The 126,928-nt window shown below is 39.7% G+C and overlaps 1 protein-coding gene and 1 pseudogene across 2 annotated transcripts; both read right to left on the reverse strand.

Moving 5' to 3' along the window:
* Positions 1–44,887: 44,887 nt before the first annotated feature.
* On the reverse strand, positions 44,888–67,461 carry Slc22a26 (solute carrier family 22 (organic cation transporter), member 26). 2 transcript variants are annotated; one of them, XM_017318188.2, is made up of 10 exons: positions 66,842–67,428; positions 60,946–61,049; positions 55,824–55,978; positions 55,556–55,724; positions 54,880–55,006; positions 53,006–53,121; positions 51,176–51,390; positions 49,974–50,082; positions 47,576–47,779; positions 44,888–46,964 (listed from the first exon to the last, which is right to left on the reverse strand). In XM_017318188.2, exons 1-10 carry the CDS (start codon positions 67,241–67,243, stop codon positions 46,904–46,906), a joined length of 1,662 nt encoding a protein of 553 aa, XP_017173677.1. In that variant the 5' UTR covers positions 67,244–67,428; the 3' UTR covers positions 44,888–46,903. The 2 variants fall into 2 exon arrangements, with proteins under 2 accessions (XP_017173677.1, NP_666344.1); NM_146232.1 differs by having other exon boundaries at positions 46,774–46,964; positions 54,880–55,003; positions 66,842–67,461.
* On the reverse strand, positions 71,091–113,663 carry Gm7096 (predicted gene 7096; annotated as a pseudogene).
* Between the last annotated feature and the right edge of the window lie 13,265 nt (positions 113,664–126,928).

The raw sequence follows: 126,928 nt of genomic DNA on the forward strand, positions 1-126,928 counted from the left end.
TTGGTCTACTTGTCTGTCACTATACCAGTACCATGCAGTTTTGATCACAATTGCTCTGTAGTACAGTTTTAGGTCCGGCATGGTGATTCCACCAGAGGTTCTTTTATCCTTGAGAAGAGTTTTTGCTATCCTCGGTTTTTTGTTGAGAATGAAGATTTTCAACTTAAAGGACCAGCAAATATCTTCAACAAAATTATAGAAGAAAACTTTCCATACCTAAAGAAAGAGATGCCCATGAACATACAAGAAGCCTACAGAACTCCAAATAGATTGGACCAGAAAAGAAATTCCTCCTGACACATAATATTCAGAACAACAAATGCACTAAATAAAGATAGAATATTAAAAGCAGTAAGGGAAAAAGGTCAAGTAACATATAAAGGCAGGCCTATTAGAATTACACCAGACTTTTCACCAGAAAGCCAGAGGATCATGGACAGATGTTATACAGACCCTAAGAGAACACAAATGCCAGCCCAGGCTACTATACCCAGCCAAACTCTCAATTACCATAGATGGAGAAACCAATACATTCCATGACAAAACCAAATTCACACAATATCTTTTCACAAATCCGGCCCTTCGAAGGATAATAAAGGGAAAACACTACCTCATAGTGAAAGGCTAGGAAACAATTTTCCAAGCAAATGTTCTGAAGAAACAAGCTGGAGTAGCCATTCTAATATCGAATAAAATCGACTTCCAACCCAAAGTTATCAAAAAAGATAAGGAGGGGCACCTCATATTCATCAAAGGTATAATCTTCCAAGAGGAACTCTCAATTCTGAATATCTATGCTTCAAATGAAAGGGCATCAACATTCATTAAAGAAACTATAGTAAAGCTCAAAGCACACATTACACCTCACACATTAATAGTGGGAGACTTCAACACCGCACTCTCATCAATGGGCAGATCCTGGAAACAGAAACTAAACAGAGACACAGTGAAACTAACAGAAGTTATGAAACAAATGGATTTAACAGATATCAACAGAACATTGTATCCTAAGCCAAAAGGATATACCTTCTTCTCAGAACCTCAAGGTACCTTCTCCAAAATTTACCATATAATTGGTCACACAATAGGCCTCAACAGATACAAAAATTTTGAAATTATCCCATGCATCCTATCAGATCACCATGGAATAAGGCTTGTGGGGCATTGGGCTATGCACAGACAGGTTGGTCTCCAGTTGAGCTGAGGTCTGAACCCTGGAAGGGTGATAATTCACCTACATGACATGGTAGGCGTTCCCTCATGCTCCTGGAACTCATGCTCCTGCCTAAGTTACCGCCCCCCACAGTCTCCACAAGAGAAGCATGGCTAGAAGTCATGTAGGCCATGTCACAAGCTTCTGACCTTCAAGATAAACTCCTCCCCAGTTACCCAGCAACAGAAAAGATAGCTGGGTAATTTAAGGGGGGGGGCTGTTAGGTCCCTCCTTGCTCTCTTACTCGCCTCTCTCTTACTCCTCACTCTCACCCTCTCACTCCTCTCTTTTTGTCCTCTCCTCTCCTCTCCTCTCCTCTCCTCTCCTCTCCTCTCCTCTCCTCTCCTCTCCTCTCCTCTCCTCTCCTCTCCTCTCCTCTCCTCTCCTTCTCCTCTCCCTCTCTCTCTCTAACATTCTCTTTCTCTCTAGCCTTTCCTATCTCTCTCTCTCTCTCTCTCTCTCTCTCTCTCTCTCTCTCTCTCTCTCTTCTACCTTCTCTCTTTCCTGCTGCACTTCTATAATAAAGCTCTAAAACCATAGAGATCTCTGCTCATCAAGATCCAATGTGCTTACTCTTGCTGGTGTGGGAATCTTTCTTCCCTCATTCCTCTCTCCCATAATCCTGGGGCTTTAAGGGAGTAGCCTCAGGGCTCCCAGGTTGGGCTGCCCCTTGTCCACCCCTCGAAGAGTGGGTCAGAGGCTTGGATTCCCACCTGGGGCTGAGTGGAAAGTGTGTGGCAGCCCTCCCATGTCACCTGTCCAGAGCATAGGTGGAACTCTGGTGGGTCTCCCTCTCTTCCCCAGGGCCCCCTTTTTAGTTCCCACAAATACTGATCTTCAATAACAACATAAATAATAGAAAGCCAACATTCACGTAGAAGCTGAACAACACTCTACTCAATGATAACTTGGTCAAGGAAGAAATAAAGAAAGAAATTAAAGACTTTTTAGAGTTTAATGAAAATGAAGCCACAACATACCCAAACTTATGGGACACAATGAAAGCATTCCTAAGAGGAAAACTCATAGCTCTGAGTGCCACCAAAAATAAACTAGAGAGAGAATACACTAGAAGTGTGACAGCACACCTAAAAGCTCTAGAACAAAGGGAAGCAAATTCACCCAGGAGGAGTAGATGGCAGGAAATAACCAAATTTCAAAGAATCAACCAAACCAGGAGCTGTTTTTTTTTTTTTTTTTTTTTTTTTTTTTTTTTTTTTTAGAAAATCATCAAGATATATAAGCCCTTAGCCAGACTAACTAGAAGGCACAGGGACAGTATCCTAATTAACAAAATCAGAAATGACAAGGGAGACATGACAACAGAACCTGAGAAATTCCAAAACATCATCAGATCCTACTACAAAAGGTTCCACTCCTCGTTGAGAAACTCCAGGAAACTGATGGAAGAGAAAGTCAGTTTTCTTTGGGATCCCTGTGTATGTTGCCCATGTTACAGTAGATATCTCTACACACATTTACATGTGGGGAATACTTATTGTCTTAGTCAGGGTTTCTATTCCTGCACAAACATCATGACCAAGAAACAACTTGGGGAGGAAAGGGTTTATTTAGCTTACACTTTCCACATTGCTGTTCGTCACTAAAGGAAGTCAGGATTGGAACTCAGGCAGGTCAGGAAGCAGGAGCTGATGCAGAGACCATGGAGGGATGTTACTGGCTTGCTTGCCCTAGCTTGCTCAGCTTTCTTCTTTTTTTTTTTTATTAGGTATTTTCCTCATTTACATTTCCAATGCTATCCCAAAAGTCCCCCATACCCTTCTCCCCCAACCCCCTACCAACCCACTCCCACTTTTTGGCCCTGGCGTTCCCCTGTACTGAGGCAGATAAGGTTTACAAGTCCAATGGGCCTCTTTTTCCAGTGATGGCCGACTAGGCCATCTTTTGATACATATGCAGCTAGAGTCAAGAGCTCCCGGGTACTGGTTAGTTCATAATGTTGTTCCACCTATAGGGTTGCAGATTGCTTTAGCTCCTTGGGTATTTTCTCTAGCTCCTCCATTGGGGGCCCTGTGATCCATCCAATAGCCGACTGTGAGCATCCACTTATGTGTTTGCTAGGCCCTGGCCTAGTCTCACAAGAGACAGCTATATCACGGTCCTATCCGCACAATCTCGCTAGTGTATGCAATGGTGTCAGCGTTTGGAGGCTGATTATGGGATGGATCTCTGGATATGGCAGTCTCTAGATGGACCATCCTTTTGTCTCAGCTCCAAACTTTGTCTCTGTAACTCCTTCCATGGGTGTTTTGTTTCCAATTCTAAGAAGGGGCAAAGTGTCCATACTTTGGTCTTCGTTCTTCTTGAGTTTCATGTGTTTTGCAAATTGTAACATATCTTTGGTATTCTAAGTTTGTGGGCTAATATCCACTTATCAGTGAGTACATATCATTTGAGTTTTTTTGTGATTGGGTTACCTCACTCAGGATAATGCCCTCCAGGTCCAACCATTTGCCTAGGAATTTCATAAATTCAATCTTTTTAATAGCTGAGTAGTACTCCATTGTGTAAATGTACCACATTTTTTTTGTATCCATTCCTCTGTTGAGGGGCATCTGGGTTCTTTCCAGCTTCTGGCTATTATAAATAAAACTGCTGTGAACATAGTGGAGCATGTGTCTTCTTACCGCTTGGGACATCTTCTGGATATATGCCCAGGAGAGGTATTGCGGGATCCTTCGGTAGTACCATGTCCAATTTTCTGAGAAACTGACAGACTGATTTCCAAAGGGTTGTACAAGCTTGCAATCCCATCAACCGTGGAGGAGTGTTCCTTTTTCTCCATATCCTCGCCAGCATCTGCTGTCACCTGAATTTTTGATCTTAGCCATTCTGACTGGAGTGAAGTGGAATCTCAGGGTTGTTTTGATTTGCATTTCCCTGATGATTAAGGATGTTGAACATTTTTTCAGGTGTTTCTCAGCCATTCGGTATTCCTCAGGTAAGAATTCTTTGTTTAGCTCTGAGCCCCATTTTTTAATGGGGTTTTTTGATTTTCTGGAGTCCACCTTCTTGAGTTCTTTATATATACTGGATATTAGTCCTCTATCTGATTTAGGATAGGTAAAGATCCTTTCCCAATCTGTTGGTGGCCTTTTTGTCTTATTGACGGTGTCTTTTGCCTTACAGAAGATTTGCAGTTTCATGAGGTCCCATTTGTCGATTCTCGATCTTACAGCACAAGCCATTGCTGTTATATTCAGGAATTTTTCCCCTGTGCCCATATCTTCGAGGTTTTCTCCACTTTCTCCTCTATAAGTTTCACTGTCTCTGGTTTTATGTGGAGCCCCTTGATCCACTTAGATTTGACCTTATTGCAAGGAGATAGGAATGGATCAATTTGCATTCTTCTACATGATAACCACCAGTTGTGCCAGCACCATTTGTTGAAAATGCTGTCTTTTTTCCACTGGATGGTTTTACCTCCCTTGTCAAAGATCAAGTGACCATAGGTGTGTGGGTTCATTTCTGGGTCTTTAATTCTATTCCATTGGTCTACTTTTCTGTCGTTATACCAGTACCATGCCGTTTTTATCACAATTGCTCTGTAGTAAAGCTTTAGGTTAGGCATGATGATTCCACCAGAGGTTCTTTTATCCTTGAGAAGAGTTTTTGCTATCCTAGGTTTTTTGTTATTTCAGATGAATTTTCAGATTGCTCTTTCTAATTCGTTGAAGAATTGAGTTGGAATTTTGATGGGGATTGCATTGAATCTATATATTGCTTTTGGCAAGATAGCCATTTTTACAATGACGATCCTGCCAATCCATGAGCATGGGGGATCTTTCCATCTTCTGAGATCTTCTTTAATTTCTTTCTTCAGAGACTTGAAGTTCTTATCATACAGATCTTTCACTTCTTTAGAGTCACAACAAGGTATTTTATATTATTTGTGACTATTGAGGAGGGTGTTGTTTCCCTAATTTCTTTCTCAGCCTGTTTATTCTTTGTGTAGAGAAAGGCCATTGACTTGTTTGAGTTAATTTTATATCCAGCTACTTCACCGAAGTTGTTTATCAGGTTTAAGCGTTCTCTGGTGGAATTTTTAGGGTCACTTATATATACTATCATATCATCTGCAAAAAATGATATTTTGACTTCATATTTTCCAATTTGTATCCCCTTGATCTCCTTTTGTTGTTGAAATGCTCCGGCTAGGACTTCAAGTACAATTTTGAATAGGTAGGGAGATGTGGAGAGCCATGCCGCGAGCAATCCCCATTATAAGATGGCGCTGGCCTCCGCTGTGCCTAACTAGTAAACAAACCTTGTACGCAGGTGCGAGAGTGAACTCACTCCTAGTCACTCCATTCTTGGGGCGTAATAGTGGGGTGATGGGCGAGCAACGAATCAGGAGCTGTCATGCCATATTAGGTGCTGAAACGTCACGCTGCAGGGTATATAAGTGGCGCCATTTTCCCAGTTCAGGGTCTTCCTGAAGAAGTAAGTAATCAAGCTTTTGCCGCAGAAGATTCCGGTTTGTTGCATCTTTCTTGCCGGTCGAGTGGGACGCAATAGGGAGAAAGTGGGCAGCCTTGTCTAGTCCCTGATTTTAGTGGGATTGCTTCCAGCTTGTCAGCATTTACTTTGATGTTGGTTACTGGTTTGCTGTAGATTGCTTTTATTATGTTTAGGTATGGGCCTTGAATTCCTGATCTTTCCAAGACTTTTATCATGAATGTGTGTTGGATTTTGTCAAATGCTTTTTCCACATCTAACGAGATGATCCTGTGTTTTTTGTCTTTGAGTTTGTTTATATAATGGATTACATTGATGGATTTTCATATATTAAACCATCCCTGCATCCCTGGAAGAAAACCTACTTGGCCAGGATGGATGGTTGTTTTGATGTGTTCTTGGATTCGGTTAGCGAGAATTTTATTGAGGATTTTTGCATCGATATTCATAAGAGAAATTGGTCTGAAGTTCTCTATCTTTGTTGGATCTTTATGTGGTTTAGGTATATAGAGTAATTGTGGCTTCATAGAATGAGTTGGGTAGAGTACCTTCTACTTCTATTTTGTGGAATAGTTTGTGCAGAACTGGAATTAGATCTTCTTTGAAGGTCTGGTAGAACTCTGCACTAAACCCATCTGGTCCTGGGCTTTTTTTTTGTTTGTTTGGGAGACCATTAATGACTGCTTCTATTTCTTTAGAGGATATGGGACTGTTTAGATCATTAACTTGATCCTGGTTCAATTTGGTACCTGGTATCTGTCTAGAAATTTGTCCATTTCATCCAGGCTTTCCAGTTTTGTTGAGTATAGCCTTTTGTAGTAGGATCTGATGGTGTTTTGGATTTCTTCAGGGTTTGTTGTTATGTCTCCATTTTCATTTCAGATTTTGTTAATTAGGATGCTGTCCCTGTGCCCTCTAGTGAGTCTGGCTAAAAGTTTATCTATCTTGTTGATTTTCTAAACGATCTAGCTCCTCGTTTGGTTGATTCTTTGAATAGTTCTTCTTGTTTCCACTTGATTGATTTCGCCCCTGAGTTTGATTATTTCCTACCATCTACTCCTCTTGGGTGAATTTGCTTTTTTTTTTTCTAGAGCTTTTAGGTGTGTTGTCAAGCTGCTAGTGTGTGCTCTCTCTAGTTTCTTTTTGGAGGCACTCAGAGCTATGAGTTTCCCTCTTAGAAATGCTTTCATAGTGTCCCATAAGTTTGGGTATGTTGTGGCTTCATTTTCATTAAACTCTTAAAAAGTATTTAATTTCTTTCTTTATTCCTTCCTTGCCCAAGTTATCATTGAGAAGAGTGTTGTTCAGTTTCCACATGAATGTTGGGTTTCCATTATTTATGTTGTTATTGTAGGTCAGCCTTAGTCCATGGTGGTCTGATAGGATGCGTGGAACGATTTCAATATTTTTGTATCTGTTGAGGCCTGTTTTGTGACTAATTATATGGTCAATTTTGGAGAAGGTACCATGAGGTGCTGAGAAGAAGGTATATCCTTTTGTTTTAGGATAAAATGTTCTGTAGATATCTGTTAATTCCATTTCTTTCATCACTTCTGTTAGTTTCACTGTGTCACTGTTTAGTTTCTGTTTCCACGATCTGTCCATTGATGAAAGTGGTGTGTTGAAGTCTCCCACTATTATTGTGTGAGGTTCAATATGTGCTTTGAGCTTTACTAAAGTTTCTTTAATGAATGTGACTGCCCTTGCATTTGGAGCATAGATATTCAGAATTGAGAGTTCCTCTTGGAGGATATTACCTTTGATGAGTATGAAGTGTCCCTCCTTGTCTTTTTTGATAACTTTGGGTTGGAAGTCGATTTTATTCGATATCAGAATCGCTACTCCAGCTTCTTTCTTCAGACTATTTGCTTGGAAAATTGTTTTCCAGCCTTTCACTCTGAGGTAGTGTCTGTCTTTTTCCCTGAGATGGGTTTCCTGTAACCATCAGAATGTTGGGTCCTGTTCATGTAGCCAGTCTGTTAGTCTACATCTTTTTATTGGGGAATTGAATCCATTGATATTAAGAGATATTAAGGAAAAGTAATTGTTGCTTCCTATTATTTTTGTTTTTAGAGTTGGCATTCTTTTTTGTGGCTGTCTTCTTTTTGGTTTATTGAAGGATTACTTTCTTGCTTTTTCTAGGGCGTGGTTTTCGTCCTTGTATTTTTTTTTTCTGTTATTATCCTTTGAAGGACTGGAAATGTGGAAAGATAATGTGTGAATTTGGTTTTGTCATGGAAAACTTTGGTTTCTCCATCTATGGTAATTGAGAGTTTGGCTGGGGATAGTAGTCTGGGCAGGCATTTGTGTTCTCTTAGGGTCTGTATATCATCTGTCCAGGATCTTCTGGCTTTCATAGTCTCTGGTGAAAAGTCTGGAGCAATTCTGTTAGGCCTGCTTTTATATGTTACTTGACCTTTCTCCCTTACTGCTTTTAATATTCTCTCTTTATTTAGTGCATTTGTTGTTCTGATTATTATGTGTTGGGAGGAATTTCTTTTCTGTTCCAGTCTATTTGGAGTTCTGTAGGCTTCTTGTATGTTCATGGGCATCTCTTTCTTAAGGTTTGGGAAGTTTTCTTCTATAATTTTGTTGAAGATATTTGCTGGCCCTTTAAGTAGAAAATCTTCATTCTCATCTACTCCTATTTTGTGTAGGTTTCATCTTCTCATTGTTTCCTGGGTTTCCTGGATGTTTTGAGTTAGGATCTCTTCGCATTTCGTATTTTCTTTGATTGTTGTGCCGATGTTCTCTATGGAATCTTCTGCACCTGAGATTCTCTCTTCCATCTCTTGTATTCTGTTGCTGATGCTTGCATCTATAGTTTCAGATTTCTTTCCTAGGTTTTCTATTTCTAGTGTTGCCTCACTTTGGGTTTTCTTCATAGTGTCTATTTCCCTTTTTAGGTCTTGGATCATTTTATTCAATTCCATCACTTGTTTGGTTGTGTTTTCTTGCAATACTTTAAGGGATTTTTGTGCTTCCTCTTTAAGGTCTTCTACCTGTCTAGCAGTGTTCTCCTGTATTTCTTTAAGTGAGTTATTAAAGTCCTTCTTGATGTCCTCTACCATCATCATGAAATATGCTTTTAATTCCAGGTCTAGTTTTTCGGGTGTGTTGGGGTGTTCAGGACTGGGTGGGGTGGGAGTGCTGCGGTCTGATGATGGTGAGTGGTCTTGGTTTCTGTTAGTAAGATTCTTACTTTTGCCTTTTGCCATTTGGTAATTTCTGGAGTTAGTTGTTGTTTTTGTCTCTGATTAGATCTTGTTCCTCAGGTGTTTATGTTAGCCTCTATCAGCAGACCTGGGAGACTAGCTCTCTCCTGAGTTTCAGTGTTCAGAGTATTCTCTGCAGGTAGGCTGTCCTCTTGCAGGGAAGGTGCCCAGATATCTGGTGTTTGAACCTACCTCCTGGCAGAAGTTGTGATCCACTCACAGAGGTCTTAAGATCCCGTGGAGAGTCCTGTGTATACCTTACGGGTGTCCGTAGACTCCACGCCCAAGGTGCCCCTGTGCTGGTGTGTACTGGAAGGGACTTGTGCAGGGTTTTCTGCTTCCCTAGTTAATGCAGTCTCAGGTCCTGCGTGATTGGATTGGAGCAGACACTGTGTTACACTCACCAGAGGCCTTACGATCCCGTGGCGGGTTTTGTGGGTAGCTGGTGGGTGTCAGCTTACTCTGCGTCCTAGCTACCCTGGTGCTGGCCAGACCTGAAGGGATTTGTGCCCCTGATCAGGCCAGGTTTTCTGCTTCCCTAATTAATGCAATCTCAGGTCCTGCTCGATTAGATTGGAGCAGAAGTTGTGTTCCACTCACCAGAGGTCTTAAGATCCTGTGGCAGGTCTTGTGGGTAGCTGGTGGGTTCAGCCGACTCTGTGCCTTAGCTACCCCATTGCTGGCCAAACTGAAAGGGACTTGTGCCCCTGATCAGGCCGGGATTTCTGCTTCCGTAATAAGTGCAGTCTCAGGTCCCGCACGATTGGATTGGAGTAGATACTGTGTTCCACTCACTAGAGGTCTTAAGATCCCGTGGTGGGTCTTGTGGGTCAGTGCTGGCGGGACCAGAAGGGACTTTCGCCCCTGATCAGGTCAGGTTTTCTGCTTCCCTAATTAATGCAGTCTCAGGTCCTGCATGATTGAATTGGAAGAGATGCTGTGTTCCACTCATTAGAGGTTTAAGATCCCGTGGCGGGTCTTGTGGGTAGCTGGTGGGTGTCGGCCGACTCTGCACCCTAGCTACCCCAGTGCTGGCCGGACTGGAAGGGACTTGTGCCCCTGATCAGGCCAGGTTTTCTACTTCCCTAATAAATGCAGTCTCAGGTCCCACGTGATTGGATTGGAGCAGATACTGTGCTTCACTCACCAGAGGTCTTAAGATCTCATGGCATATTTTGTGGGTAGCTGGCAGGTGTCAGCCGACTTTGCACTCTAGATACCCTGGTGCTGGCCCTCAGCTTGATTTCTTATAAAACCCAGAACAACCAGCCCAGGGATGGCACCACCCACAATGGGCCCTTCCCCCTTGATCATCAATTGAGAAAATGCCTACAGCTGGATTTCATAGAGATCTTGAGGCATAGTGGCTATGAATTCCAGAAGACTAAGACAGGGAGATCTCTGACTTCAAGGTCACCTGACAAAGCAAGACCTAGATCCAGATATAGTGGCATATATCTTTAATCTGGACTACACCTTCTGCTGGAGACCTACATAAGGACATTGGAAGAAGAAAGATTGGCTCTCTTCTTCACCTGCTTGCCTTGTGGGACTGAGCAACTGCTAGATTCTTGGACTTCCATTCACAGCTGCTGCTGACCATTGTTGGGGAGTTGGAGTATCGACTGTAAGTCACCAACAAACTCCCTTACTATATAGAGATTACCCATAAATTCTATGACTCTAGAGACCCCTGACTAATAATACACTTATTAAACTATGTAAGCTTTACATCTGCAAAAGAGGATCTGAAAACTCATTGCACTTATGCTTGTTGGAGTTGAGGTCTTTGGTCTCTCCCAGGCTAAGCACCCTTGTTTGCAGCTAGCTTTTGAGGTTTCTGCCCATTGGCTTTAAGGCTGTCTCTGAATACCACCTGCGGAATTATAATCCCATTGTGTGTAGCCCCCCACCCCCAGCCTGAAGCAGGCTGATCCAGACCTTGACCATGCTGCCACTAAGGAGATTACCTAGGGTGGAGCCTTCCTGCCTAGACGACTCTATTGTTCATCCACTGCCACTGTTCTCCTTCAAGACAGTGCTACCTGCTGAGAGGCTGCCGAGCTATTCCAGAGACTACAGCCTATCCTCATGTTGTCACCTGCAGCTGGTTCCAGGCTCCAAGAATGGATTAGTGGGGTATGGGCCTCCCCCCTTTATAAGCACAGTTTTCTATTAAACATTTGAGCTTTGATCAGGAACCTTGACTTAGTTCCATTTTTCTCTCGACCGTCTAGTTCTCTCTCTTTCAGCTCCAGTCTGCCTTCCAGGTGGACCCCGGTCCATGTGAGCCGCAGGTCAGCTCACAACAATTGTGGATCCTGGTCAGGCACTGTCTCTGATCTGATTGGTTATGCTCTGTTTGATGAATTTCATCTGTATGCATTCTTGCTTGCTCCCATACTCTCCTGCATTCCTCAGGAAGTAAATTATTAGTAAGTATCATATGTAAATCATGGAAAGTCAGTAAGACTGAGTAATGTATTGAAACTCTTTAATGAAGGCAGAGGAATTTGAGGTATATGAACACAGTCTTCTTTCTATTTGAGAAAGTTTACCCAGCGAGAAAGGAACATGTACTCTGACAAGGCCACCTACCCGAGCAACTTCTCTTAGAGGAAGGATAAATGCTGGGTCAGGTATCCCTGGGGGAGAAGGACTTGGGGGGTTGACTGTGACCTTAGAGCAAGTGATAGGAGGGTTGAAGGTAGGTGCTAATGTGTGACGTTTGGAGCAGGCTGCGGCTGGCACAGAAGAAGGGGAGGAGTCTGGAGAGGTAGAGGTAGCAGGTTCTGGGGTATCCTGGTAGAAGGGGAAACTGAGACAGCAGTTTGGGTTTTTGGTTGTGTGGAAACAGTTCTGCGGTGGAAAGGAGGTAGTTTGTTAGCTGAATCTAGCATTGTAGTGTCATCTGGCAGAAGTTGTGAAGGTTTCATGGCTAAGTGAAGTTGGTTTGGGGAACTAGAAGAGCACATGGAGGGATTGGAGTTAAGATAGATGAATGCTTGGACAATAAGGGACCTCTTTCCATTTACCAGATTGCTGGCAGTATGTATTAAGATCCCTTAAAATAATTGGATCAAGGGTACCATTAAGTGGCCATTTGGAACTATTATGTAGCTGGTACTGAATCCAGACCTTATTGTAGAGGTATGTTAATTTTGATGCCTTCATGTCCGGTGTTAGCTTAAAAAATTTGAGGTTTTCCAGGAGACATCTCAGTGGGATGACTGGAGGTATGTTCCAAGACATTGCAGAACCCATGGGGGGTGTTATTGGATTATTCGTACTGGCGTTCTAAGAGTAATTCAACAACCAAAAAGAAAGCAGCCAGGCTAGAGGCCCAAGTTATCAGGAGGGCTCCCTAGAGGCTACATCGTAGGCCCAGGACTTACTGCAGAAAGGGCTCTACCCTGGATCCAGGGATTTTTAAATGGCTGCAAGATCCCAGAAGAGCTGCTTTCGAGGGAGTGGTTACCCAAGGGTTAATGTCCTAATTCGTATGACAGCTGGGAGGTGTGGCTGTAAAATGTCAACCCTTTAGCCCCCAGAAAAATCTTGCCAGGAACTATGTAGGGAATTAGGGGCCCTCTAGCTGACCGATCTTACCAATTAATAAGCCAGTGTCTGTGGGAAAATTCTAGCGAACTGGTAAATAGAAACCTGGAACTGAGTGGGTAGGTGTGGGCTGGCAGAAGCTGCCCTGCAAGATGGACTAGGGAAGCGTAGTTCGTTTGGTAGAAGTGCGCATGTCCCGTGGCGGTGGTAGCAGCAACAGCAGCAGCAGCAGCAGCAGCAGCAGCAGCAGCAGCAGCAGCAGCAGCAGCAGCAGCAGCAGCAGTACATGTGGTAGAAGCCTGTGATTCCTGTAGCATCCAGCTGAGGGGCCAGGATGCTATTTGTTCTGCTGCTTCCAGCCTGCGTGCACAGTGGGCGGGGCAGAAGTTCTGCCAAGTGGTGAGAGTTCTGGCCTGTTCCTCTGGCAGCAGTTGTAGCTGAGTGGCGGTAGTGAGCCTACACACTTATGACATCCTCGTACTTACGAGGATGCACTTACGACATCCTCGACTGCAGGCTGCAGTCGGTGGTAGGAGTCTGTGGCAGAAAGAGAAGGAAAGAGAGAGAGAGTTCCCCTTATGTGTTTGGATAATGATGCAACACAGGTAAAGGTGAGAGGTGAGCCAAGTGGATTCTGGGAATATGGTGGCTGTTGTCTGGGCAACAGGTCTATAGGTCCGGCCTATGTGATGTCACAGGTTTTGGATGTCCTGATGCCAACAGCTAGAATATGGAGGAAACAGCAGAGTTGATTCAGGCCTAACTCTTAGACAATCCTTGACTGATGATAATTCTGCGCAGCAGGAATAAAAGCTATTAGAGATCAAACTGTACAGCAATCAAAAAGGAAGAGTTGCTGTGTGTGGAAGTTTGAATGTGCTTAGCCTGTAGGGAATGGTACTGTTAGGAGGTATGGCCTTGTTGGAGGAAGTGTGTCACTGTTGGGGTAGGCTTTGAAGCTCTGCCCAGTGTGGAAGACTCAGGATGCTCCTGGCTTCCTTTGGATGAAGATGTAGAACTCTCAGCTCCTCCAGTGGTGTGTCTGTCTGGATGCTGCATGCTTAACACCATAATGGCAATGGACTGGACCTCTTAACCTGTAAGCTAGCCCCAATTAAATATTGTCCTTTAAAAGAGTTGCCTTGGTTATGGTGTCTCTTCACAGCAATGAAAACCCTAAGACACTATGTATCATAAGCTGAATTCTGGCCCCTACCCACGACATTTATATGTTTTTTTCTTTTTTCTTTTTTTTATTACGTATTTTCTTCAATTACATTTCCAATGCTGTCCCAAAAGTCCCCCCCCCACTCCCCTACCCACCCATTCCCATTTTTTGGCCCTGGAATTCCCCTGTACTGGGGCATATAACATTTGCCTGACCAATGGGCCTCTCTTTCCAGTGATGGCCGATAGGTCATCTTTTGATACATATGCAACTAGAGTCAAGAGCTCTGGTGTTAGTTCATAATGTTGTTCCTCTGATAGGGTGGCAGATCTCTTTAGCTCCTTGGATACTTTCTATAGCTCCTCAATTGGGGGCCCTGTGATCCATCCAATAGTTGACTGTGAGCATCCACTTCTGTGTTTGCTAGGCCCCGGCCTAGTCTCACAAGGGACAGCTATATCACCGTCCTTGCAACAAAGGCTTGCTAGTGTATGCAATGGTGTCATCGCTTGGAGGCTAATTATGGGATGGATCCCTGGATATGGCAGTCTCTAGATGGACCATCCTTTTGTCTCAGCTCCAAACTTTGTCTCTGTAACTCCTTCCATGGGTGATTGTTTCCAATTCTAAGAATGAGCAAAGTGTCCAGACTTTGGTCTTCGTTTTTCTTCAGTTTCATATGTTTTACATATTGTACCTTATATCTCGCTATACTAAGTTTCTGGGTTAATATCCACTTATCAGTGAGTACATTTCATTTGAGTTCTTTTGTGATTGGGTTACCTCACTCAGGATGATGCCCTCCAGGTCCAACCATTTGCCTAGGAATTTCGTGAATTCATTCGTTTTAATAGCTGAGTAGTACTCCATTGTTTAAATGTACCACATTTTTTGTATCCATTCCTCTGTTGAGGGACATCTGGGTTCTTTCCAGCTTCTGGCTATTATAAATAAGGCTGCTATGAACATAGTGGAGCATGTGTCCTTCTTACCGGTTGGGACATCTTCTGGATATATGCCCAGGAGAGGTATTGCGGGATCCTCCGGTAGTATTATGTCCAATTTTCTGAGGAACTGCCAGACTGATTTCCAGAGTGGTTGTACAAGCTTGCAATCCCACCAACAATGGAGGAGTGTTCCTCTTTCTCCACATCCTCGCCAGCATCTGCTGTCACCTGAATTTTTGATCTTAGCCATTCTGACTGGTGTGAGATGGAATCTCAGGGTTGTTTTGATTTGCATTTCTCTGATGATTAAGGATGTTGAACATTTTTTCAGGTGTTTCTCAGCCTTTCGGTATTCCTCAGGTGAGAATTCTTTGTTCAGCTCTGAGCCCCATCTTTTAAGGGGGCTATTTGATTTTCTGGAGTCCACCCTCTTGAGTTCTTTATATATATTGGATATTAGTCCCCTATCTGATTTAAGATAGGTAAAGATCCTTTCCCAATCTGTTGGTGGTCTTTTTGTCTTATTGACGGTGTCTTTTGCCTTGTAGAAGCTTTGCAGTTTCATGAGGTCCCATTTGTCAATCCTCGATCTTAAAGCACAAGCCATTGCTGTTCTATTCAGGAATTTTTTCCCTGTGCCCATATCTTCGAGACTTTTCCCCACTTTCTCCTCTATAAGTTTCAGTGTCTCTGGTTTTATGTGGAGTTCCTTGATCCACTTAGATTTGACCTTAGTACAAGGAGAGAGGAATGGGTCGATTCACATTCTTCTACATGATAACAACGAGTTGTGCCAGCACCATTTGTTGAAAATGCTGTCTTTTTTTTCACTGGATGGTTTTAGCTCCCTTGTCGAAGATCAAGTGACCGTAGGTGTGTGGGTTCATTTCTGGGTCTTCAATTCTATTCCATTGGTCTACTTGTCTGTCACTATACCAGTACCATGCAGTTTTTATCACAATTGCTCTGTAGTAAAGCTTTAGGTCAGGCATGGCGATTCCACCAGAGGTACTTTTATCCTTGAGAAGAGCTTTTGCTATCCTAGGTTTTTTGTTATTTCAGATGAATTTTCAGATTGCTCTTTCTAATTCGTTGAAGAATTGAGTTGGAATTTTGATGGGGATTGCATTGAATCTGTAGATTGCTTTTGGCAAGATAGCCATTTTTACAATGTTGATCCTGCCAATCCATGAGCATGGGAGATCTTTCCATCTTCTGAGATCTTCTTTAATTTCTTTCTTCAGGGACTTGAAGTTTTTATCATACAGATCTTTCACTTCCTTAGTTAGAGTCACGCCAAGATATTTTATATTATTTGTGACTATTGAGAAGGGTGTTGTTTCCCTAATTTCTTTCTCTGCCTGTTTATTCTTTGTGTAGAGAAAGGCCATTGACTTGTTTGAGTTAATTTTATATCCAGCTACTTCACCGAAGCTGTTTATCAGGTTTAGGAGTTCTCTTGTGGAATTTTTAGGGTCACTTATATATACTATCATATCATCTGCAAAAAGTGATATTTTGACTTCTTTTCCAATTTGTATCCTCTTGATCTCCTTTTGTTGTCGAATTGCTCTGGCTAGGACTTCAAGTACTATGTTGAAGAGGTAGGGAGAAAGTGGGCAGCCTTGTCTAGTCCCTGATTTTAGTGGGATTGCTTCCAGTTTCTCACCATTTACTTTGATGTTGGCTACTGGTTTGCTGTAGATTGCTTTTATCATGTTTAGGTATGGGCCTTGAATTCCTTATCTTTCCAAGACTTTTATCATGAATGGGTGTTGGATCTTGTCGAATGCTTTTCCTGCATCTAACGAGATGATCATGTGGTTTTTGTCCTTGAGTTTGTTTATATAATGGATTACATTGATGGATTTTCATATATTAAACCATCCCTGCATCCCTGGAATAAAACCTACTTGTTCAGGATGGATGATTGCTTTAATGTGTTCTTGGATTCGGTTAGCAAGAATTTTATTGAGGATTTTTGCATCGATATTCATAAGGAAAATTGGTCTGAAGTTCTCTATCTTTGTTGGGTCTTTCTGTGGTTTAGGTATCAGAGTAATTGTGGCTTCATAGAATGAGTTGGGTAGAGTTCCCTCTACTTCTATTTTGTGGCATAGTTTGTGCAGAACTGGGATTAGATCTTCTTTGAAGGTCTGGTAGAACTCTGCACTAAACCCATCTGGTCCTTGGCTTTTTTTGGTTGGGAGACTATTAATGACTGCTTCTATTTCCTTAGGGGATATGGGACTGTTTAGATCGTTAACTTGATCCTGATTTAACTTTGGTACCTGGTATCTGTCTAGAAATTTGTCCATTTCATCCAGGTTTTCCAGTTTTGTTGAGTATAGCCTTTTGTAGAAGGATCTGATGGTGTTTTGGATTTCTTCAGGATCTGTTGTTATGTCTCCCTTTTCATTTCTGATTTTGTTAATTAGGATGTTGTCCCTGTGCCCTCTAGTGAGTCTAGCTAAGGGTTTATCTATCTTGTTGATTTTCTCAAAAAACCAACTCCTCGTTTGGTTAATTCTTTGAATAGTTCTTCTTGTTTCCACTTGGTTGATTTCACCCCTGAGTTTGATTATTTCCTGCCGTCTACTCCTCTTGGGTGAATTTGCTTCCTTTTTTTCTAGAGCTTTTAGATGTGTTGTCAAGCTGCTAGTATGTGCTCTCTCCCGTTTCTTCTTGGAGGCACTCAGAGCTATGAGCTATGAGTTTCCCTCTTAGAAATGCTTTCATTGTGTCCCATAGGTTTGGGTATGTCGTGGCTTCATTTTCATTAAACTCTAAAAAGTCTTTAATTTCTTTCTTTATTCCTTCCTTGACCAAGGTATCATTGAGAAGAGTGTTGTTCAGTTTCCATGTGAATATTGAAGAATATTGGCTTTCCATTATTTATGTTGTTATTGAAGATCAGCCTTAGGCCATGGTGGTCTGATAGGATACATGGGACAATTTCAATATTTTTGTATCTGTTGAGGCCTGTTTTGTGGCCAATTTTATGGTTAATTTTGGAGAAGGTCCTGTGAGGTGCTGAGAAGAAGGTATATTTTTTTGTTTTAGGATAAAATGTTCAGATCCATTTGTTTCATAACTTCTGTTAGTTTCACTGTGTCCCTGTTTAGTTTCTGTTTCCACGATCTGTCCATTGATGAAAGCGGTGTTTTGAAGTCTCCCACTATTAATGTGTGAGGTGCAATGTGTGCTTTGAGCTTTAGTAAAGTGTCTTTAATGAATGTGGCTGCCCTTGCATTTGGAGCGTAGATATTCTGAATTGAGAGTTCCTCTTGGAGGATTTTACCTTTGATGAGCATGAAGTGTCCCTCCTTTGGTTTCTCCATCTATGGTAATTGTGAGTTTGGCTGGGTATAGTAGCCTGGGCTGGCATTTATGTTCTCTTAGTGTCTGTATAACATCTGTCCAGGCTCTTTTGGCTTTTATAGTCTCTGGTGAAAAGTCTAGCTATCCCGGTGCTGCTCGAACCGGTAGGGGCTTGTGCCCCTACTCAGACCAGATTTTTGCTTCCCTGACTAATGCAGTCTCAAGTCCCGCACGATTGGATTGGAGCAGATTCTGTGTTCCACTCACCAGAAGTCTTAAGATCGCTTGGAGGGTGTTGTGGGTAGCTGGAGGTAGTCAGCTGACTGTGCGCCCTAGCTACCCCGGTGCTGAAGGGGCTTGTGCCCCTACTCAGACCGGGTTTTTGCTTCCCTGACTAATGCAGTCTCAAGTCCCGCGCGATTGGATTGAAGCAGATGCTGGGTTCCACTCACCAGAAGTCTTAAGATCGCTTGGCGGGTAGGTGGCGGTAGACAGACGACTGTGCGCCCTAGCTACCTGGTGATGCTCGGACCAGAAGGGGCCATTTATATGTTGAAGTCTTGCTTCTATACAGAAAAAGACAAACTTATTTGGAAATAAGTCTTTATGTCTATCTATTGCTCTCTCCAACTCTCTTTTCAGATCCTTTCTGCATTTATATAGTTTCTCCAAGTCAATAATCAGGTGGTGTATGCTGTCTGTTTAGTGGTCCAGTGTTTTAGAGATCTCAGGGGTCCAGATTAATTGAGACTGCTGGTCCTCCTACAGGGTCACCCTCCTCCTCAGCTTCTTTCAGCCTTCCCTAATTCAACAACAGGGGTCAGCTGCTTCTGTCCATTGGTTGGGTGCAACTATCTGTCTCTGACTCTTTCAGATGCTTGTTAGGTCTTTCGGAGGGCAGTCATTATAGATCCCTTTTTGTGAGTGCTCCACAGCTTCAGTAATTGTGTCAGGCCTTGGGTCCTCCCCTTGATCTGGATCCCACTTTGGGCCTGTCACTGGACCTTCTTTTCCTCAGGCTCCTCTCCATTTCCATCCCTTTAATTATTTCAGACAGAAACAATTACGGGTCAGAGGTGTGACTGTGGGATGGCAACCCCATCCCTCACTTGTTGTCTTCCCACTGGAGGTGGGCTTTATACGTTCCCTCTCCCTACTGTCGGGCATTTCATCAAAGGTCCCTCCCTGTGATTTCTGGAAGTCTCTCACCTCCCAGGTATCTGGTGCACTCTGGGAGGTCCCCCAACCTCTTATTTCCTGAGGTCACCTGTTTACATTCTTTCTGCAGGCCCTCAGGGCTTCAGTCCTTTCCCCTCACCCAATAATAGATCAGGTTCCCCCCTCCCCATCCACTTCCCCTCCTAAGTCCCTCCCTCCCTCCCCATGACAACTCTTATAAAGGAAAATATTTAATTGGGCTGGCTTGCAATTTAGAGATTTAGTCCACTACCATCATGGTAGATAAAATGGAGGCATTCAGGAGAGCATGGTGCTAGAGAAGGAGCTGAACATTCTGTATCTTCATCCACAGGGATCAGAAGGACACTGTAACACACTGGGCATAGCTTAAACATAGAAAACCTCAAAGTCTGCCCCCATTATGATATCCTTTCTCCAACAAGGCCACACCTACTTCAATAAAGTTACTTTGCCTAATGGTACCACTCCCTATGGGCATTCAAACACATGAGTCTTTGGGGACCATACCTACTGAAACTACCATATTCTACTTCCTGTCCCCATCAGCTTGTAGCCATAACACAATGCAAAATGCATTTATTTCAACTTCAAAGGTCACTCACAGTCTTAACAACATTTAAAAGTACAAAATTCAAAATCTTTTCTGAGACTCATCCAATCTCTTGTTACCCCCTATACTGTTTTGATATTTCCTTAGTCAATTCAATTAATCTGATTTCTTCTCTTTAGCTTCTTTTAGACTCTTCAAAAGCAGCCACATTCTTTGCCAAAATATCACAAGGACAGTCTCTAGGAACATGCTAAAGTTCTTCTCCTCTGAAACCTCTTGAAACAAGTCTCCACAGTTCAAATCACCCTAAGCATAACTGTCTTTCATATTCCTGCTAAGATGACCCATTAAACCCCACTTAAATGGTTCCACTTATCTAATCTACAGTCCCTATGTCCACATTCCTCTGAACTAAAATATACCTATCACAGCAACACCCCATACTCCCAAAGTCTATATTTCTCCAAACATGGTCAAGCCTATCACATTCCTTATACAAAGTTCTTAGCTAGGGTTCTCATTGCTGTGAAGAGACACCATGGCCAAGGTAACTCTTATAAAGGAAAACATTTAATTTGGGCTGTCTTAATTTGGGCTTTCTGTGGTTCAGTCGATTATCATCATTGTGGGAAGCATGGCATCATGCAGACAGACTTGATGCTGAAAGAGCTAAGATTTCTACATCTTGATCAAACTGGAACAAGACTACTGTGTTTCATACTTAGAACAACTTGAAAAAGAAAAGAAAAAAAAGAGAATAACTTGAGCATATATATGAGGATCTCAAAGCCCACCTATACAAAGACACATTTTCTCCAACAAGGCCCTACCTACTGTAAGGAAGCCACACTCATAACGGTGCCACTTCATTCAAATGCATACATTTTGTAAATGTACCACATTTTCTGTATCCATTCCTCTGTTGAGGGACATCTGGGTTCTTTCCAGCTTCTGGCTATTATAAATAAGGCTGCTATGAACATAGTGGAGCATGTGTCCTCATTACCAGTTGGAACTTCTTCTGGGTATATGCCCAGGAGAGGTATTGCTGGATCTTCCGGTAGTACTATGTCCAATTTACTGAGGAATCTCCAGACTGACTTCCAGAGTGGTTGTACAAGCTTGCAATCCCATCAGCAGTGGAGGAGTGTTTCTCTTTATCCACATCCTTGCCAGCATCTGCTGTCACCTGAATTTTTGAGCTTAGCCATTCTGAGTGGTGTGAGGTGGAATCTCAAGGTTGTTTTGATGTACTCAGCTATTAAAAACAATGGATTTATAAAACTCTTGGACAAATGGATGTATCTGGAGGATATCTTCCTGAGTGAGGTAACCCAATCACAAAAGATCTCACACGATTTGTACACACTGATAAGTGAATATTAGCCCAGAAACTTAGAATACCCAAGATACAATTTGCAAAACACAAGACAATCAAGAATAGGGAAGACTAACGTGTGGATACTTCATTCCTCCTTAGAAGAGGGAACAAAATACCCATGAAAGGAGTTACAGAGACAAAGTTTGGAGCTAAGACAAAAGGATGGACCATCCAGAGACTACCCCACCCGGGGATCCATCCCATAATCAGCCACCAAACCCAGACACTATTGCATATGCCAGAAAGATTTTGCTGAAAGGACCCTGTTATAGCTGTCTCGTATGAGGCTATGCCAGTGCCTGGCAAATATAGAAGTGGATGCTCACAGCCATCTATTGGATGGAACACAGGGCCCCCAATATAGGATCTAGAGAAAGCACCCAAGGAACTGAAGGGGTCTGCAACCCTATAGGTGGAACAACAATATGAACTAACCAGTACCCCCAGAGCTCATGTCTCTAGCTGCATATGTAGCAGAAGATGGCCTAGTCGGCCATCATCAGGAAGAGAGGCCCCTTGATATTGCAAACTTTATATGCCTCAGTACAGGGGAATGCCAGGGCTAAGACATGGGAGTGGGTGGGTAGGGGAGCAGGGCGGAGGGAGGATATAGGGAATTTTTGGGATAGCATTTGAAATGTATATAAAGAAAATATCTAATAAAAATAAATACATAAAAAACCCCCCAAAACCCAAATGCATACATTTTGGAGACCAAACCTATACAAACTACCATAGGCTGTTTGCTGGATTAGTTGGTATTGCCACTGTTTCTGCCATAATTACATGGGAATTCTGCTTTGTTTTAATCACTTATTTATTTTCAATTTATTCTTTTCTCATACAATATATTCTAACCACAGCATTCCCTCTCCCTTTCTCCCACTTCCTTCCCACCTTTCCTATCACCCAGATCCACTGCTAATTCTCTTCTTTTTTTTTTAAATACCCCTCCCAGTGGTCTCAACAAAGGTGATATAACAAAGTATCACAAGACTAGGCATAAACTATCATATCAAGGCTGGACAATATGACCCAGAAGGAGAAAAAAAGTCCCAGGAGGAGGTAGAATAGTCAGACACACCCTCCCTCCCATTGTTTGGAGCCTAGGATAAACAACCACAACTTAGGTTCCAGCACAGACCCATGCAGGCTCTGTGGTTGCCACTTCAGTCTCTGTGAGTCCCTATGAGCCCTGATAAGGTGATTCTGTAAGCTGTGTTCTCCTGTTATCCTTAACCCCTCTGGCTCTCACAATCCTTTCTCTCTTTCTTATGTGAGGTTTTAAGACTTTTGCCTAATGTTTGGGTGTGGGTCTCATGATCTGCCCCCATCTGCTGCTGGAGAAAGCCTTTCTGATAACAGTTGGACTAGGCACCTATCTTTGAGTACAGAAGAATGTCATTAGGAATCATTTCCTGACTATTTTTATTTTTTGGTTGGTCATGTTTGGTTCTACCCCAAGTCTCTGAGTCATCTAGCTTCCAGATTCTGGTCCTTAATTTATGAGTATATGACATTATATGGGGTTAGTAATTTTTGTGTCTGAACATGGCTCTGTCTGGAGGTGGTGACTTATCACTGGGGTAACAAATCTCAGACTGTTCATGTTTTTATGTTGTCTTTGTGCCTGCCCTGTTATATTTTATGGATTTTCATCCATAGCCTTGAGGACTAATATGATCTATATATCCACACTAAGGGTTCTTTGTTTCATTACACTTTATTTATTTATTTATTTATTAAAAATAAATTATTTATTTGCATCCCAAATATTGCCCCCCTCATTGTCCCTCTTTCAGAATTCTTCACTCCATCCTCCCTTCTCTTTGACTCTAAGAGGGTGTCCTCACTCTCAGAATCCCCCTTCCCTGGGGCATCAAGTATCTGTAGGATTAGGCAAATCCTCACCCACTGAGGTCAGACAAGAGAGTCCTCTGCTACAGATGTGCTGAGGGTCTCTGACCAGCACATGTATGCTCTTTGTTTGGTGTGTTATCCTCTGGGACTGAGTCCAATGGTTGTCTGTAAGAATCTGCATTGGTCTTAGTCAGCTGCTGTTACTTTCTCAAAGGACAGCCATGCTAGGCTCCTGTCTGCAAGAACAACACAGCATCATTAATATTGTCATGGAGTTCCCAGGGACTAATCAATGAGCATAGGAGATCTTTCCATTTTCTGAGATCTTCTTCGATTTCTTTTTTCAAAGACTTGAAGTTCTTTTTTTTTTTCTTCAAATTTTTATTGTGTATTTTCTTCACTTACATTTCAAATGCTATCCCCTATACCCTCCCCCAGACCTGCTCCCCTACCCACCCACTCCCACTTCTTGGCCGTGGCATTCCCCTATACTGGGGCATATAAAGTATGCAAGACCAGGGGCCTCTCTTCCCAATGATGGCTGACTAGGCCATCTTCTGCTACATATGCAGCTAGAGACACGAGCTCTGGGGGGTACTGGTTAGTTCATATTGTTGCTCCATCTATAGGGTTGCAGACCCCTTCAGTTCCTTGGGTACTTTTTCTAGCTCCTCCATTGGGGGCCCTGTGTTCCATCCAATAGATGAATGTGAGCATCCACTTCTATATTTGCCAGGCACTGGCATAGCCTCACACAAGATAGCTATATCAGGGTCCTTTCAGGAAAATCTTTCTGGCATATGCAATAGTGTCTGAGTTTGGTGGCTGATTATGGGATGGATCCCCGGGTGGGGTAGTCTCTGGATGGTCCATCCTTTTGTCTTAGCTCCAAACTTTGTCTCTGTAACTCCTTTCATGGGTATTTTGTTCCCTCTTCTAAGGAGGAATGAAGTATCCACACGTTAGTCTTCCCTATTCTTGATTGTCTTGTGTTTTGCAAATTGTATCTTGGGTATTCTAAGTTTCTGGGCTAATATTCACTTATCAGTGAGTACAAATCGTGTGAGATTTTTTGTGATTGGGTTACCTCACTCAGGAAGATATCCTCCAGATACATCCATTTGTCCAAGAATTTCATAAATTCATTGTTTTTAATAGCTGTGTAGTACTCTATTGTGTAAATATACCACATATTCTGTATCCATTCCTCTGTTGGGGGACATCTGGGTTCTTTCCAGTTTCTGGCTGTTATAAATAAGGCTTCTGTGACCATAGTGGAGCATGTGTCCTTCTTACCAGTTGGAACATCTTTTGTGTATATGCCCAGGAGAGGAACTGCTGGATCTTCCGGTAGTACAATGTCCATTTTTCTGAGGAACCGACAGACTGATTTCCAGAGTGGTTGTACAAGCTTGCAATCCCACCAATAATGGAGGAGTGTTCCTCTTTCTCCACATCCTTGCCAGCATCTGCTGTCACCTGAATTTTTGATCTTAGCAATTCTGTCTGATGTGAGGTGGAATCTCAGGGTTGTTTTGATTTGCATTTGCCTGATGATTAAGGATGTTGAACATTTTTTCAAGTGCTCCTCAGCCCTTTGGTATTCCTCAGTTGACAATTCTTTGTCTAGCTCTGTACCCCTCTTTCTAATGAAGTTATTTGAATTTCTGGAGTCCAGCTTCTTGAGTTCTTTGTATATGTTGGATATTAGTCCCCTATCAGATTTAGGATTGGTAAAAATCCTTTCCCAATCTGTTGGTGGCCTTTTTGTCTTATTGACAGTGTCTTTTGCCTTACAGAAGCTTTCCAATTTTATGAGGTCCCATTTGTTGATTCTTGATCTTACAGCACAAGCCATTGCTGTTCTGTTTAGGAATTTTTCCCCTGTGCCCATATCTTCGAGGCTTTTCCTCACTTTCTCCTTTATAAGTTTCAGTGTCTCTGGTTTTATGTGGAGTTCCTTAATCCACTTAGACTTGAGCTTTGTACAAAGAGATTAGAATGAATCAATTTGCATTTCTCTACATCATAACTGCTAGTTGTGCCAGCACCATTTGTTGAAAATGCTGTATTTTTCCACTGGATGGTTTTAGCTCCCTTGTCAAAGATCAAGTGGCCATACATGTGTGAGTTCATTTCTGGGTCTTCAATTCTATTCCATTGATCTACCTGTCTGTCGATGTACCAGTACCATGCAGTTTTTTTTTTTTTAAATCACAATTGCTCTGTAGTACAGCTTGCGGTCAGGCATGGTGATTCCATCAGAGGTTCTTTTATTGTTGAGAATAGTTTTTGCTATTCTAGGTTTTTTTGTTATTCCAGATGATCTTTCAAATTGCCCTTTCTAACTCAGTGAAGAATTGTGTTGGAATTTTGATGGGGATTGCCTTGAGTCTGTAGATTCGTTTTGGCAGATTCCTTTTACTATATTAATCCTGCCAATCCATGAGCATGGGGGATCTTTCCATCTTCTGAGATCTTCTTCAATTTTTTTCTTCAGAGACTTGAAGTTCTTATCATACAGATCTTTCACTTCCTTAGTTAGAGTCACACCAAGGTATTTTATATTATTTGTGAGTATTGTGAGGGTGTCTTTCTCTAATTTCTCTCTCAGCCTGTTTATCCTTTGTGTAGAAGTTGGCCACCTATTTGATTGAGCTAATTAATTCTATATCCAGCTACTTCACTGAAGTTGTTTACCAGGTCTAGGTGTTCTCTGGTGGCATTTTTAGGGTCTTTTATGTATACTATCACATCATCTGCAAATAGTGATATTTTGACTTCTTCCTTTCCAATGTGTATCCCTTTGATTTCTTTCTGTTGTCTAATTGTCCTGGCTAGGACCTCAAGTACTATATTGAATAGGTAGGGAGAGAGTGGGCAGCCTTGTCTAGTCTCTGATTTTAGTGGGATTGCTTAACAGTTTTTCACCATTTAGTTTTAAGTTGGCAAATGGTTTGCTGTATATTGCTTTTATTATGTTTAAGTATGGGCCTTGAATTCCTGATCTTTCCAAGACTTTTATCATGAATGGGTGTTGGATTTTGCCAAATGCTTTCTCAGGGTCTAATGAGATGATCATGTTTTTGTTATTGAATTTGTTTATATAGTGGATTATGTTGATGGATTTCTGTATATTAAACTATCCCTACATCCCTGGAATGACCTCTACTTGATCATGATGGATGATAGTTTTGATGTATTCTTGGATTTGGTTTGAGAATTGTATTGATTATATTTGCATCAATATTCATAAGGGAAATTGGTCTGAAGTTCTCTTTCTTTGTTGGATCTTTGTGTGGTTTAGGTATCAGAGTAACTGTGGCTTCATAGAATGAATTGGGTAGAAGTACTTTCTGTTTCTATTTTGTGGAATAATTTTAAGAGTATTGGAATTAGGTCTTCTTTGTAGGTCTGATAGAACTCTGCTCTAAACCCATCTGGTCCTGGGCTTTTTTTTGGTTGGTATACTATATTGACTACTTCTATTTCTTTAGGGGATATAGGACTGTTTATGTCATTAATCTGATCCTGATTTAACTTTGGTACCTGGTTATCTGTCTAGAAATTTGTCCATTTTATCCTGGTTTTCCAGTTTTGTTGAGTAAAGCCTTTTGTAGTAGGATCTGATGATGTTTTGGATTTCCTAATGGTCTGTTGTTATCTCCCTTTTCATTTCTGATTTTGTTAATTAGGATAATGTTCCTATGCCCTCTAATAGTCTGGCTAAGGGTTTATCTATCTTGTTGATTTTTCTCAAAGAACCAGCTTCTGGTTTGGTTGATTCTTTGAATAGTTCTTTATTTTTCCACTTGGTTGATTTCAGCCCTGAGTTTGCTTATTTCCTGCCATCTACTCCTCTTGGGTGAATTTGCTTCCTTCTTGTTCTAGAGCTTTCAGGTGTGCTGTCAAGCTGCTAGTGTGTGTTCGCTCCAGCTTTTTTTTTGGAAGCACTCAGAGGTAGGAGTTTTCCTTTTAGGACTGCTTTCATTGTGTCCCATAAGTTTGTGTATGTTTTGGCTTCATTTTCATTAAACTTTAAAAAGTCTTTAATTTCTTTATTTCCTCCTTGAACAAGTTATCATTGAGTAGATTGTTGTTCATCTTCCATGTGTATGTGGGTCTTCTATTATTTATGTTGTTATTGAACATCAGCCTTCGTCTGTGGTGATCTGATAGGGTGCATGGCATTATTTCATTATTTTTGTATCTGCTGAGACCTGTTTGGTGTCTGATTATATGGTCAATTTTGGAGAAGGTTCCATGAGGTGATGAGAAGAAGTTATATTCTTTTGTTTTAGAATGAAATGTTCTATAGATATCTGTTAAATCCATTTGTTTCACAACTTCTTTTAGTTTAAATGTGTGTCTGTTTAGTTTCTGTTTCCAGGATCTGTCCATTGATGAGAGTGGTGTGTTGAAATCTTCCACTATTAGTGTGTGAGGTGTAATGTGTGCTTTGAGTTTTAGCAAAGTTTCTTTAATGAATGTTAAGTCCTTGCATTTGGAGCTTAGATATTCAGAATTGAGAGTTCATTTTGTTAAATTTTATTTTTTTTATTTATTTTTCTTTTTTGTATTACGTATTTTCTTCAATTACATTTCCAATGCTATCCCAAAAGTCCCCCCCCCCTCCACTCCCCTACCCACCCATTCCCATTTTTTGGCCCTGGCATTCCCCTGTACTGGGGCATATAACGTTTGCCTGACCAATGGGCCTCTCTTTCCAGTGATGGCCGACTAGGTCATCTTTTGATACATATGCAGCTAGAGTCAAGAGCTCTGGGGTACTGGTTAGTTCATAATGTTGTTCCTCCGATAGGGTTGCAGATCTCTTTAGCTCCTTGGATACTTTCTCTAGCTCCTCCATTGGGGGCCCTGTGATTCATCCAATAGTTGACTGTGAGCATCCACTTCTGTGTTTGCTAGGCCCCGGCCCAGTCTCACAAGGGAAAGCTATATCACCGTCCTTGCAACAAAGGCTTGCTAGTGTATGCAATGGTGTCATCACTTGGAGGCTAATTATGGGATGGATCCCTGGATATGGCAGTCTCTAGATGGACCATCCTTTTGTCTCAGCTCCAAACTTTGTCTCTGTAACTCCTTCCATGGTTGTAAATTTTATTTTTAATGAGCAAGTAGTATTCGATATTAGAATGGCTACTCTAGGTGTTACTTGGGACCATTTGCTTGGAAAATTGTTTTCCAGCCTTGTACTCTAAGGTAGTCTCTGTCTTTGTCCTTTGAAGTGGATTTCCTGTATGCAGCAAAAAGTTGTTTCCTGTTTATGTAGCCAGTCTGTTAGTCTATGTCTTTTTACTGGGGGAATTGAGCCCACTGATATTAAGAGATATTAAGGAAAAGTTGTTATTGCTTCTTGTTATATTTGTTGCTAGAGTTTGAATTCTGTTCATGTGCCTATCTTCTTTAGATTTTAGATTACTTTCTTGATTTTCTCGAGCTTAGTTTCCCTCTTTGTGTTGAAGTTTTCTCTTTATTATCCTTTGAAAGGCTGGATTTGTGGACAGATATTGTGTAAATTTGGTTTTGTCACAGAATACCTTTGTTTCTCCATCTATGGTAATTGAGAGTTTTGCTGGGTACAGTAGCCTGGGCTGGCACTTGTGTTCTCTCAGGGTCTGTATGACATCTGCCCAGGATCTTTTGGGTTTCATAGTCTCTGGGGAGAAGTCAGGTATAATTCTGATAGGTCTGCCTTTATATGTTACTTGATATTTTCCTCTTACTACTTTTAATATTCTCTTTGTTTTGTGCATTTGGTGTTTTGATTATTATGTGATGGGAGGAATTTCTTTTCTGTTCTAATCTATTTGGAGTTCTGTAGGCTTCTTGTATGTTCATGGGCATCTCCTTTTTAGGTTAGGCAAGTTTTCTTCTATAATTTTGTTGAAGATATTTACTGGCCCTTTAATTTGGAAATCTTCCGTCTCATGTATACCTATTTTCCTCAGCTTTGGTCTTCTCATTGTGTCCTGGATTTCCTGGATGTTTTGGGTTAGGATGTTTTTAAATTTTGCAGTTTCTTTGATTGTTGTGCTAATGTTTTCTATGGTATCTTCTGCACCTGAGATTCTCTGTTCTATCTCTTGTATTCTGTTGGTTATGCTTGCGTCAATGGCTCCTGACTTCTTTCCTAGCCTTTTCATTTCCAGATTGGTCTCCCTTTGTGATTTCTTTATAGTTTCTACTTCTATTTTTGGATCCTGGATGATTTTGTTCAATTCTTTCACCTGATTGGATGTGTTCTCCTGTATTTTTTTTAAGGGAGTTATTTATTTCCTTCTCATAGTCCTCCATCATCATCATGAGAAGTGATTTTAGATCCATATCTTGTTTTTCTGGTGTGATGATGAATCCAGGACTTGCTGTAGTGGGAGGGTTTGGTTCTGATGATCCCAAGTAACTTTGGTTTCTGTTGCTTCTGTTCTTATGCTTGCTTCCTGCCATCTGATTATCTCAAGTGCTTGCTGCCCTCAGTATATCTAATTGGAGCCTGTCCTTCCTGTAATCCTGGTTTACTCAGAACTCCTCCGAGTCCAGCTTTCTCTGTGATCATGTAACCTGAGATTCTGGGTGTGTCAGAGTTCTTGGCAGTCAAGCTTCCTCTGAGACCCTGAGATCCTGATGTGACCAAGTTCCTGGGATGCTGGTATCCTGTAATCCTAAAATCCTGGACGTGTTACAGCGCCTGGAAGTGGTACCTCCTCTGTGGTCCAAGGGGCTTTGTTCAAAACCAAGTTAGACCAGCACTGACCAGAAGGAACCAGAGCAGCTGGTTGGGCAGGTTTCCTGTGTCCCTGTTCCTGCTGGCACAGGCCTCTCAAGGTTGTTTTGGAACAGATGTTGTGTTCCACTCACCAGCAATCCTAAGATCCTGGGCGTGCTAGGGCGTCTGTGGTGTGGAGAGTACTCTGGGGACCATGGGACAGTCTGCTGAGTTCGCTCCTAAGGTGGCTGGGGCTGGTGCCGCTATTTTGGGGTATTTACTTGAGTGAATTTAATAATCATCATTGTATCCTGGCAGAAGATCTCATTACTGTTGGATTTTGAAGGAGAATTTAAGGAAATTTGAAATATATTATTGACTCAATCAGCTTTTAGAAGTCTTTTTTTCTCTTGAGTTTAGTGAAGTTATAACATTAATTTTTCTGTATAGTCAGTTGTGTTTATATATTCAAAACCCCTTGATTACCTACAGATTCAGAAATCTCTTTTTTATTATCTTTAACCCTGGTGTTGGGAAATTCCATCTCTATATTGTTTTACTAGCAATTGTGAAAACCCTACCTCAAAAGACAAGGGGAAACATGTCGGATCACCAATTGGGTCTGAGAAACGAGTCACACTGATGTTTTGTTTGTGCTGCCCCCAGGTCTTTTTTCATGGTGGTTCACACAACCTTTGGAAATAACATCTAGAAACTGTTTAGTTCTCACAAAATGATGAGCATTCTGGTGCATACTGGGTACTCATGGAATACTAGATCACTAATTATTAGTTCTGGCTAGTGAAAACATGCCATGAAGGAACCTGTGACAGGCATAATAAAAGTGTGAAGTGTGAGCTAAAGAGTAAAAGAAACTCATGTTATTTCTAGAGAAGAACTTTTAAACAGTAGGTGGTTATAGAACATTGGCAGCCAATAAAACGTTACTTGCGACACCACCTCCAGTAGTATCTGTGTGACAAGGTCCACAGACTGAGGCAGTTGACCTCAAAAGAGGGAGGCCTCCTGGAACCGGTTGAGGAACTTTTTTCCAGAGAAAAAATATTGAGTTGTAGTTCTCATGGCAATCTATCTGTTTTGTTTTCTCTTATTCCTTTTCTTATTTTACATGTTCCTGGCAGCCTAGGCCAAGTTCTTAAGGAAGAATAATGGGTAAGAAACCATCTCTTGAGATGAGGTCACTAATATGACCTTATCCCCCTGGAAACCAATGCTTTACATTTTAAATGACTTACAAAACTATTATGATAGATAAAAACATTCCTAACAATAAAATTTCATGTGGCTACATGTGTGTCAACAGAGGTGGATTTTGGTATATGGCAAAGAAAGCCTTAATTAGAAAGAATTAAAGTAGTTTAAATTTATGCATTGATTGAAAATTTATAAAAAAAATCAGGTGTTAGATGTTAAATAATAATTAACCATATGAGGCTGGAGAGTTAGCTCAGCAGTTAAGAGCACTGACAATAAAGATTTATTAACCGGATGTTGGGAATATGCCACTATGCTTGGACAATTGCCCACACTGAATACATCCTTTTAGAATTGTTATATTTTGATGATTTATATTAATAATGATGTTACCTGTTCTGTTTGTGAGTCACTGAATACGTAGTTTCAGAATTATAATGCTTGGATGATTTTTGTGTTTTACTGTGCCAAATGATTTTTGTTGGTATTTATGATTGTTTCACTAGATACAGTTTCTAAGAGATGCAATGTTTGGTTTTTTAATGTATAAAATCCCCTGCTTGAGAGCTGCAAAATACATTCAGATTCAAACTGTCTCTGCTTGTTTCTGTTTGTCACCACCTAATCCTTATGCACCTAGCTTCAAGGACCCTCGTTCCAGGCCCCCCACCCCAGCCCACTGGGGAGGTCCATGCAGTTACTGAGAGCCTTTCCCATATCTCCAGTCATATTAGAATGAATTGAAATGATACAGAAACTTAATATGGTTCTGTGATATGTGTGTTCATGCCTGCCTAAGTGCATGCTTGCTTTAGTTTGTTTGTTTGTTTATTTATTTAATCTCATATTTCTTTTGTCAGATCCCTACAATAAAGGATCCATTGGCAGACAATTCAGTCAGAAAAATGATTTTTTTCAAGTTCTTTATATTCATCTTAGAGTCTTGGCTGCTATTAGAAAAGACACATAGCATGCTGTTGAAATGTTGTTTCTCTGGTTGGTTGTGTGTTTCAGAGGCTTAATCTCTCTTAAGAGGGAAAGCTTCCTTTTCTTCTTTAGCTCATGGAGGAGTGGGCCCTTGAAAATGGTAGTTGGCCACTGGTAATAATGATGCTTCTTGGTCCACCATGAAATGACAAACCTCGGCCACAAACTCTTGTCTCAGTATTGTTATGCCTATTTCCTATGGTTAAATGAATGTTGTGATTCTGTGAGCAAAAATAATTAAAAATTTTTTTCTGTTTCTGTCATTAATAGTTGTCACAGAAATCTTGGTCACAGCAATGCTAAATTAGACAACATATTTGGAGCCATAAGTGGAGTTTTTCTTACAAGTCTGATCCTGTTATAGACCATGTGTTGTGATTTGTGGTGCATTTTGGGAGAGTGTACAGATATAAGATACAAAGGATGGTCCCTGTGGAAGTTCAGTATACTGCAATGCTGATACAAATCTGAACTGTGAAGCCTCTATAAGATTTCATCTGAAATCTTCAGATGAAAATGGCTCTTTTTTGGAATTGGGGAGAGGAATTCGTGTTTCTCTTTTGAGGAACAATAAAAAATTCTGGCAAGATTCTGACCATATTCTGAAAGTTTGGGTGGGCCTAAAGTCAAACCTGTGGAGTAATTTATTTGTCAGAGGAAATTTCAAGACTGTACAGCATTTAGGCTGTGACATGCTGATGAACAGGGAGTGATGAATGCCTATGCCGGACTGTTTCTGTACTTTAAGACCCAATCTCTGGACTGATACTGCTGTTGCTAAGGTGGATACTTCCCCCTCAGTTAATGTAATCAACATATTCCCACAAAGGAATGCACAGAAGGTAAACTAAACTAAGTAATACCTGACAGATGTTCTGGGAGGTTGTCTCATAGGTGACTCTTGGTCCTATTGAATGGACAATCAAAACTATACACCATAGATCTATCCCTGATCAACTTGACACCCAAATACATCGCATTTGTTCTGCAAAAATAATTTTTTTCCCCATTTTTTATTAGGTATTTAACTCATTTACATTTCCAATGCTATACCAAAAGTCCCCCATATCCACCCACCCCCACTCCCCTGCCCACCCACTCCCCCTTTTTGGCCCTGGTGTTCCCCTGTACTGGGGCATATAAAGTTTGCAAGTCCAATGGGCCTCTCTTTCCAGTGATGGCCGACTAGGCCATCTTTTGATATATATGCAGCTAGAGTCAAGAGCTCCGGGGAACTGGTTAGTTCATAATGTTGTTCCACCTATAGGGTTGCAGATAACTTTAGCTCCTTGGCTACTTTCTCTAGCTCCTCCATTGGGAGCCCTATGATCCATCCATTAGCTGACTGTGAGCATCCACTTCTGTGTTTGCTAGGCCCCGGCATAGTCTCACAAGAGACAGCTACATCTGGGTCCTTTCAATAAAATCTTGCTAGTGTATGCAATGGTGTCAGCGTTTGGATGCTGATTATGGGGTGGATCCCTGGATATGGCAGTCTCTACATGGTCCATCCTTTCATCTCAGCTCCAAACTTTGGCTCTGTAACTCCTTCCATGGGTGTTTTGTTCCCAAATCTAAGGAGGGGCATAGTGTCCACACTTCAGTCTTCATTCTTCTTGAGTTTCATGTGTTTAGGAAATTGTATCTTATATCTTGGGTATCCTAGGTTTGGGGCTAATATCCACTTATCAGTGAATACATATTGTGTGAGTTTCTTTGTGAATGTGTTACCTCACTCAGGATGATGCCCTCCAGGTCCATCCATTTGGCTAGGAACTTCATAAATTCATTCTTTTTAATAGCTGAGTAGTACTCCATTGTGTAGATGTACCACATTTTCTGTATCCATTCCTCTGTTGAGGGGCATCTAGGTTCTTTCCAGCTTCTGGCTATTATAAATAAGGCTGCTATGAACATAGTGGAGCATGTGTCCTTCTTACCTTTTGGGGCATCTTCTGGATATATGCCCAGGAGAGGTATTGCTGGATCCTCCGGTAGTACTATGTCCAGTTTTCTGAGGAACCGCCAGACTGATTTCCAGAGTGGTTGTACAAGCCTGCACTCCCACCAATAATGGAGGAGTGTTCCTCTTTCTCCACATCCACGCCAGCATCTGCTGTCACCTGAATTTTTGATCTTAGCCATTCTGACTGGTGTGAGGTGGAATCTCAGGGTTGTTTTGATTTGCATTTCCCTGATGATTAAGGATGTTGAACATTTTTTCAAGTGCTTCTCTGCCATTCGGTATTCCTCAGGTGAGAATTCTTTGTTCAGTTCTGAGCCCCATTTTTTAATGGGGTTATTTGATTTTCTGAAGTCCACCTTCTTGAGTTCTTTATATATGTTGGATATTAGTCCCCTATCTGATTTAGGATAGGTAAAGATCCTTTCCCAATCTGTTGGTGGTCTTTTTGTCTTATTGACGGTGTCTTTTGCCTTGCAGAAACTTTGGAGTTTCATTAGGTCCCATTTGTCAATTCTCGATCTTACAGCACAAGCCATTGCTGTTCTGTTCAGGAATTTTTCCCCTGTGCCCATATCTTCAAGGCTTTTCCCCACTTTCTCCTCTATAAGTTTCAGTGTCTCTGGTTTTATGTGAAGTTCCTTGATCCACTTAGATTTGACCTTAGTACAAGGAGATAAGTATGGATCGATTCGCATTCTTCTACACGATAACAACCAGTTGTGCCAGCACCAATTGTTGAAAATGCTGTCTTTCTTCCACTGGATGGTTTTAGCTCCCTTGTCGAAGATCAAGTAACCATAGGTGTGTGGGTTCATTTCTGGGTCTTCAATTCTATTCCATTGGTCTACTTGTCTGTCTCTATACCAGTACCATGCAGTTTTTATCACAATTGCTCTGTAGTAAAGCTTTAGGTCTGGCATGGTGATTCCGCCAGAAGTTCTTTTATCCTTGAGAAGACTTTGTGCTATCCTAGGTTTTTTGTTATTCCAGACAAATTTGCAAATTGCTCCTTCCAATTCGTTGAAGAATTGAGTTGGAATTTTGATGGGGATTGCATTGAATCTGTAGATTGCTTTTGGCAAGATAGCCATTTTTACAATGTTGATCCTGCCAATCCATGAGCATGGGAGATCTTTCCATCTTCTGAGATCTTCCTTAATTTCTTTCTTCAGAGACTTGAAGTTTTTATCATACAGATCTTTCACTTCCTTAGTTAGAGTCACGCCAAGATATTTTATATTGTTTGTGACTATTGAGAAGGGTGTTGTTTCCCTAATTTCTTTCTCAGCCTGTTTATTCTTTGTATAGAGAAAGGCCATTGACTTGTTTGAGTTTATTTTATATCCAGCTACTTCACCGAAGCTGTTTATCAGGTTTAGGAGTTCTCTGGTAGAATTTTTAGGGTCACTTATATATACTATCATATCATCTGCAAAAAGTGATATTTTGACTTACTCTTTTCCAATTTGTATCCCCTTGATCTCCTTTTGTTGTCGAATTGCTCTGGATAATACTTCAAGTACTATGTTGAAAAGGTAGGGAGAAAGTGGGCAGCCTTGTCTAGTCCCTGATTTTAGTGGGATTGCTTCCAGCTTCTCTCCATTTACTTTGATGTTGGCTACTGGTTTGCTGTAGATTGCTTTTATCATGTTTAGGTATGGGCCTTGAATTCCTGATCTTTCCAAAACTTTTATCATGAATGGGTGTTGGATCTTGTCAAATGCTTTTTCTGCATCTAACGAGATGATCATGTGGTTTTTGTCTTTGAGTTTGTTTATATAATGGATTATATTGATGGATTTTCGTATATTAAACCATCCCTGCATCCCTGGAATAAAACCTACTTGGTCAGGATGGATGATTGCTTTAATGTGTTCTTGGATTCGGTTAGCGAGAATTTTATTGAGGATTTTTGCATCGATATTCATAAGAGAAATTGGTCTGAAGTTCTCTATCTTTGTTGGGTCTTTCTGTGGTTTAGGTATCAGAGTAATAGTGGCTTAATAAATTAAGTTGGGTAGAGTACCTTCTACTTCTATTTTGTGAAATAGTTTGTGTAGAATTGGAATTAGATCTTCTTTGAAGGTCTGATAGAACTCTGCACTAAACCCATCTGGTCCTGGGCTTTTTTTGGTTGGCAGACTATTAATAACTGCTTCTATTTCTTTAGGTGATATGGGACTGTTTAGATGGTCAACTTCATCCTGATTCAACTTTGGTACCTGGTATCTGTCCAGAAATTTGTCCATTTCATCCAGGTTTTCCAGTTTTGTTGAGTATAGCCTTTTGTAGAAGGATCTGATGGTGTTTTGGATTTCTTCAGGATCTGTTGTTATGTCTCCCTTTTCATTTCTGATTTTGTTAATTAGGATGTTGTCCCTGTGCCCTCTAGTGAGTCTAGCTAAGGGTTTATCTATCTTGTTGATTTTCTCAAAGAACCAACTCCTCGTTTGGTTAATTCTTTGAATAGTTCTTCTTGTTTCCACTTGGTTGATTTCACCCCTGAGTTTGATTATTTCCTGCCGTCTACTCCTCTTGGGTGAATTTGCTTCCTTTTTTTGTAGGGCTTTTAGATGTGTTGTCAAGCTGCTAGTATATGCTGTCTCCTGTTTCTTCTTGGAGGCACTCAGAGCTATGAGTTTCCCTCTTAGAAATGCTTTCATTGTGTCCCATAGGTTTGGGTACGTTGTGGCTTCATTTTCATTAAACTCTAAAAAGTCTTTAATTTCTTTCTTTATTCCTTCCTTGACCAAGGTATCATTGAGAAGAGTGTTATTCAGTTTCCACGTGAATGTTGGCTTTCCATTATTTATGTTGTTATTGAAGATCAGTCTTAGGCCATGGTGGTCTGATAGGATACATGGGACAATTTCAATATTTTTGTATCTATTGAGGCCTGTTTTGTGACCAATTATATGGTCAATTTTGGAGAAGGTCCCGTGAGGTGCTGAGAAGAAGGTATATCCTTTTGTTTTAGGATAAAATGTTCTGTAGATATCTGTCAGGTCCATTTGTTTCATAACTTCTGTTAGTTTCACTGTGTCCCTGTTTAGTTTCTGTTTCCACGATCTGTCCTTTGAAGAAAGTGGTGTGTTGAAGTCTCCCACTATTATTGTGTGAGGTGCAATGTATGCTTTGAGCTTTACTAAAGTGTCTCTAATGAATGTGGCTGCCCTTGCATTTGGTGTGTAGATATTCAGAATTGAGAGTTCCTCTTGGAGGATTTTACCTTTGATGAGTATGAAGTGTCCCTCCTTGTCTTTTTTGATAACTTTGGGTTGGAAGTCGATTTTATCCGATATTAAAATGGCTACTCCAGCTTGTTTCTTCAGTCCATTTGCTTGGAAAATTGTTTTCCAGCCTTTCACTCTGAGGTAGTGTCTGTCTTTTTCCCTGAGATGGGTTTCCTGTAAGCAGCAGAATGTTGGGTCCTGTTTGTGTAGCCAGTCTGTTAGTCTATGTCTTTTTATTGGGGAATTGAGTCCATTGATATTAAGAGATATTAAGGAAAAGTAATTGTTGCTTCCTTTTATTTTTGTTGTTAGAGTTGGCTTTCTGTTCTTGTGGCTGTCTTCTTTTTGGTTTGTTGAATGATTACTTTCTTAGTTGTTCTAGGGCGTGATTTCTGTCCTTGTATTGCTTCTTTTCTGTTATTATCCTTTGAAGGGCTGGATTCGTGGAAAGATATTGTGTGAATTTGGTTTTGTCGTGGAATACTTTGGTTTCTCCATCTATGGTAATTGAGAGTTTGGCCGGGTATAGTAGCCTGGGCTGGCATTTGTGTTCTCTTATTGTCTGTATAACATCTGTCCAGGCTCTTCTGGCTTTCATAGTCTCTGGTGAAAAGTCTGGTGTAATTCTGATAGGCCTTCCTTTTTATGTTACTTGACCTTTCTCCCTTACTGCTTTTAATATTCTATCTTTATTTAGTGCATTTGTTGTTCTGATTATTATGTGTCGGGAGGAATTTCTTTTCTGGTCCAGTCTATTTGGAGTTCTGTAGGCTTCTTGTATGATCATGGGCATCTCTTTTTTTATGTTTGGGAAGTTTTCTTCTATTATTTTGTTGAAGATATTAGCTGGCCCTTTAAGTTGAAAATCTTCATTCTCATCAATTCCTATTATCCGTAGGTTTGGTCTTCTCATTGTGTCCTGGATTACCTGGATGTTTTGAGTTAGGATCCTTTTGCATTTTGTATTTTCTTTGACTGTTGTGTCGATGTTCTCTATGGAATCTTCTGCACCTGAGATTCTCTCTTCCATTTCTTGTATTCTGTTGCTGATGCTCGCATCTATGGTTCCAGATCTCTTTCCTAGGGTTTCTATCTCCAGCGTTGCCTCGCTTTGGGTTTTCTTTATTGTGTCTACTTCCCCTTTTAGTTCTAGTATGGTTTTGTTCATTTCCATCACCTGTTTGGATGTGTTTTCCTGTTTTTCTTTAATGATTTCTACTTGTTTGGCTGTGTTTTCCTGCTTTTCTTTAAGGGCCTGTAACTCTTTAGCAGTGCTCTCCTGTAATTCTTTAAGTGACTTATGAAAGTCCTTCTTGATGTCCTCCATCATCATCATGAGAAATGTTTTTAAATCTGGGTCTAGATTTTCGGTTGTGTTGGGGTGCCCAGGACTAGGTGGGGTGGGAGTGCTGCGTTCTGATGATGGTGAGTGGTCTTGATTTCTGTTAGTAGGATTCTTACGTTTGCCTTTCGCCATCTGGTAATCTCTGAAGCTAGCTGTTTTAGTTGTCACTGTTAAGAGCTTGTTCTTCAGGTGACTCTGTTAGCCTCTATAAGCAGACCTGGAGGGTAGCACTCTCCTTAGTTTCAGTGGGCAGAGTATTCTCTGCAGGCAAGCTCTCTTCTTGCAAGGCAGGTACCCAGATATCTGGTGTTCGAACCAGACTACTGGCAGAAGTTGTGTTCCACTCACTAGAGGTCTTAGGATCACGTGTGGAATCCTGTGTGGGCCCTTGCGGGTGTCAGGCGACTCAGCTGGCAAGGTAGCCCGGGGCTCGAGTGGAGTGGAAGGGGTTTGTGCCCCAGATCAAGCCCGGGTAGCCTGCTTCCCTATGTACTGCAGTCTCAAGTTCCGCGCGATTGGATTGGGGCAGGCGCTGTGTTCCACTCACCAGAGGTCTCAGGGTCCTGTGGGGAGTCCCGTGTGGGCCCTTGCGGGTGTTGGGCAAGACTCTGCTGGCAAGGTAGCCCGGGGCTCGAGTCACGAGTCGAGCGGAAGGGACTTGTGCCCCAGATCAGGCCCGGGTAGCCTGCTTCCCTATGTACCACAGTCTCAAGTTCCGCGCGATTGGATTGGGGCAGGCGCTGTGTTCCACTCATCGGAGGTCTTAGGGTCCCGTGGGGAGTCCTGTGTGGGCCCTTGCGGGTGTTGGGCAAGACTCTGCTGGCAAGGTAGCCCGGGGCTTGAGTCTCGAGTCGAGCGGAAGGGACTTGTGCCCCAGATCAGGCCCGGGTAGCCTGCTTCCCTATGTACCGCAGTCTCATGTTCCGCGCGATTGGATTGGGGCAGGCGCTGTGTTCCACTCACCGGAGGTCTTAGGGTCCCGTGGGGAGTCCCGTGTGGGCCCTTGCGGGTGTTGGGCAAGACTCTGCTGGCAAGGTAGCCCGGGGCTCGAGTCTCGAGTCGAGCGGAAGGGACTTGTGCCCCAGATCAGGCCCGGGTAGCCTGCTTCCCTATGTACCGCAGTCTCAAGTTCCGCGCGATTGGATTGGGGCAGGCGCTGTGTTCCACTCACCAGAGGTCTTAGGATCCCGTGGGGAGTCCCGTGTGGGCCCTTGCGGGTGTTGGGCAAGACTCTGCTGGCCTGCAAAAATGATTTTTATTTTTACTTATTTAGTGACAGACACTGAAGTTGGACAAGTGGTCATAGTAATGAGAATAAAGGAGAGGTCACTGTGGTTGGACAAAACAGCAGCAATTGTCTGGTCTTAGGTTGGAGTCCAGTGGGATAGAAATCCTCAGGAGGTCATCTTGGCTCAAGATTCCACTGTCATTATCAGAGACAGTATCATTGTTGGTGCTCTTAACCACTGAGCCATCTCTCCAGCCCTGACAGTAACATTGTCAAGGGTGTGGTTCCAACAGCAATGACCAAGTATAGCTGTAGTGAAGTTCTCCAAAAAAGATCAGAAGGAAAGCCATCTAAAGGATCTGGAATCTTCTCATATTTCCAACTATATCCAGGAGATCCAGGACATTGAGGCTCAGTGACTGTCTCCAATGGGAAGCAGAAATGCTTATACTTATGCAAGTATAAACATTTAAACAAATTCTGTTTTATAGTGGCACACTAAGTAGGGTTGATTTTCGGTTCTTCTTAATGGGCCCTTTCTTACTTCATATCATAGTCATAGACTGTAATCTGTAGTATTGTTGGAATAATGGGAGGGACCTGTTTTCTACTAAGAAACTGAAAAAAATCTGTGGAATTTCCCCCCTCTGTAATCCAGTCTGTTAAACATTTGTTTTCAGAGAAACGTTGTGAACCATGCCCTAGTCAGTTCTGGAAAATACTTAGCAATGATTATTCTCTGGGACTAAATCCAATAGTTGGCTGTACGTATCTGTATTTGTCTCAGTCAGCAGCTGTTAGAGTCTCTCGGAGTACAGCCATGCTAGATACTTGTCTGCAAGAACAACTTGGCATCATTAATAGTGCCATGGAGTTCTGAGACAGTAAGCCACCATCAAAAGAGCATACATGGGCTTGTCTGTGACCCCTGGCACATATATATAGCAGAGGACTACCTTGTCTGGCCTTAGTGAGAGAGAATGTACCTCATTCTATACAGACTCTCAAGATGAAATTAGAGGACTGTCAAATGCTATCTGTCTTCTAGAATTCTATACATATTGGTAAGTGCATAATTAGGTATTAAGCATTTAGATTTTGTTGAAATTGCACTGGAAATACCAAGTGCCTTTTGTAAGGCCAAGGAGGAATTGGAAAATTAATTCCTTTTTTTCCTGCTATGCCTAGATTGTCTTAGTTGTATGGTTATCATTTTCTTTTATTAGATATTTTTTAAATTTACATTTCAAATGCTATCCAGAAAGTCCCCTATAACCTCCCCCCCCCTGCTCCCCAACCCACCCACTCCTGCTTCCTGGCCCTGACATTCCCCTGTACTGGGGCATATGATCTTTGAAATACCAAGGGCCTCTCCTCCCATTGATGGCCGTCTAGGGGTTATTTGAATGTCTGGAGCCCAGCTTCTTGAGTTCTTTGTATATGTTGGATATTAGTCCCCTATCAGATTTAGGATTGGTAAAAATCCTTTCCCAATCTGTTGGTGGCCTTTTTGTCTTATTGACAGTGCCTTTTACCTTACAGAAGCTTTCCAATTTTATGAGGTCCCATTTGTCAATTCTCGATTTTACAGCACAAGCCATTGCTGTTCTATTCAGGAATTTTCCCCCTGTGCCCATATCTTCGAGGCTTTCCCCCACTCTCTCCTCTATAAATTTCAGTATCTCTGGTTTTATGTGGAGGTCTTTGATCCACTTAGACTTGAGCTTTGTATAAGGAGATAAGAATGGATCAATTCATATTCTTCTACATGATAACCACCAGTTGTGCCAGCACTATTTGTTGAAAATGCTGTATTTTTTCTACTGGATGGTTTTAGCTCTCTTGTCAAAAGATCAAATGATCATAGGTGTGTGGGTTCATTTCTGGGTCTTCAATTCTATTCCTTTGGTCTACATATCTGTCGCTGTACCAGTACCATGCAGTTTTGTTTTGTTTTGTTTTGTTTTGTTTTAAATCACAATTGCTCTGTAGTACATCTTGAGGTCAGGCATGGTGATTCCACCAGAGGTTCTTTTATTGTTGAGAATATTTTTTGCTATCCTAGGTTTTTTGTTATTCCAGATGAATTTGCAAATTGCTCCTTCTAATTCGTTGAAGAATTGAGTTGGAATTTTGATGTGGATTGCATTGCATCTATAGATTGCTTTAGGCAAGATAGCCATTTTTACTATATTAATCCTGCCAATCCATGAGCATGGGAAGTCTTTCCACCTTCTGAGATCTTCTATGATTTCTTTCTTCAGAGACTTGAAGTTCTTATTATACAGATCTTTCACTTCCATAATTAGAGTCACACCAAGGTGTTTTATATTATTTGTGAGTATTGTGAAGGGTGTTGTTTCCCTAATTTCTTTCTCAGCCTGTTAGTCCTTTGTGTAGAGAAAGGCCACTGATTTGATTGAGTTAATTTTATATCCAGCTACTTCACTGAAGTTGTTTATCAGGTTTAGGAGTTCTCTGGTGAAATTTTTAGGGTCTCTTACATATACCATCATATCATCTGCAAATAGTGATATTTTGACTTCTTCTTTTCCAATTTGTATCCCCTTGATCTCCTTTTGTTGTCAAATTGCTCTGGCTAGGACTTCAAGTACTATATTTAATAGGTATGAAGAAAGTGGGCAGCCTGTGTAGTCCCTGATTTCCATGGGATTGCTTCAAGTTTCTCTCCTTTTACTTTGATGTTGACTACTGGGTTGCTGTGTATTGCTTTTACTATGTTTAGGTATGGGCCTTGAATTCCTGATCTTTCTATGACTTTTATTATGAAGGGGCGTTGGATTTTGTCAAATGCTTTCTCAGCATCTAATGAGATGATCATGTGTTTTTTGTCTTTGAGTTTGTTTATATAGTGGATCACGTTGATGGATTTCCGAATATTAAGCCATCCCTGCATCCCTGGGATGAAGCCTACCTGGTCATGATGTATGATCGTTTTGATGTGTTCTTGGATTCGGTTTCCCAGGATTTTATTGAATACTTTTGCATTGATATTCATAAGAGAAATTGGTCTGAAGTTCGCTTATTTGTTGGATCTTTGTGTGGTTTAGGTATCAGAGTAACTGTGACTTCATAGAATGAATTGGATAGAGTACCTCCTGTTTCTATTTTGTGGAATAGTTTGAGGAGAATTGGAATTAGGTCTTCTTTGAAGGTCTGATAGACCTCTGCACTCAACCCATCTGGTCCTGGGCTTTTTTTTGGTTGAGAGACTATTAATGACTGCTTATATTTCTTTAGGGGAAATGGGACTGTTTAGATCATTAATCTGATCCTGCTTTAACTTTGGCACCTGGTATCTGTCTAGGAAACTGTCCATTTCATTCAGGTTTTCCAGTTTTGTTGAGTATAGCCTTTTGTAGTAGGATCTGATGATGTTTTGGATTTCCTCAGGTTTTGTTGTTATGTTTTCTTTTTCGTTTTTGATTTTGTTAATTAGGATACTGTCCCTGTGCCCTCTAGTTAGTTTGTCTAAGGGTTTATATATCTTGTTGATTTTCTAAAAGAACCAGCTCCTGGTTTGGTTAATTGTTTGTATAGCTCTTTTAGTTTCCACTTGGTTGATTTCAGCCCTAAGTTTGATTATGTCCTGTTGTCTACTCCTCATTGGTTAATTTGCTTCCTTTTGTTTAGAGCTTCTAGGTGTGCTGTCAGGCCGCTAGTATATGCTTTCTCTAGTTTCTTTTTGGAGGCACTCAGGGCTATGAGTTTTCCTCTTAGGACTGCTTTCATTGTGTCCCATAGGTTTGGGTATGTTGTGGCTTCATTTTCATGAAACTCTAAAAAGTGTTTAATTTCATTCTTTATTTCTTCCTTGACCAAGGTATCATTGAGTAGAGTGTTGTTCAGTTTCCATGTAAATTTTGGCTTTCTATTATTTATGTTGTTATTGAAAATCTTTTATAGAATCCAGGAACATCAGCCCAGGGATAGCACCATCCACAATGGTCCCTTTTACCCTTGATCACTAATTGAGAAAATGCTGTACAGCTGGATCTCATTCAGGCCTTTCCTCCAGAAAACCAGCCAGTGAACCCCTCAAATACTAACAGAATTTATAGACCTTGAAAGAGCAATTCTCCACTTCATATGGAAAAAAAAACCCAGGATAACCAAAACAAGCAAACAAAAAATTCCTGAACTATTAAAGAAGTTTGGGAGGAGTCACCATCCCTGCCCTCAAAGTATACTGCAGAGCAATAGTGATAAATACTGAATGGTATTTTTTTGGTACAGAAATATGCACATTGATCAATGGAATATAACTGAAGACTCGTAAATAAACCTACAAACCTATGAACACTTCAGTTTTGATAAAAAGCCAAAATCATACAATGTAAAAATATGAAAACATCTTCAAAAACTTGTGCTGGACTAACTGGATGTCTACATGTAGTGGAATGAAAATAGGACCTGCCCCAAATTCAAGTGAATCAACGACTTCCACATAAAACCAGATATAGTAAATCTCATAGAAGAGAGAGCAGGAAGTACCCTTGAATGCATTGATTCAGCATTGGTTGTGCCCTTCCCCCAGCCTTGAATAGGCTAAATAGACCTTAAACATTTGCCCTAGTTGTACCTTAAGGACTCATTTGGCGTCTTCTGCCTTGCCTCACCTTCAATTTCCTATAGGAGTAGAGTGCTCGCTGAGCTTGCTTTGCAACATAATCCAGGTGAAACAAAGGATTGAGTCTGTGGGCTCTCCCTATATAAATACAGTGCTGAATATTAAACTTTGAGCCTTGATGAGAAACTTTGTCTTGGCTTCATCCTTCTCTTGAACCCCGTTCCTTTTTCTTTTCCAGCCCTCTTTTCAGGTAGATACAGTTCATCCATGGCTTCTGGACAGCTATAATTGGTGTTACATTGGTACAGGAGACATTTTCCTGAACAGAACACCAATAAATGGGACTTCATGAAACTGTAAAACTTCTGTAAGGCAAAGGATTCTGTCAATAGGACAAATTTTCAGACTACAGATTGAGAAAGACTCTTCACCAACACTACAGGTAAGAGGACTAATATTCAAAATTTATTATTAACTTATAAAAGTAGACACCAATATCCCAAATAACCCACTTAAAACTGGGATACAGAATTAAACAGAGAATCCTTGACCGGGGTCTCTCCAGTGGTCAAGAAGCACCTAAAAATGTGCAAAGTTCTAAGTTATCAGGGAAATGCAAATTAAAACAACTCTGAGGTTTCATCTTCCACCCATCAGAATGGCTAAGGTCAAAATCTCAAAAGATATCATGTGCTAGTCAGGATTTGGTGCAAGCAGAACACTTCTTTATTGATGGCAGGAGGGCAAACTTAGTACATAGTACAACCACTATGGAAATCAATGTGGTGCTTTCTTAGAAAACTGGGAATAGTTCTACCTCAAGACCCAGCTAACTCACTGATGGGTATATACCCCAAGGATGCTCCAACATCCAACAAAGATACTTGCTCAACTATATTTATATCAGCTTCATTCATAATAGCCAGAAACTGGAAACAATCTAGATGTTCCTCTACTGATGAATGGATTAAGAAACTGTGATACATCTACACAATGGAATACTATTCAGCTATTAAAATCAAAGATGTCATGAATTTCTTTTTTGCAAATGGATGAAACTTGATAATATCATCCTGAGTGATTTACCCTTGTCTGAAAAAGACATGCATGGTATGTACTCACTTATAGGTGATTATTAGCCATAAAATTCAAGTACCATGCTACACTCCGCAGACCCAAAGAGGCTAAACAAGAGGGAAGACCCAAGCTAGGAAACTTGAATGTCACATAGAAGGGGGAATAAAATAGTCATATGAGGCAGATGAAGGAAGGGAACTTGGAGTATGAGATTAGGAAGGGGAATTGTGGGTTTAAGATTTGGTGCGAGGAAGGACAGGAGAGATGGCCAAATGGTCACAAAGATGAATGGAAATCTGCAACTGAAGTGGGTGAGGAGGTGGGGGAATCTCCAGGAGGAGACAGAAATCTGACAAAAGGAAGGCACTCAAGAATCAATGAGGGTGAGCTTAGCTATGACTCAATACATTGGGGATATGGAACTGGAAGAGGCTAACTCCTTTATCCAGAGAGGAATACAAGCAGAGTGAGAGATAAAAAATCACTAACAAAAATTCAAAGGGGAATGGGAGAAGGATTGTGCGGGAGTGACTTGGATGTAAAGTGAATAAGTAAAAGTAAATAAAAGACCAATATGTTCAAGGCAAATGTATTATCTGTTTTTCATTCCACAACTGTCATTATAAGTTCAAAGCAATAGATATATGTCATAGCAAGGTTTTCACAAAGGAACAGGTCATATATGTTATACCTCATTTTTATCATTTTGTAAATTTCAATTAGCTACTTTCCCCATTTGTGACATCATTTATTTTCTCGACCTACCTTTGAGTGAATCTATTCCAAGACTAGAAATTTGTTCCAAGCCTATTCTTCTTCCTAGTACAATTCATGTGCTTCTGATACATTGAGGTTTGCAGAACTCTTTTGCAGCTTTCTTATTTTGCAGGGGGCCTAAGATTACTTAAATCAATTCAGGAATTCTATAAAATCATTACCTGGAATTATGGAATAATCTATTTGTCTAACTAAATAGCACAATTACATAAAGTACATCTTCATACTGACTCTGAAAAAATCTGCCCATTAGAGTAGGTGAGTGCCCAAGAAACTATAGGCAGAGAGGTTTTCTCTATGCCATGCCTGATAGATGAGAAATATATCATAGAAAGGCCCATCAGCAGGAAGCCATCCTGGGAGGAAATTCATGTGGTCTTTGCCTTTTCAGAGCACACCCATCACATCTAGGCAAAATGATGGGACATCTCCAGGAAGTTCACTGGCTTGCCACAGACTTTCATTCATTGTTCAGCCACCACATCTTGTTGGAAGTGGGACAAGCATAGACTTAGGGGAAGGTTGCAGGCATTTTTTACTATGAATTCCATTTCCACCCCCCCACATCCACACATCCCCACACACCTCCACCCACATATATGCATGCTTGCACATATTACTAAAAAGCTCATCACCCTACACTCCCTTTTCTGACAAACACAATGCCCCAACTTCCTTCTTTGAATTTGTCTGTCTTCTGTACCCTTGGCTGGACCAGGTATGATTGCCAGTAACTTTTTCTCACTCTATTTATTTCATGGGAAATGCAGTGGATTGGAGTTGAGACAAATATTCCTAGAATAACTCCTGAATGACATTTTTCTTTTATCTTGATGTTTGACTGGAGGCCAATTCCTGGAGTTTCTTAAAACTGAGTCACTTTAATGATGACATCTTCCTCCTTTTTTTGTTTTGAACTTTCCCACCTGCAACGCATAAAACAAATGCCATAAACATTATTAAAAAAACAGAAGTACAGAGAGAATGAAGGCATTTTTATAAAAGCAAACTCATCCTTCACTCACCAGAATTTTGAACATCCACAATCCTATCAAAGTATTCTAATAAACCTGGGGAAATAACCTTTCCAGAAACCTCTACAAATCAGGTTTGACATTTACAACCTTGGTAGTCATAGCCCTCTCCAAGGAGGTTTGAAGGAATGTCCTTCAAATGTCCTTCTTGTCCTTGTCCTACATATATACATGTGTTACACATGCACCAAATTAATTCCTACACTTCATGTGTTTCACATGAAGGGAAAATAGGCAGTAGACATGATTTTGTCTACTTATTAATAAATCTCTATGTGTATCCTAGTAGAGATTGTCTTTTATGTCTAGAGAGGTCCAAAGTCATTTTAATTTATTTATGAGGGGATACAGGGAAGACTTCTGTTCCAAACACAATGACCATATGGGCGAAAGCCTACTTGTCTGACAGCTTGGAAAGAGATAATGGGAGTGCTATTTCACTTTCCACATCACAGACCATTGGTACAGAATACCTCTAAGGGGACAGTGGAGATTTTACTCACCCACATTCTACATCTTGGATGGAGTCAGGCAGAGGCTGATTCTTGGTTTCAGGAAGGATCAAGGGAAGAAGGCCACCAAGGATGGAGAGGACTCCATAGATGATCCAGGGCAAGGAGGCAGAGTACAGCGTGAGGATCATAATAAGGGGAGACAGGGCTGCCCCCACACCACCACAAATTCCAATGACTCCTAATGCTGTTGCCCTTAGAACATAAACCAGAATTAAGAAAAGGATCTAGAAAACATGAACTCATGGCATTGCTACTCAGCATCTTGCATTAATCATGTTCAACATCCTTAGCAATCAGGGAAATACATATCAAAACTACTTTTATATTTCATCTCACATCTGTCAGCATCCATTAGATAAAAATCACAAATCCTAGTTCATGCTGGTGAGGATGTGGAGCAAAGAGAACTCTCCTTCATGGCTAGTGGAAGTGCAAATTTGTAGAGCCATTATGGAAATCAATATGGCAGTTTGTCAGAAAATTGGTTATAGGTCTACTTCAAGACCCTGCTATTCCTGGGTATGAATCTAAAAGATGATCCCTCCTAAGAGAAAGATATTTGTTCAAGTATGTTTAAAGTGGCTTTATTCAAAATAGTCACAAACTATGAATAAGATAGATGTCCTTCAATTGAAGGATGGATAATGAAAAAACTCTATTACATGTACATGATTATTACTCAACTCTTAGAAAAAATGACATTATAAAGATTACAGGCAAATAGATGGAAGTAGAAAAAAAATCATCCTGAATCAGCCAACTTCTTATAACCAAGCAGGTTTTCTAGCAGTGGGTCTGGGACACCAACTCAGCCACAAAATCTTTGACATACAATCAATCTGGCCTGCCTCCAAGATGTACTGGAGTCCTGGTGGTACAGAACTTGTGGGCCTGGCAACCAATGACTGGTCAAATTTGAAGTCCTTGTCCTAGGAGGGAACTCTTGTCTCACACTGTCTAGATGGCCAGGAACCAGAGTCTAGACATCCAAGAAATCCATTACAGATTCAAATACAAGTGGGAAAAATTTCATAGAATGATTACTAATGATATTATATTATACCCATAGATTTCCCCTTAGCCCAATTTTTTTTATCAGAGTGCTATAATAAAGAAACTGATGGAAGCAGATAGATAGACTCACACTCACAATCAAAAACTAGGTGGATTCATCAGAACCCCATAGAAGTAGGAATTTGGGGAAGGAATGCAGGAAACAGAACGATCATGATAACACAGGAACAGCTCCCTGAGTCAAGTAAGCAGGATAAATAGGAGAATCATAAAGAATGAAATGGCAATCACAGCTTCTGTATGCTTCTAAGCTAGGTCCTCTGCATATATATTATGTTGTGTATCTGGGTATTGTTGTGGGACTCCTTAACTATGGAAGTGGGGACTATTTCTCATCTACTGACTTGCCTTGTCCAGCCTTGGTATGAGGATTGTGCCCAGTCTTATAACCTTTTATTTCATGTTTGTTTGACATCTCTGGGAAGTTTCCTTGTTTTCTGAAGGGAAACAGAGGAGGAGTGAATCTGGTGAAAAATAGAGATGGTGAGAGAGGATTGGAAAGAGTAGAAGGATGGGAAACTGTGAGATATAATATATAAAAGAATACAATAAAAATGGAGTATTTGATAGTGTATGTGTAAATTGAATATTAAGTTTTATAGCTTCAGAATGCTTAGTTCAACTTTATAGAAGTTCATTGAGATATACTTACTTTGTGTCTGTCTAATTTTATGCATATTGTTTATTTTAATTGCAAAGATTGTTGTTGTCATAACATTTCTAATGTTGAAAATTGAAAAACCTGAAGTACACTCTACCTGGAAATGTCAAGTGAGACTACTGGCAGGAAAAGTGGCTATTAGAATAGGGAGTAGTGGCAAAAAGGTGTGTTAGCAAAAGCAAAATATTTTTGAAAATGTAAGAATGACAGCTATTTCTTGTATGCACTTTATGATCTCTGCAGGGACATGCACACACACACACACACACACACACACACACACACACACATACACACAGGTACACACATGTGCACACAAAAATGTGACAGTAGATGAGAAACCAGCTGGGAGAGCAACAGTAATGGGGCATGAATAAGAAAGATTGAGTGTGAATACAGTATGAAATTGATAAAACAAAATAAAAGTTATAAAAATCCAAATAAAAATTAAAAGAACAGAAATCCTTTCTTCTTAAGTTTCTTGTGGTACTTAAGTTTTGGGTGATTCCAAATATTCATATGAAATATTTATTAGCTGTGTACAACTGGCTCACAGCTCGAAATAATGCATCTTGCAAAATGCAAACTTCTAATAAACTTTGGCCATATTTGTTATCATTACAATTGATTGCTGTTGATTAAGTCATGTACCTGATCACCGTGGGCATCAGCTCACTTGAATATAGAACATTACTGTTATAAATCATAGCAGAACTTCCTCCTGCCAGTGTTATCAAAACCACAAGCAGAGTCTGCATTTCTGTGGAGAGGAAGATCAGAGACAATGGTTTCACTGATGTGAAGAAAATTATTTTCTATTTCCTAAGTGGGGAATATAGAAATGAATAACCGCACAGAGGTAAACTTACTTGGTGGCTAATAATTTTAGAAAGGTGACCTATTTTCATTTACTGGTTTATAGGGGATCAATACTTGTGAGCCACTGCATTCATACACTGAGATTCTCTGACATCACTTCAGAAGTAGAGAGCATGGTGAGTCTAAGAGTCACTCGCTGACTTTCACCTTTTCTACCCAGTACCTCATTGTCTTTTACACAGAATGTAGGACTATCATGGAAGAAATTACTGAGGGCTATGTACTCATTGGAATATTTTTCAGGAACGTGAAATGGACAAGAATGTGGAAGGGTGACCAGGACCAGAGTATATTCTATGTTTGCATGCATGAAATTGTCATGCATGTTCTTTGTGCAATTTGATGCAATAGTATCCTGAAAAGACAGATGTGTGCAAGTAGGGGATTGGCTTGATTTGAAATAGTGACTTAAAGCTTAAGAGTAAGGACTTAGAGGACCTCATTGGCCATTTTATAAAGGCATTTTCTACTCAGTGAGAAAAGGCTAGTGAATGATTCAAGCACTGGAAAATGCTTAGCGAAAAGACAGAAAAAGAGTTTTTTGCTGACATCCTCCTGGGTTTCAACTAAACTTGGGGATGGCCTGGGGACCTTATAACTTGTACACATCAACTTAACTCCACAACATTAAATATGACAGTGCTGCTGCCTAGTCCACCTTTCCTTCCTTGAACTTGGTTTGTACTTCAGTACAAATGGTCCTCATTGTCTTGATACAACTCTCTAGGCTATGATTGTTTATGTGGTGACTAGAGAATCACAAATACATTTATACATACACTAGGTTTTCATAAAATTAAACCAAACTTACTAGCTTTTGGCTTTTCTCTCAACATGTGAGTGGAAGACTGTTTTCTAAATACCTGGTTACAGAAAATTCTCTGATGTATTTCTTTTCTCAAAATTAGAACCTGACAAATACCGAGGAAAGGGACTCGGTATTACTTTTCTTTTGTGTTAAGGTCTTTTCTTACCTTGAGGCACAGACACTATGCTCAGAAGGAAGATTCCAAACAGCAAACAGGGCAAGAGTTGACTTATTCTACGGCCAATGTAATTCAGTAAAAACCCTCCAAGAGCAGTGGCTGGGATTGAGAATGCAGAAGTAAGACTTTGGGTTAGGAAGACATTGCCTTTCAAGTGTTGGAGGTTCATGTTGATCCCTACAGTAGGTGATATTTGTAGAAATCTGTAAGAAGCAAAGAGGTGACTCACATCATATGCTTAAAATTCATGTTCAAAGTCAAGAATATGATTATTCCCAGAAGACAATTTTAGTTGTGAAACTATAAAAGCCTATCCATATTTTGGAGTATTTACTTGAGTGAAATTAATAACATCATTGCATCCTTAATGTATCACTACATATGGATTTTTAAGGACAGGTAGAAAATTTATGGAATTCATGATAGATTAAATCAATTTTTTGAGTTTTTTTCCTCTAACTTGATTGTAGTGAATGTTTTAACATTTTTTTAAGTTAAAAATATTTTAGTAATTATTCAGACTTCCATACATTGTGTTTGGATGACATTTTCCCCTAAATTCTTTCTCATAATGTTACTTTTACATTCTTACTACCAAAGGTTCATTTTCATTTAAAATAGATATTTTTCATTTAATATATATTGATTAAAATGTACCCTCCTTGAACCTCTCCCAGTTCTTCCCCATATTCCCTACTATGTGGATCTCCAACATTTCTCCCTTTCACTAGAAAACAAACAGACATCTAAGGAATAATAATAAATCAAGGTAAGATGAAATAAAAGCTGGTCAGCATTTGACTAAACAAACAACAGAGAAATAAAAAGCCAATTCGGAAAGAACAAGAAACACATATACTTGTAGAGACTCACTTGTTCATAGACATGGGCATTACATCAAAACACACCACTGGAAGCTGAAATGCATATGTAAACAACCTACTTATGAGATTAAAAAAAGTTTCAGACACCCTAGAACTTACAGATGACTGTGAGCTGCTCTGTGGGTGCTGGGAATTGAACCCAGGTCCTCTGGGGAAGAAGCCAGTGCGCTTAACCACTGAGCCATCTTCCAACCCTCAGGTACTAAGGTGGATGCTCAAAGCATACCATTGACTGAGCACAGGGTCCACAATGAAGGAGCTAGAGAAAGGACCCAAGGAGCTGAAGGAGTTTGTATCCCCATAGGAAGAACAACAATATGAACCCCAGAGCTCCCAGAGGCTAAACCACCAACCAAAGAGTACACATGGTGGGACTCATGGCTACAGCTGCATATGTAGCAGAGGATGGCCTAGTCTGTCATCAATAGGAGGAGAGTCCCTTGGTTCTGTGAAGGGTCGCAGTGTAGGGGAATGCCAGGACCAGGAAGAGGGAGTGGGTGTGTTGGTGAGCAGGGGGAAAGTGGAGGGGATAGGTGGCTTTTAGAGGGGAAATCAGGAAAGGGGATAACATTTGAAATGTAAATAAAGAAAATAAAAAATAAGTAAAAAAAGTTACTCTGACACAATATGAAAAAATATAGCCAAAGATGCCATTTAGTTAGGTTTGAATTGGCCATCTGTTGTTAGCAACGGTGCCTACACGTAGACATAGGTTGTTTCTGTAGTGAGTATCCCTTGGAGAAAATTTTTTTTTCATTTGCAATTGAGCTGGTTCCTCCCATGGCCATAACTGGACTTTCTCCATGTGAGGGGTATATTATAACTTTACATGTGTATATGTCCATTGAGAAGTATATCCTTGTGAAATTTTTATTTGAAATTTATGTCATTTCAAGTGCATACAGACAAGTAGGGAATTCCCTGTGAAGCCTACCTCAAAAGGCACAGGAGACAAAGGCGCTTTCGCAAGTTGGGCATGTGGAACAAGTCACGTAGAGAAGGTTTTGTTCGTGGTATTGCAATCTCATCCTTCATGATGGTTCTTACAACCTTTATAAATAGCATCAAGAAATTACTTAGTTCTCACAAAATGATGAGCATTTTGTTGCATAATGAAAGGTAACAGAATACCAGATCACTATTTATTAGTTCTCTCTAGTGAAAAACAGAGACATCAAGGAACATGGTAAAGAACATGGGGTAATGAGTGCCTATGCTGAGCTATGTTTCTGTTTTGTATTCTAAGACCCAAGCCCAGGTCTGACACTTCTACTCTTAGGGTGGATGTTCCATCCTCAGTTAACAGAATAATCCCAGAGAGGGATGCCCAGAGACTAAAATAAACTAACAACTCCTCACAGATGTGCTGACAAGTTGTCTCCTAGGTGATTGTTGATCCCATTGAATTGACAATCAATGTTAATCATCATAGATCTACTTCTTGTCAACTTGACACCCAAATACATGACCTTTGAGACATAACCTTATACCACTTATCTCTATTGTCTCATTGATAATGAGTGTATGGGGAAATACAAATGTAATATCACTTGAAAATCCAAAGACCAAGAGTTATCAGAAATTCAACAGAGTGCCTCTTTGTTTTCAGTGCCCTGACAAATATTTTGTTAGTTAGAAAATCAATAACATATGCCCACTATGCCTCTCTCCCCATAACTCAAGCTTTTATATAATAAACTAGATGTTGTACTTCTAGTACTCAAAGGTACAGAAAAATGTTCCCATTTTGAAAGGGAAGCATTTGATATCAAATAAGTTACTGGATCTATGAAATAGTGAAACACAGCAAGGAAAACATTAAATACTGTTGGTCAATATTTGGCATCTAGGTCTCATTCTGAATCTTCTGAACACCAAAAGAAGTTAGTAGCCTTCCAATATTTTTGCTCATGGCCATAAGTTAGTGCTCATGGGTAACAGTCACTGAAGAAACAACTGGTCATAGTAATGAGAACAAGTGACTATCCAGTGATCATCTCTAACTGAGAAAACTTCATCATCCTTTTCAAGGGTACACCAAAAAAAAAATGATGGCAAAGGAGAAGTGCAGAGTGTAAGATCCTGATGAAGAGGTGACAAAACAGTATGAGTCTATCTTATAGACATGCCATGGACAGTGTACTCTTAAGCTTTCCGCAGCTGTTGGAGACCTGCCTAAGGATATGACAGTCAACACACAATTTTGAAAGTATATGTTATATTGAGAGAAGAATTCATCATCCTTAATCTGTGTTTGACACTCTACTCAGGTGTCCATTGTTAGTTGTCAAGGCCTACAAAGCTATACTCACATCTGACAATATATTGGCAGATAATGTGTGCTGAGGGAGAGATGGACAGTTTCTTCAGTAGTATACCTATGTGTAAGCTGTCCTTGCTGTTTTAAATAAGTCCTTTACATTTTTCTGTAAGTGACTTTTAATTAAACCTATTAAGTCACAAAAAGGAAGATACAAAATGAGAGATTAGGGGACTAGAAGGTAGAAATAGGAAGACTATGAGAATCAATAGGAGTGGTAATGTAATAAAGGCGTACAAGTGAAGGAACATATTTTATACATGTATCAAATTTTAGAATCAATCCATTATGTATACCATATCTTTCATTATAAAATATTTTAACACGAAAGATATCATCAAATCAGGGTTTTTACAAAGTCCTCTTGGAATAAAACAACTGTGTGCAGTGAGTTAATGATAGGATATTTCATCTTGGGCACTAACTCGTAAGCATGCCAAGACTGTGTATCTTTCTTGTGTGTCACAAACACCTGTCATCATGCTCACCTCCATGGTTAGGACATCTTCAGAATTCTTTATTCCATTCTTGCTTGCAACTTTTCTAAGTTCCTGTAAGGCCTTCTGGGGTTTGTTGGTTACAATCAGCCACCGAGCTGATTCTGTCAGCCACCTACTTAAGAAGATGTGGACATAAATTCTCAAGGGGTAATTTTCTACACTAAATTTATTCTTTCATAGTTTTATTTTTAATATAATCCATATCAGTAATTCAGTTATAAGAAAAAACTTTATCTTGTATTATGAGATACATCACCTATGAAAAATGAAAATGATTCAGCAATGCAATGTATATGAATCTCTGGAATGCAGACTGGGAACCACATTGGTCTTTCCACCTCACATAGATACGCATTTTAATGGTGGCTATAGAACTAGAATTTCTTGGACATTTCTGCAGACAACTGCCAAGTTTCTTATTAGAGTGTAGGGAAATTTCACTTATCATGTATCCTTCCCTAAATTAATAATCCATGAATAAATTTTGTTCACTAATTATATTATCCAGAGAAACAAAGATGCCATGGAAATGTTCTTGAGACATTACCTGAATGATAAACATATTAAGTTATAGAGACTGTGACAAATGCATCCTCTTGCCCTGATTCCATGGATACGGTCACCCCACAATTTCAAAACACAGAGGAGGAACAAAAGTTCATACCTTGTGGGTATAAGCAAGACAAATATTGGCACAGATATTGCCAGCTGAAGGTGGTGCCAGTTTTGAAATGCAAATGCCAGACCTGCCAGGATAAGGCCTCCAAAATGATGAGAACTCATTGACAGTGTGGTCACCAAGGCTTGGGTTTTAGGGCTTGTCCATTCTAACACTGAAAGAAAAAAAAAGACTCCTGACTGCTAACAAAGAAGGGAAGGACATCTTCATCAAGTGAAATTGTGGGCAATGTTTATCAAAAGCTTTGACTTACTGAGCAAAACACTATTTGTGTTTATGGGTATGATACAAAGCCCTGTCAGGAAGCGAAGTAAGCAGTAGATGAAGAAGGTGGGAGCCAAGGCTGTACAGGTCCCAGTGATGGCCATTTGCAACAAAGCACATCTGAAAAGTAACTTCCTCCCAAACCTGAGGAAAAGACAATGATTCCATCAGGGAAAAAGTGCAGTTGTTAAAAACAACAAACAGGCAGCAGTTTGTCTCATCCCCAGGTGTAATTCTTCTCATATTTTTAAACCATGTTCTGCCATCTTGTCTTTAACACCTTTTTTGGAATCCTTCACATCTAGTAAGATGTTAGTTCTATGTCAAAAACAGTACACAGACTTTAAAACCTTAATAGAATGGTCTGTCTGTGTTAATGATTACTAGTATCAAATGCATGATTTGAGGAACACAATTTTCAATGACTACATTTTAAATTTAATTATTAATTAATTAATTTTACATTTTGATTTCAGCTTCCCCTATCTCCTCTTCTCCCAATCCTTCACTCTCCCCTTCTCTCTCCCTTACCCTCCTGTCCTTCTTTTCTCCTCAGAAAAGAGGAGTCCTCCAAGTTGCTGTAGGTCTAGGTGCATCTTTTCACATTGTGGCTAGGCATGGCAACCCAGTTAGGAGAAATTGACCAAAGGCAGGCAACAGTGTCAGAGACAGCTGTGCTCCTGCTGTTAGGAGCCCCAAATGAAGACCAGACTGCACAACTACTAAATATGTGCACAGGGCCTCCATCCATCTTATCCATGAGCTCTTTGGTGGTTCAGTTTCTGTGGGTCCCTCTGGGCACAAGTTCATTGATTTTGTATATTTTCTTGTGGTGTCCTTGAATTCCTGGATCTTTCAATACTTTGTCTCTTCCTCGGGATTCCCCAAGCTCCACCTAATGTTTGGTTCTGTGCCTGCATCTCTTCCCATAAATTGCTGGGTAAGCATCTCATATGACAGTTATGCTAGGCACCTGTTTACAACTGTAGTAGAATACCATTAATTGTGTAAGGGAAGGGCTCTCTCTCATGGGTCTCATGATTTTTCAGTCATTAGTTAACCTTTCCTTCAATTTCTGTTCCATCTTTACCCCTGAACCTCTTGTAGGAATGACAAATTGTGGGTAGAAGATTTTGTGTCTGGGTTGGTTCCCAATCTCTTCATCAGAAAACTTTTCTGGTTACTGGAGATGGCCGATTCAGTTTCCATTTCAATCATTGCTAGGAATATTTAGCTAGGGTCACCTTCATAGGTTGTTGGGAGTTCCCATTGCTCTAGGTTTCTAGATCATCCCAAAGATGCCCTCTCATTAATTCCAGTTCTCTCTACCAGTATTTTCTCTATCCTCCCCAACTAGATCTTGCCTGCTCCCTCCAACACCCCCCACATCTCATCCAGTTCCCTCCCTCAATCCACCCCAGATGCTATTCTATTTCCCATACTCAGTGAAATTCAAGCATTCCTACCCTGGGGCTTCCTTGTTACTTGACTTCTTTGGGTCTGTTGATTGCAGCATGGCTACTTATACTTTACAGTTAATATCCACTTATAAGTCAGTATATATCATGTTTGTCTCTTGGGTCTGGATTACCTCACTCAGGACTATCTTTTCTAATTCCATCCATTTCCCTGCAATTTACAGGATTTCATTGTTTTTGATAACTGAGTAATATTCCATTGTGTAAATGTACCACCTTTTCTTTATTCATTTTTCAGATGATGGGCATCTAGTTTGTTCCCAGTTTTGGGGGGTTATAAATAAACATACTATGAGTATAATTGAGCAAGTATCCTTGTGGTACAGTGAAGCATCTTTTCAATATATGCCCAAGAGTGTTATATCTGGTGTTTGAACTAGAAATATTTCCATCTTTCTGAGAAATTTCCAAATAGATTCTCAAAGTGGTAGTCCAAATGTGCACTCACCAGCAATGTGCCCCTGCATGTGCCTGCATGTGCTTTCCCTTGAGTTTTTGATGTTAGCCATTTTTCTGGGTGTAAGATGGAAGCTCAGAGTTATTTTGACTTGCATTTCCATGATGACAAAGGATGCTGAAAATTCCTTTAAGTGCTTCTCATCCATTAGAGATTCCTCTGTTGAGAATTTTCTGTTTAGGTCTGTACTACATTTTTTTTTTTGGTTGGGTTATTTGTTTTGTTGATGTCTAGACTCTTGAGTTCTTTATATATTTTGGATATCAGCTATCTGTTAGAGGTGACATTGCTGAAAACCTTTCCCATTCTGTAGGCTGTGGTTTTGCTTTTGATAATGTCCTTTGTATTAGAAAAGCTTTTCAGATTCATGAAGTTCCATTTGTTAATTGTTCATCCTAGTGTCTGAATTATTGGTGTTCTCTTCAGGAAGTTGTCTTCCATGTCAGTGCTTTCTTGACTATTCCATACTTTCTCCTCCATCATTTTCATTGAATCTGGTTTATGGTAAGGTCTTTGATCCACTTAGGCTTGAGTTTTGTACAGTGTGATAGATATCGATCTATTCTTACAATTCTACATGCCAATATCCAGTTGTACCAGCACCATATGTTGAAGGTGCTTTACTTTTTCCTTTGTATATTTCTGGTTTCAATATTAAAAAAAATCAGGTACCCATAGGCATGTGCATTTATGTATGTGTTTTTAATTTGATTCTATGGATCAAACTGTTTTTTATTCCAATACCATGCTGGCTTTATTAGTAATATTCGATAGTGCAGTTTGAAATTGGGGATGGTGATACCTCCAGAAGTTCCTTCAGTATATAGGATTGTTTTTAGCTATCCTGGATTTTTGTTTGTATATGGAGTTGAATATTGTTCTTTCAATGCCTGCAAAGAATTATGGTGGAGTTTTGATGGGAATTGCATTGAATATGTAGATGGATTTTGGGAAAATGTCTACTTTTACTATGTTAATCCCACCTATCCATGATCATGAGAGCTCTTTTTATCTTCTGATGTTTTCTTTACTTTTCTGGTTGGAGTAGGCATGGTTTTGTTGGGGAAGTGTGTCTTTGATGGGCTTTGAGATTTTAGAAGCTCAAGCCAGACTCAATGGCCTTGTCTGTGGCTCTCTGGGGATTCAGATTTAGAATTCTCAGCTACTTCTCCTGCAGCATGCCTATCTGTATGCTGCCAAGATAATGGACTTAACCTCTGAACTGTAAGCTTTCTCCAATTAAATGCTCTACTTTAAAAGAGTTGTCTTGGTCATTGTATGTTTTCCAATTAATAGAAACCCTAAGACATTGTTAACAGGAATTGGGCTTTGCCCTGACAGGATTAATTATGTTTCTTATTGCTAGAAGGCACATTTTGAAACTTTGGATTAGGAAAGTACTGTAATGCTCTAGGTGTGGAGGCTTAATGGAACATATTAATTGTAGCATTGAAGACAGAGGGTCTGATTGTGATTTGAATGGCTGAAGTCCATCTCAAGAGGTTTCAGGGGAGAAGACTACTAGTATGTGACCCAGTGACCATTGTAGTGATATTTTGGTGAAGAATGTGGCTGCTTTCTGCCCTTGTCTAAACAATTGGCCTGAGACTAAAATGAAGAAATATGGAAGAGTTATGGCAGAGGAGATTTTCAGACAGTCTAGTAGTGACTGTGTTGCTTGGTTTCTATAGGCCAGTCTTATGCAGATCTACAATGAAAAGGGGCCATCTAGTAAGGAAAATAAAAAACATGGGCAATGTGTGCAGGAAAGGACTACCAGGAAAATAGTTTAAAGAAAGATTGGTCTCAAATGGAGTAAAGGGTATGGCGACTTTATGGAAAGATACTACCCAGATAAGCTTCAAACATGTGAAAAAGAATTAACCAAATCTTAGGGCCTGGTATTTGGCAAACTCCATTTATGTCTGCACTTGAGAGGGAGGGGCAGGTCTATCTTGGGTTTGATCACAGCCTGGTCTAAAGAACATGTTCCAAGACAACCAAGCTTAGTCATTGAAGGAAGCAACTGAAAAAGTAAAGCTTGTAAAAATATATTTAAATGAGAGGGGCATGTTCTAGCACCAGCAAGCAGCCCACCTTGGTAGCTTTGATCATGTGGCTCTAGCTTTGGAGTCAAAAAATTTAACAAAAGGGTTATGAAATCTCACTCCACAACTAAGTAAAGCTGCTGATTCCAGGCATATGTTAGGGGAATCCCTGCATGGAGGCCTAGAGATGTCATCTTGTGATGTTGTGAAGGTGAAGCTTTGATTTCCTTAGACACTTCAAGATGTTGGAGATGCCAGAATTGTAGATTACCTGTCAAAAGGGCTGCTAATAGAGTGAAATAACCCACAAAAATAAATGTGTTGCAGCCAACAAAACTCAAATGTGTTGGAGATCTGAAGATCGTTGATATCAGACAAGGGGTTGCAGAATTTGAAGTGTGGTCATCTTAGTGTAGTATTTAACTTCATAAGCTCCCTTGCGTCAAGTTTGGAATGATAATATATTATTATATTATGTTATATTATATTTTAGACTGTGTGATCTGCTTTTTCATTTTGATTTTATAGGAGATTGCAGATAAGGTATTGAGTAAGTCTCAGAAGAGACTTTGAACTTTGGAACTTTTAATATTGCTGATACTATGATTGAGTATGGGGACTTTTTGAGTTAGACAAAATGCATTTTTGTATTATGATATTACTACAAGGCTATGGGAGACAGTGAGTGGAGTATGTTATTTTGAATGAAAATGCCCCTCATTGGCATATAGGAAGTTGCACTCTTATATTTGTCTTTGTTGGAATACATGTTACTAGAGGAAGTTCACTGGGTAAACCGGGTCTATCACTGTGTGGTTGGCTTTGAGGTTTCAGTAACTCAAGCCAGTCATAGGTGATGTCTCTTGGTCCTGCCTGTGGTGTCAGATGTAGAAATCTCAATTACCTTATAAGCACCATATCAGCCTTCATGGTACCATGGTTTCTGCTATGATGACAATGGTCTAAACCTCTGAGCTGTAAGGCAGACCCAATTAAATGCTTACCTTTGTAAGCGTTGACATGGTTATGGTGTCTCTACTCAGCAATAAACACCCTACCTATGACACATAACTTGTAGCTGTTGAAAACATTGATATGTAGAGAACACTGTAAAGAATAGATACTCACTTGTCTGATAAATGTCCACCTACAAAATGTCCTGCCAACACGCCAATTAAGAATATAAATTTAGCCACTGAATTCAGCTCCTGAGATCCACACACCAGGTTCCACTGGAAGAAAAGAAAATCAGCATGGCAGTGAAATTTGTTCAATTTATTCAATATGAGCTTCCAGTTTCACTGTGCCAGCCCCATCTTCCTCTCCAGCTTCCTTTTCATCCTTACCCAACTTTTTCCATTCAGTGACAGCTTAAACAAACCTTTTCCCAGGAATCTTCCTATAATTCTGTAGGTTATATTTGTAACTTATGCCAAGAGATGCTCATATATTCTGACCATTGCATTATTTATTATTATTATTATTATTATTATTATTATTATTATTATTATTACTATTACTATTATTGGATTTTATATCTCAGTGCACAGTTTCCTCAAAGTCTTTCCTTAGGGCAGATTTCAGATACAGCCTGATTACTGTTTTTATTTTATTTATTTACTTGAATATTTTTGGCAATCTTGAGATTAGGACTTAGACCCTATACACAGGTGGAGAGTACTAGAAATTACTCACATTCTGGTTTATAAAAGTATATAAATTACTGAGAGTTTGTTTTATTTTTGTGCATTGCTCAGTTGTGGATCTTGTGCCTCACAAGTGCTGCAGATACATTCTCTCATGAACCTACATTTCTAGCTATCACAATGGCATGTACAACTATCTAGATATTTTAGGTTTGCCATCAAAATAATGATGGCCTGTCACAACACATGAACACTTTACCTAAACTAACATGACACACAACAACTCCTTCTTTTAAATATCTTTCTTATTACTTTTATTCTCTGAATTTTTTGCATGTCAACACTGCACAATGATAATATCCATCCTTTTTGTGTTCCACAACTTCCTCTAAGAGGCTTGAGAACACCGCTCTCCAAACCTCTTGTTATTTTTTTCATATTCTATTGTTTGGTGAATGTTACCTATGTGTGCACTGGGGCATAGGCACCTAGTAATGGTCATACTTCTAAAGTAACACGATAGTCCCTCCCCTAGCAACCATCAACCCCCAGTAAATTCTCAGCTAGGGATGGGGCCTCTGGAGCTCTGTTCCAATCCATGCTGGGATTTTGATTGGCTTGATCTTGTGCTGCTTTTGGATAAATAATCCCTGTTTCTGTGAGCAAACCTATAAGGATGATTCACCCTCATTCAAATTCTTTTGATTATTATTAAAAAATATAATCTAAAATATAATCATACTACTTCTCTCTGTGGTGATTTAAGTAGGTAATCTCTCCATTGACTCATGTGTTCCAAAGTCTTTCTCATAGGAAGTAGCACCACTGGGATGTGTGACAGTGTTTGAGTAGGTTTGGTCTTGTTGAGGAAGTCTTTCACTGTCAGGGCCAGGGTTTGACATCTTCTAAGCTCAAGCTATGCCCAATGTGGAACACAGTAATCTTCTGCTGCATGCAGGTCAAAACATAGAACTCTCAGTTCTTCCTCCAGCACCATACCCACCTGCATGCCATCATGTTTCCCACCATGATGATAATGGACTGAACCTCTGAATTGTAAGTCAGCCACACAGAACTTTCTTTTATTAGAATTGCTATGGTCATGATGTCTTCACCACAATAAAAGCCTAACTAAGACAGAAGTTGGTCCCAGAGACTAGGGTGACTCTTGAGAGCCCTGACTATGATTTTCTTTGCAGGGATGTGCGTTTTGGAACTTTGGATTATGGCACAACCGTATCTATGGTGTACAGTGATAGTCCCAAAGCCAGCACCGATGCTTGAGAAAGATCCAGCAAAGGTGAGTCAAGTGATGCAATCACTATTGTGCAGTCTTCCAGTTTCTGTCATGATTTCCACGTGTTGCTTAGAGGTTTTATATCTTATGTATGTATGTATGTATGTATGTATGTATGTATTCATTCATGTTACACACCAATGACCTCCCACACATATCATCTCCCATATCCTTCTTACCTTTTTCCTTTGAGAAGGTGAGTTGTACAATTTGGGATATTGAGTTGATGGAAAACTTCTTATGAATCCCTTTCACCTTCTCCCAGGAAAAGTGCTTCTAAGCTTTCCCAAGAAAAGTCTTGGGCATATTACCTGTCGTTGTAAGGGTTTCTATTCCTGCACAAACATTATGACCAAGAAACAAATTGGGGAGGAAAGGGTTTATTAAGTTTACACTTCCATACTGATGTTCATCACCAAAGGAACTCAGGACTGAAACTCAAGAAAATCAGGAAGCAGCAGCTGATACAGAGGCCATGGAGGGATGTTACTTTCTGGCTTGCTTCCCCTGGCTTGGTCAGCTTGCTTTCTTATAGAACCCAAGACTACTAGCTCAGAGATGGTACTACCCACAAGGGGCCCTCTCCCCCTTGATCACTAATTGAGAAAATTCCCCACAGCTGGATCTCATGGAGGCACTTCCCCAACTGAAGCTCCTTTCTCTGTGATAACTCCAGACTGTGTCAAGTTGATACACAAAACCAACCAGTACACTTTCCTTCCCTATTTTGGGAGATATCTGCATCTGACTTACTTGAAAGTCTTATTTACACCCTGGAAGTTCTGACTCTAAATAGATCTTATGAGGCTCTGACAACAAGATATTCTTGGTACATATATACTCTATACTTACTCAGGAACAAGGTAATCAGAACAAAATAAACAAGATTCGTTGAACTAGAGAAGATGGCAGCTGACCCGATTAAAAGCCTTTTCTTATTATACTCTCCATTAAGAATTAATAATATAATGATCAGGACATAACAATCTTCCTAGGCAGGGTCTGAGGTTTTCTTTCTGTCTAGTGCCCTTGAAATCACAAGATTCTTCAACATTGGGTTATAGGATTAATGAAGATAAATGATTTTAAAAGATAATTCTTTTCTGTCACTGTTTATCAATGATGATTAAGCTTATGAGCAAGAGGATGTTAAAATGAATGTCTGGGGACAAAAATGATATGATCTATATTTTGGAACTACACGAGTCTATTTCTGTCTACCGAGTACTCTATAAACAAGGAAGCATTCCACTTGTTAGTCAGTCTGTATGCAAGATTTTCTCATATTCTTACTCACTCCTCCCTTAACTACTTATGTCATTTATGGTATGTGGTCATTGTCAGGGTTGGCCCCCAGCAGGATTAGAAAAGTAGTGGAATACTTAAATAGTGCTTAGTTGGCCATACTAGTAGAAAGGTGGAAGAAAATGGTACTGAAGTTGAGTTGAACTGTGGGGGTGTGCCTCAAGTGGCTTCAGAGGAGAAGAACGTTATTATGTGGTCTAGAGACTGTTCATTATATTTTGATGAAGAATGTGGCTGGTTTTTGCCCTTGTCTAAAGAGTCTGCTGAAGGATAATATGAAGTGATTTTGATTAATTGCATTGGCAAAGAAAAGCTCCAAACAGCCTACTATAGACTTTGTTGTGTAATTACTAGTGTTCACTTTTATGAAGAGCTTTTTATTATTATTATTTTTATTTGAAGAGATTTTCATTGCAAAGGAGCAAGCTGATATAGGAAAAGTGCAAAATGTATGGCTCAAGGAGGAAGTGAAATGGAGCTAAATACTATGTTTAAGGAGATAAACAGATTGACGATATTAAGTGAAATAAAGGGAATGATGACCTCAGGGCAAGATTCCACCCAGCTAAGCTTCCATCTTGCGAAATGGAATTAAACATCAGTTTAGGTCAAGACATGGTGGTACACTCCTTAATCCCAGCACTCAGGAGATAGAGGCAGGTAAATCTCTTAATTTTTGGTTAACAATTTATAAAACAACCAATTTTAAGCAGTGAAGAAAATGATAGAAAACAAAAAGCTGGTGAAGATGTGATTGAATAAGGGAACCAGATTATAGCCCCAGGAATCAGAAAAACTTGACAGGTTCAGCTACATAATTTTGGATTTAGAGTCAAGGGTAGAAGAAAGGGCTTATGGAAAATTTCATCCTGAACTAAAGAAAGCTGCTAAGGCTAAATGTGTGACATGGTGTCTCAATATGGAGGCCAGAGAGGCCACAGTGTGAAGCTGTGGAAGGTTGTTATGTGAAACTGCGTAGGTAAAGCCAGGAAGGTCTTGGAAACACTAAGAGGTTAGAGAAGTCAGAGCCATGGGATACTTGCTGAGGAAAGCTGCTAATAGGGAGTGGAACCAGCCCAAGAGAAAGAGGTGTGTTGTAGTCAACAAAGATGAAAAAACTTGGAGATCTGAAGAGCATTTTTTTTATATCAGATGTAGGGTTTGGAGTTTGCCCAGCTGGATTTTGGTCTTGCTTGGATCCAATATTTTTTCACTATGATCCCCTCCTTTGTTTTGGAAAAAGTAATCTATATCCTGTGCCATTATATGTTGGAAATATGTGATCTGAGTTTTATTTTAATTTTATAGGGGATTACAACTAAGGGATTGGATGAGACTCAGAAGAGACTTTGAATTTTGTACTTTTAAATGTTGTTAAGACTGTGGGTACTTTTGAAGTTGAAATAAATACATTTTTCGTTATGCTATGGCTACAAGCCTATGAAGACAAGGAGTGGAATGTGGTTGTTTTAATAGGTATGGTCCCAAAGTTTCATGTGTTTCAATGCCCATAGGGAGTGGCATCATTACAAAGTGTGACATTGTTGAAGAAGGTGTGGCCTTGTTGGAGAAATGGTGTCATTCTGGGGGCAAACTTTGAGGTTTTCTATGTTTAAGTTATGCCCAGTGTTTTACACAGTACCCCTCTGCTGCCAGTGGATGAATATGTAGAATGCTCAGCTCCTTCTCTACCTCCATTCTCTTCTGAATGCCTCCATGTTTTCTAAAGTGATGATATTGGACTAAACCTTTGAATTGTAAGCCAGCCCTAACTAAATATTTTCCTTTATAAGACTTGCCATGGTCATAGTGTCTTTACAAAGCAATAAAACCCTAATAAACATACCTTCTTTCCTTTTATCCTTTCAATCTCTTACTCCAGCACCTCTCTGAAAGATTTATATAAAGCCTCATGGAAATTCAGCATTGAGTAAGCTAACTTGGAACTATAATTTTATAAAGGAATTTGAAGGAAGGTATAATACCTATGAGGCCAATGCTGCTCCTTGGGAACCTGGATGACCTGGAAGGACCTGGGATGTTAAGCAGAAATCCTATTGGCAGGCATATGCAATAACTTTCTTTGTAAGAAGTATTTGTTCAGGGAATCCTCATAGATCTTCAAAACACAGGCCATTACCATTGAGCTTAGTTACCTACTGTAACTAAATCTTAAGACCCTACCGCAGAAGATACTACACATTTTTTTTGCAGGACTTAGAGAACACTGCTAAACCAACCTAGAAATGTTCTCTTCGTTGGCATTTTTTTTATAGTGGCAGATGTTATTACTATATAGATTGTGGGTCAAGAAAAGATATCAGTTTTCTTACTCAATACTTACCTCTTATTACTACGTTATCAACCTGCATGAGAAGTTGGCCATTTATGTATTAATGATATAACTGTTAAAGGAATACCAATCATTTCTGATTGGATTTGAAGCCTGTTTCAGAGAAGAAAGTCATGCCTAATATTGTAAAACTACTTCTATGGCCTTAGCTTAAAGGTAAGTCCTTTGGGTGGGATATACTTTTGCTATTTTAATGAATGGTCCTGTTGTCAAATTTCTGAACTGTGATTTAATCTGAGGTCATCTCTTGAATGAAATAACTGGAAAAGTAAATATTTTATATATGAAGTCATTTGAATCATTGAACATGACTCTTGTATTTAATAAAGCAATGAGTAATTTCAAAGCATACACACTATTTGTGCTATTGCTTAACTATTGTAATGAATTCACTGAGGGATTATTATGATTCAAGCCACTTACCTCAGTAACAGTGGTGGAGAGAAAAGTCCTCTGGTCATACACCCAGCCATCCATACAGGGCTCTGTATCTGGTTCTGTCATATTGGAAAAGGATCCATTAAATTGTAGAAGATGCCACTGTGGTTGAACAAAACGACGACACTTCTCTGGCCTCAGGTTGGAATCCAGTGGGATGGAGATCCTCAGGAGGTCATCTTGGCTCAGGATCCCACTGTTATTATTAGAGTTGGTGTCATTGTCAATAATGTGAACCCAGCAGCGATGACCAAGGTTAGCTGCAGTGAAGTTTTCCAATATTACATGAGGCATCGTGATGACATTGCAGATAAGAAGGAAAGCCATCTGAAGGATCTGGAATCTCCCATGGCTTCCAACTAGATTCAGAAGATCCTGAAAGGCCATTGAGGCTGAATGACTGCCTCCGATGGGAAGCAAAAATGTTTATACCTAGGTAAGCATAAACTTTTAAAGAAAGTTCTGTTTCACATTAACACAGCAAGTAGAATTGATCTTGAGCTTTTAAAAATGTTCCCTTCCTTACTTCACAACAAAGTCATAGAACTGCAATCTGTAGTGTTGTTAGCACTAGGGAGGGACCACTATCTTACATAATAGCAAGAACAACAACAACAAAAAATCCTAAAAAGAACAAAATCCCAACTCAGCCTTTTAATTGATCCAATCTGTTAAATATTTGCTGAGAACCTTTGTGAACCACCCCCCTGGGTCATTTCTGGAAAATGATTTGTAAATTCCCTGAAAATTAGCCAGAGTGAAACTGTTTAATGGCATGCAGTCTTTTGTCGAAGGTACAACTTACCAGGAACTACAATGATTTATTTTTCCCTTTCTATTTCTTAAAAGTGTTTTACTTAATTTTTAATTTTTTTAACAGTTACTGAAAAAAATCTGGAAATTAATGCAAATGAACTATGGTACAATTCTCCACCTCGCCTACCTGATTTTGATCAATTCATTTCTACTGTAAACAAGCTATTTAAAGTTATAGGAGGCTAGATAAAGACATGGCCTTAAAGGCATACCAATGCAAATTTCACACAGAAGTTTGATGATTCAGATACTAAGCGAGAAGTTTTTTTGTGGTCTAATGTAAAATATGGTCTCAGTGCAAAAATGCATTATGAGAAGATAAGTGTTTGAGATTTTACAGTTCAGTGAGTAATACAGAGGCACGTTATATTCTGCTATTTTAAATTCATCTGTATGTGTGTGGCATACAGATATATCTCTATACATACATACATACATACATACATACATACATACATGAGAATGAGATTTCCTGGTGAAAACCTGTTAATATAAAATTTAGAATTTCAATGGTGTAGAGAGGATGAAAAGTTGAAGATGCAGAGCCAAGTCACTCTGGGCCATCTCTAGCACCTGCAATAACCATTTACTGCCCTCACTATATGTGACCAAACAGTTTTAACACTATTAGCAAAGCCTTTGGGATGTATAAATGGACTCCTATTTTCTAACAACTAAAAGTCCAAGAGTGCCATCAGATAGCACCTGAGGCCCATAGCTGACATTTCCCCACTTTTCTGTGACCTGCCTATCTGATGTAAAATGTTCTGATTCATGATTTCTTTTTTTCTGTTACTTTCAAACTCCAGGAAACTGTTACCAGGTAAGAACATTGTATTTGGCTTAAGACATATTTATCTTCCTGGCCTCTTGTCACTCATATTTGGGTCCACTGTGTCTCTCTCTAATCCCTTCCAGAAGGGAGATATGTTTTTGCCTTGAAACAGTTATGAGACTTATAACACACACACACACACACACACACACACACACACACACACACACATACATATATATATATATAATGATGTAACATTATTTTGTCTTAATGATATCTGTTGGATATACTCTATCTCTTTCTATAATCTGAATTAACCCTATCAATATCCTCTATGAGCCTGTTTTCTTTTTAATTAAGTTCTTCAGGAAGTGCAATTTCATAGAGCCACTATGGAAATCAATATGCAGTTTGTCAGAAAATTGGTTATAGATCTACCTCAAGACCCTACTATAACTCTCCTGGGTATGTATCCAAAAGATGATTCTCCTAAGAGAAAGATACTTGTTCAAGTATGTTTAAAGTAGTTTCATCCACAACAATCGCATACTATGAATAAGATAGATATCCCTCAATTGAAGGATGGATAATGAAAAAATTCTAGTACATGTACATGATGGAGTATTACTCAACTCTTAGAAAAAATTACATTATGAAAATTACAGGCAAATAGATGGAAGTAAAAAAAATCATCTTGAATGAGATAACCCAGATTTTAAAAGACAAACATGACAGGTATACATTCCTAAGTAGACATTAGCTCTTAAGTAAAATATAATAATCCTACCATCCACAGATGCAGAGAGGCTAAGTAACAAGGAGGGATCCAGAGGAAATTCATGGATACTCCTGGGGAGGGGAAAAAGAACAGATTTTATAGGTTGTGCCTGGGCAGGAATGGGAACAGGAGGGATCAGATTCTGTTGGAGGGAGAATGGAGGGAGAGAATAATGGGAGAGATGATTAAAATTTGGGCGCCTTTGTGGGGCGATGTGAAAACCTAGTGCAATAGACTCTCCTAAGCATCTTCAATAGTGACCCTCACTAAGATTGTTAGTAATTCAGGATATGGAGACTGAACTGGCCAACTTCTTATAACCAAGCAGGTTTTCTAGCAGTGGGTTTGGGACACCAAATCAGCCACAAAACCTTTGACATACAATCTGGCCTGCCTCCAAGATTATTGGAGTCCTGGTGGTACAGAACTTGTGGGCCTGGCAACCAAAGACTAGTCAAATTTGAAGTCTTTGCCCTAAGAGGGAACTCCTGCCTTATACTGTCTAGATGTCCAGGAACGAGTTTCTGGACATCCCAGAACCCAGTATAGATTCAAAATAAAAGTGGGAAAAATTTCATAGAATGATTACTAATGATATTATATTATACCCATAGATATCTGCTTAGATAGACTCACACACTCAAAAACTAGGTGGATTCATCAGAACCCCATAGAAGTAGGAATTTGGGGGAAGGAATGCAGGAAACAGAACGATCATGACAACACAAGAACACAGGCCCCAGGGTCAAGTAATGAGGATCAATATGGGAATCACAGAGAATGAAATGGCAATCACAGGTCCTGTATGCTTCTGAGCTAGGTCCTCTGCATATATATTATGTTGTGTATCTGGGTATTGTTCCTTAACTATGGAAGTGGGAACTATTTCTCATCTACTGACTTGCCTTGTCCAGCCTTGGTATGAGGATTGTGCCCAGACTTATAACCTTTTATTTCATGTTTGTTTGGTATCCCTGGGAAGTTTTCTTGTTTTCTGAAGGGAAACAGAGGAAGAGTGAATCTGGAGAAAATAGAGATGGTGAGGGAGGACTGGGAAGAGTAGAGGGATGGGAAACTGTGTTTGAGATATAATATATAAAAGAATACAAGAAAAATGAAGGGTATTTGATATTGTAAGTGTAAATTGAACATGAAGTTCTATAGCTTCAGAATGGTTATTCCAACTGTATTACGGTTCATTGAAATGCAATTACTTTGTGTCTGGCTAATTTTATGCATATTGTTTACTTTAATTGCAAAGACTGTTTTTGTCACAACATTTCTAATGTTGAAAATTGAAAAAACTGAAATACACTCTACCTGAAAATGTCAAATGAGACTACTGGTAGGAATAAGTGGCTATTAGAATAGGGAATAGTGGAAAAAAATAGATTAGCAAAAGCAAAAATATTTTTGAAAATGTAAGGATGACAGGTAGTTCTTGTATGCACTTTATGATTTCTGCAGGGACATGGACACACACACACACACACACACACACGGGCGCACAAAGATGTAAGGGTAGAAGAGGAACCAGCTGGGAGAGCAGCAGGAATGGGGGATGAATAAGAAAGATTGAAGGTAAATACAGTATGAAATTGATAAAACAAAATAAAAGTTATAAAAACCCAAATAAAAATTAAAAGAACAGAAATTCCTTCTTCTTAAGTTTCTTGTGGTACTTAACTTTTGGGTGATCCCAAATATTCACATAAAATATTTGTTAGCTGTTTACAACTGGTTCATAGCTCAAAATAATGCATCTTGCAAAATGCAGACTTCTATTAAACTTTGGCCATATGTGTTATCATTACAATTGATTGCTGTTGATCAGTACCTGGGTGTTTAGATGAAGTCTTGTACCTGATCACCGTGGCCATCAGCTCACTTGAATATAGAACATTACTGTTATAAATCATAGCAGAACTTCCTCCTGCCAGTGTTATCAAAACCACAAGCAGAGTCTGCATTTCTGTAGAGAGGAAGATCAGACACAATAGTTACACTGATGTGAAGGAAACGATTTTTTATTTCCTTTTTTTTCTTCTTTTTTCCCCCAATTTTATTATTATTTTTTTGAGATTTAAAAAAATTAGGTATTTATTTCATTTACATTTCCAATGCTATCCCAAAAGCCCCCCATACCCTCCTACACCCACTCCCCCACCCACCCACTACCACTTCTTGGCCCTGGTGTTCCCCTGTACATATAGAGTTTGCACGACCAATGGGCCCCTCTTTCCACTGACGGCCAACTAGGCCATCTTCTGATACATGGGCAGCTAGAGACACGCGCTCCAGGGGGTACTGTTTAGTTCATATTGTTGTTCCACCTATAGGTTTGTATATACCCCCAGCTCCTTGGGTACTTTCTCTAGCTCCTCCACTGGGGGCCCTGTGATCCATCTAAAAGCTGACTGTGAGCATCCACTTCTGTGTTTGCTAGGCCCCAGCATAGCCTCACACGAGACAGCTATATCAGTGTCCTTTCAGCAAAATCTTGCTAGTGTATGGAGCCTGATTATGGAATGGATCCCCAGGTATGACAGTCTCTAGTTGGTCCATCCTTTCGTCTCAGCTCCAAACTTTGTCTCTGTAACTCCTTCCATGGGTGTCCTGTTCCCAATCTAAGAAGGGGCAAAGTATCCACACTTTGGTCTTCTTTCTTCTTGAGTTTCATGTGTTTATCAAATTGTATCTTATATCTTGGGTGTTCTAAGTTTCTGGACTAATAACCACTAATCAGTGAGCACAAATCATGTGAGTTCTTTTGTGATTGGGTTACCTCACTCAGGATGATGCCCTCCAGGTCTATCTATTTACCTAGGAATTTCATAAATTCATTCTTTTTAATAGCTGAGTAGTACTCCATTGTGTAAATGTACCACATTTTCTGTATCCATTCCTCTGTTGAGGGGCATCTGGGTTCTTTCCAGCTTCTGGATATTATAAATAAGACTGCTATAAACATAGTGGATCTTGTGTCTTTCTTACTAGTTGGAACATCTTCTGGATATATGCCCAGGAGTGGTATCGCGGGATCCTCTGGTAGCACTATGTCCAATTTTCTGTGGAACCGCCAGATGGTTTCCAGAATGGTTGTACAAGCTTGCAATCCCACCAACAATGGAGGAGTGTTCCTTTTTCTCGACATCCACGCCAGCATCTGCTGTCACCTGAATTTTTGATCTTAGACATTCTGACTGGTGTGAGGTGGAATCTCAGGGTTGTTTTGATTTGCATTTCCTGATGATTAAGGATGCTGAACATTTTTTCAGGTGCTTCTCTGCCATTCAGTATTCCTCAGGTGAGAATTCTTTGTTTAGCTCTGAGCCCCATTTTTTCTTTTCTTTTTTTTTAATTAGGTATTTTCCTCATTTACATTTTCAATGCTATTCCAAAAGTCCCCCATACCCTATCCCCCCATTCCCCTACCAACCCACTCCCACTTTTTGGCCCTGGCATTTTCCTGTACTGGGGCATATAAAGTTTGCATGTCCAAAGGACCTCTCTTTCCACTGATGGCCGACTAGGCCATCTTTTGATACATATGCAGCTAGAGTCAAAAGATCCAGGGTACTGGTTAGTTCATAATGTGGTTCCACCTATAGGATTGCAGATCCCTTTAGCTCCTTGGGTATTTTCTCTAGCTCTTCCATTGGGGGCCCTGTGATCCATCCAATAGCTGAATGTGAGCATCCACTTCGGTGTTTGCTAGGCCCCGTTGAGCCCCATTTTTAATGGGGTTATTTGATTTTCTGGAGTCCACCTGCTTGAGTTCTTCATATATATATATATTGGATATTAGTCCCCTATCTGATTTAGGATAGGTAAAGATCCTTTCCCAATCTGTTGGTGGCCTTTTTGTCTTATTGACAGTGTCTTTTGCCTTACAGAAGATTTTGAAAATCTATGAGGTCCCGTTTGTTGATTCTCGATCTTACAGCACAAGTCATTGCTGTTCTATTCAGGAATTTTTCCCCTGTGCCCATATCTTCAAGGCTTTTCCCCACTTTCTCCTCTATAAGTTTCAGTGTCTCTGATTTTATGTGGAGTTCCTTAATCCACTTAGATTTGACCTTAGTACAAGGAGATAGGAATGGATCAATTCTCATTCTTCTACATGATAACCACCAGTTGTGCCAGCACCATTTGTTGAAAATGCTGTCTTTTTTTCCACTGGATGGTTTTAGCTCCCTTGTCAAAGATCAAGTGACCATAGGTGTGTGGGTTCATTTCTGGGTCTTCAATTCTATTCCATTGGTCTACTTGTCTGTCGCTATACCAGTACTATGCAGTTTTTATCACAATTGCTCTGTAGTACAGATGTAGGTTAAGCCTTGTGACTCCACCAGAGGTCCTTTTACTCTTGAGAAGAGTTTTTGCTATTCTAGGTTTTTTGTTATTCCAGATGAATTTGCAGATTGCCTTTTCTAATTCGTTGAAGAATTGAGTTGGAATTTTGATGGGGATTGCATTGAATCTGTAGATTGCTTTTGAGAAGATAGCCATTTTTACTATATTGATCCTGCCAATCCATGAGTATGGGAGATCTTTCCATCTTCTGAGATCTTCTTTAATTTCTTTCTTTAGAGACTTGAAGTTCTTATCATACAGATCTTTTACTTCCTTAGTCAGAGTCATGCCAAGGTATTTTATATTACTTGTAACTATTGAGAAGCATGCTGTTTCCCTAATTTCTTTCTCAGCTTGTTTATCCTTTGTGTAGAGAAAGGCCATTGTCTTGCTTGAGTTAATTTTATATCCACCTACTTCATTGAAGCTGTTTATCAGGTTTAGGAGTTCTCTGGTGGGATTTTTAGGGTCAGTTATATATTTTATCATATCATCTGCAAAAAGTAATATTTTGTCTTATTCCTTTCCAATTTGTATCCCCTTGATCTCCTTTTGTTTTTGAATTGCTCTGGCTAGGACTTCAAGTACAATGCTGAATAGGTAGGGAGAAAGTGGACAGCCTTGTCTAGTCCCTGATTTTAGTGGGATTGCTTCCAGCTTGTCACCCTTTACTTCGATGTTGGTTACTGGTTTGCTGTAGATTGCTTTTATCATGTTTAGGTATGGGCCTTGAATTCCTGATCTTTCCAAGTCTTTTATAATGAATGGGTGTTGGCTTTTGTCAAATGCTTTCTCAGCATCTAACGAGATGATCATGTGGTTTTTGTCTTTGAGTTTGTTTATATAGTGGATTTCGTTGATGGATTTTCGTATATTAAACCATCCCTGCATCCCTGGAATGAAACCAACTTGGTGAAGATGGATGATTGTTTTGATATATTCTTGGATTCTGTTAGCGAGAATTTTATTGAGTATTTTTGCATCGATATTCATAAGGGAAATTGGTCTGAAGTTCTCTATCTTTGTTGGGTCTTTGTATGGTTTAGGTATCAGAGTAATTGTACATTCATAGAATGAGTTGGGTAGTGTACCTTCTGCTTCTATTTTCTGGAATATTTTGTGAAGAACTGGAATTAGATCTTCTTTGAATATATGATAGAACTCTGCACTAAACCAATCTGGTCCTGGGATTTTTTTTTTTTGTTTGGGAGACAATGACTGCTTCTATTTCTTTCTTTTTTCTTTCTTTCTTTCTTTCTCTTTTTTTTGTGTGTGTTTTTGCCTAGTTTGTAAGCAAGTAGACACAGAGTAAAGTAAGAGAAGGGAGAGGCAGCTAGTTTCTTTAGCTCACTGAGTGCTTGCTTCCTTTCCTAGCTATGCTCCTCAGGGACATTGTCTGCTAGAAAACACCCCCCTCTATTCCTTCTGGTGCAGATAAATGTGGCCATTATCTGAAATAAAAATGATGTTGTAAGTTGTCTCTAAGGCTAAAGTTCAGGTAATTTTACTAGCAAAATGGGTTTGCAGTCAGTGTACCAGTTCATATGACATGGCAAAGATAGCTTAATTAATCACAAGGAGGTCAACACCCCTCCATTTCTAGAGAGTTGTCACTGGGAGCAAATTCTGAGCTCTACTTACATCTAATGTAACTACTACCAATGGAGTGTGAACTTTAGTGATTTTTTTATTTTATTTTATTATTTTTTATTATTTTTTTTCCATTTTTATTAGGTATTTAGCTCATTTACATTTCCAATGCTATACCAAAAGTCCCCCATACCCACCCACCCCCACTCCTCTACCCACCCACTCCCCATTTTTGGCCCTGGTGTTGCCCTGTACTGGGGCATATAAAGTTTGCAAGTCCAATGGGACTCTCTTTCCAGTGATGGCCGACTAGGCCATCTTTTGATACATATGCAGCTAGAGTCAAGAGCTCCGGGGTACTGGTTAGTTCATAATGCTGTTCCACCTATAGGGTTGCAGATCCCTTTAGCTCCTTGGCTACTTTCCCTAGCTCCTCCATTGGGAGCCCTGTGATCCATCCATTAGCTGACTGTGAGCATCCACTTCTGTGTTTGCTAGGTAGGCCCGGCATAGTCTCACAAGAGACAGCTACATCTGGGTCCTTTCAATAAAATCTTGCTAGTGTATGCAATGGTGTCAGCGTTTGGATGCTGATTATGGGGTGGATCCCTGGATATGGCAGTCTCTACTTGGTCCATCCTTTCATCTCAGCTCCAAACTTAGTCTCTGTAACTCCTTCCATGGGTGTTTTGTTCCCAATTCTAAGGAGGGGCATAGTGTCCACACTTCAGTCTTCATTCTTCTTGAGTTTCATGTGTTTATCAAATTGTATGTTATATCTTGGGTATCCTAGGTTTGGGGCTAATATCCACTTATCAGTGAGTACATATTGTGTGAGTTCCTTTGTGAATGTGTTACCTCACTCAGGATGATGCCCTCCAGGTCCATCCATTTGGCTAGGAATTTCATAAATTCATTCTTTTTAATAGCTGAGTAGTACTCCATTGTGTAGATGTACCACATTTTCTGTATCCATTCCTCTGTTGAGGGGCATCTGGGTTCTTTCCAGCTTCTGGCTATTATAAATGAGGCTTCTATGAACATAGTGGAACATGTGTCATTCTTACCAGTTTGGCATCTTCTGGATATATGCCCAGGAGAGGTATTGCTGGATCCTCCGGTAGTACTATGTCCAATTTTCTGAGGAACCGCCAGACTGATTTGCAGAGTGGTTGTACAAGCCTGCAATCCCACCAGCAATGGAGGAGTGTTCCTCTTTCTCCACATCCACGCCAGCATCTGCTGTCACCTGAATTTTTGATCTTAGCCATTCTGACTGGTGTGAGGTGGAATCTCAGGGTTGTTTTGATTTGCATTTCCCTGATGATTAAGGATGTTGAACATTTTTTCAGGTGCTTCTCTGCCATTCGGTATTCCTCAGGTGAGAATTCTTTGTTCAGTTCTGAGCCCCATTTTTTAATGGGGTTATTTGATTTTCTGAAGTCCGCCTTCTTGAGTTCTTTATATATGTTGGATATTAGTCCTCTATCTGATTTAGGATAGGTAAAGATCCTTTCCTAATCTGTTGGTGGTCTTTTTGTCTTACTGACGGTGTCTTTTGCCTTGCAGAAACTTTGTATTTCATTAGGTCCCATTTGTCAATTCTCGATCTTACAGTACAAGCCATTGCTGTTCTGTTCAGGAATTTTTCCCCTGTGCCCATATCTTCAAGGCTTTTCCCCACTTTCTCCTCTATAAGTTTCAGTGTCTCTGGTTTTATGTGAAGTTCCTTGATCCACTTAGATTTGACCTTAGTACAAGGAGATAAGTATGGATCGATTCGCATTCTTCTACACGATAACAACCAGTTGTTCCAGCACCAATTGTTGAAAATGCTGTGTTTCTTCCACTGGATGGTTTTAGCTCCCATGTCGAAGATCAAGTGACCATAGTGTGTGGGTTCATTTCTGGGTCTTCAATTCTATTCCATGGTCTACTTGTCTGTCTCTATACCAGTACCATGCAGTTTTTATCACAATTGCTCTGTAGTAAAGCTTTAGGTCAGGCATGGTGATTCCACCAGAGGTTCTTTTATCCTTGAGAAGAGTTTTTGCTATCCTAGGTTTTTTGTTATTCCAGATGAATTTGCAAATTGCTCCTTCTAATTCGTTGAAGAATTGAGTTGGAATTTTGATGGGGATTGCATTGAATCTGTAGATTGCTTTTGGCAAGATAGCCATTTTTACAATGTTGATCCTGCCAATCCATGAGCATGGGAGATCTTTCCATCTTCTGAGATCTTCTTTAATTTCTTTCTTCAGGGACTTGAAGTTTTTATCATACAGATCTTTCACTTCCTTAGTTAGAGTCACGCCAAGATATTTTATATTATTTGTGACTATTGAGAAGGATGTTGTTTCCCTAATTTCTTTCTCAGCCTGTTTATTCTTTGTATAGAGAAAGGCCATTGACTTGTTTGAGTTTAGTTTATATCCAGCTACTTCACCGAAGCTGTTTATCAGGTTTAGGAGTTCTCTGGTAGAATTTTTAGGGTCACTTATATATACTATCATATCATCTGCAAAAAAGTGATACTTTGACTTCCTCTTTTCCAATTTGTATCCCCTTGATCTCCTTTTGTTGTCGAATTGCTCTGGCTAATACTTCAAGTACTATGTTGAAAAGGTAGGGAGAAAGTGGGAAGCCTTGTCTAGTCCCTGATTTTAGTGGGATTGCTTCCAGCTTCTCTCCATTTACTTTGATGTTGGCTACTGGATTGCTGTAGATTGCTTTTATCATGTTTAGGTATGGGCCTTGAATTCCTGATCTTTCCAAATCTTTTATCATGAATGGGTGTTGGATCTTGTCAAATGCTTTTTCTGCATCTAACGAGATGATCATGTGGTTTTTGTCTTTGAGTTTGTTTATATAATGAATTACATTGATGGATTTTCGTATATTAAACCATCCCTGCATCCCTGGAATAAAACCTACTTGGTCAGGATGGATGATTGCTTTAATATGTTTTTGGATTCGGTTAGCGAGAATTTTGTTGAGGATTTTTGCATCGATATTCATAAGAGAAATTGGTCTGAAGTTCTCTATCTTTGTTGGGTATTTGTGTGGTTTAGGTATCAGAGTAATAGTGGCTTCATAAAATGAGTTGGATTGAGTACCTTCTACTTCAATTTTGTGGCATAGTTTGTGCAGAACTGGAATTAGATCTTCTTTGAAGGTCTGATAGTACTCTGTACTAAACCCGTCTGGTCCTGGGCTTTTTTTGGCTGGGAGATTATTAATAACTGCTTCTATTTCTTTAGGTGATATGGGACTGTTTAGATGGTCAACTTGATCCTGATTCAACTTTGGTACCTGATATCTGTCCAGAATTGTGTCCATTTCGTCCAGGTTTTCCAGTTTTGTTGAGTATAGCCTTTTGTAGAAGGATCTGATGGTGTTTTGGATTTCTTCAGGATCTGTTGTTATGTCTCCCTTTTCATTTCTGATTTTGTTGATTAGGATTTTGTCCCTTTGCCCTCTAGTGAGTATAGCTAAGGGTTTATCTATCTTGTTGATTTTCTCAAAAACCAACTCCTTGTTTGGTTAATTCTTTGAATAGTTCTTCTTGTTTCTACTTGGCTGATTTCACCCCTGAGTTTGATTATTTCCTGCCGTCTACTCCTCTTGGGTGAATTTGCTTCCTTTTTTTCTAGAGCTTTTAGATGTGTTGTCAAGCTGCTAGTATGTGCTCTCTCCCGTTTCTTCTTGGAGGCACTCAGAGCTATGAGTTTCCCTCTTAGAAATGCTTTCATTTTGTCCCATAAGTTTGGGTACGTTGTGGCTTCATTTTCATCAAACTCTAAAAAGTCTTTAATTTTTTCTTTATTCCTTCCTTGACCAAGGTATCATTGAGAAGAGTGTTGTTCAGTTTCCACGTGAATGTTGGCTTTCCATTATTTATGTTGTTATTGAAGATCAGTCTTAGGCCATGGTGGTCTGATAGGATACATGGGACAATTTCAATATTTTTGTATCTGTTGAGGCCTGTTTTGTGACCAATTATATGGTCAATTTTAGAGAAGTTCCCGTGAGGTGCTGAGAAGAAGGTATATCCTTTTGTTTTAGGATAAAATGTTCTGTAGATATCTGTCAGGTCCATTTGTTTCATAACTTCTGTTAGTTTCACTGTGTCCCTGTTTAGTTCCTGTTTCCACGATCTGTCCATTGATGATAGTGGTGTGTTGAAGTCTCCCACTATTATTGTGTGAGGTGCAACGTGTGCTTTGAGCTTTACTAAGGTGTCTTTAATGAATGTGGCTGCCCTTGCATTTGGAGCGTAGATATTCAGAATTGTGAGTTCCTCTTGGAGGATTTTACCTTTGATGAGTATGAAGTGTCCCTCCTTGTCTTTTTTGATAACTTTGGGTTGTAAGTCGATTTTATCCGATATTAAAATGGCTACTCCAGCTTGTTTCTTCAGACCATTTGCTTGGAAAATTGTTTTCCAGCCTTTCACTCTGAGGTAGTGTCTGTCTTTTTCCCTGAGATGGGTTTCCTGTAAGCAGCAGATTGTTGGGTCCTGTTTGTGTAGCCAGTCTGTTAGTCTATGTCTTTTTATAGGGGAATTGAGTCCATTGATATTAAGAGATATTAAGGAAAAGTAATTGTTGCTTCCTGTTATTTTTGTTGTTAAAGTTGGCTTTCTGTTCTTGTGGCTGTCTTTTTTTAGTTTTGTTGAGGGATTATCTTCTTGTTTTTTCTAGGGCGTGGTTCCCGTCCTTGTATTGGTTTTTTTCTGTTATTATCCTTTGAAGGGCTGGATTCGTGGAGAGATAATGGGTGAATTTAGTTTTGTCATGGAGTACTTTGGTTTCTCCATCTATGGTAATTGAGAGTTTGGCTGGGTATAGTAGTCTGAGCTGGCATTTGTGTTCTCTTAGTGTCTGTATAACATCTGTCCAGGCTCTTCTGGCTTTCATAGTCTCTGGTGAAAAATCTGGTGTAATTCTGATAGGCTTGCCTTTACATGTTACTTGACCTTTTTCCCTTACTGCTTTTAGTATTCTATCTTTATTTAGTGCATTTGATGTTCTGATTATTAAGTGTCAGGAATAATTTCTTTTCTGGTCCAGTCTATTTGGAGTTCTGTAGGCTTCTTGTATGTTCATGGGCATCTCTTTCTTTAGATTTGGGAAGTTTTCTTCAATAATTTTGTTGAAGATGTTTGCTGGTCCTTTGAGTTGAAAATCTTCATTCTCATCCACTCCTATTATGCGTAGGTTTGGTCTTCTCATTGTGTCCTTGATTTCCTGAATGTTTTGAGTTATGATCTTTTTGCATTTTCCTTTTTCTTTGATTGTTGTGCCGATGTTCTCTATGGAATCTTCTGCACCTGAGATTCTCTCTTCCATCTCTTGTATTCTGTTGCTGATGCTGGCATCTATGGTTCCAGATTTCTTTCCTAGGGTTTCTATCTCCAGCGTTGCCTCACTTTGGGTTTTCTTTATTGTGTCTACTTCCATTTTTAGGTCTAGTATGGTTTTGTTCATTTCTATCACCTGTTTGGATGTGTTTTCCTGTTTTTCTATAAGGACTTCTACCTGTTTGGTTGTGTTTTCCTGTTTTTCTTTAAGGACTTGTAACTCTTTAGCAGTGTTCTCCTGTATTTCTTTAAGTGAGTTATAAATTCCTTTTTTATGTCCTCTACCATCATCATGAGAAATGCTTTTAAATCCACGTCTACCTTTTCAGGTGTGTTAGGATGTCCTGGACTGGGCAAAGTGGGAGTGCTGGGTTCTGATGATGGTGAGTGGTCTTGGTTCCTGTTAGTAGGATTCTTACGTTTACCTTTCGCCATCTGACAATCTCTGGAGTTAGTTGTTATAGTTGTCTTTGTTTAGAGATTGTTCCTCTGTTGATTTTGTTACCCTCTATCAGCAGACGTGGGAGACTAGCTCTCTCCTTTGAGTTTCAGTGGTCAGAGCAGTCTCTGCAGGCAAGCTCTCCTCTTTCAGGGAAGGTGCACAGTTATCTGGTGTTTGGACCTCCTCCTGGCTGAAGTTGAAGGCCCAAAACAGGATCTTTCCCAGAAGCTGTGTTGCTTTGGCCAGGAAGGTGGCTGGTTGTCCGGAGCCGAAGATGGTGCCGCCTCAGAAGCTCTCTGCCTCTCGCCAGGAATGTGGCCGGTTGTCTGGAGTCGAAGATGGCGCCGCCTCAGAAGCTCTCTGGCTCTCGCCTGTCCCAGAAACGGCTGGCCTCTGTATTCTACACCGTCACCTGTGCAGCCTACCCTCTGCGGAGTCCTGTAGCCAAGGATACTCCCGCCGCCAGGGCCTGAGGCACAAACTTCTCTGGCCGGGCGGTCCCATGTGCACTCACCAGGAAGGTGGCCGGTTGTCAGGAGGGTGGCCGGTTGTCTCTGCTTCTATTTCTTTAGGGGATATAGGATTGTTTAGATAATTAACCTGATTCTGATTTAACTTTGGTACCTGATATCCGTCTAGAAATTTGTCCATTTCATCCAGGTTCTCCAGCTTTGTTGAGTATAGCCTTTTGTAGAAGGATCTGATGGTGTTTTGGATTTCTTCAGGATCTGTTGTTATGTCTCCCTTTTCATTTCTGATTTTGTTAATTAGGATTTTGTCCCTGTGCCCTTTAGTGAGTCTAGCTAAGGGTTTATCTATCTTGTTGATTTTCTCAAAGAACCAACTCCTCGTTTGGTTAATTCTTTGAATAGTTCTTCTTGTTTCCACTTGGTTGATTTCACCCCTCAGTTTGATTATTTCCTGCCATCTACTCCTCTTGGGAGAATTTGCTTCCTTTTGTTCTAGAGCTTTTAGGTGTGTTGTCAAGCTGCTAGTATGTGCTCTCTCTAGTTTCTTTTTCAAGACACTCAGAGCTATGAGTTTTCCTCTGAGAAATGCTTTCATTGTGTCCCATAAGTTTGGGTATGTTGTGGCTTCACTTTCATTAAACTGTAGAAAGTCTTTAATTTCTTTCTTTATTCCTTCCTTGACCAAGGAATCATTTAGAAGAGCGTTTTTCAGTTTCCACATGAGTGTTGGCTATATATTATTTATGTTTTTATTGAAGATCAGCCTGAGTCCATGGTGATCTGATAGGATGCATGGGACAATTTCAATATTTTTGTATCTGTTGAGGCCTGTTTTGTGATCAATTATATGGTCAGTTTTGGAGAAGGTACCATGAGGTGCTGAGAAGAAGGTATATCCTTTTGTTTTAGGGTAAAATGTTCTGTAGATATCTGTAAGATCTCTTTGTTTCATAACTTCTGTTAGTTTCACTGTGTCCCTGTTTAGTTTCTGTTTCCATGATCTGTCTGCTGATGAATGTGGTGTATTAAAGTCTCCCACTATTATTGTGTGAGGTGCAATATGTGCTTTGAGCTTTACTAAAGTTTCTTTAATATACGTGGCTGCCCATCCATTTGGAGCATAGATATTCAGAATTGAGAGTTCCTCTTGGAAGATTTTACCTTTGATGAGTATGAAGTGCCACTACTTGTCTTTTTTGATGGCTTGGAGTTGGAAGTCAATTTTATTAGATATTAGAATGGCTACTCCAGGTTGTTTATTTAGACCATTTGCTTGGAAAATTGTTTTCCAGCCTTTCATTCTGAGGTAGTGTCTGTCTTTTTCCCTGAGACGGGTTTCCTGTAAGTAGGAGAATGTTGTGTCTTTTGTGTAGCCAGTCTGTTAGTCTATGTGTTTTTATTGGGGAGTTGAGTCCATTGATATTAAGAGATATTAAGGAAAAGTAATTGTTGCTTCCTATTATTTTTGTTTTTAGAGTTATCATTCTGTTCTTGTTGCTGTCTTCTTTTAGGTTTGTTGAAGGATTACTTTCTTGATTTTTCTAGGACGTGGTTTCTGTCCTTGTATTGTTTTTTTCTGTTATTATACTTTGAAGGGCTGGATTCTTGGGAAGATATGTGTGAATTTGGTTTTGTCATGGAATACATTGGTTTCTCAATCTATGGTAATTGAAAGTTTGGCTGGGTATAGTAGCCAGGGCTGGCATTTGTGTTCTCTTAGTGTCTGTGTAACATCTGTCCAGGAACTTCTGGCTTTCATAATCTCTGGTGAAAAATCTGGTGTAATTCTGATAGGCCTGCCTTTATATGTTACTTGACCTTTTTCCTTTACTGCTTTTAGTATTCTATCTACATTTAGTGCATTTGTTGTTCTGATTATTATGTGTCGGGAGGAATTTCTTTTCTGGTCCAGTCTATTTGGAGTTCTGTAGGCTTCTTATATGTTCATGGGCATCTCTTTCTTTTGGTTTAGGAAGTTTTCTTCAATAATTTTGTTGAAGATATTTGCTGGCCATTTAATATGAAAATCTTCATTCTCATCTGCTCCTATTTTCTGTAGGTTTGGTCTTCTCATTGTGTCCTGGATTTCCTGGATGTTTTGAGTTAGGATCCTTTTGCATTTTGTATTTTCTTTGACTGTTGTGTCGATGTTCTCTATGGAATCTTCTGCACCTGAGATTCTCTCTTCCATCTCTTGTATTCTGTTGCTGATGCTGGCATCTATGGTTCCAGATTTCTTTCCTAGGGTTTCTATCTCCAGTGTTGCCTCACTTTGGGTTTTCTTTATTGTGTCTACTTCCCTTTTTAGGACTAGTATGGTTTTGTTCATTTCCATCACCTGTTTCGACGTGTTTTTCTGTTTTTCTTTAAGAACTTCTACCTGTTTGTTTGTTTTTTCCTTTTTTTTTTGGACTTGTAACTCTTTTTTTTTTTCCATTTTTTATTAGGTATTTCGCTCATTTACATTTGCAATGCTATACCAAAAGTCCCCCATAGCCACCCACCCCCTCTCCCCTACCCACCCACTCCCCTTTTATGGCCCTGGCGTTCCCCTGTACTGGGGCATATAAAGTTTGCATGTCCAATGGGCCTCTCTTTCCAGTGATGGCCGACTAGGCCATCTTTTTTTTTTTTTTCCATTTTTTATTAGGTATTTCGCTCATTTACATTTGCAATGCTATACCAAAAGTCCCCCATAGCCACCCACCCCCTCTCCCCTACCCACCTACTCCCCTTTTATGGCCCTGGCGTTCCCCTGTACTGGGGCATATAAAGTTTGCGTGTCCAATGGGCCTCTCTTTCCAGTGATGGCCGACTAGGCCATCTTTTTTTTTTTCCATTTTTTATTAGGTATTTCGCTCATTTACATTTGCAATGCTATACCAAAAGTCCCCCATAGCCACCCACCCCCTCTCCCCTACCCACCCACTCCCCTTTTATGGCCCTGGCGTTCCCCTGTACTGGGGCATATAAAGTTTGCGTGTCCAATGGGCCTCTCTTTCCAGTGATGGCCGACTAGGCCATCTTTTGATGCATATGCAGCTAGAGTCAAGAGCTCCGGGGTACTGGTTAGTTCATAATGTTGTTCCACCTATAGGGTTGCAGATCCCTTTAGCTTCTTTGGTACTTTCTCTAGCTCCTTCATTGGGGGCCATGTGATCCATCCAATAGCCGACTGTGAGCATCCACTTCTATGTTTGCTAGGCCCGGGCATACTCTGACAAGGGACAGCTATATCAGGGTCCTTTCAGCATAATCTTGCTAGTGTATGCAATGGTGTCAGCATTTGGAAGCTGATTATGGGATGGATCCCCGGATATGCTAGTGTCTACATGGTCCATCCTTTTATCTCAGCTCCAAACTTTGTCTCTGTAACTCCTTCCAAGGGTGTTTTGTTCCCACTTCTAAGGAGGGGCATAGTGTTCACACTTCAGTCTTCATTTTTCTTGAGTTTCATGTGTTTATCAAATTGTATCTTATATCTTGGGTATCTTAGGTTTTGGGCTAATATCCACTTATCAGTGAGTACATATTGTGTGAGTTCCTTTGTGAATGTGTTACCTCACTCAGGATGATGCCCTCCAGGTCCATCCATTTGGCTAGGAATTTCATAAATTCATTCTTTTTAATAGCTGAGTAGTACTCCATTGTGTAGATGTACCACATTTTCTGTATCCATTCCTCTGTTGAGGGGCATCTGGGTTCCTTCCAGCTTCTGGCTATTATAAATAAGGCTGCTATGAACATAGTGGAGCATGTGTCCTTCTTACCAGTTGGGGCATCTTCTGGATATATGCCCAGGAGAGGTATTGCTGGATCCTCTGGTAGTACTATATCCAGTTTTCTGAGGAACCGCCAGACTGATTTCCATAGTGGTTGTACAAGCCTGCAATCCCACCAACAATGGAGGAGTGTTCCTCTTTCTCCACATCCACGCCAGCATCTGCTGTCACCTGAATTTTTGATCTTAGCCATTCTGACTGGTGTGAGGTGGAATCTCAGGGTTGTTTTGATTTGCATTTCCCTGATGATTAAGGATGTTGAGCATTTTTTCAGTTGCTTCTCTGCCATTCGGTATTCCTCAGGTGAGAATTCTTTGTTCAGTTCTGAGCCCCATTTTTTAATGGGGTTATTTGATTTTCTGAAGTCCACCTTCTTGAGTTCTTTATATATGTTGGATATTAGTCCCCTATCTGATTTAGGATAGGTAAAGATCCTTTCCCAATCTGTTGGTGGTCTTTTTGTCTTATTGACGGTGTCTTTTGCCTTGCAGAAACTTTGGAGTTTCATTAGGTCCCATTTGTCAATTCTCGATCTTACAGAGCAAGCCATTGCTGTTCTGTTCAGGAATTTTTCCCCTGTACCCATATCTTCAAGGCTTTTCCCCACTTTCTCCTCTATAAGTTTCAGTGTCTCTGGTTTTATGTGAAGTTCCTTGATCCACTTAGATTTGACCTTAGTACAAGGAGATAAGTATGGATCGATTCGCATTCTTCTACATGATAACAACCAGTTGTGCCAGCACCAATTGTTGAAAATGCTGTCTTTCTTCCACTGGATGGTTTTAGCTCCCTTGTCGAAGATCAAGTGACCATAGGTGTGTGGGTTCATTTCTGGGTCTTCAATTCTATTCCATTGGTCTACTTGTCTGTCTCTATACCAGTACCATGCAGTTTTTATCACAATTGCTCTGTAGTAAAGCTTTAGGTCAGGCATGGTGATTCCACCAGAGGTTCTTTTATCCTTGAGAAGAGTTTTTGCTATCCTAGGTTTTTTGTTATTCCAGATGAATTTGCAAATTGCTCCTTCTAATTCGTTGAAGAATTGAGTTGGAATTTTGATGGGGATTGCATTGAATCTGTAGATTGCTTTTGGCAAGATAGCCATTTTTACAATGTTGATCCTGCCAATCCATGAGCATGGGAGATCTTTCCATCTTCTGAGATCTTCTTTAATTTCTTTCTTCAGAGACTTGAAGTTTTTATCATACAGATCTTTAACTTCCTTAGTTAGAGTCACGCCGAGATATTTTATATTATTTGTGACTATTGAGAAGGGTGTTGTTTCCCTAATTTCTTTCTCAGCCTGTTTATTCTTTGTGTAGAGAAAGGCCATTGACTTGTTTGAGTTAATTTTATATCCAGCTACTTCACCAAAGCTGTTTATCAGGTTTAGGAGTTCTCTGGTGGAATTTTAGGGTCACTTATATATACTATCATATCATCTGCAAAAAGTGATATTTTGACTTCCTCTTTTCCAATTTGTATCCCCTTGATCTCCTTTTGTTGTCGAATTGCTCCGGCTAATACTTCAAGTACTATGTTGAAAAGGTAGGGAGAAAGTGGGCAACCTTGTCTAGTCCCTGATTTTAGTGGGATTGCTTCCAGCTTCTCTCCATTTACTTTGATGTTGGCTACTGGTTTGCTGTAGATTGCTTTTATTATGTTTAGGTATGGGCCTTGAATTCCTGATCTTTCCAAAACTTTTATCATGAATGGGTGTTGGATCTTGTCAAATGCTTTTTCTGCATCTAACGAGATGATCATGTGGTTTTTGTCTTTGAGTTTGTTTATATAATGGATTACATTGATGGATTTTCGTATATTAAACCATCCCTGCATCCCTGGAATAAAACCTACTTGGTCAGGATGGATGATTTCTTTAATGTGTTCTTGGATTCGGTTAGCGAGAATTTTATTAAGGATTTTTGCATCGATATTCATAAGAGAAATTGGTCTGAAGTTCTCTATCTTTGTTGGATCTTTCTGTGGTTTAGGTATCAGAGTAATAGTGGCTTCATAAAATGAGTTGGGTAGAGTACCTTTTACTTCTATCTTGTGAAATAGTTTGTGCAGAACTGGAATTAGATCTTCTTTGAAGGTCTGATAGTACTCTGCACTAAACCCATCTGGTCCTGGGCTTTTTTTGGCTGGGAGACTATTAATAACTGCTTCTATTTCTTTAGGGGATATGGGACTGTTTAGAAGGTCAACTTGATCCTGATTCAACTTTGGTACCTGGTATCTGTTCAGAAATTTGTCCATTTCGTCCAGGTTTTCCAGTTTTGTTGAGTATAAGCTTTTGTAGAAGGATCTGATGGTGTTTTGGATTTCTTCAGGATCTGTTGTTATGTCTCCCTTTTCATTTCTGATTTTGTTGATTAGGATTTTGTCCCTTTGCCCTCTAGTGAGTCTAGCTAAGGGTTTATCTATCTTGTTGATTTTCTCAAAGAACCAACTCCTTGTTTGGTTAATTCTTTGAATAGTTCTTCTTGTTTCCACTTGGTTAATTTCACCCCTGAGTTTGATTATTTCCTGCCGTCTACTCCTCTTGGGTGAATTTGCTTCCTTTTTTTCTAGAGCTTTTAGATGTGTTGTCAAGCTGCTAGTATGTGCTCTCTCCCGTTTCTTCTTGGAGGCACTCAGAGCTATGAGTTTCCCTCTTAGAAATGCTTTCATTTTGTCCCATAAGTTTGGGTACGTTGTGGCTTCATTTTCATCAAACTCTAAAAAGTCTTTAATTTCTTTCTTTATTCCTTCCTTGACCAAGGTATCATTGAGAAGAGTGTTGTTCAGTTTCCACGTGAATGTTGGCTTTCCATTCTTAATGTTGTTATTGAAGATCAGTCTTAGGCCATGGTGGTCTGATAGGATACATGGGACAATTTCAATATTTTTGTATCTGTTGAGGCCTATTTTGTGACCAATTATATGGTCAATTTTGGAGAAGGTCCCGTGAGGTGCTGAGAAGAAGGTATATCCTTTTGTTTTAGGATTAAATATTCTGTAGATATCTGTCAGGTCCATTTGTTTCATAACTTCTGTTAGTTTCACTGTGTCCCTGTTTAGTTTCTGTTTCCACGATCTGTCCTTTGATGAAAGTGGTGTGTTGAGGTCTCCCACTATTATTGTGTGAGGTGCAATGTGTGCTTTGAGCTTTACTAAAGTGTCTTTAATGAATGTGGCTGCCCTTGCATTTGGAGCGTAGATATTCAGAATTGAGAGTTCCTCTTGGAGGATTTTACCTTTGATGAGTATGAAGTGTCCCTCCTTGTCTTTTTTGATAACTTTGGGTTGGAAGTCGATTTTATCCGATATTAGAATGGCTACTCCAGCCTGTTTCTTCAGACCATTTGCTTGGAAAATTGTTTTCCAGCCTTTCACTCTGAGGTAGTGTCTGTCTTTTTCCCTGAGATGGGTTTCCTGTAAGCAGCAGAATGTTGGGTCCTGTTTGTGTAGCCAGTCTGTTAGTCTATGTCTTTTTATAGGGGAATTGAGTCCATTGATATTAAGAGATATTAAGGAAAGGTAATTGTTGCTTCCTGTTATTTTTGTTGTTAAAGTTGGCATTCTGTTCTTGTGGCTGTCTTCTTTTAGGTTTGTTGAGGGATTATCTTCTTGTTTTTTCTAGGGCGTGGTTCCCGTCCTTGTATTGGTTTTTTCTGTTATTATCCTTTGAAGGGCTGGATTCGTGGAGAGATAATGGGTGAATTTAGTTTTGTCGTGGAATACTTTGGTTTCTCCATCTATGGTAATTGAGAGTGTGGCTGGGTATAGTAGCCTGGGCTGGCATTTGTGTTCTCTTAGTGTCTGTATAACATCTGTCCAGGCTCTTCTGGCTTTCATAGTCTCTGGTGAAAAATCTGGTGTAATTCTGATAGGCTTGCCTTTATATGTTACTTGACCTTTTTCCCTTACTGCTTTTAGTATTCTATCTTTATTTAGTGCATTTGTTGTTCTGATTATTATGTGTCGGGAGGAATTTCTTTTCTGGTCCAGTCTATTTGGAGTTCTGTAGGCTTCTTGTATGTTCATGGGCATCTCTTTCTTTAGATTTGGGAAGTTTTCTTCAATAATTTTGTTGAAGATGTTTGCTGGTCCTTTGAGTTGAAAATCTTCATTCTCATCCACTCCTATTATGCGTAGGTTTGGTCTTCTCATTGTGTCCTGGATTTCCTGGATGTTTTGAGTTAGGATTTTTTTGGATTTTGTATTCTCTTTGATTTTTGTGCCGATGTTCTCTATGGAATCCTCTGCATGTGAGATTCTCTCTTCCATCTCTTGTATTCTGTTGCTGATACTGGCATCTATGTTTCCAGATTTCTTTCCTAGGGTTTCTATCTCCAGCGTTGCCTCACTTTGGGTTTTCTTTATTGTGTCTACTTCCCTTTTTAGGTCTAGTATGGTTTTGTTCATTTCCATCACCTGTTTGGTTGTGTTTTCCTGTTTTTCTATAAGGACTTGTAACTCTTTAGCAGTGTCCTCCTGTATTTCTCTAAGTGAATTATTAAAGTCCTTCTTGATGTCTTCTACCATCATCATGAGATATGCCTTTAAATCCGGGTCTTGCTTTTCGGGTGTGTTGGGGTGCCCAGGACTGGCTGAGGTGAGAATGCTTGGTTCTGATGATGGTGAGTGGTCTTGGTTTCTGTTAGTAAGGTTCTTATGTCTGCCTTTCACTATCTGGTAATCTCTGGAGTCAGTTGTTATAGTTGTCTCTGGTTAGAGCTTGTTCCTCTCATGATTCTGTTATTCTCTACCAGCAGACCTGGGAGACTAGCTTTCTCCTGAGTTTCACTGGTCAGAGCACTCTCTGCAGACAGCTCTCCTCTTTCAGGGAAGGTGCACAGATATCTGGCATTCAGACTTGCCTCCTGGCAGAAGATGAATGCCCAAAACAGGGTTTGTCACAGAAGCTGTTAGCTTCTGTAGTCCACACTCTCACCTGTGCAAACTCGTCTCAGCGGGATCCAGGAACCAAGATGTCTCCCGCAGTTGCTCCGGCAACTCCCTCCCAGGCCAGGAGGACACCTCTCCTCTGGCAGGGAAGGTGCTCGGATGTCTGGAGCCTGAAAGAGGGACTGTCTCAGAAGCTCTGTGGTTCCCGCCTGTCCCAGAAGCTGTTAGCTTCTGTAGTCCACAGTCTCACCTGTGCAGACTAGTTTTGGTGGGATGCAAGAACCAAAATGTCTTCCGCAGATGCTCTGGCCTAATTTTTATTTCATAAGTGGGGAATATAGAAATGAAAAACTGCACAGAGGTAAACTTATTTGGTGTCTAATAATTTTAGAAAAGTAACCTATTTGTATGTACTGGTTTATAGAGAATCAACACTTTTGAGCCACTGCATTCATACACTGAGATTCTCTGACATCACTTCAGAAGTAGAGAGCTTGGTGAGTCTAAGACTCACTCGCTGACTTTCACCTTTTCTACCCAGTACGTCATTGTCTTTTACACAGAATGTAGGACTATCATGGAAGAAATTACTGAGGGCTATGTACTCATTGGAATAATTTTCAGGAACGTGAAATGGATAAGAATGTGGAAGGGTGACCAGGACCAGAGTATATTCTATGTTTGCATGCATGAAATTGTCATGCATGTTTTTTTTGTGTGTGTGTGTGTGTTAAATTTGATGCAATAGTGTCCTGAAAAGACAGATGTGTGCAAATGGGGGATTGACTTGATTTGAAATAGTATCTGAAGGCTTAAGAGTAAGAACTTAGAGGATTTTATTGGTCTTTTTATAGAGGCATTTTCTACTCAATGAGAAAAGGATAATTATAGCCTCCCACAAGCCTGAAGCAGGCTGAGCCAGACCTTGACTTTGCTTACCACTAAGGAGATCACCTAGGGTGGAGCCTGCCTTCCTGGATCACTCTATTGTTCAGCCACTGCTGCTGCTGCTGCTACCTGCTGGGAGTAGGCCTAGCTATTCCGGAGACTACATGTGATCACCTGCAGCTGGGCTCCAAGGATGATTTGGCGGGAATGGGCTTTCCCCTTTCCTTTATAAAGCGTGTCCGCCATTAAAAATTTGAACCTTGAGCAGACTAGTTGTCTTAGTTCCATTATTTCTCAACCCGCCTAGATTCCCTCTTCTCTTCCAGTTCCAAGATGCCTTCAAGGCTCTAACCCAGACATGAGAGCCGCAGGCCGGCCCCAACAGTTAGTGAATGCTTCAAGCACAGGAAGATGATTAGCGAAAAGGCAGAAAAATAGTTTTTTTGCTGACATCCTCATGGGTTGCAAAAAAGCTTGGAGGAATCCTGGGGACCTTATAACTTGTACACATCCACTTAACTCCACAATGTTAAATATGCTCCTGCTTAGTCCACCTTTCCTTCCTTGGACTTGGTTTGTACTTCAATACAAGTGGTCCTCATTGTCTTGATACAACTATCCAGGCTTTGATTGTTTTTGTGGTGACCAGAGAGTCACAAATACATTTATACATACACTGGACTTTCATAAAATTAAACCAGACTTACTGGCTTTTGGCTCTTCTTTCAACATGTGAGTTGAAGAATGTTCCCTAATTGTCTGGTAACAGATAATTCTCTGATGTATTTCTTTTCTCAAAATTAGAACCTGACAAATACTGAGGAAAGGGACTGGGTATTACTTTTCTTTTGTGTTAAGGTCTTTTCTTACCTTGAGGCACAGACACTATGCTCAGAATGAAGATTCCACACAGCAAACAGGGCAATAGTTGACTTATTCTACAGCCAATGTAATTCAGTAAAAACCCTCCAAGAGCAGTGGCTGGAATCCAGACTGCAGAAGTAAGAGTTTGGATTAGGAAGACATTGCTTTTCAGGTGTTGGAGGTGCATGCCAAAGCCCATAATAGGTACCATTTGTACAAATCTGTAAGAAATAAAGAGGCGAGCCACACATATTGCTTAAAATTCATGTCTAAAGTCAAGAATAGGATTATTCCCAGAAGACTATTTTAGTTGTGAAACTATAAATGCCTATCCATATTTTGGAGTATATACTTGAGTGAAATTAATAATATCATTGCATCCTGAAAATACCGTTTATTATAGATTTTTAAGGACAGGTAGAGAATTTATGGAATGCATGATAGATTCAATCAGTTTTTAGAGTTTTTCTGTAACTTGATTGTAGTGAATGTTATAACATTTTTTTAAATTAAAAAATGTTTTAGTAATTATTCACACTCCTAGTCAATGTGTTTAGATGACATTTTCCCCTAAATTCTTTCTAATAACTTTACTTTTACATTCTTACCACCCCAAGGTTCATTTTAATTTAAAATAGGCTTTTTTTCATTTAATATATACTGATTAAAATGTACCCTCTCGAATGTCTCCCAGTTCTTTCCCACATTCCCTTTTGTATGGATCCCCAACATTTCTCTCTTTCATTAGAAAACAAACAGAATTCTAAGGAATAATAATAAAATGAGGTAAGATGAAATAAAAGGTAGTCAGTATTTGACAAAACGAACAAACATAAGAAATAAAGAACAATTAGGATAGTACAAGAAACACGCATGCAGAGACTCACATATCCATAGACATGTGCATTCTTTCGAAACACACCACTGGAAGCTAAAATGTATATGTGAACAACCTATTTGTAAAAGTAAACAAAGTTGCAGATCCCGTAGAACTAGACTTACAGATGACTGTGAGCTGCTCTGTGGGTGCTGGGAATTGAACCTAGATCCTCTGGGGGAGCAGCCAGTGTGTTTAACCACTGAGCCATCTTCCAACCCCTCAGGTACTGAGATGGATGCTGAAAGCCTACCATTGGACTGAGCACAGGGTCCACAGTGAAGGAGCTAGAGAAAGGACCTGAGGAGCTGAAGGGGTTTGCAGCCCCATAGGAGGAACAACAATATGAAACCCCAGAGTTCCCAGGGACTAAACCACAACCAAAGAGTACACATGGTGGGACTCATGGCTCCAGCTGCGTATGTAGCAGAGGATGGCCTAGTCTGTCATCAATAGGAGGAGAGGCCCTTGGTTCTATGAAGGATCCCAGTGTAGGGGAATGCCTGGGCCAGGAAGACGGAGTGGGTATGTTGGTGAGCAGGGGGAAAGTGGAGGGGATAGGTGGTTTTCAGAAGGGAAATCAGGAAAGGGGATAACATTTGAAATGTAAATGAAGAAAATAAAATATGAGTAAAAAAAGTTGCTCTGACACAATATGAAAAAAAAAAAAAGCCAAAGATGCCATTGAGTTAGGTTTGAATTGGCTATCTGTTGTTAGCAATGGGGCCTACATGTATACATAGGTTGTTTCTGTAGTGAGTCTCCCTTGGAGAATTTTTTTTTCGTTTGCAACTGAGCTGGTTCCTCCCATGGCCAGAACTGGACTTTCCCCACGTGAGGGGTATATTATAACTTTACATGTGTATAATATATAGTTCCATTGAGAAGTATATATTTGTGAAATTTTTATTTGAAATTTATGTCCTTTCAAGTGCATACAGACAAGTAGGGAATTCCCTGTGGAGCCTACCTCAAAAGGCACAGGAGAGAAAGGTGCTTTCGCAAGTTGGGCATGTGGAACAAGTCATGAAGAGAAGGATTTGTTTGTGGTATTGCAAGCTCATCCTTCATGATGGTTCTTACAACCTTTATAAATAGCATCAAGAAATTACTTAGTTCTCACAAAATGATGAGCATTTTGTTGCATACTGAAAGGAACATATTTTATATATGTATCAAATTTTAGAATCAATCCATTATGTATACCACATCTGTCATTATAAAATAATTTAACGTGAAAGAAATCATCAAAGAAGGGTTTTTACAAAGTCCTCTTGGAATAAAAGAATTGTATGCAGTGAGTTAATGATAGGATATTGCATCTTGGGCACTAATCCATAAGCATGTCAAGACTGTGTATCTTTCTTTTGTGTCACAAACAGCTGTCATTATGCTCACCTCCATGGTTAGGACATCTTCAGAATTCTTTATTCCATTCTTGCTTGCAACTTTTCTAAGTTCCTGTAAGGCCTTCTGGGGTTTGTTAGTTACAATCAACCACCAAACTGACTCTGTCAGCTCAAGAAGATGTGGACATAAATTCTCAAGGGGTAATTTTCTACAATAAATTTATTCTTTCATAGGTTTATTTTTAATCTAATCCCTATTAGTAGTTCAGTTATAACAAAAATTTGTAATCATGTATCATGAGATAAACTGCCTATGAAAAATGAAAATGATTCAGCAATACAATGTATATGAATCTCTGGAATGCAGACTGGGAACCACATTGGTCTTTCCACCTCACACAGATATGTATTTTAATGGGGGCCATAGAACTAGAATTTCTTGGACATTTCTACAGACAACTTCCAAGTTCCTTATTAGACTGTAAGGAAATTTCACTTATCTTGTATCCTTCTCTAAATTAATAATCCATGAATAAATTTTGTTCACTAATTATATTATCCAGTGAAACAAAGATGCCATAGAAACTTTCTTGAGACATTACCTGAATGATAAACATATTAAGTTATAGAGACTGTGACAAATGCATCCTCTTGCCCTGATTCCATGGATACAGTCACCCGACAATTTCAAAACACAGAAGAGGAACAAAAGTTCATACCTTGTGGGTATAAGGAAGACAAATATTTGCACAGATATTGCCAGCTGAAGGTGGTGCCAGTTTCGAAATGCAAATGCAAGACCTGCCAGGATAAGGCCTCCAAAATGATGAGAACTCAATGACAGTGTGGTCACCAAGGCTTGGGTTTTAGGGCTTGTCCATTCTAACACTGAAAGAAAAAGAAAGACTCTTGACTGCTAACAAAGAAGGGAAGGACATCTTCATCAAGTGAAATTGTGGGCAATGTCTATCAAAAGCTTTGACTTACTGAGCAAAACACTATTTGTGCTTATGGGTATGATACAAAGCCCTGTCAGGAAGTGAAGTAAGCAGTAGATGAAGAAGGTGGGAGCCAAGGCTGTACAGGTCCCAGTGATGGCCATTTGCAACAAAGCACATCTGAAAAGTAACTTCCTCCCAAACCTGAGGAAAAGACAATGATTCCATCAGGGAAAAAGTGCAGTTGTTAAAACAACAAACAGGCAGCAGTTTGTCTCATCTCCAGGTTTAATTCTTCTCATATTTTTAAACCATGTTCTGCCATCTTGTCTTTAACACCTTTTTTGGAATCTTCCACATCTAGTAAGATGTTAGTTCTATGTCAAAAACAGTACACAGACTTTAAAACCTTAATAGAATGGTCTGTCTGTGTTTAGTGACTACTAGTATCAAATGCATGATTTGAGAAACACAATATTCAATGACTACATTTAAAAATTATTAATTAATTAATTAATTTTACATTCTGATTTTAGATTCCCCTATCTCCTCTCCTCCTGATCCTTCACTCTCCCCTTCTCTCTCCCTTACCTTCTTGTCCTCCCTTTCTCCTCAGAAAAGAGGAGTCCTCCAAGTTGCTGTAAGTCTAGGTTCATCTTTTCACATTGTGGCTAGGCAAGTTAGCCCAGTTTAGGGAAATTGACTAAAGGCAGGCAACAGTGTCAGAGACAGCCATGCTCCTGCTGTTAGGAGCCCCAAATGAAGACCAAACTGCACAACTAGTAAACATGTGCACAGGGCCTCCATCCATCTCATGCACACTCTCTTTGGTGGTTTAGTTTCTGTGCGTCCCTCTGGGCACAAGTTCATTGATTCTCTATATTTTCTTGTGGTGTCCTTGAATTCTCTGGAGCTTTTAATATTTTGTCTGTCTCTTCCTCAGGATTTCCCAAGCTCCACCTAATGTTTGGCTCTGTGTTTGCATCTGTCTCCATCAGTTGCTAGGTAAGCATCTCATAAGACAGTTATGCGAGGCACCTATTTGCAAGTTTACTAGAATATCATTAATTGTGTAAGAGAAGGGCTCTCTCTCATTGCATGCGTCTCATGCTTTGTCAGTTATTAATTAGCCTTTCCCTCAATTTCTGTTCCATCTTAGCCTTGCACCTCTTGTAGGAATGACAAATTGTGGGTAGAAGATTTTTTGACTGGGTTGGTTTCCAGTCCCTCCATCAGAAAACTTTTCTGGTTACTGGAGATGGCCAATTCAAGTTCCATTTTAATCAATGCTAGGAGACTTAGCTAGGGTCACCTTCATAGATTCTTGGGATTTCCCATTGTTCTAGGTTTCTAGCTCATCCCAAAGGTGCCCTCTCATCAATTCTAGTTCTCTACCAGTTTCTCTATCCTCTCCCAACAAGATTTTGCCTGCTCCCTCCAATACTCCCCTAATCTCATCCAGTTCCCTTCCTCAGTCCACCCCAGATGTCTATTCTATTTTCCATACTCAGTAAAATTCAAGCATTCCTTTCCTGGGCCTTCCTTATTACTTAGGTTATTTGGGTATGTGGATTGAAGCATGGTTATTTATACTTTTCAATTAATATCCACTTATAAGTCAGCATATATCATGTTTATGTCTTGGGTCTAGATTACCTCACTCAGGATTATCTATTCTAGTTCCATCCATTTTCTTGTAAATTACAGATTTCATTGTTTTTGATAACTGAGTAATATTCCTTTGTGTAAGTGTACCCTCTTTTCTTTGTTCATTTTTAAGAGATGGGGCATCTAGATTGTTCCCAGTTTTGGGCAATTATGAATAAACGTACTATGAACATAAAAGAGCAAGTGCCCTTGTGGTACAGTGGAACATCTTTTCAGGATATTCCCAAGAGTGTTATAGCTAGGTCTTGAACTATAAATATTCCCAGATTTCTGAGAAACTGCCAAATTGATTCCCAAAGTGTCAGTCCAAATATGCACTCACCAGCAATGTGGCCCTGTTCCACATCATAGCCTGAATGTGCTGTCCCTTGAGTTTTTAATGTTAGCCATTTGGCTGGGTGTAAGATGGAATCTCAGAGTTATTTTGACTTGCATTTCCATGATGACTAAGGATACTGAACATTCCTTTAAGTGCTTCTCATCCATTAGAGATTCCTCTGTTGAGAATTTTCTCTTTAGGTCTGTACTACACTTTTTTTTGTTGGGTTATTTGTTTTGTTGATGTCTAGACTCTTGAGTTCTTTATATATTTTGGAGATCAGCTATCTGTTAGAGGTGGCATTGTTGAAAATCCTTTCCCATTCTGTAGGCTGTGGTTTTGCTTTTGATGATGTCCTTTGTATTAGAAAAGCTTTTCAGATTCATGAAGTCCCATTTGTTAATTGTTTATCTTAGTGTCTGAATTATTGGTGCTCTCTTCAGGAAGTTGTCTTCCATACCAGTGCTTTCTTGACTATTCCCCACTTTCTCCTCCATCATTTTCATTGAATCTGGTTTATGGTAAGGTCTTTGATCCACTTAGGCTTGAGTTTTGTACAGCGTGATAGATATCAATCTATTCTTACAATTCTACATGCCAATATCCAGTTGTACCAGAACCATATGTTGAAGGTGCTTTACTTTTTCCTTTGTATATTTCTGGTTTCAATATTAAAAAAAATCAGGTACCCATAGGCGTGTGCATTTATGTATGTGTTTTTAATTTGATTCTATGGATCAAACTGTTTTTTATTCCAATACCATGCTGGCTTTATTAGTAATATTCGATAGTGCAGTTTGAAATTGGGGATGGTGATACCTCCAGAAGTTCCTTCAGTATATAGGATTGTTTTTAGCTATCTTGGATTTTTGTTTGTATATGGAGTTGAATATTGTTCTTTCAAGGTCTGTAAAGTATTATGGTGGAATTTTGATGGGAATTGCAATGAGTATGTAGATGGATTTTGGGAAAATGTCTGTTTTTACTATGTTAATCCCACCTATCCATGATCATGAGAGCTCTTTTTATCTTCTGATGTTTTCTTTACTTTTCTGGTTGGAGTAGGCATGGTTTTGTTGGGGAAGTGTGTCTTTGATGGGCTTTGAGATTTTAAAAGCTCAAGCTAGACTCAGTGGCTTTGTCTTGTGGCTCTCTTTGGATCCAGATATAGAATTCTCAGATACTTCTTCTGCGCATGTCTGTCTATATGCTTGCATGCTTCCTGCCAAGATAATGGACTTAATGTCTGAACTGTAAGCTTTCTTCAATTAAATGCTTTACATTAAAAGAGTTGCCATGGTCATTGTATATTTTCCAATCAATAGACACCCAAGACATTGTTAACAGGAATTGGGCTTTGGCTGTGACAGGATTAATTGTTTCTTATTGCTAGAAGGCACATTTTGGGACTTTGGATTAGAAAAGTACTGTAATGCTCTAGGTGTGGATTCTTAATGGGCCATATAAATTGAGACATTGAAGACAGAGGGTCTGATTGTGATTTGAATGGCTGGAGTCCATCTCAAGAGGTTTCAGGGAAGAAGACTACTAGTATGCGACCCAACGACCATTGTAGTGATATTTTGGTGAAGAATGTGGCTGCTTTTTGCTTTCGTCCAAATAATCAGCCTGAGAGTAAAATGAAGAGATATGAATTAATAGTTATGGCAGAAGAGATTTTCAGAATGCCTAGTATTGATTGTGTTGCTTGGTTTCTATAGGCCAGTCTTATTCAGATCTACAATGAAAAGGGGCCATCTGGCAAGGAAGATAAAAAAACATGTGCAATGTGTGGAGGAAAGGACCACCAGGAAATAGTTTAAAGAAAGACTGGTCTCAAATGGCGTAAAGTGTATGTCGACTTTATGGAAAAATACCACCCAGATAAGCTTCAAACATGTGAAAAAGAATTAACCAAATCTTAGGTCCCAGTGTTCGGCAAACTCCATTTATGTCTGCAGGTATATCTTGAGTTTGAGCAGAGCCTGGTCTAAAGAACAATTTCCAAGGCAACCAAGCTTAGTCATTGAAGGAAGCCACTGAAAAAGTCAAGCTTGCAAAATTGTATTTAAATGAGGGGGGCATGTTCCAACCCTAGGAAGCAGCCCACCTTGGTAGCTTTGGCCATGTGGCTCTGGCTTTGGAGTCAAAAAATTTAACAAAAGAGTTATGAAATCTCCTTCCACAACTAAGTAAAGCTGCTGATTTCAGGCATATGTTAGGGGAATCCCTGCATGGAGGCCTAGAGAAGTCATCTTGTGATGTTGTGAAGGTGAAGCCTTGATTTCCTTAGACACCTCAAGATGTTGGAGATGCCAGAATTGTAGATTACCTGTCAAAAGAGCTGCTAATAGAGTGAAACATCCCATGAGAAAGAAGTTTGTTACAGCCAACAAAACTCATATGTGTTGGAGACCTGAAAATCTTTTATATCATACAAGAAGATGCAGAATTTGGAGTCGTCCAGCCAGTTTTTGGTCTTGGTTTAATGCAGTATTTAACTTCATTAGCTCCTGTGCCTCAATTTTGGAATGACAATATTATATTATATTATATTATATTATATTATATTATATTATATTATCACATTATAGATTGTGTGATCTGCTCTTTCATTTTGGTTTTATAGGGGATTGCAGTTAAGGTATTGTGTGAGTCTCAGAGACTGAATTTTGGACCTTTAAACATTGCTTATACTATGATAAAGTATGGGGACTTTTTGATTTAGACTAAGTGCATTTTTGTATTATGATATTACTACAAGGCTATGGAAGACTGAGTGGAATGTGTTGGTTTGATTGAAAATGCCCCTCATTGGCCTATAGGAAGTGGCACTATTATAATTCTCTTTGTTGGAATACATGTTACTGGAGGAAGTTCATTGTGTAAGTTGGGTGTGTCAAGATGTGGTTGGCTTTGAGGTTTCACTAACTCAAGCCAGGCATAGGGGACATCTCTTGTTCCTTTCTGTGGAGTCAGCTGTAGAAATCTCAATTACCTCATAAGCACCATGTCAACCTGCATGCTACCATCCTTTCTGCCATGATGATAATGGTCTAAGCCTCTGAGCTGTAGGTCAGCACCAATTAAATGCTTACCTTTATAAGAGTTGCCATGGTTATGGTGTCTCTGCACAGCAATAAACACCCTACCTATGACACATAACTTGTAGCTGTTAAAAACGCTGATATGTGGAGAACACTTTAAAGAATATGTACTTACTTGTCTGAGAAGTGTCCACCTACAAAAGTTCCTGCCAATATGCCAATAACCCTGTCTTGAAAAACCAAATATATATATTTAGCCACTGAATTCAGTATCTGAGATCCACACACCAGGTTTCACTGGGAGAAAAGTAAATCAGCATGGCAGTCTGTTAATGATATTTGTTCAATTTATTCAACATGACCTTTCAGTTTCACTGTGCGAGCCCCATCTTCTTCTCCAGCTTTCTTTTCATCCTTACCTGACTTTAACCATTCAGTCACAGGTTAAACAAACCTTTTCCCAGGAATCTTTCTATAATTATGTAGTTTATATTTGTAACCTATGCCAAAAGATGCTCATATATCCTGACCACTGCATTATTTGATATTATTATTATTAGTAGTAGTAGTATTAGTATTGGATTTTATATCTCAGTGCACAGTTTCCTCAAAGTCTTTCCTTAGGGCAGATTTCAGATACAGCCTGATTACTGTTTTTATTTTATTTATTTACTTAAATACTTTTGGCAATCTTGAGATTAGGACTTATACCCTATACACAGGTGGAGAGTACTAGAAATTACTCACATTCTGGTTTATAAAAGTATATAAATTACTGAGAATTTGTTTTTATTTTTGTGCATTGCTCAGTTGTGAATCTTGTGCCTCACAAGTGCTGCAGATACAGTCTCTCATGAACCTACATTTCTAGCTATCACAATGGCATGTACAACTATCTAGATATTTTAGGTTTGCCATCAAAATAATGATGGCCTGTCACAACACATGAACACTTTACCTAAACTAACATGACACACAACAACTCCTTCTTTTAAATATCTTTCTTATTACTTTTATTTTCTGAATTTTTTTGCATGTCAACACTGCACAATGATAATATCCATTCTTTTTGTGTTCCACAACTTCCTCTAAGAGGCTTGAGAACACCTCTCTCCAAACCTCTTGTTCTTTTTTTCATATTCCATTGTTTGATGAATGTTACCTATGTGTGCACTGGGGCATAGGCAACCTAGTATTGGTCATACTTCTAAAGTAACACGATAGTCCCTCCCCTAGCAACCATCAACCCCCAGTAAATTCTCAGTTAGGGATGGGGCCTCCCGAGCTCTGTTCTGTGAGAGACCAAACTGTGGGAAACTAGGCCCTTAGTAACTCTCACCCAGAAGATCCGCTGACCCTTTGAAGGGTGTGGGGAGCCACATGTGCCGTTGCTGAGTGGCACTGACTACTGCTGGCCACCACGCATAAGATTGGACAAACAACCAATGTGTACATATGCAGTAAAGTTTTTTGCAAAGACACTGCCTGGCCCAGGCATGATAATGAGGTTCTGTAAGGTACTGAGAGTATAACCAATCAGATGTGAGACATGCAAATGAGGTATGATAATGAGGTTCTGTAAGGTACTGAGAGAGAGTAGCCAATCAGATGAGGAACATGCAAATGAGGCTTAGTGCATAACCAATCCGGGTGTGAGACACGCCCCTCCTAGGCCTATAAAAGCAGCACCAGTTCTGGGCTCGAAGTCTTTTCGCCTCTACAATCAAGCTCTCCCAATAAACGTGTGCAGAAGGATCCTGTTGCAGCGTCGTTCTTCCTGGCCAGTCGAGCTCGCACAAGAAGTGGTGCCGAAAACCCGGGACAAGAAACATCTTCAGGCACGAGAGAAGACCCCCTGCTACAGGGAGGATTCAGAACTGCATCACGGGGAAGGAGCAGTTAATAAAGGTTCCCGCAAAACAGACTGCTGAGAAGGATCCGGCGTGGATTCAGAACTCTTCAGCTGGGGAACGGTGGTAATGAAGTGTTCCTGCAAAACAGACTGCTGAGGAGGATCTGGAGTGGATTCAGAACTCTTCAGCTGAGGAACGGCGGTACCGGTAAGTAGAAAGAAATTAATGTGAGAGGCATGCTCTCCTACGAAATAGATCTGATAATTGTTGCTGGGGTTGCTATCTTTCTTGCCTTGATCTTATATCATGGCTTTAATTGTCAACTCCCAAAATGTAAAGATACAAAAAATAGTATAAAAAATAGTAAAAAGCAGAAAATTAAGTCAATTTACCCTCCTCTCGAGGACTCTGAGTCGTTAGAATTGTCTAGCTCAGAGGATTCCGAATTATCAACAGGAGAGGAGGAAGATTTGAAGGAGGCTGCTGCGGAGTATGAAGCAGAAAGATCTGGCCCAATAGGGAGGAGTTTCAGTGCTCCCCCACCTACTCCGCCTTATGCAGATAAGAAAGCAATTGGCAATGGTCACTCTTTTTGCACTCCTAAAGGGTTGCAAAAAATATGTCAGGCTTTTCCTGTTTTTCAGGATCATGCTCAACAGCGATATTATGAGCCAATATCGCATAAACAAGGAAAAGAGCTAGCAGAGTCAGTAAGGACCTATGGAGTTAATGCCTCATTTACTCAGTCCCAAATTGATAGATTGGCTCACAATGCCATGACTCCTTTTGACTGGATGAGTGTGGTAAAGGCATGTCTTACGATGGGACAGTATCTAGATTGGAAGTCTATATGGCATGATCTGTGTTTGAGTCAGGCCCGTGCTAATGCTACTGCAGGGCAACAAGCATGGGGCTTTGAAATGCTTACAGGTCAGGGTATATGGACAAACAATCAATTAGGATACCCAGTGCAGGTCTATGATCAAATTAATCAGGCAGCAGTGAAAGCTTGGAAAGCATTGCCTAATAGAGGAGAGGTATCTGGTAACTTGACAAAAATTATTCAGGGAACTAATGAGCCATTCTCTGAATTTGTGGCTCGCATGATGGAAGCGGCAGGACGTATATTTGGTGATGCTGAGGCCGCAATGCCATTAATTGAACAATTAGTTTATGAGCAATGTACCAAAGAATGTAGAAATGCTATCACACCATGGAAAGGGAAAGGGCTACAAGCATGGATGAAAGCCTGTAGAGAAATAGGAGGACCTCTTTCAAATGCAGGGCTGGCTGCCGCAGTTTTGATGGCGCAAGCAAAAGAAATAACCTGCTATAATTGTGGACAAACAGGTCATATGCAAAAGCAGTGTACAAAGGGTAGAAAGAGTAGGTTTGAAAAGACAGAACCAGGTACTTGCCCAAAATGTGGGAAAGGAAGACATTGGGCAAATGAATGTAGATCAGTCAGAGATATAAAAGGAAGGCCAATACCTCAGTTTAAAGTGCAACAGCCAAAAAACGGGGTGAGGGGCTCCCGTCCCCAGGGCCCCCAAATGTATGGGGCATTTCAGACCACAGTGTCCATGAGGCCACCCAGAGACCGAGGAGAGCCACTCCGGGTTCAGCAGAATTGGACATCTGTGCCACCTCCAGAGTAATTCTTACACCTCAAATGGGGTGCCAACCTATTTCATCAGACTTTAGAGGTCCCTTACCAAAGGATACAGTGGGCCTACTGTTGGGTAGGTCCTCTTCTGCTTTGAAAGGATTGATGATACATCCCGGAGTTATAGACTCAGATTATGAGGGACAAGTTAAGATTATGTGTTCTGCACCCCGAGGTATTGTAGCCATTTCTCCTGGAGATCGCATTGCTCAATTACTGATTCTTCCTAGTTTGCATAACATGTTCCCTAGTAGCCAGGATTCCCGAGGGGATAAGGGACTCGGTTCTACAGGAACGAATGTGGCCTACATATCTTTAGATTTGGATAATCGTCCCACTTTACAATTACAAATAGAAGGAAAAACCTTTCAAGGTATAATGGATACAGGAGCAGATAAAAGCATTATATCCAGTAATTGGTGGCCCGCTTCTTGGCCTGTTAATCAATCGTCACATAGCTTACAAGGATTAGGATATGAGGCTACCCCAACTATAAGTGCAAAATCCTTACAATGGAAAGATAAAGAAGGAAGAACAGGGCTTTTTCAACCTTATGTACTCCCTTTACCTGTAAACTTATGGGGAAGAGATGTGTTGTCATCCATGAACTTTATATTGACTAATGATTACTCTCAGAAAAGCAAGGAAATGATGAAAGGAATGGGATATATACCTGGACTAGGTCTTGGAAAAAACTTACAAGGTAGAATTTCACCAGTTAAAGCCACAGAAAAAGTAGATAAGAAAGGGCTGAGTTTTTTCTAGGGGCCACTGAGGAGCCTTTGCCCATTCCATGGCGTACGGAGGACACGGTGTGGGTGCCTCAGTGGCCTTTACCCTCTGAGAAGTTAAAAGCAGCTAAAGAATTAGTACAAAAACAATTAGACCTGGGACATGTGGAACCCACTCAATCACCCTGGAACACCCCTATTTTCATTGTAAAGAAGAAGTCAGGTAAATGGAGATTGTTACATGACCTAAGAGCCATTAATGCACAAATGCAAGTTATGGGTCCTGTACAAAGAGGACTCCCCCTACTCTCAGCTCTACCTAAGGATTGGAGAATTATAGTAGTAGATATTAAGGATTTTTTCTTTTCCATTCCATTAAATAAGAAAGATAAACCTAGATTTGCATTTACCTTGCCTTCTATTAATCATATGGAGCCTGATAAAAGGTACCAATGGCGGGTATTACCCCAAGGAATGGCAAATAGCCGTACAATATGTCAGTTATATGTAGGAAAAGCTTTGCAACCGGTTAGGGATGGTTTCTCCTCCTTAAAAATTTGTCATTATATGGACGATATAGTGATTTGTGGACCTGAAGAAGAAAGTATACAGCAAGCTTATGGCTTGCTTAATGAAACTTTAAAAAATAATGGCTTGATTATTGCACCAGAAAAAGTACAGCAGTCTAATGTTAGTCATTTTTTTAGGAGCCACTATTACTTTACGATGTGTCACCCCACAAAAGATTAGTATAAGGAAAGATCATCTAAAGACATTAAATGATTTTCAAAAATTATTAGGAGATATAAATTGGATTAGACCTTATTTAAGGATCCCTACTTCGGAATTAAAACCTTTATTTCAAATTTTAGAAGGAGAATCACATATTACCTCATTGAGACAGTTAACACCTGAGGCTTCTGATGTTCTTAGGAAGGTGGAAAGAGCTATCCAAAAAGCACAGTTAAATCGTATAAATGAGCAAGAACCTTTGTACCTATGCATATTAAGAACCATAAATTTGCCAACTGCTGTGTTATGGCAAGATGGTCCTTTAGTATGGATACATCCACATATATCCCCTAATAAGACTATAGAGCATTATCCCACCATGGTAGCAAACATGGCACACAAAGGGATAAAATCTTCAATTACTCACTTTGGAAAAATGCCTGATAGCATAATTGTCCCTTATACTGTCGCACAAATGCAAATACTGTGTGCTACTATAGATGAATGGGCCATTCTTAGATGCAGTTTTTCTGGTTTAATTGATAATCATTATCCTAAACATCCGTTATTACATTTTATGTTATTACATCCAGTAATATTTCCAAAGGTAACGGCTAATACCCCTATAAAGGGAGCCATTGATATTTATACAGATGGATCAAAAACAGGAATTGGAAGTTATGTAATCAATGAAAAGGCTGTAAGGTTGCAATTTACATCAGGAGCCCCTCAATTGGTAGAATGTTTGGTGGTTTTAGAAGTTTTTAAAAGATTTCCTATGCCCATAAATATTATCTCTGATTCTGTTTATGTAGTTAATGCGGTTCTAGCATTAGAGACTGCCTGAAATTTTAAGCAGTCTAGTCCAGTATCTGAAATTTTGAGGAAAATACAAAATTGTATTTTGATGCGTGAGCATCCCTTTTATATTCAACATATTAGAGCACATACATCATTACCTGGACCTATGGTTAAGGGAAATGCAATTGCTGACTCAGCCACCAGAGACATGGTTTTCCTATCACAAAGGTCTATAGAAAGTGCTAAGAATTTTCATCAGCTTTATCATGTACCTGCTTCTACATTACGACAAAAATTTAAGCTCACACGAACAGAAGCCCGAGATATTGTCCTACAGTGTGGTAAAAGTGTAGAATTTATTAATGCACCTTCCGTGGGTGTTAATCCTCGCGGATTGCGACCCCTAGATGTTTGGCAAATGGACGTCACGCATATCCCATCTTTTGGGAAATTACAATATGTACATGTATCCATTGATACCAGTTCTGGTGTCCTACATGCCTCTCCCTTGACAGGGGAAAAAGCAGTTCATGTCATATCTCACTGCTTAGAGGCTTGGGCTGCATGGGGCAAGCCCCTAGTGTTAAAGACAGATAATGGTCCTGCATATACTTCTTCTAAATTTAGTCAATTTTGCAAACAAATGCAAGTAAAACATATTACTGGATTGCCCTATAATCCACAGGGCCAAGGCATCATTGAGAGAGCCCACTGCACTCTGAAACAATATTTGCAAAAACAGAAAGGGGAAATAGAGGCTATGACGCCAAATATGGCTCTATCCCTTGCAATATTTACTCTTAATTTTCTAAAATTAGATGATGCTGGAAGATCACCAGCTGAAAGGCATGGACAATGGCCTCAATCGCCCAATGAAATGGTCAAATGGAAAAATGTCCTTGATAATAAATGGTATGGCCCGGATCCTATCTTAATCAGGTCCCGGGGAGCTATTTGTGTTTTTCCACAGGGTGAAGAAAATCCACTTTGGGTCCCGACGCGACTGACAAGGACCGTGAAAGAGCAAGATGAACCCCAAGATGATTCTCCTGCTCCTGATGATTGAAACCAGGATAAGTATACCTTTATGGGCCATAGTAAGATCATGGCCAGTACCTTTACCGGTACATTCCAATTCTTCTACCTAGCCTTTGTTTTTTGCAAAGGAATGTTTTTTGGATGTGCCTTATGCACGACAAACTCCTCAAGAGCCACGGGTGTATAAGAGTACTAGTTTTCATTTAAATTATACATTATGCTTTATGCATAATGTGGATAAACCTTTTACACCCTGTATATTTTTTAAGAAAAAGATTATCTCTAATTGGGCAGATCAAATTAATACTGCTGACACTATAAGTCAGATAGCAGAAAAAACGTCTGAGGCATTGCTTACCCTGCAAAGGGTGGATTCTCATATCACCTCAGGGTTAATGTTAGTGAATCAGAGAGTGGATATTTTACAACATGACATGGAACAGATGATGGATGTCATACAAATGAGTTGTGTGGCATCCACTTTGCATGTGTGCATTACTCCCAATAGGTACATTAATAATTCTTTTATTAAAAGTACAGACCTATCGAATTACCTGAAGGGGAACTGGTCGCAGGAGCTGGAAAGGTTGCAGACGAGACTGCAGATGCAGATCCTGAACCTTAATGGGACCAGAGTGGAACCAGTGACCCTTGGAGACTTTACCTCTTGGCTTACCTCTGCTTTTTCTTACTTTAAGGAATGGGTGGGAGTGATTTTGTTTGGTGCTGCCATATGCTGTGGACTGGTGTTCATGCTCTGGTTGGCATGCAAATTCAGAACCCAACAAAAACGTGACAAGGTGATTATAACTCAGGCACTTTTAGCTATTGAAAACGGCTCCTCCCCTGAAATTTGGTTATCTATGCTCAAGAATTAGTCAGCATGAGATGGGATGAGAGAGACTCAACGATCATTGATCAGCCCTTGCTCATCAATAGGGTGATCATGATTTCCCCACTAATTCATTTTTTGGCTGGCTTCTTTTGCAGAGTTCGCCCTAGGTCATTTAGCAGTTATTGTCACACAGCACTGCGGTATCCAGAGACGGGCAACTTTCCTCGTGCACAGTCCAACCTAAGACATGGGGCCCGGTGGCGATAGGGTTACCCTATGACGGGTAAGGCTGTGACATTAGAGGAACGACCTAAAACAGGAGCCACGGCGGATGGGCATAATTGCACAGGTCTAGTCCAGCCTCATTTTATTAAAACAAACAGGGGGAGATGTGGGAAGCCACATGTGCCATTGCTGAGTGGCACTGACTACTGCTGGCCACCACGCATAAGATTGGACAAACAACCAATGTGTACATATGCAGTAAAGTTTTTTGCAAAGACACTGCCTGGCCCAGGCATGATAATGAGGTTCTGTAAGGTACTGAGAGTATAACCAATCAGATGTGAGACATGCAAATGAGGTATGATAATGAGGTTCTGTAAGGTACTGAGAGAGAGTAGCCAATCAGATGAGGAACATGCAAATGAGGCTTAGTGCATAACCAATCCGGGTGTGAGACACGCCCCTCCTAGGCCTATAAAAGCAGCACCAGTTCTGGGCTCGAAGTCTTTTCGCCTCTACAATCAAGCTCTCCCAATAAACGTGTGCAGAAGGATCCTGTTGCAGCGTCGTTCTTCCTGGCCAGTCGAGCGCGCACAAGAGAAGGAAATTATGTCACCCCCTCCTTCATTGCCTCCACCTGGCACCAGAGACTGCCAGCTTCACTCCCTCCTTCACTTGGCACCTAGAACTGCTTAGATTAACACAGCTTCACCTCCTCATCCATGTCTCCGTTTGGTGCCTGGGACTGTTTAGTCAGGACAGGCACTCCAAGATAAACTGCAGAATGTTTGAAGGCCGCCCAGAACTGTTTTAGTGCCGACATTCCAAGATAAGCTGCAAGAAGCCGGTAATCAGCATCCACCCCAGATGTCCATCCCTTTCTCTGTATTTTATTATGCCCCCTCAACACCTTCCTATTTTTATCATTGTGTGCTTATAACCAGGCTCCTAGCCTCCATTAAACAGACCTGGACAACTCTTTGCTTGGTCTTGCTCCCCTTTCTCTGCCTGCTTCTCTTGCAGGCCTTGGTCCTCAATCCTTCTGGATGGGACAAGTGGTGCCAACAACGTGGGGCTCGAGGCTCAAGGCTCAGACCTCAGACTTAATGACCGGTTTGAGATAGAGGCCTTCATATATATTCCATGTCCTCCCCAGGATATAGCCTGTGGGAGTCGGTTGCCTTGATGCCAAGTGTAGGTCATGAATGTTTTTGACTAACAAGAACAGAACATTTGTTTCTAGGGTGGCTTTTCAGCCCAGTCATATATACTATTTAGATTTACAAAATAAACAGCTAGGACTTATCTGTTTAGTCTTTCTTGCCAATGGCTAACTTCAGCTTAGGAATTTTTTCCTTGAATAGGAGCCAGTTAATAAAGTATGTACTCTAATATGTTGAATATAAAAGGGGTGCTCACGCATCAAAATACAATCTTGTATTTTCATAAAAATTTTAGATACTGAACTGTTAGTCAGTTTTAATACAACATGAACAGTGACTAATTTCACTTTCAATTGTTTCTCTTGAAGAGAGATTGTAGCTAGAATGCTTGAAAAGTCATTATAGTCACTTGTGTATAATTTATTTATTTATTAATCAGAAATTAGAGAAAATCTTTAAGTTGTCTCTGTAAATCTTCTAAAACTCAAATAAATATTAGAATCCTGAGTTTGTATCTTTTCAGGAGCTATCTGTAATCTTTATTAGTTAAAGCTTTATGTAAACCTCTATAACACAAAAGCAAATCCTGGGGGTCTTTTTCAGGCAACTTAGGACAATTTCTTAACTGCCCAAAAACAATTTTCTTAAAGAAACAGTATTTTTTTTATAAGTTGCATAAGCAATTGTAAGCTCTGAGATATAATATTGACTATTAATATACAACCTAAAGGTTAATTGTTCAACATTTTAAAACACCATCTTCAGCACACAATTTAATTATCTGTGCTGAAACAGGAGGAAACTCAAAAGAATAATCATGTGATCTAATTTACATATACTTTTTTCTCATATAAAGGCTATTTTTTAAACACAGTAAATGGGATGCATGCATGCATGAATTTATAAATTTTTAACTTATCTTAGGATAATGATCATCAATTTTATTTAAAATGATGGTATGTAATAGGTCAAATATCAATATTCTGCAATAACTAATTGCTGTTTGGAACAAGGAATTCTTAATTCTTAATTAGCACCACAGCAGCCTTATAATAGGATGTTAAAACTTTGAGGTGACGAAGGATGATTTTACATTAATGTTTATTTTTGCCAAAAAAATAGCTGTGGACACATTTAATAAAAATAACTAGAATATGTAACTAATATTTGATTACCACTAATTACAATTGATACTAATAGATTACAGAAGTTTCTTCTACTTTCTGTTAAAGCCTTTTTGGTTCTCATCAGTTAATTGGAATCTCACTTGATAGCACCTAACAAAGGCTTAGGTTCTCCTGTGTCGAGTGTAAGGTGAGGTCTTAGCCAATTAACATATCCTGTAAGCTTTTGGAAATAAAAGTTTGAAGTAAATTTGTACCAATTTTCCAGTATAACCGAAACCCTAATTATTAAAAACATATTGCCTCTGAATCTTATGAAGCAACAACTATTCTCCAGAACTTTAAACTTCCCTTTAGAGACATTAGCTAATAAAATACTTTTCACTTAGGAAACAATATATACTGAAAGATTTAAACCTTTTGCTTCTTGTATTGAAGCTGATAATAAAAATTTCTTACATATTGTTAAGCTATGTTAGCCATACCTAGGGGCAAAAACCTTTAATGGTCACCAGTTCACTAGAAGTAAACTCTTTATAAATGGAAAAAATTAAACTTTTAAATCTATAATAATTTTATATGAAGTAGGCAAGTTATTTTGAAATGCCTTTATAAGTTTTATAGCCTGATTGACCTTTTATAATTCTTTTGAATTTAAATTTTATTTAGAACAACATCTGGCTAGGTCTGTAATAAGGCTCTAAGAAGTGCCACACAAGCCGAGCTGAGGCTGCTCCCCTCCGAGCTCAGCCTCAACCCAAATGCAAACTTTTTTCAATCTAAACACTCTGCCAGAGTCTTGGCTCAAAGATTACCCCTATGTTGAAGTATCCTTAAAGACTTGTTTTCTTGTGTTTGTTCATGTTGTTTAGAAAGACTCTAACCTTGAGTTCTCAAATTTAAGCTAACTTTCTGTTACAAGCAAAAGGCTGCCTGCCCCTTTAAGAGCTCCGTTTGTAATCGGCCCTCAGCGAGGCTTTTTCAGCTGTACTTGGCTCCCATCCACAGTGCAGCTAACTTATAAGCTTGTACTGTGCAAATTGAAACTGCTTTTAGAACAAGTTTTAACCATTTATATTTTTCAACATGAAACACAGAACAATAATCATTCAAACAACATAACGAAAACAAACATGAATTGGCAGACATATGGACAATTTGTTTTGGTGCACCAAAAACAGACAATAGACAGAAAGGGAATAGAATTTGGTGTCTCAAAGGGACACAGATATTTTAACTAGAGCTAAGAACATCTCCATAGGAGCCAGAGAGAAAAACAGGACGTCTCCCATTTTTCTTCTGTTCCCCAGGAGCGCTCTGAAATAGCTTATTTTCATTTTTTCTCTTTTTTGCTAAAAGATCCCAAACAGGGGATAACAGCTTTTCTAAAACGTATTTTCTCTCTCTCATGTTCAGACTCTACTTTCTTATCTCCTTCTTCTGGTAATACTGCCAGAGAAGAGAGAGGAGCTACAGTGACCCTGAGAGCTATCTTTAAGCCTTTAATGAAGGCTGCCTCTTTAGTCAAAGTCCTCGAGAGGAGGGTAAATTGACTTAATTTTAATTTTTATCCTTTGTATCTTTATAATTTATATTATCTTTTGTATCTTTATATTTTAGTTTCTTTCATTTTTTTTCTCTTCTCCTTTTCTAAACTCTCCCCTTTTTCTTTTAACTTCCAGGGAGGTCCTTTTTCCTTAGACATGTCTTTTTTCTCACAAGCTCCTAATCTCTCGCTCCGTTTGGTTTCTGACATGCTGTCTCACAGTCAGCCATGACTCTCCGAACTTACCTTCCACTGCAGTTCTGGACCTGCCCAGTTTCTGAGGGACCTTCTCAATGCCAGCGATGTTGTGGCATTCCCGGGATCTCGGCACCAGATGTGTCTGTGATATGGAGGAGACTCGCCAGCGAGGACACACACACAGGACACACACGGGTTCTTCTGCAGCATAGCTTTAACGCATCTTGAGAGAAAGATGATCAGCTTCTGGAGGAAGAGCCCCAGAACACAGGAAACTCGGTCCTTAAATAGACCACAAGAGGTGTTGGAGATGTATTTCACCCTGACTGGCTGCTCACTATCAGCCCAGATGACGCCACGGGACAGGCAGGGCACAAGGAATGGAAAAATACCCTAGCACATTGGCAGACTATTTGTTTACCAGTTAGAACACTGGATATCAGCACCATCTTGTAATGGCGATTGCAAGGGTGGCTCCTCACACTGGTATTACAACCTAGAAATGTTCTCCTTGTTGGCTATTTTTCATAGTGGCAGATGTTACTCTATAGATTGTGGGTAAACAAAAGATATCAGTGATCTTACTCAATACTCACCCCTCATACTACAATATCATCCTGTACAACAATTTGGCCACTGATGTATTAATGACATAACTGTTAAAGGAAGACCAATCATTTCTGATTGATTAGGTCTGAAGCCTACTTCAGAGGAAGAAAGTCATGCCTAATATTGTAAAGTCACTTTTATGGCCTTAGCTTAGAAGAAGGTAGGTCCTTTGGGTGGAATCTACTTTTGCTATTTTGCTAAATGGTCCTATTGTCAAATTTCCTTCTATGAACTGTGTTTTAATGAATGAATGAATTAGAAAAATAAATATTTATATATGAAGTCATTTGAATCATTGAACATGACTCTTGTATTTAATAAATCAGTGAGTAGTTTCAAAGCATATACACTATTTGTGCTATTGCTTAACTATTGTAATGAATTCATTGAGGGGTTATTATGATTCAAGCCACTTACCTCAGTAACAGTGGTGGAGAGAAAAGTCCTCCGGTCATACACCCAGCCATCCATACAGGGCTTTGTATCTGGTTCTGCCATATTGGAAAGGGATCCATTAAAATGTAGAAGATGCCACTGTGGTTGAACAAAGAGACGACACTTCTCTGGCCTCAGGTTGGAGTCCAGTGGGATGGAGATCCTCAGGAGGTCATCTTGGCTCAGGATCCCACTGTTATTGTTAGAGTTGGTGTCATTGTCAATAATGTGAACCCAGCAGCGATGACCAAAGTTAGCTGCAGTGAAGTTTTCCAATATTACATGAGGCATTGACCAAAGTTAGCTGCAGTGAAGTTTTCCAATATTACATGAGGCATCGTGATGACATTGCAGATAAGAAGGAAAGCCATCTGAAGGATCTGGAATCTTCCATGGCTTCCAACTAGATTCAGAAGATCCTGAAAGGCCATTGAGGCTGAATGACTGTCTCCGATGGGAAGCAAAAATGTTTATACCTAGGTAAGCATAAACTTTTAAAGAAATTTCTGTTTCACATTAACACAGCAAGTAGAATTGATCTTGAGCTTTTAAAAATGTTCCCTTCCTTACTTCACAACAAAGTCATAGAACTGCAATCTGTAGTGTTGTTTGCACTCAGAAGGGACCTCTATCCAACATAACAACAACTACAACAACTTTCAAAAATAAACAAAAAATCCCAACTCTGCTTTTTAAAAAGTCTAGTCTGGTAAACATTTGCTTATGGAGAAACTTTGTGAACCATCCCTCATGGTCACTTCTGGAAAATGATATGTAAATTCCCTGAAAATTAGCCAGAGTGTATTTGTTCCATGGCATGCAGTTTTTTTTTTGTAGAAATAAAAATTAACAGGAACTATAATGAAATATTTTCCCTTTTCTATTCCTTAAAAGTATTTTGCTTAATTTTAAAATCTTTAACAGTTACTGAAAAAAATCTAGAAATCAATGCAAATAAACTATGATACAATTCTCCACTTTGGCTACCTGATCAATTCATTTGTACTGTAAAGACACTATTTAAAGTTGTAAGAGTTTAGATAAAGATAGGGCCTTAAAGGCATAACAATACAAAATTCACACAGAAGTTTGATGATTCAGATAGGAAGTGTGTGGGGTTTTGTGATCTAATGCAGAATATGGTCTCAGTGCAAAAGTGCAATAAGCGAAGACAAGAGTTTGAGATTTTAGAGTTCAGTGAGTAATACAGAGCCATGTAAATCGTTATATTGTGCTATTTTAAATTCTTTTCTATGTGTGTGATTGTATACATATATACAGTACATATACATATTCATATACATGCACATTTCTATTTGTGTGATCTTATACATATATACATGTACATATTCATATATAAGAGAATGAAATTTCCTGGTTATAAGCTGTTACTACAAAGGTCAATTAAGTATTAAGAATTTCAATGATGTGGAGAGAATGGAAAGTCGAAGGTGCAGAGTCAAGTTACTCTGGGACATCCCTAGAATATGCGAAAACCATTTACTGTCATCATTACATGTGAAAAACAGCTTTATCACTATTAGCAAAGCGTTTGAAATGTATAAACCGACTCCTATTTTCTAGCAACTAAAAGTCAGAGCACCTGAAGCCCATAGCTGACATTTCCCCACTTTTCTGTGATCTGCCTATCTGATGTAAAATTTCCGGATTTATGATTTCTTCTTTCTGTTACTTTCAAACTCCAGGAAACTGTTATCAGATAGAAATATTTTATTTTGCTTAAGATTCATTCTATGGTCCTGGCCTCTTTTCACTCTTATTTTGGTCCACTGTGTTTCTCTTTTATCCCTGCCAAAAGAGAGGTATGTTTTTGCCTTGAGATAGTTAAAGACTTATAACAGAGTATATGTACTGACATAACATTATTTTGCCTTAATGATATCTGTTGAATATGCTCGATATCTGTCTTCATTCTGAATTAACCCTATCAATATCTTTTATGAGTCTGCTTTCTTTTTAATTAAGTTCTTCATGTAATACATTTTGGTCATTTCCCCCCTCTTCTACCTCTTTACAGATCCTGTTCACCTCATAATCACCCCAACCCATGTCCTATCTCTCTCAAAAACAAAACAAACCAATAAAACAAAACTAAGACCTAACAAAGTCCTTTTCTTTTCTCTTCCTTCCTTACCCCCCCCCCTCTCTCTCTCTCTCTCTCTCTCTCTCTCCCTTCCTTCCTTCCTTCCTTCCTTCCTTCCTTCCTTCCTTTCTTTTTTTTTTTTTTTTTGAGACAGGGTTTCTCTTTGTAGCCCTTGCTGTCCTGGAACTCACTCTGTAGACCAGGCTGGCCTGGAACTCAGAAATCCGCCTGCCTCTGCCTTCCAAGTGCTGGTATTAAAGGCATGTGCCACCACTGCCCGGCCTGACAAATTCCTGAATGGGGCTTGAGAGATGGCTTAGTGGTTAAGAGCACTGATTGCTTTTCTAAAGTCCTGTATTTGATTTCCATACCTACAAGGTGTCTCACAGTTGTTTAATACCCGGTCCCAGGAATGTGATTCTGTTTTCAGTCCTCCATTGGCATTAGACACATATTTAGTACATAAACGCAGTACAGACCAAACACTCATGCACATAAAATAACATCTTATGTAGGACTCGGAAAGGCAGTCTGGTTCCTGGTTGAGCAAAGGCTAAAAACCCTAGTGACCCTAAAGTGAGGAAGGAGTTTTGTCCCATTCCTGGACACCAGGCTCCTTGCACGAGTCTATAGCCCTTCATACATTTGTGGCCATCAGTCACGTAAGGGCAATCCTCCACAAGTAGAGAATGTGACCTGTGGTTACAAAGCTTCAAGACAGATCTTCATCTTAATGAGGTACCTAAAGGCCTGCAGACTTAGCCAATAAACTCTCCTTCCTAGATACTCCTCCTTGCAAAAGGTATTTAACCTCAAGCCCGCCCTGAGAAGTGGGGTACAGTTTTATTCATCCACTTTCTACCATGACAATAAATGCCTCTTTTCATCGGTATCCACTGTAGGGAGCAATGGAGAAAGCTTTTGCCTAAACAGCTGCTGTCTAACCTCCCTTAGAAGGCCACTCTAAGCTCCCAGCCATGGCTGTGACCAAGCCAAGCCAAACCCAAGTGAGCCAGCTACCAACAAGCCAGGGTCTTTCTCACAGCAGGATCCAACTGGAGCTCTCCCCTCTTTTCCCCTTGGCTCTGGGCTAGGTCCAGTCCATGGGGCGCCCACTCTGTTCTCAGCTCTTCTGCAACTCTCAGCAACTCCTGGGTGTCTGAGCCTGCGAACCAGACAGCACTAGAATCCCTACAGGTCTGAGGAACCCCGAGCCAGCTCCAGCTGTCCCCATGCCTCAGACTGAGCTACTGCATCACCCGGAGCTGTGTTCTATGGCTTCCCTACAGCATGATACTGCCCGGAGACAGCCTGGGGTAAGCTCAGTCAAATCCCACATCCTACCTCCCCAAGCGTCCAAGCCCTGTGGCAGAGTAGACTTGGGACCCCATTAATTCTACAACTTAAAGATCCTTTGAAAAGCAAAATAACAAAAAGTACAATATAACCACACACAAGAAGAACCAAAATGCCAACATGAAGCAAACCCTGCCCTGATAACAAATACATGAGTTTGTTTTGTGTTGGCCCACTTTTTTCTTTTAAAATAAGTATATGGTGGCAGTAGTATATGACATATCGCCTTACTTTGTTGCCTAATCAATTAGTAGTGCTCAGGAATGAGATCCTCAATAGATTATCCAATCCCAAGTATTCATACAAATTCACATGTATGAGTAACACTATATGGAATCAATAGATTTTATATATATCTCTATCTATCTATCTATCTATCTATCTATCTATCTATCTATCTATCTATCCATGTATATGTAGTATGTGGGTGATTTAGATGAGAGAGATATAACTCGATCATTTTGTAGCTCATTTTAATATTCTTGAGGATCACCCACACTAATATTCATACTGGCTATACTAGTTTGTATTTGAACTAGCTCAATATAATTGTTTCTTTTTGTTCACATCCTTGTAATTTGTTTTCCTTATTATTGACTTTGAGTAACTATATAAATGCAGAAAGGATCTAAAAGAGAATTGGGGAGAACAATACATAGATATAAAGCCTTGTTTACAAATAAGTTCCTTTTTTTCCTAGTATGGGAGCAAGACTTCAACATACTAAGATATCTAAAAGATAACAAAAAGAAAAGGGTGAAATATGGAGAGAAGCATTAGAAGAGATATTTCAGAAATTTGCAAATCAGAAGGAAGAAAAGTAATAAGATATCTGAAAGACCATAGAAGGAGTAAAATGAAATATAGAGGCAAGCATTAAAGGGTAAATTAAAGAAATTTATAAATCAGACAGAGGAAAATGCTAATATATTAAAGATGAAACAAAGGGAAAGAGATAATACATGAAAACAAACATTACAGGAGAGATTAAGGAAATTTATGAATCAAAATGAGGAAAATGCTAAAATATTAGAGATACTATATATATAGTATACATATGATATATTAGAATGTTTTACAGACTGCAGTCAAGATAATCCAAAAAAGACTAGCTTTGAAAGGAAAGTCCAAGAATCTAGTAGTTGTTCAGTCCCACAAAGCTGGTCATTTGTATATTCTGAAATCCCACAGTAGTAGTCTCCAATTCCAGGAATAGATGTGTTAACAATGTGAGCACAAGCAGGCAAAAAAGCAAAAGCTTTCTTCCTCTATGTCCTTTTGTAGGTTTCTAGCAGAAAGTATGGCTCAGATTAAAAGAGTCTTCTTGCCTCAAGATCCAAATAAAAAATATGTGTCTTCCCACCTCAAAAGTCTGGGCTAGAAGTGGATTCACACACTTTAAACCTAGCAAAAATTACCTCTCCCAGATGTGCTTTTCATTTAGGAATTGTAGTTCATTATAGATGTAATCAGGATGACAACCAAGAATAGCTAACATATAAAGACAGACAGAAAGACAGAAAATATTCAGGCTGCATTCATTGCTATTCTCCTTTTGTTCTGTTTTGTTTTTCCTACCAAAGACACTTAAACTCTGCATAATAGCACCTAACTATCAAACAGTATAATTTTTTCTATTGGGATAACATATCCAGTATTTTCAATATACTTTCTTTAGTATTAAATGTTTATCCATAATATGAACTCAATTAGATGTTATACCTTTCATCTAGTTAATTTGTGAAATACAGAATTTGAATTTAAACAAAATTTTTGATAAAGAAGTGAATCCTCTTCAATGTATCAGTAACTCTTCCCACAATAATATATGATTTTATAAACTTATTTAATGTTTACCTTACATTTAGGCAGTATTCAGTCTCCTCCATTTTATCTGACATTGGTTTTTGTCCTCCTCTCCCATAATTGCAAAGAGGAGCTCACACTGTCAGATGTAGACCAAAGATAAATGCATTTCTTATGTCCTTATACCTGTTCATTATTGTCACAGAATTCCGTAACACAGAATAGGAAAGGAAGCTCATACCTTGTGAGTATAAGGAAGAAGAATATTGGCACAGACATTGTCAGCTGGAGGTGATGCCAGATTCTAAATAGAAAAGCCAGGCCTGCCAATATCATGAATCCAATATTAGGAGCACAAGATGAAAGCACTGCCATCATGGCTAGGAATTTAGGGCTTGTCCATTCTAACACTGAAAGAAAAAGATACATTGACTTGAAAGGGATTTGAGGGTCAAGACCTAAGTTTGAGCAAGGTCTCATTTCAAAATCTTTGACTTACTGAGCAAGTGACTATTTACTGATATGGGTTCCACAGACATTCCTGCCAGGAATCGAAGTGAGCAGTAGATGAAGAAGGAGGGAGCAAAAGCTACACAGGTTTCAGTGATGGCAAATTGTAATAAAGCACATGTTAAAATGAACTTCCTCCCAAACCTGAGAAAAGGAAAAAATTAGATTATGGGAACAATTCAGTTTGCTTGAGACTTCAAGACAGCTATAATTATAAATAAAAAGGAATTATGCATAACGGAGACTGCATGAACTCAGTTTTTTTTTTCATTTTTATGAAGAAATACATAGTCAAACAATATTTTTCTCAGTTTCTCACCAGCTATTTTATTAACTCATGCCATAGGATAAAATACTATGTTGGTATTATAACATATCATAAATATTCATATACATAAAGATACACATACTGTCCTTAGTATATATATTACTGATTAATTTTGTTAATATGACAAGATACCTGTTAAAAGCTCCTTAAAGGAAAAAAAGACATATTTTGTTAGAGTACCAGCAGACACACAATAAATACAACGTGGTAACTGTTAAGTATGGTACCATGAGATGACTCATGCAGAGGTTGAGCCAGTAAATAGAAAACATACCAGACCTCAAATAGGTATTTCCCACAATATGTACTCAAGCAACCAAATTCTTCCAAGCAAAATCCACTGACAAGTGTTCTGTGTCCTCCCAAATCACCTTCATTAGCTAAAGCACAAAGCATTTAAACACATGACCTTTTATACTATACTCATTAATCCACATGAATATAGTACGAAAACACAAATAGACTTGTAAAATTAGGTACCTAAGCCAGCACTTGCAAGTTTAGTACTGCAGAGGTCATGGCTACAGTAATACCACAGGAATATTTGACCTGTTCCTTTGTAAAAGCTACTTTTAGTGAATTTGAATGTATTGACCTTGAAATTCCTATTCCACTTTGCAGTACAGGCTATAAGATAATAACACATAATGCATGGCAAGAGACTTCTAGAAGGTTTCAAAGAGAGAAATAAGCAACACTGAGAATAAAGAAAGATAAAGGAAGGGTGATTCATCACAGGAAAACAAAACTCTGAATTTCTCAGAATACTAGAAATGCAATATTTTCTGTCGAATTGAACAAATAATTTGTATAGAATTTATAGGGACAACTCTGATAACCAATAGGAACTGAGAAATTGATGTGTTATTTGCAACTCTCACCATGAAATATACACTCATGAGTACTGTGGTAGTTTTAATATGTTTGGACCTTGTGAAGAGGCACTATATATTTTTAAAAATATTTTCTTTAATTACATTTCAAATGCTTTCCCGAAAGTTCCCTACATCCTCCTCCCTCCTTGCTCCCCTACCCACTCACTCCCACTTCTTGGCCTGGCGTTCCCCTGTGCTGCGGCATATAAAGTTTGCAAGACAAGGGGCCTCTCTTGCTCCTGATGACCAACTATGCCATCTTCTGATACACATGCAGCTAGAAATAAGAGCTCTGGGCGTACTGGTTAGTTCATATTATTGTTTCACCTATAGGCTTGCAGACCCCTTCAGCCCCTTGGGTACTTTCTCCAGCTCCTTCATTGTGGGCCCTGTGTTCCATCCAATAGATGACTGTGAGCATCCACTTCCGTATTTGCCAGGCACTGGCATAGCTTCACACGAGACAGCTATATCAGGGTCCTTTCAACAAAATCTTGTTGGCATATGCAATAGTGTCTGGGTATGGTGCCTGATTATGGGATGGATGCCCGGGTGGGGCAGACTCTGGATGGTCCATCCTTTTGTCTTAGCTCCAAACTTTGTCTCTGTAACTCCTTACATGGTTAATTTGTTCCCTATTCCAAGGAGGAATGAAGTATCCACCCATTGGTCTTCCTTCTTCTTGATTTTCTTGTGTTTTACAAATTGTATCTTGGGTATTCTAAATTTCTGGGCTAATATCCAATATCAGTGAGTGCATATCAAGTGACTTCTTTTGCGATTGGGTTACTTCACTCAGGAAGATATCCTCCAGAACCATACATTTGCCCAAGAATTTCATAAATTCACTGTTTTTAATTGCTACTGATTGCTGAGTAGTACTCCATTGTGTTAATGTAACACATTTTCTGTATCCATTCCTCTGTTGAGGGACATCTGGGTTCTTTCCAGCTTCTGGCTATTATAAATAAGGTTGCTATGAACATAGTGGAGCATGTTGGACCGGTTGGAACGTCTTCTGGGTACATGTCCAGGAGAGGTATTGCTGGATCTTCTGGTAGTACTATGTCCAGTTTTCTGAGGAACTGCCAGGCTGACTTCCAGAGTGGTTGTACAAGCTTGCAATCCCACCAGCAATGGAGGAGTGTTCCTCTTTCTCCACATCATCACCAGCATCTGCTGTCACCTGAATTTTTGATCTTAGCCATTCTGACTGGTGTGAGGTGGAATCTCAGGGTTGTTTTGATTTGCATTTCCCTGATGATTATGGATGTTGAACATTTTTTCAGTTGCTTCTCATCCATTCGGTATTCCTCAGTTGAGAATTCTTTGTTTAGCTCTAAGCTCCATTTTTTAATGGGGTTATTTGAATTTCTGGAGTCCAGCTTCTTGAGCTCTTTGTATATATTGGATATTAGTCCCCTATCAGATTTAGGATTGGTAAAAATCATTTCCCAATCTGTTGGTGGCCTTTTTGTCTTATTTACAGTGTCTTTTGCCTTACAGAAGCTTTGCAATTTTATGAGGTTCTGTTTGTCAATTCTTGACCTTACAGCATTGCTGTTCTGTTTAGGAATTTTTCCTTTGTGCCCGTATCTTTGAGGCTTTCCCCCACTTTCTCCTCTGTAAATTTCAGTGTCTCCTGTTTTATGTTGAGTTCTTTGATCCACTTAGACCTGAGCTTTGTACACAGAGATAAGTTTGGATCAATTCGCATTCTTTTACATGATAACCACCAGTTGTGCCAGCACCATTTGTTGAAAATGCTGTCTTTTCCCCACTGGATGGTTTTAGCTCCCTTGTCAAATATCAAGTGACCATAGGATTCATTTCTGGGTCTTCAATTCTATCCCATTGATCTACCTGTCTGTCACTGAACCAGTACCGTGCAGTTTTTATTTTATTTTTTATCACAATTGCTCTGTAGTACAGCTTAAAGTCAGGCATGGTGATTCCCCCAGAGGTTCTTTTACTGTGGAGAATAGTTTTTGCTATCATAGGTTTTTTGTTAATCCAGATGAATTTGCAAATTACCCTTTCTAACTCAGTGAAGAATTGAGTTGGGATTTCAATGGGGATTGCATTGAATCTGTAGATTGCTTTCAGCAGGATAGCCTTCTTTACTATATTGATCCTACCGGTCCATGAGCATGGGAAATCTTTCCATCTTCTGAGATCTTCTTCAATTTCTTTCTTCAGAGACTTGAAGTTCTTATCATACAGATCTTTCACTTCATTAGTTAGAGTCACACCAAGGTATTTTTTATATATGTGACCTTGTGAAGGGTGTTATTTCCCTAATTTATTTCTCAGCCTGTTTATCCTTTGTGTAGAGAAAGGCCATTGATTTGTTTGAGTTAATTTTATATCCAGCTACTGCACTAAAGCTGTTTATCAGGTTTAGGAATTCTCTGATGTAACTTTTTGGGTCACTTATTTATACTGTTATTTCATCTGCAAATAGTGATATTTTGACTTCTTTCTTTCTAACTTGCATCTCATTGATCTCCTTTTGTTGTCTAATTGCTCTGGCTAGGACTTCAAGTACTATATTGAATAGGTAGGGAAAAAGTGGGCAGCCTTGTCTAGTCCCTGATTTTAGTGGGATTCCTTCGAGTTTCTCTCTATTTAGTTTGATGTCGGCTACTGGTTTGCTGTATATTGCTTTTATCATGTTTAGGTCTGAGCATTGAATTCCTAATCTTTCCATGACTTTTATCACGAAGGGTTGTTGTATTTTGTCAAATACTTTGTCAGCATCTAATGAGATGATCATGTTGTTTTTTATCTTTGAGTTTGTTTATATAGTGGATTATATAGTGCATCCTTGGAATTAAGCCTACTTGGTCATGATGGATGACTATTGATGACTGCTTCTATTTCTTTAGGGGAAATGGGACTGTTTAGATCGCCAATGTGATCCTGATTTAACTTTGGTACCTGGTATCTGTCTAGGACATTGTCCATTTCATCCAGGTTTTCCAGTTTTGTTGAGTATGGCCTTTTGTAGTATGATCTGATGATGTTTTGGATTTCCTAAGGTTCTGTTGTTATGTCTCCTATTTCATTTCTGATTTTGTTAATTAGGATACTGTTCCTGTGCCCTGTAGTTAGTCTGGCTAAGGGTTTATCTATCTTGTTGATTTTCTCAAAGAACCAGCTTCTTGTTTGGTTGATTCCTTGAATAGTTCTTTTTGTTTCCACTTGGTTGATTTCAGCCTTGACTTTGATTATTTCCTGCCGTCTACTCCTCTTGGGTGAATTTGCTTCCTTTAGTTCTAGAGCTTCTAGATGTGCTGTCAGGCTGCTAGTGTATGCACTCTCTAGTTTCTTTTGGGAGGCACTCAGTGCTATGAGTTTTCTTCTTAGGACTGCTTTCATGGTGTCCCATAAATTTGGGTATGTTGTGGCTTCATTTTCATTAAACTCTGAAAAATCTTTAATTTCTTTCTTTATTTCATCCTTTGCCAAGGTATCACTGAGTAGATTGTTGTTCAGTTTCCAAGTGAATGTTGGCTTTCTTTTACTTATGCTGTTATTGAGAATCAGCCTTTGTCTGTGGTGATCTGATAGGATGCATGGGATAATATTAACATTTTTGTATCTGTTAAGGCCTTTTTTTGTGACCCATTATATGATGAATTTTGGAGGAGGTACCATGGGGTGCTGAGAAGAGGGTATATCCTTTTGTTTTAGGATAAAATGTTCTGTAGATATCTATTAAATCTATTTGTTTCATAAATTCTGTTCGTGTTCATGTGTCTCTGTTTAGTTTTTGTTTCCAGGATCTGTCCATTGGTGAGAGTAGGGTGTTGAAGTCTCCCACTATTATTTGTGAGGTGCAATGCTGCTTTGAGCTTTTCTAAAGTTTCTTTAGTGAATATGGCTGTTCTTGCATTTGGAGCAAAATATTCAGAATTTAGAGTTCATCTTGGTGGATTTTACCTTTGATGGGTATCAAGTGTCCCTTCCTTGTCTTTTTTATAACTTTAGGTTGAAAGTAAATTTTATTTGATATTATAATGGCTATTATAGCTTGTTTCTTGGGACCATTTGCTTAGAAAATTGTTTTCCAGCCTTTTACTATGAGATAGTATATGTCTTTTTCCCTGAGGTGGGTTTCCTGTAAGCAGCAAAATGTTGGGTCGTCTTTGTGTAGCCAGTCTGTTAGTCTATGTCTTTTTATCGGGGAATTAAGTCCACTGATGTTAAGAGAAATTAAAGAAAAGCAATTTTTGCTTCCTGTTATTTTTGTTGTTAAAGTTGGGATTGTGTTTTTGCGGCTGTCTTTTTTTAGATTTGTTGAAGGATTACCTTCTTGCTTTTTCTAGGGTGTAGTTTCCATCCTTGTTTTGGTGTTTTCCCTTTATTTTCCTCTGAAGGGCTGGATTCAAAAGTGGAAAGGCATTGTGTGAATTTTGTTTTATCATGGAATACCTTGGTTTCTCCATCTATGGTAATTGAGAGTTTTGCTGGGTATAGTAACCTGGGCTGGCATTTGTGTTCTCTTAGGGTCTTTATAACATATGTCCAGGGTCTTCTGGCTTTCATAGTGTCTGGTGAGAAGTCTGGTGTAATTATGATAGGCCTGCCTTTAAATGTTACTTGACCTTTTCCCCTTACTGCTTTTAATATTCTATCTTTCTTTAGTGCATTTGTTGTTCTGATAATTATGTGTTGGGAGGAATTTCTTTTCTGGTCCAGTCTATTTGGAGTTCTGTAGGCTTCTTGTATGTCCATGTGACCCACTTTACCATCTCACCAGCAAAACGCACGCAGGCCACTCGGATCCTTCTGCAGTAAAGCTTTAATACATCTCAAGAGATAGATGATCAGCTTCAGGAGAGGAGAACCAGAGAGCAGAAAACCCTTCCCTTTTATAGGTTGTGAAGTACAGTTAGAAGTACGGTTGGAGACGTGCACCACCGGGATTGACTGCCCACCTTCAGCCAGATGACGCCACGAGAGAGGCAGGGCTCAGGTAATGGAAAGATACCCTGACGCCTGTGCACATTTTACTACGAGCAACGGATGTCAGTGCCATCTTGTAACGGCGACCGTGAGGGCGGCTCCTCACATCCATGGGCATCTCTTTCTTTAGGTTGGGGAAGTTTCCTTCTATAATTTTGTTGAAGATATTTTCTGGCCCTTTACGTTGAAAATAATCATTCTCATCTACTCCTTTATCCATAGATTTGGTCTTCTCATTGTGTCCTGGATTTCTTGGATGTTTTGAGTTAGGATCTTTTTGCATTTTTCATTTTCTTTGATTGTTGTGCCCATGTTTTTTATGAAATCTTCTGCACCTGAGATTCTCTCTTCCATCTCTTGTATTCTGTTGCTGATGCTCACATTTATGGTTCCAGATTTCTTTCCTAGGGTTTCTATCTCCAGTGTTGCCTCACTTTGGGTTTTCTTTATTGTGTCTACTTCCCTTTTTAGGTCTAGTATGGTTCTGTTCATTTCCATCACCTGTTTGGATGTGTTTTCCTGTTTTTCTTTAAGGACTTGTTACTCTCTAGCAGTGTTCTGCTGTATTTATTTAAGTGAGTTATTAAAGTCTTTCTTGATGTCCTCTACCATCATCATGAGATATGCTTTTAAATCCGGGTCTAGCTTTTTGGGTATTGTTCTGATGATGTTGAGTAGTCTTGTTTTTTTTTTTTAGTAAGATTCTCATGTTTGCCTTTTGGCATCTGGTAATCTCTGGAGTTAGTTGTTATAGTTGTCTCTGTTTAGAGCTTTTTTGTCTCTTGATTCTGCTAGCCTCTATTAGCAGACTTAGGAGACTAGCTCTCTCCTGAGTTTCAGTGGTCAGAGCACTCTGTGCAGGCAAGCTCTCTTCTTGCAGGGAAGGTGCACAGATATCTGGCGTTTGGACCTGCCTCCGGGCAGGCGACGAAGGCCTGAAACAGGGCCTGTCCCAGAAGCTGTTATCTTCTGTAGTCCACACTCTCATCTGTGCAGAATAGTTTCAGAGGGATCCGGGAACCAAGATGCCTCCCCCAGGTGCTCTGACAAAGCCCTCCCGGGCGGGGCAGACACCTCTCCTCTGGCAGGGAAGGTGTCCGATTGTCTGGAGCCCGAAATGGGGTCTGCATCAGAAGCTGTGTTGCTTCTGCCTGTCCCAGAAGCTGTCAGCTTCTGTAGTCCACACTCTCACCTGTGCAGACTAGTCTCAGAGGCTTTCTTGCTTTTTCTAGAGCATAGTTTCCCTCCTTGTGTTGAAGTTTCCCTTTTATTATCCTCTGTAGGCCTGGATTAGTGGGAAGATACTGTTGAAATTTGGTTTTGTCATGGAATATTTTAGATTCTCCATGTATGGTAATTGAGGGGTTTGCTGGGTAGAGTAGCCTAGACTGGTATTGGTGTTCTCTTAGAGTCTGTGTGGCATCTGTCTAATATCATCTGTCTTTTAGAGTCTCTGTTGAGAAGTCTGGTGTAATTACAACAAGTCTGCCTTTATATGTTACTTGACCTTTTCCCTTTACTGCTTTTAATATTCTTTCTATGATCTATGCATTTAGTGTTTGGCTTAGTATGTAATGGGAAAATTTTCTTTTCTGGTCCAATCTATTTGGTGTTCTTAGGCTTCTTGTATGGTTATGGCCATCTCTTTCTTTAGATTATGGAAGTTTTCTTCTATAATTTTGTTGAAGATGTTTACTGGCCCTTTGAGTTGGGAATCTTCACTCTCTTTTATACCTATTATTCTTAGATTTGATCTTCTTTGACACCTGATCTCTTTCTTAGATTTTCCAGTTCCAGGGTTTTCTCCACTCGTATTTTCTTTGTTGTTTCTATTTCCATCTTTTTGATCCTGGATGGTTTCGTTCAATCTCTTCACCTGTTTGATTGTGTTTACATGTGTTTCTTAAAGAGATTTATGTGTTTCCTCTTTATAGGCTACTTATTTA

Source organism: Mus musculus, chromosome 19 (assembly GCF_000001635.26).
Source record: "Mus musculus strain C57BL/6J chromosome 19, GRCm38.p6 C57BL/6J".
NCBI lineage: Eukaryota > Metazoa > Chordata > Mammalia > Rodentia > Muridae > Mus > Mus musculus.

Bases quoted from the DNA above. Each gene is read 5' to 3' on its own strand.
- Slc22a26 (XM_017318188.2), bottom strand. From the start codon at position 67,243: ATGGCCTTTCAGGATCTTCTGAATCTAGTTGGAAGCCATGGGAGATTC. The intron at 50,083-51,175 runs GTAAGAAAAGAC...TCCTCTCCACAG, and splicing joins CATAGTGTCTGTGCCTCAAG to AAATGCAGACTCTGCTTGTG. The intron at 47,780-49,973 runs GTACATGACTTA...TTATGTTCTAAG, and splicing joins CTGATGCCCACGGTGATCAG to GGCAACAGCATTAGGAGTCA.